Here is a 139,822-nt window from a genome sequence, read left to right as displayed (position 1 = left end):
TGCCTCTTGAAATACATTATTTTTTTAAAAAAAAAAATTATCTGCCCCAAAAGCAGGAATCACTCTCGTCATCTAAAATTATTTTATATTCTCCAAAAAAAAAAATCTAAAAATATTTTATATGCTCTATTTAAAATATGTATATATTATATGCAACAAATGGTCCTGTGGAGCTATTTTTTGCAAAATTCTGGAGCAGTAAATTGGAGCCAGATCTATATGAGTAAATAGATACAAACCAAATTAGATAATTTTAAATCCAAATGATTTGTTTGGATGCATGTGAATTTCTTAATTTAGCCAAATGCAATATTATTAGTCTCTGTCCCAAAAAACAAATAAATAAAAAAAATTGAACTTTATTAACTATGTCCCCCTTCCATTTAGAGAGATTATTTCCTCTTTTTGGGCTGCCAATTATTTAAAACATTTCACTTCCAGTTTTGTCATTAATTTGTTTATTCTTGAAACTACAATTTCACACGAATGCAATTAATTCATCTATAGATATCTTTCAAATAATAGCAAACTACAAATCATACACCTGTTATATTTTGCTTTTTTAAGATTTAAAAATAATTAGAAAATTTAGCTTGACATTCTTTTTAGGAAACTTTGCCCAAACTTTTGTGCTGCCTTTCTACAATCTCGAGGCATATTTTTCACGGGATAGACTAAGATAATAATTTACGATTTGGTACACCAAATCATAAGCTTTAGTATAATATAATTTTGGAGTACATAAATTTTTTTCTTTTTTCTAGGACTTATGCTTCAAACTTATTTACATTTACTTATTTTTTTTCAAAATTTTATTATAGAATACAATTAGAGTTTGTAAAAATAAATTTGAAATAATAATTAAATTATTTAAAAATAATTTTTTTATCTTTCAAATTTTTTTTTAAGATTCTAAATGTGTAAAATGTGATGATGTGTCAAGGTCAAATTTCAAATTTTACAAGTTTGAACAATTTTAGTACGAAATTAAGAGTGAAAATACTTTTTTTTTCAATAAATTAGATAACACGTAAATGCATATATCTTAGAATTTTTTTACAATAAATTTTAAATAATATTTCAATGTTTTTTAATGATATTTTGCTTAAAATTTTTTATAATATCAAAGATTTAATATTAAAAAATTAAAAGGAATTTTTTGTAAAAAATTAATAAAAAAGCTCACGTTTAATCATATTTTTTTCACGCATAATATTGTTAATTAGATTAAGCTGACAATTATTTTTCCACACTTTTATTAAAATCGAAACTTCTTCTTCGCAATTAACCCACGTTTTTTCCCAAAACATTGATTTCGTTTATGACTAATGAAGTTAATTTCAACACTTAACCAATTTGTTCACATTCCATATTCCTGCATAAATAATATAAAGAGACAATGTTAATAATAATTAATGTTTTTTTGGAAATAATAATAATTAATGTTAAAATAATATGTTTGTTGAAATCTGACGTCTCAACTCATTTTGATAATTGACATCAACCGGAAACAACTCAGGTCTTCATTATTTCTACTTCCCTTAAATAACGTCATTATTAGAGTAATTAAGTAATTATTTATTAAACCATTAGTCCTAAAAAGCCAGTTCGAAATACCGAAATTGCCCTCCATCTTGCCCCTTCACGATTTGACATGTGTATTTCATGAAGGAATTGACCCTTGATTTGCTCCTCCAATCTCCCATTCATGTCCGAAATTTCAAATCTTTCACCTGATTTTTGTGTTTATTATTTTGATCAATTGTAGGAAAGCAGGCGATGAATTGTAATTGGAAGCTGACATTGAACTAACGATTGAATCGTAAACTGAAAGAAATCTCTTCAATTAATTTGCTCCACCAAACCCTTCTCAACCAATCTGTTTCCCATTTCTTCAAATCTACTCTGCTATTGGGTTTTTCTATCTGCAGCTGAATTGCATTTTGGAAAACAGTTGTGGGAGTTTGTGGGTTTTTGGCGGGGCTGAGGAGTGGCGAAATGAAGCAGTTGACGGCGTTGCAGCAGCAGAACCGTCGTAGCAACAGCTTCCGTGGCGGGCCTTCGCCGTTGGACGGGGCGGTAGAAGGCGGGAAGAAGTCGCCGGTGACTATTTTCTGGCTGGTCTTACACGGACTCTGCTGTTTGATAAGTTTAGTGCTGGGTTTTCGATTTTCGCGGCTTTTGTTTTTTCTCTTGTTTTCTACTTCGTCGTCCCCATTACCCCCTGCTGCCACCACTTTCTCCGCTTTCCACACTTTATCTACCTCCTCCGACGCGGCCACGTCGCCGCCTAAGGGGAATTTTTCCACGGGAGGTGGGAGTAGGGTGGTTGTTGGGAGGCATGGGATACTGATTCGGCCGTGGCCACATCCCGATCCGGCCGAGGTGATGAAGGCACACAGGATAATTGAGAGGGTTCAGATCGAGCAAAGGTCTCTATATGGTGTCAAAACGCCTAAGCCAGTTATTGTGATCACACCTACCTATGTTCGAACTTTTCAGACACTTCATCTCACTGGAGTGATGCATTCTTTGATGAATGTTCCCTATGATCTCATATGGATCGTGGTTGAAGCTGGTGGCATTACCAATGAGACCGCCTCGCTGATTTCTAAATCGGGACTGAAGACTATTCATATTGGATTTAATGAAAAGATGCCAGTTCTGTGGGAGGATCGGCATAGGTTGGAGTCGAGGATGAGGCTTCATGCTTTAAGGTACATGTTGATAGTGTCCGTGATTTTATTTTGATTGATTAAGCAATTAGATTTTGGTTGATTTAGAGTGTTACTTTTGGTAAAAGGTGGATATCATAGTGATTAATTAGCAGGAAGTCTGTAACTTGACGTCGTTCAAATGTGCAGGGTAGTAAGAGAGAAGACCTTAGATGGTATCATCATGTTTGCAGATGATAGTAACATGCATGGCATGGAGTTATTTGATGAGATTCAGAATGTGAAATGGGTAGGCTCTGTTTCAATTGGGATTATTATACAATCTGGGGGTTCTGAGGAACGAGAATTCCCAGATGTTAAGAATGATGATGATAAGATGTCCGAATTGCCTGTTCAAGGGCCGGCTTGCAATTCTTCAAACCATTTTGTTGGGTGGCATACCCTCGATATGTCTCAATTTGCAGATAGGAGTGCTAGATATATTGGCGACAGGGCTCTTGTGCTACCAAGAAAGCTGGAATGGGCTGGGTTTATATTAAATGCAAGATTGGTGTGGGAGGACACAGCAGATAAGCCTAAATGGTTTAAGGATTTAGACGAAGTTGGTCGGAATGAAGGAGATCTGGAGAGTCCACTATCCTTGTTAAAGGATACGTCAATAGTGGAGCCCCTTGGGAGTTGTGGGCGTAAAGTGATGCTATGGTGGTTGCGTGTTGAGGCACGGGCAGATAGTAAATTCCCTGCAAGGTAAGTCTTTTGTTCTATATATTGAAGTGCATAGTATAGTTGTTCGTTATGGCTCCAACCCTTTTAAGTGGGCGTGATCAGCTTTACCTTCTGCTCGTGTCATTGTTTGTTATCGTATGGGGTGTTCTTCAGTTTCCGTCGTGATCATTACACAATGCTTGTGGAACGATTGACTAGTTTCTGAACTTTGATAGTTGTAGACCTCTTTATGAAAAGGAAATAGAATCACTATCCACTTTTGTGCGCCCACACACACACATGTATTGGTTACATTCTTTCATTAAGTATTAGGTACGGTGAAGGACAGGTTTCATTTATTGCATGGAGCTTGTGTGTGTGTGTTATTTTTTTCGTGAAAAATGAGTCATGTGATTAGGGCCATATGTGCTATGAATTTCCATGTGCATCTTGGCTGTACTGATTCCACAGAAGACTGGTGCAAATACTAGGACTTAACTATGAGGCTTCAGGCACAAAGGTTAACTATCGGATGGTGGAAAATGAAAATCTGACCCAAAGGTGTATACGTTAATTGAACCCATAAAGAATGAATGCCATGTGTGACAGTCCGGTGAATATTAGGATGATTCATGTTAGGTTTTAAGTACATTAATTATTTTCAAGAATGACATGGATTTTTTAATACAAGAAGGCCTGGTGATGGGATTTAGGCAGACCCAGCGTATATGTCTAAAAGATTGTTAAGAAAAGGGGTCTGAGATAAACCTCTGGAAAAGATATATTGCTGATCAAAGAGAATGATACAAAATCGTGAAAAATCTTTATGAAAAGAAAGAAAACTAGAGGTACTAAGGCGAGGTATGTGAGATATTTAGGAACAGTTCCCAATAGACCTCCAACAACTGAAGCCCCAAGACTTGGACTCAAAATAGGGGTCCAATTATATCAGTTGAAATCCACCTCACATATGAACCAGATGCTAAATACATCAACAGCCAGGAGCCACCAAAAGAAGAAAGGTAGGTCTTTAAGGCAGAATACCACTTAAGACCAAAAAGAGAGATGAGACTCCTGTAGAGCGGAAAACCAACCAAAGCAGCCACCTGAACAATTTGATATAGAATACATTCTTTCGATCAACTATGGAAGACCATATTTATATTTGTTGTTTACCATTCTGTAACAGTCTTTCAAACGGATTTCTTTCATTTATTCCTCTGTTTTATAAGCTTTATTGACTTTGGGTAGTTTTTGCATTATCATCATGTTTTCTTTTATCCTTCGTGGGAAAAACAGCACCATTGTCTATCATACTGCTTTGTTTTCAGTTGCATACTTAAGACTGATTATGCAGTGTGAAATGATTTCTTTAACGGCTGTCACGAGTTAAAATTTATAATAAGCTTTATTCAGGGAGTCAATCCTCAATGTGTACAAATTTTGCCACTCATTCTCAATATTTGCTGAGAATTAGTATAACACCCTTTGTCCCACATGGGTTGGAACAACAAGTTTAAAAGAGTTTATAATAAGATATAATGGACTCTTATAGCGACTGGAGTTAATCATTTTTGTAGAACAAGGACGATCACGGAATAGTTGCTATAGAGGTCCATTGTGCAATTGTGTTTGCTTGTGGGGTGATAAATCAATAGGCATCAACAGAATCATGTTAGTTTTGTTATTGTTAATTGTCTTATAATTTCTTGCAACAAATTGTGATCTTGAACTGTATGATTCTTATGTATATCAGTATATGTTTGGCCATGTAAACAACTTGAAATTATTATTGTTTGAAAATGTAGATGGATAATTGATCCTCCATTAGAGATCACTGTCCCAGCTAAACGTACCCCATGGCCCGACTCTCCTCCCGAACTTCCATCTCTTACAGAAAAAGTTCTTGGTATCCAAGAAAGCATCCCAGAGAACACTGAAAGGCGCGCAGCGCCCAAAGTTGGGTCAAGAAGAAAACGCACTCGGAGCAAGAAGAAGCACACGACAAAAGTATTGAACGAGCATGCTACTATTATGAGACAGCCTGAGGATAACTAGAAACTCTTATACGTCACATCTCAGTTACCAGCGAATGTGAATTGTGACAATCGAGCAAACCTTTGACATGATAACCATGGAGGCAAAATGTTTGATATCTTGTTTGGTAGATATCTTGTTCGGTAAATACATCGAGGCATATGTTACATATACGATGATGGCCAGTCGATACATACATTTTGATTCTTGGCTTGGTTTACTTCTGAGATTGGTTTCATGTGAAATTCTTCCTTATTCCATTCCTTCATTCGTGTGATATAGCATCTAAGCTTGTTTCTTGGTTGTAACGTGTATGTACTTGTCTCCCAAGCTTCATATTCCAAGATTCTCGAAACAGAAACGATTTAGTATACTTTTTTTTTTTTCTTTTTGGATTTTCAAGGTCGTCAGGACTCAGGATGATTGATGAATCATTGGGAGAGCACATGGCCAACCTGCTCGGATACTAATTTGAATGTATATCAAGTTTCTCTCCAAAACTTCAAATTTTGGGTTTGACTTTTGGGTTGCCACTCATTCATTTAAATGAAACTTCCAGCTTTAAATATAAATGTATACAAAATATGAGATAATATATAAAATTATCCTATAGTTTAGGCCTTTCTACGGACTAATACATTGATTTTTCGTATATTTTAGTTCTTTCATTCATGTACTTGTTTCCATAACGTCTCTGACTCTAACTTCTCTCAATATTTAACAGAGTGAACATAGTTCTTTTTCATGTAATGCTCAATTGAGTCATGTTCGTGTTATCGTTGCATCGACGATATATCAAAATCATGTCGAAAAAAGATAATGAACAAAAACTAAAATTAGACAACATAAAAAAAATGAAATGAGAAAAATAAAAATATATAAAACCAAAATTGCGTAACTCTCTTAAAAACGGCTTCGTTTAGATTAAATACAAGCGATTTCACCTTTAGAAAAATGATTATTTTAACAGCAGAATGTCATTTTTCTAAAATCAAATCTGACTGAAGATCATTTTCTCCCCTTCCCCAAAAAATAAATTCAAGAGGCTTGGTTTTTAAAAGATCTGATTTTAATTTATTTTTACGAAAATACATTTTCCATCCTAAAATCAAATATTTACAGCTGAATACCCTAACACTCATTATCAATCCAAACACAAATATTTTGTTAGATCAGAAGCATTGGTTGGAAAAGGATGCATATAATCTGCGTGAAATCAGATTTATGGGGAATCATAAGTTGCCTGGGGAATGATTTGACTGCTCAAGAAACCCACCATTGGAGGAGAGTGAACAACAATATTAATTAATTTGAGGGTTGAGTCGGACGGTATTACATATATTTATGGTGAGATAAATGTCTCATCAACATATCGAATGAAAATTAATTTTTTTTAAAAACGATATTTTTTTATAGATCGAGTAAAATAAAATATTCGTGACACAAAATTAATGTCCCAGACGCGCTCAAAAGATGTCACATTAATTATGAAATTGAAATAACAGCAATCCCTCCCACTTCCCATAAAAAAGGATGGGAGGGGGGCAAAATGGGTGACAAATATTACTAAATTATTTGCCTATGCAACAATTTTACCGACATAGGATGAATTAACATGATGGACTAACTGACAGACATTATGGGACCTCCCAGATTCCCATACATTTACTAATTCTGTGGATTTAAAATTAATTTTTTACTCCAATTTTATATATTTCCCAAAACGGAAAGTAAGCTAGTTAGTTAGCATTCGCTGTCTGGAAAAAGTAAAAAAATAAATGTCCGCATGCGTAATATTCAGATTTTAGCATCATAATTCATCCGTTTCTTTTAATCCAAAAAAAAAAAAAAACATATCACCCAGTAATAAGTTTATTAGTTTTAAAATTTTATACTATATTTTTGTATATAATTTTAATTTTAGTCAGTTTCACTAGTTATAAGTTATAACCCTCCATACTGTCATAAGTAAGAATAGACATCATCTATTAAATTAAGACATGGCCAATATTTTATCATTTTAATTTAATGCATACAGATCCGTCCTTGTAACTAAATTTTAATATGAAAGTGGGGTTTTTTTAAAATTAAGAAAAAAAAAAACCAAAGATAAAGAATCGAAGTTTTAAATATAAAATTAAATGATCAACGTTTCAAGAGTATTTAGTTATATTCTAGCCACTAATTTTATTTCAACATTAATCCATCAATCAAAAATTGCATAAATAATCTAAATATTTAGGTCGGGTATTGATCAATGACGATAAAACACATACAGATGTACAACTCGGTTCAAATATCATTCTTGTGATGAAATCATAGTTCTAGAAATGTGACTTTTCTTATCTTATTTTTTAATGAGTTATGATACATGTATATGAAAGATTACACATTAGATTATACATTACATTGAAATTACATAATTATTTTACATATATTTTTTTCAAATAAAATGCATAGATAATGATGTAATTTCAAAGCGAATATGTAATTTGACATATAACACTAAGTGTATGCATGATATTTTCCTTTTTTGGCATGGATTCCTTAAATTCGTAATCCCTGTTCCCTAACCATAAAAAAAGCACTCTCCAAGTTTTCATATACAATATATATATATATATATATATATATATATATATAATCTAATTACGTATTCAAAAGATAAATAATATAAAAAATTAATCTTTTTTCATAGATCCAAAATAAATTAAGAAATAATAATGATTTCTGTGCCTATATATATCCCAAGCATCGTTTGCTTCTTCAACCCAAAGCAAACTTTCCCTTTGCACAACTTTTGAAATTCTCCTCTTTACATTTCTTCCCCAAACCAAGAAACCATGCATGCGATCGCTGCACACGCCATTCTTTTCTTCTGTTTCGCCATTTTAGCATATTCAAGAGACGTCACCATCTTAAAATACGACGAAAATTACATAGCAAAGAACCCAAATCTCCGTAGCGACGATCATATAAGGACCTTATACGAATGGTGGCTAGCAGAGCATGGCAAAACGTACAATGGGTTGGGAGAAAAGGACAAAAGATTCGAGATTTTTAAGGATAATCTGAAGTTCATCGACGAGCATAACGCCGGGAATCGAACCTACGAGGTGGGCTTGAATCGGTTCGCCGATTTGAGCAACGAGGAGTACAGGTCTTTGTATTTTGGCACGAAAACTGATGCTAAGCGCCGCTTTGTGAAGTCGAGATATGGCAGTAATCGGTACCGTTTTCGGAATGGGGAGACTTTGCCGGAATCCGTCGATTGGAGGAAGAAGGGTGCCGTTGCTCCGATTAAAAACCAAGGCTCCTGCGGTGAGTTTTTGCCGGAATCTTTCTCTTTTTTCTTGGTTGTGTTCTCTGTTTCATAACTCAAAAATCAGAAAACCAACTTTATAAGGTTGGATACAGAGTGGTGAAGTGAACAAAAAACAGCTAAATTTTTGATATGATTTGCGACAAATTCATTTTGTCCCATTTTTGGACAGGAAGTTGTTGGGCTTTCTCGACAATTGCTGCAGTGGAAGGCATAAACCAGATAGTTACAGGGAAACTCATCACTCTGTCAGAACAAGAACTCGTGGATTGCGACAAGAAACAAAATCTAGGCTGCAATGGAGGCCTCATGGATTATGCTTTCCAATTCATCATGTCCAATGGTGGTATGGACACCGAGGATGATTATCCTTACAAGGGTGTCGATTCCGAATGTGACTTTACTCGGGTTCGTTTCGAAATCGCCAAAACAGAGTAACCATATCATTTCCCACACACAAAAAAAAAAAGTTTATTAACGTTTGTGTTTGTTTTCTTGCAAATCTTTTGGCCATGTTTCAGAAGAATGCAAAGATTGTAAGCATAGATGGCTACGAAGACGTGCCACAAGATGAGAAATCTTTGCGAAAGGCGGTGGCGCATCAGCCGGTTAGTGTTGCTATCGAAGCATCGGGGAGAGCCCTCCAACTCTATACCACAGTAATGAACTTCCTCTCTGATATTGCTAAATTTACATGGATGATCTGTCATTGCAAAACTTGTTAGAAAAGTCTGATAGTTTTGGTCTTATCAGGGGATATTCGCGGGCGAATGCGGGACGGAACTAGACCATGGTGTGGTGGTGGTAGGGTATGGTACCGAAAACGAGGTCGATTATTGGATCGTGAGGAACTCATGGGGGACTAGTTGGGGTGAAGATGGATACTTTAGACTCGAGCGCGGCTCGATTAATGCTCGGTCCGGCAAGTGTGGGATTGTTATGGAGGCTTCTTACCCCATCAAGAATGCTGGAAATCCAACAAAGTTTGGTTATGTTGCTGATGAATAAAGATGGGAAGGAGCATGTTCTTTTTTCTTTTAGCCTATCAATTTGATGGATGGATTTTCAATAGAATGATGTGTGTATATATTTTGTCCTATTGTATTGCGTTTGGAAACATTTGGTATTGTTTAATGAAATTGGAGTTTCTCGAGTTTAAGTCCAAGTTAAATATCAGTAGTTCAATATGTCTGATGATTTCAATTTTGGTACTCTAAAAGTTTGCTACTAAATCCATTGTCTCTATCTATATACATTTATTGCTTATTAAAAGAAGAAGAAAACTCATGTAGTTTTAGAAAAAATTAAATAGATTTTGACCCGAAGAAGTTTACTTGTGAAAACAATCGAACAATGAATCTGTATGGCATAATAATTTTGTCAAGATGAATGGAATTTTATTGATAATACTCTGTGTTGTGTTTCAAATATATAATTTTGTTTGTTTTTCACACGAATGAAGAAAATTATTAAAAATCCAAAATTTAAAAACTGTTGTGAAAAAGTAAAAATTTACGGTAAAAAGTAAAAACTCAAAAACTCAAAATTCTACACTTTATAAAATTTTTCTCTCTTCACAATTGTGTTTTTCTACACAAATGGAGAGACCTATTTATAGATCTCAATTGGAGATTAGTCAAAAATTAATACATCATTAATTACATCATCACACACTAATTTTCAATATTTTACAACTCAATTTTCAACTTTCAACCTTCAACATTCAACAATAAATAATAATATATATTTATATATATTTTCAACACTCCCCCTTGTGATGATGATCATGATAGAATGACTATCTCCATTACGTGTTGTATACTGCCTCGTTAAAAACCTTACTAGGAAAAACCCATTGGGACAAAAACCATAGTAAGGAAAAAAGAGTGCAGCCACGTAAACTCCCCCTGATGTCAACATGAATGATTCTTCACATATTTCGTAGATTGCGCATCCCAATATTATAAATGTGTTTTCTGAATATCGCCGTGGGAAGTGTCTTTGTGAAGAGATCGGATGAGTTCTCACTTGATTGAATGTAACAGATATCAATATCTTTATTCTTCTCCAGCTCTTGAGTGTATGCAAAGAATTTAGGAGGAATATGTTTAGTTCTGTCACTTTTGATGTATCCTTCTTTCATTTGGGCAACACATGCGGCATTATCTTCATACAGTGTGATTGGATTCTTGTCCACTGATAATCCGCAAGAAGTTTGGATATGCCGAGTCATTGATTTAAGCCAGACACATTCACGGCTTGCTTCATGTAGTGCAATAATCTCGGCATGATTTGATGAAGTTGTAACAAGTGTTTGTTTCTGTGATCGCCAAGAGATTGCAGTGCCTCCACGAGTAAATACATATCCGGTTTGGGAACGTGCCTTATGTGGATCAGATAAGTATCCAGCATCAGCATAACCAATTATTCTCTGATTTGTATCTTTTGGATACAAAAGTCCCAAATCCGTCGTTCCACGTAAATAACGGAATATATGTTTAATTCCGTTCCAGTGCCTCTTCGTTGGACATGAACTGAATCTTGCCAATAAATTTACTGCAAAAGATATGTCTGGTCTAGTGCAATTTGCAAGATACATAAGGGCACCAATGACACTTAGATATGGTACTTCAGGACCAAGAACAACTTCATCATCTTCACATGGACGAAATGGATCCTTTTCTATATTCAATGATCTGACAACCATTGGAGTACTTAAAGGATTTGATTGATCCATATTGAAACGTTTAAGGACCTTCTCTGTATAATTAGACTGGTGAACAAAAATTCCACATTCTTTTTGTTCAATTTGTAAACCAAGACAATACTTGGTTTTTCCAAGGTCTTTCATTTCAAATTCTTCCTTCAAGTACATCATAACTTCTTGAATTTCTTTATTCGTTCCAATGATGTTTAAATCATCAACATATACAGCAATAATTACACATCCGGATGTTGTTTTTTTGATGAAAACACAAGGGCATATTGGATCATTTACATATCCCTTTTTCATCAAGTGCTCACTTAGCCGATTATACCACATTCGGCCAGATTGCTTTAACTCATATAATGATCTTTGCAATTTTACAGAATAAAATTCTCTGGGTTTTGAACTTTGTGCTTCAGGCATCTTAAATCCTTCAGGGATTTTCATGTATATATCACTATCAAGTGATCCGTATAAGTAAGCTGTAACAACATCCATAAGACACATTTCCAAATTTTCAGACACTGCCAAACTAATCAAATATCGAAACGTAATTGCATCCATAACAGGAGAATATGTTTCTTCATAATCAATTCCAGGTCTTTGAGAAAAACCTTGTGCAACAAGTCGAGCTTTATATCTCACTATTTCATTTTTCTCATTTCTCTTTCGAATAAAAACCCATTTGTACCCAACAGGTTTAACACCTTTAGGTGTAAGGACTATAGGTCCAAAAACACTACGTTTATTTAGCGAATTTAATTCAACCTGGATGGCATCTTTCCATTTTGACCAATCCTTTCGAGTTTTGCATTCACCAAAAGATTTTGGTTCATTATCTTCATTTACGATGTCACATGCCACATTGTACGAAAATATCTCATCAATATCTTGTACATTCTTTCGGTTCCATATTTTTCCAGTATTAATATAATTGATAGAGATTTCATGATTCTCGTCAGTTTGTGGTTCTGACAAAATATTTTCATCATCGTGTGTTTCTTCTGAAACACCATTTTCTATTTTCTGATCATCATTTTTCTCTATGTATTTTCTTTTCCGAGGATTTTTATCCTTTGAACCGATTGACCTTCCACGCTTTAGGCGTTTTATGACATCATGAATGTCTTCATTTTGTTTCTTTGGAATTTCAACTCGAGCAGGGGCATTTACAGCAGGTATATATGATTTTGTTACCCCTTTTGTGTCTGCAAATGCATCTGGCATTTGATTTGCTATTCTTTGCAAATGCACAATTTGCTGTACATCTTTATCACATTGTTTAGTTCTAGGATCCAAATGTAATAATGATGGTACATACCATGTGATTTCTTTTTCGATGTGTTTCTTTTCTCCCCCTAACATTGGAAAGTTATTTTCATCAAAATGACAATCAGCAAACCGTGCTGTAAACACATCGCCTGTCTGAGCCTCAAGATATCTAATGATTGATGGACTATCATAGCCGATATAAATACCATTTTTTCTTTGAGGTCCCATTTTTGTTCTTTGAGGTGGTGCAATAGGCACATACACCATACATCCAAAAATTCTCAAATGAGAAATATCTGGTTCTTTGCCAAATACAAGCTGCAATGGGGAGTGTTTATGATATGCACTTGGCCTGATGCGAATCAATGCAGCAGCATGTAAAATTGCATGTCCCCATATAGAAATAGGGAGTTTCGTTCTCATAATCATTGGTCTAGCAATCAACTGCAGACGTTTAATCAATGATTCAGCTAATCCATTTTGTGTATGAACATGAGCTACAGGATGTTCAACAGTAATTCCCATCGACATACAATAGTCGTTAAAAGTCTGGGAAGTAAATTCTCCAGCATTATCAAGTCTTATTTTCTTGATCGTATATTCGGGAAATTGATTCCGCAATTTTATTATTTGAGCCATCAATTTTGCAAATGCCACATTCCGAGTGGACAATAAACATACATGTGACCATCTGCTAGAGGCATCGATCAATACCATAAAGTATCGAAATGGTCCACATGGTGGATGAATTGGCCCACAAATATCACCTTGAATACGTTCAAGAAATATGGGTGATTCCTTTTGGATTTTAGCTGGTGATGGTCTTATAATAAGTTTCCCCAGAGAACATGCTTTACACTGAAACTTATTATTCTGAAAGATCTTCTGGTCTTTCAGTGGATGACCACTTGTATTTTCTATAATCCTTCGCATCATTATTGAACCAGGATGTCCCAATCGATCATGCCAATTTGTTAGTATTGAAGAATTTCCAATAACCATATTTGATTCGATTGGACTTATATGTGTATAATGCAATCCAGTAGGGAGCATTGATAATTTCTCAACTACATATTTCTTTCCTGATTTATATGTAGTAAGACACATATATTTCTCATTTCCTTCGGTTATTGTTTCCGTATCATAACCATGAGAATATATATCATTAAAACTCAACAAATTTCTTTGTGATCGTGGTGAATATAAAGCACTATTTATCAAAAATTTTGTACCATTAGGTAACAAAAATTGTGCTTTGCCACATCCTTCAATCAAGTCTACAGGACCTGATATTGTATTCACCATTGTTTTTGTTGGTTTTAATTCCAAGAAATATTTTTCATTTCTGAGGATAGTGTGCGTTGTACCACTATCTGGTATGCAAACTTTCAGTGCATTATTTCCATCTTTGATCATAGCATTTTCCATAATGATCTTCAAAAACAATATGCAATAAAATGAATTAAGAAAGATACATGCAAATTATAATATGTTACAATTTAATTGCAGAATAAAACAATACATGCAAGATATAATATGTTTTACAATATAAAAATTACATTGTTACATTCTTTTCCCACCAGTACATTTAATCAATATCTTCGAAATCATTCAAAAAGTAGGCAGCATCTAAATTCATTGAACCACTTGCATGGTCAATGTTTTCAGTAAAATTGGTCTCTTTTTCTTTCCCCTTTATTGAATCTTTATAGAGCTTACACAGATGCTCAGGGGCTCGACAAGTTCTTGACCAATGTCCTGGAGTGCCACATCTATAACAAACACTCTCAGTTCTTTTTGGATGATTTTCATTTTCACCCGTATTATCATGCTGCCTCTTTTGTGGGTGGTTCGTGACGTTCCTTTGAGATGAGTTATTGAAATAACTATCTCTTTTATTTTCAAATCCACGGCCTCGACCACGACCGCGATCATTTCTACGCCCACGTCCACGCCCACGTCCTCGTCCACGACCTCGACCAAAATCTTGTCTATATCTTTGATTTTGGTTTTCATTTTTACTTACGACATTTGCTTCAGGAAATGCCGTTGAACCAGTAGGTCTGGACTGATGATTTCTCATGAGCAATTCATTATTCTTTTCCGCCACGAGTAAACATGCGATGAGTTCTGAGTATCTTGAAAATTCACGCACTCTATATTGCTGTTGTAGAGTTATATTTGATGCGTGGAATGTGGAAAATGTCTTTTCAAGCATTTCCATCTCAGTAATATTATGCCCACAAAATTTCAGCTGTGAGACAATTCGATACATCGCAGAATTATAATCACTCACCTTTTTAAAATCTTGGAATCTTAAAGTATTCCATTCATCTCGTGCGGTCGGAAGTATAACTTCCCGTATATGCTCAAAACGTTCTTTTAACCCTTTCCACAAAATCATTGGGTCTTTTTCGGTCAAATATTCACATTTCAACCCCTCATCAAGATGTCTGCGTAAAAATATCATCGCTTTTGCTTTATCTTGTGAGGATGATATGTTATTTTCTTTGATAGTTTCGTTAAGACCCAATGACTCGAGATGCATTTCTACATCGAGGGTCCATGACATATAATTCTTTCCGGTTATATCAAGTGCAATGAATTCGAGTTTCGCCAAGTTCGACATGGTGGTACTAGAAAATAACAATGCATTTTATTAGTTAATTTCCATAAATATGACAATACAAAATAATGGAAGAACGTAAATTATAAGTGCGTATACAAATAGAGAAAAAATATGTGTTGGAAAATCGCTGGTGAGTAAAAGACTCGTGAGCATGATGATCATAGTCGTTATGAAAAATATCCTTATAAATGTCATCATCTCCATCTTCGAAAAAACCGAGGATAAAATATTTTGAGAGAAAGAATGAATTTGGTGTGATTGAAAATGAGTTTGAGTGAACATATTTATAGGGCAAAAACTAGCCGTTTTGTTACCGTTTGTGACCGTTGGGGGTAAAGAAAAAATTGAGTATGTGTTGAATAAAAATTCGTGATAATCATATAATGCATATAATGATAATCATAATTAAATAATTATGTATATCATATCACATTATTATAAGGTCAGTGTCGTAGACAGCCTTTTATATAATGTTGTGAAATTATACCAATATAGTTAGTATAAAGTCAGGTATAGTATATCATATCACATTATTATAAGATCGGTGTCGTAGACAGCCTTTTATATAATGTTGTGAAATTATACCAATATAGTTAGTATAAAGTCAGGTATAGTATATCATATCACATTATTATAAGATCGGTGTCGTAGACAGCCTTTTATATAATGTTGTGAAATTATACCAATATAGTTAGTATAAAGTCAGGTATAGTATATCATATCACATTATTATAAGATCTGTGTCGTAGACAACCTTTTATATAATAACATGATATTATACAAATATGGTTAGTATATAAATACACAATAATATATATCATATCACGTTATTATAAGGTCAGTGTCATAGACAACCTTTTATATAATAACATGAAATTATATATTAATATAGTTAATATATATACATAATAAATATATATCACGTTATTGTTTAAAAACTTTAGAGGCTTTTATACTTGTCGTATCCCTTACCGGGAGTGTGGGATGTCGTCTTAACATCCTCCCAGGATTTATAACAAGTTTTGAAAAAAACTTATTTTTTTCATAACATGATATTATATATTAATATATACACAATAAAAATATATAAACAGTAAAATAAAAATTCTTACTTGTTGAATATTTTTGACTTCTTCTTGTATTTTGGAGCGTCGGAAAATATAGAGAACCTTCGAGCGATCGTGCTGATAACGTGTTGTGAAAAAGTAAAAATTTACGGTAAAAAGTAAAAACTCAAAATTCTACACTTTATAAAATTTTTCTCTCTTCACAATTGTGTTTTTCTACACAAATGGAGAGACCTATTTATAGATCTCAATTGGAGATTAGTCAAAAATTAATACATCATTAATTACATCATCACACACTAATTTTCAATATTTTACAACTCAATTTTCAACTTTCAACCTTCAACATTCAACAATAAATAATAATATATATTTATATATATTTTCAACAAAAACAAATTTCTCGTTTTTATCCCTAATTCAAGAAATGATTATACATTTTTCAGATATAGTTAAGAGAGGTATATGAGTTAAAAACAAGAAAACATTCTACTAAAAAAAAAAAAACTAGACTATAGATTTGAACAACGATATATAATTTAGATGGATAGAGTACTAATGTTTCCCAAATTATCACAAAATATGTGCTCGTAATTCAAGTTCTTTTGAAAATAAAATCATCTTAAGTTATTTATTTATAAACTGAAAGTGATCTAAAAATATTGTTTCAATTGGATACATAATACATCGAATGTCAACATGGATTATGTGAAGAGTTAAAGATTAAAGACTAATGTTTCGTTTGAAAATATACTTACAAAATATTTTTATAAAAGTGTTTTTTTAAAAAATATATATATATAAAATCTTTCAAAAAAAAAATTTAGAATAAATGTGTTTGGACAACTATTTTATAAAAATATTTGAACATTTCAAAATTAATGTTGTTCATCTTTACCTTCTATGATCTTATTCTAAAACCTTCTAAAAACACCCCTCAAGTGTTCTTTAAAAATTATACTTGTAGAATATTTTTTAAAAAACATTTTACAAAAATTGTATTCAAGCACATACTTTAAGTTTTTTCACTTATAAAATATTAAAAACATTTTTAAAGTAAATGTTAAAATGAAACCCAACATATTTTTCGTACTAAACAAAGTCTAAATGCAGGGATTTTATTTATTTATTTTATCTAACCTTTAGGAAGATATTTTTTTAAAAAAAATGGTTAACACATTAATTTTTGAAAATTTCCAAATACATTGGTAGTATTTGACAGCGAATTAAAATTATGCTCATTTTCCTGCTACACTAATATATGCGCGCGATATAATATATGACAAAAACTTTTATGAGACGGTCTCAAAGGTTATTTTTTTAGACGAATATTTTACATGGGTTATCCATTAAAAATATTACATTTTATGTCAAAATTATTACTTATTATTATAAATATAGGCAAGGTTGACTCGTCTCACGGATGAGACCGTCTCACTGGAGTGTTACTCTTAATATATATAGAAAAATATTAACCAAAAATAAAAAGTAAGAGAATTATATATATACTATATATATCTGTATACTATGAAATATTATATTATTATAAATAAAGTAAGGTAATTAATGATTTCACTCGTCGTAGCAATTAAGCTGCTAATTAGCGTTTGTTTGCTATTTTGTTATTCAATTTCTCTTTTTAACTCATCGGTCCATCCATGTCGCATCTATGTATTGTTATATTTGATTTAAAAATTATTGTATCTCTTAAATAAAATCCTATAGTGATTAATAGCTTTTCGTGTGCTGCATTTGGAATGTTTTTATGACGGTAATAAACGTTTACGCACATATATGTGTCCTATACAATAGAGACGAATCCAAGAATTTTATCGAGCGAGGGCAAAGAACCAAACATAAAAGATATTGTTTCAATTATATAGAATTGCTTTTTTAAACTCACAAATTAAGAAAAATAATTGAAAAAATAAATTTACACACAAAATTCATATCTTATCCTTGCTTGAATCATTCAAAAATGGTTAGGAGTTCGATTTCTCTTGTCAACACCTTTTTGGAATAGTCTGTCACACAGAGCTTGCCTAGTGTGGTTTACCCGACTAGCGTAGTTTGCAGGCTATTGCATTAGTACGAATGTTTACCCAGAGCGCACCAAAAGGTAGCGACCGCGGGTTCACACGTCACCCAAAAAAAATGGTTACATTTTTTTCAAAACTTATTTAATAGGAGTATATTAGTAGAAGATTAGAAACAAGATTTTTAAATATATTATATATATATATAAGCCTATATATTTGAGAAAAAACAAAAAAATATGACCTATATAATCGAGACACAAACAAATTAACTAAAAAATATATCATTTTCAATACACGTAATTGAACTATCATTCAGATATTCATTTCCCAATGGATTACGAAGACGATTTTTAAATGACATACGGAGTGGTAAACTTTAACTTCTAGATATAATTGACTTAATTTTATGTGCATAATTTTAATTTTAAAATATATGGACATGCTAGTACTTTGATATCAAAACTCAAGAAGAGACATATGTCCCCCCTTGTTCCTTAATAGATCCGCCCATGTATACAATGAATTTCTATAAAAATCGGAAGAAATTTTTATCGTTACATAATATTATTGAAGACGTGGGAAAAATACTTCAAATATAGTAGGAAGAAGTGAACCGAACGAAGCTATCGGCTTCCCGAATGTCGAGGATTGACCAAATCTTATGAGGGTTACAATATGAAAGTTGCCTCCCAAAAACTATGGGATGTTTAATTTTATAACATATTTCTATAAAATAATAAAAACTATGGGATGTTTAATTTTCCCAAAATAGAAAGTAAGTTAGGGCGGCAGTTTTGACCACCGAACGAAAACACCCAATGTCCCAAAAATACGTCCAGATTCAACGCTACGAATTCATTGGAAAATGTGACCATCAACATGGCAATCAAGAATCTTTGCGTGAGCCACGACTCAATATTTATGGGAGAAATTAATTTCTTATCTAAATTGATCTTTCATACCGCGGGATATAAATTTATCCCGGGCTAACAAAATTGATAAAATTTGCTGACTTTTTTCGATTCTCAATCCTATTTCGTTCTGAATTTTTCATGATCCGGGTGGTTGGGATTTTTCTCAATTTCGGAAACGGGATCGGGATTAAAAACCTTATCCGACGAGATTTTTGACCCGATCCAAATATATTAATAATATTTTTTAATTAAAAAAATAGAAATATTTTTTATATTTTTTTTAAATATTAATATTTTATAACTATCTCTCAAATAATTATTTTTTTATATTTATATTTATTTGTTTTAATATGAATGTTGAGTTATAAATTTTCATTTTTTTTTATTATTTCGAATAATTATGTGTTTTTATTGTATTAACTATGTAGCTGTTTTAGTTTATTTGTAATATACTAAAAAAATATTTTAGTTTTTAATGGTTATATTCAAAGAAATTTTAATTTATTTGTACTATACTAAGAAATTGTTTGAGTAATTGAGTTTATTCATAATTTTTTTAAAAAAAATTTCATAGAATTTCTTTTTAAAAAATATTTTTCGGGAATTCCCTCTCCCTACCCGACGGAATCCCGAACGAACATTTGGGTCCGACACTTTTCGGCTACGGGATCGGGAGAGAAAAAAATCTCAATTCATATCATGACGAGAATCAAGTAAGAGGGTTACGGGACGGATCCCGACCCGATCCCACTCCCAAAATTTATCTGACACGGAATATCGATCATTATTAAAATAAACTTTTTTAGTCTCCCCTTATTTATTTTTTAGTTTCGCCCCTGTTTGTAATGAATTAATCTATTATATGAATAATAGTGTTTTTGTTTTTATTTTATTTTCCACATGCATGCATGCATGTATATGTCACAGAATTTAATTAAACGGTTTCTTTACTGTAGACATACAATTTAATCAAAAACAAATAGCTAATAATTTTATATTAAGAATTTATTAAATATGTATTATAGCCTATGGGTGTGTTTGATGTTATAGATTATTAATCTATGCATTAATAATCTTATCTAGTTTCACGTTTTTTTTGTTATATTATTTATCAATGTTTCAATTATCTATATCGCATCAATCAAATCATTAATTATTTATATTACATTAATCAAATCATTAAATTTAAATTACTATATTACCATTTATAAATAATATTATTTATATTTTATTAATTATTAAAAAGGATAAGATGATAATTTACTATTTTTATATAAAATATAACCAATCAAATCAAACAAACCATAATCTATCAATCAAATCTAATCTTATATTAACTATTTTTTTAATTTATTTTTTATTACAATGTATTATTTATCTCTATATTATTTATCTTATCTCTCACTCCAAACGGACCCTATATGTATTAAAAAATTAATTCGTGAACTGGTATTAATCTACTACCCTTCAATCGAAATGCAATAATATCAAATGGAGGATCTAAAAGTGTAATTCAAGGAGAGAAAATTACAGTTTCTTGACATGATTTTCTGTCTGATCTTTTATAAAACAAAAAACAAGAGATACAAGATACATCATTAAATATGAATCAAATGGAAATGGGAATCCTTGCTCCAACGTTGACAATACACTGATTCTTGTCATAAATATAACTCGAGCAAAAAAAAAAATCGTATAGCCTCCAGAATCCCATCATCTGCGGTGATTCTCACGTCGATCCTTCAAATGGCGAGAAACTTTATAATGGAAAGAGAGGGTCGTGATGTAATCAGCGGAGGGCTTAGATGTTAAGAAATCACTTCCTACTCGAACACCTCAAAACGCCTATTTAGAGTTGCTAAAAACCTGAAGAGACGCTGTTGATGGGAGGACTCAGAGACCCTGTTTCCTAGTGAGTGCAGCGATTATTCTGTTCAAACTTGAAATTTCTTGATCCCTGTGACTTAGTTCTTCTTTCAATCTTTGGATCACTTCTAAATGTACCTGGCACTGATTGGTGTCCTGAATTGGTTCGCAAGGTTGGTCTGTTCTCGTCTTCTTTAAACTCCCTGAAATGTCCTCGTCTCCATTCGATCTCTTATTTGATTTCAATTGTTTAACAGAATCATCATGGCAAGTTTTACAAACACAGAGACTGCCAGATAAACCTGAATCGAGCTTAAATTTAACGAGCTTTTGCGGCCGTCCATTTGAGTCCTGCAAAAGGATTGGATTATCAAATCACATGAAAAATAAAATACCAAGACGGCTGTTGCGAATAGAAAAACTGCATACCTTCTCTATGTCACCTTCAAGGTTCTCAAATGCTTCATTTGCCTCTTCCATATTTCTGAATATCGCGAAGGCAGAATATGTATTCTTCCTGTTTATCTAAAAAAACAAATAAAATAAAATCAACAATTAATATTTGTGCAAGGAAATGATTGCAGACATTTATAGAAAGACAAGGACTAATTATTTTCATTGAAAATTAGGCATGAAATTTCTGTTTCATCTTTACAACCACAATGCAAACCCTTGACAAACTATAAGAATGAAGTTCGCTCCATCACAATGCATAGGGTACACAAATTTATCAGAGGTCATTTGACTGTAAAACTAAAAATGTTGCCCGAGTATATACACTCTGGTAAAGACTTGTAAATGTTATAAACGACAGTCACATGCTAACAGCAATTTACACAAATCAATAACAATAAACGATACAACATATTATCATATAATAAACAATAAACGATACAACATATTTAAGTTCAAATTCTGCTATTTAAACAAATCAACAGCGGGCATTCACTGCCAGAAGGATTTTACTATCAAGGGTATTTCATTATAGGCATGTAATCACAATGATTTCCACAGAAAGCAGAAGATAATGAGAATAATTATGATAAAAAAATAGCAAACAAGAATTCTAAAGAAAAAAGAACTCAAAAAATGCACTTCCTGTCATTAACTGCTTGGAAATCATATGCTGCCAAGGATTATGATGAAAAGTCAAACCTTATTTCCCTACTCAAATTGAATTAATTGAGAGCTCTTTTGTGTTGGTTGCCAATAGTAAGAGCTCAACCACAGTACTGCCTGGCTACTCAGAAATAGATGTAAAAATATATTTGAAATCATGTGGCCAAACTTTAAATAGACCACCATTGAGAATTGAGATTAGAGGATTCCCAGAAAGAAGTAACCAAGACACTGAAGAATCGAGTCAATTTCTGGCCACTATTTCTTTTGTACAACTATTACAAACTGTTTACAAAAAGAAACAATCTCATTTTAAGCAAAAGCTGTGCTAAAGTATCTCAAAGAACAAATAAGCCAAAGATGAAGTAAAAAGTACCTTCATTTGAAAGGTGAAGTTCCCAGGAATAACTATCTGCAAGTCTTTGGCAAGAACATTGACAGGAATCCTGTGCACAAATAGCCTTCCTGCATCCATTTCCTTTCTTCTTGCATCCAACTCTTTCACCTAATATAAGAAATTGAATAGGTTACATATTCTGATTCAGTCAACAATAACAGAAAACGTCGTGCGTTACCTCCTCTGGGATAAGATCATCAACTCTGCCCTCTAATCTAGCCAAGACGAGCTTCATTGCAGCACATGCATCATCCAGACAGTTATGAGGATTTCCTGGTTTCCGAAGCTCATAACCTAGTTTGGCCTACCATAAAACATAGGAATCATAAAACCAATCATGACTGCTCATTATCAGCCTCTATATGGCAACGCAACAATATAGAAAGCTGCATATGATGAGTGAAATATTATATATCCATATCGTAAAATCGAGCCATCTTCCTGTAGGCCAGAGCCAACAAGGGTTTAAAGAGGAAGAAGTCCAGTGCCATACTCAATCTAAAGGCAAGGGGAGATATATAGAGAGCGAGAGGGTAATGGTTGACAGATCATCCAGGACCCAAACCACAATGTACATGAAATCACTCTTAAAGTTCATGATGAGTAAAAGTACAAAGGTTTTAAAATACGTTCTTAAGAAAATAACAACCTTACACAACAAGCTCAAAGACGGTTTCTTTCTAGTAGGTCTATTTGCATCCTTGAAAATATAAGATGTGTCAATCACTCTTGCATGGTCTACCTTCAATGCTGCACGTAAAATATAAAAGGCCATCGAATAAGAAACACGAGTAAACTAAAGGGTAGGAAACAAGTAAATTATGCAATAATTAACCATAAGAAGTGGCTAGCGTTTAAAATAAGTCAAAACCATGAACTAGAAAAAAAATCTGATGTCATGCTTTTCAACTGACCTTGAAGATCATTATGGAGACTGTGACCAACTAAAATGGTACCATGTGACAATAACTTCTTCATGGATTTCTGTTGTGCCACAAAAAAAAATATTAATTAAACAAAATAATAATAAAATAATGATGATGATAGCATGTATCTCAGAAAACTAAAAATGTAAAATATACCTGTACATCTGGCAAAGAACAAGTAACTCCATCCAAATCAATTGCAGACATTCCAGTTATCTCAGTTCGGAAATCTGCAATTGCTTTGTTGGGGTTTACAACTGCATCAAGTTTCACCTGAAATTCGAAAACTTCATTGCTGTTGACCTCAAACAGATAGAAGTTCCCAGAGGAAGCAATAAGGGTGTTTACAGATGATTTGCCCTGCAGCTTACCTGCAAATTACGGTCTACAGCACACACCTTCACCAAAGCTTCAGTGCCATCTTCACAAAGAACCATCTCACAGTCAACGCCAAGCATTTTTGTCGATTTCATGATCCTGGATTTTTTACTGGATACCCACTCCTGTTCCACGAAAAGAAATTCAATTAAGGACAAGCCAGATCACCATATCAGACTTCATAAGGGAAAAAAACCATAATACTGACACAAAGCATCTGTACAAAAATTAAGAAAAAAACGCTACATATTTTTTAATGGTTTTAAATGTTTCATCGTCCATCTAGTATCATGACGCTGGTGCTTAACCATGTACTTCAAGGTTGAAGCATAATTCAAAATTTTATTTTTTTAGAAGTTTAGAACATTGATGTGCCTGTCTTTAGAGAGAGAAGGTTTCTCTAACAATAAGAGAATATAAATTACTCAATAGGATGAAACTAAGCAGACAAGAAAAAAGAAAGAGACCAAATTTAAACGAGCAAACCTCCTCATATGATGGGAAGCAAAAGTCGACGGGGTACTGAGGATGCATTAAAGTTAAACGGACCAGCTTCTGCAGTAACAAAAGCAGCTTAATTAACAATCCACACAAGATGGTAGTAAAATAGAATTTCCACACATCAATTTCATTAAAAATAAACTCGGAGCCAACGCAGACCACACTCAAAAAATTCAAGTCTTAAAGAGTTTGAAAAAAATATCAGGTTGAAACCTCCTCAGCAGTTTCATCATCAGGAGAAGTTTTCTTCAATTGTTCCACCTTGTCACGATCGGAATGACATTGCAGTACTTTCTTGAAGAACTGAAAATGCAGTTTGGGATAATAACGAATTCATAACTTGCAGACCAATATCTTGCACTTTCTTCTTATCAAGAAAACAGAATAGTAAATCATCCTAACTTTACCTTCAAGTCATCAGACTCGGTAAAAGTTCTCAAAAATGCATTCAACGAATCAATATTTCTCCGTGATGGGTCACTCAAGCTTGTCCCATACTTATCATAAACTTTCAAAAAATCTTTCCATTGACCTTTACTCCCAGCCATTTCTTTCTTTTGCGCCAATTTCACCATTTCAACTAACACCTAGCAACATTAAAAAAAAAACCCAAAAAAAAGAAAACTGCTTTCAATTTTTTAAAAAAATACACAGAAAACAACTAAAACAATCAGGGAATATAAAAAAACCCACTAAATACCCATCTCGTTGTAAAAAAATCACCGAGCGACCATGGTTGAACTAAAGCAAGACAATTCGGGGCTCCATGACTGAAATGATACAAGACATTAAAGTAACAACTAGAGAATACCTCTTTTTTTGCAGAATCGATAATCTCGTCCATTGGAGCTGCGAGAATGAAGCCACAAAGTGTTAAGAGTTTCAAGTGGAGTGGGGTTTTGTTTCAATTTAAAACCCAATTATCACGATCATGTGGTTCTCAAGCACAAAATCCAATCCTTAATTTGAATTATGGCGTCAGGGTCTAGAGGATTGGGGTTTAGGGTTTTACAATAAAGAGGTATTAGGGTTTTATCGGCAAAATTCTCACTTCGTCTGCCGACAAGGCATGATTACGTTCAAATTGGGCCCGGTAAAATTTGGGCCGTTTTTTTAGTCCGAATCCGATATACCTTTTTTTATGGATGGTTTTATATTTTATTATTACAATTGGCTTGTTTTTTATTTCTTTTTTACGGACAATTGGTTTATTTATTCAAATTTGTATTTGAACTATAGATCAATCTTAGTATAAATATTTACGATAAATTATCATATTAAAAATCATTAGGTAAATATAATTAGTTTGATACGATATCACAGATATTTATCCGTTAAACAAGTCAACTTAATCCATATATAGAGTGAAAATTTAATATTTTGACATAAAAAAACAATATTTTTCATGAATCAGAACTCGAGTAGGAGTAATTGGAGATTGTCTCACAAAATTAATTTTGTAATCCATTCTTGACGAATTTATTTAAGGATTAAACCACTTGGCATCCCCTAATTTCTAAGCTCTTAATTCTTCTAACATGAAAAAATTCGAGTTTAACAACTATCCAAATTCAAGTAGTATACAGTTTTTTTTTTCTTTTTAGTTTTTGAGTTTCACATTAAATTGCAATTGTACAATTTAAATTTAAAAATGAAATAAAAAATATATATGTATTGATCATGTTTTATTTAACACGATTAATTTGCACCATAATATTTCTTGTTATTATTATTGGTAAATATTAAAAGTACATATAAAAAAAATGTTCTCGCAAAAGTACTCACTCAATCGTACAAAATGTTCCATGATAAACAATATTTGTAATTGCAATAAATGTTTATATAAAATAGAATTTATAATCTAGCAAGGTAAATGAAAATACTCCAAGAATTGAAAAAAAAAAAAAAACAAAGCTAGCTAGCTAGCTATTTCCCTGATACAGCCTCTTTAGCAGACTGGATACGTGATGCGATGGAAGCGGCGGCGTTAGCCACGACGCCACCGTCTGCGGCGGCCGGTTGATGCAGCTGATGGATGATTTGCACCGGCCTCCTCTCCTTGCCTTGCCCCGCCGACGACCGGATATCTACTGTACCAACCACCTTCTTCTCCGCCATGTTATCCGATCCACTCTTGCTATTGTTCATCTTCCTTTGTTATCTTTTGTGGAGATTTATTTTAATGATTTATGTGATTTTATCGAAGACAATGTGTTCTTCTTCTTTTTTTGCGCTATTTTTTGGCGGAAGGAGAATTGGTCATCTCGGGGCTAATTTTGCGTGGATATATATATGTTTAATTAAGTACGTATTGCATGTTTTAAATTACTTTTGAAATATCTGGTTCATAAGATTGTTGAGATTGAACTTTAAAAATTATTTCGTCTTAAGTGATGAGATTTGGTTAAATTGGATGTGAAAACTTATGGGCCGGGAATCGTATGATTTATAAAATATATATGAGCACTTCCTGCCCTATAGGCTATAAATTAAACGAAAAATAATCGAAAATATTTGGGTCGGGAGAGTTATTTCTTTTGCCAAATTAGTGGAGGAATGGTAGTGCGTGGTATCATGTATCCAAAAAATGGAAATTTCGATCTCAAGCACATATTTTTTGTAAACTAATTACGATGTTAAAGTGAACATCACGCAATAATATATATATTCGGATTTAGCCTTCAAACACTATCCGAAAAGTAGCATCGACCGAATCCGAAAGTGTTACGCCATTAACCACAGAATTATTTTCAACTAAAACTCCAACTCATGTACCAATCAAAGTATCCGAGACGCGTGGTTGCTTTGCAATCGATTTGGTCTTTAAGAAATGGACAAACTTTTGGTTCTTATTATTATTTTGTGTGCAACAACTTTCTTTTTAAGTTTCACAAATAATTGGACCCATGCAATAATTGGGCCCAAAAATTTCAAAAAGCTAGGAACCCCATGATTCATCACAAGCGACAAGGGAGATTTATTAATTTTATTCCACCAAAAAATGGGTTGAGAAAATAATGACCTTAGGCTTTATCCCATAATAAGACATGCAAAATGAAACTCCCCTTAGTGCTTGCCAACTTGAGTTAGGGTTTTGAAGTACGTTTACTTTTTAGAATTCCATAGATTGGCCATCATGAGAAAAAAAAATTTGTTGGCTTAAAAGGCCCACGATTTGAATTTATTTTCTCACCTTTTGAGTAATTTATTTGTCATGTCATATAGATAAATTTAACCTAATATTTATCACCGATTAGGATTTATATTATTTATAAAATCTTGAAATTGTCTCTTTTTTAATTTTTCCCAAAGAAAAAAAAAAAAGGAAAAGGTGAGTTTCCATTGTAAATTTGTAATCATGTTTAGTAGCAAATTTTGTCGGGAACTTTCCAAGAATTGCAACTATAGTCTATAACTCTATATATGACATTTACTTTATTTGGTTATATATGTGCACACACATACATGTGAAGAAAGTACAAATGGAAATTTGAATACTAGATCTAAATTCTAAAGTGCATTTAAAATGGGCCTACGACTGTATATCTGTTGACCTAGTGGGCCCAATACGGCCCACTAGGCAATAACTCACCGCCCCATCATCAGTGGCCTGACATCTAAGCAAATCATTACTAGCAAAACCATTTTGGACAGTAACCCATCAAATAGTTTGAATTTTGAAGTGATTTAATTTCATAGTTCCACAGAATAAAATTTGCAAAACAAATTTCGAGGTAATTAGCAAAATAATCAAAAAGTTTGTTATTTGATGGATAAATTTTATTTTGATATTTTCCCGTTCCCGCTATATTATTTTTCTTGTATCTTCTAAGTTCTAATCAACAACCCAATATAAATAACACAATATAATTAATTTTCCTCCATTTCAACTGCTCGGGAAATTTTCAATTATAAAATGATTTGATAGAGTGTTTTTTTTTTTTTTTGAAAGAAGATTTGATAGAGTGTTGCTATTATGCAAAAGTCTCAAAACTTTGTTCGCAAAAAAAAAACCAAAAACGGATCATTTTCTGGAAAGAAAACGTCTGCTGTTTATATGAAAATAAGGAAAGAGGGCCCGAAAATATAAAGAATAAAACAGGGAGTATATAGCTGTACTGATTTAGCCATGAATTAAGTCCATATCACCCATATGTACGACTGGCATCCACTCTAATCACTACTTATCTAGATTGATGATGACTACGTAGAAGCGTGATTGGTTTCATTTAAAAAAGGGGTGTTATCGAGCCGAGCCGATCTCGAGTAGCATACTATTCGAGTTCGAACTCGAGCTCATATTTTACTACTCGAACTCGAGCTCGAGCTCGATCGAGTGATAAAATATGTGCTCAAGATCGTTTGTAGTTCGAGTACTCGAGCTCGAGCTCGAGCTTTTATATTATATATATATATATATATATATATATGTCCACCACCATGCACACCAATGATGTGACACTATTCTATTGGACCTACAGTTTATCACATTTTTATCACATCCAATAGAATAGTGTCACATCATTGGTGGGTTGGTGGGCATGGTGATGGGCATAGTAGGTGGGCACTTGAAAAAAACTCTCTATATATATATATAAATATAATAAATAAAATATATAAATATTATAAATAAATATATAAATATAATATTATATATATTATATTTCTATATATATTTATTTATATTATTTTTTAATATATATATGTGGCTTATCGAGTAGCTCGATCACATAGTTTCAAAACTCGATTGTATACTCGAGCTACTCGAGCTCGGCTTTGACCGAGCTACTCACGAGTTGCTCACGAGTAGCTCGCCTCGTTCACACCCCTAGTTTAAAATCTTAAAAGTTAACATTTTTTATATATATATTTGGACTACATTGAAAAAAATGTAAACTTCATATAAATTGCTAAAAACTCATTCTTGGATACACGGATATTAATTATCAGGGAATTGAACTTGTAAAGTTAACCCAAAAAAAAGAAGAAAACTGGAACCCGCTTATGCTCGTTGAACATGCAGGTATAAGAGAGTATTTTGGAATTAATTGGAAAGCTTTTACTTATTTAAAAGTAATTCTTGTAGAGATTATTTTGAAATTGATGAGAAACTAAAGTAGGGAGTGTTTGGAAATTGAAGTTGAAAACTAATACTAGCTAAATTTTATTGTTTGGAGAATAATTGCTTCCAAGCTTAATTTTTTAATCAAATGACAACCATACCATTATTTAAATATTTAATTTTTGATGCTAACACTATAAAAAATGAGTTTATATATTTTTATTACATTATGAATTTTTTTATCAAAAATATTTTTTTTATAACATGAATACTTGAAAAATATATAAGATTAATAAAAATAAAAATATAAAAAATGACAAAATTTGAATAAATTTACAATATATGTACAAAAAAATTTATGAAAATGCAATATATATATATATATAAATGCTTGTAATAACAATGTAAAATAAAAAAAATAATTTTATAAAAAATAAAAGCATACGTAATATGATAAGTTTATTAATGTATAAATGTCAACTTATAATTTTATATCTTAAACGAAAAAACATAAGCTCTAAAAAGCATCAAATTTTTGCTTCTTGCTTTTGGGTTAAAGTTGTAGATGCTAAAACAAAATTTAACAATCACAAACACTCGTGTTTGGGAGAGCTTCTAGGAAACACTTCTCAGCTTTTCGTTAACAAAATTTTAAATTTTTGTTAACGGAAAAGCTGAGAAGTGCTTCTAAGAAGCTCTCCCAAACAATGCCTCAAAACCACTTCCATGCAGCTAGAAGGTAAAAAAAATACTTTATAGAAACTCTACCAAACACTCCTTAAATGTGTTGAACTTGAGCTCGAGATCCATAGAAGCTCACACTTGAAAAGCTTGAACTTGAAATTAAAAAACTTATGTAGAGTTTTGAAATATTTCTAAGGTATTGTTTGCAACATTTAAAAATAAGTGATCTTATAGATATTTTTTTTTCTTAGCAATTTTGCCTTTTAAGATAATATTTTACCTTTTTTATATAATTTGCATTTCCATAATTTTTTAATATTTTTGTATATTTATACAAATTTTGTCATTTTTTCATATTTTTATTAATCTCATATCATTTTTTCAAACATTCATGTTATTAAAAATAAATTAATTTTGATACTATATTCATTATATTAATTATATAAACACATTGTTGATGGCGTGAGTATCAAATTTTAGATAATTAAATGAGATCAATTTTATATGGTTTAAGGATACTGTTTTCATTTAACTAAAATTTAAGTTTGAAAATAATTATTGTTCAAACGCTTAAATTTTAACTAGTAGTAGCTTAGGATCTATTTCTTAACTCTCTCTGCTTTTGTTTCTCACAAACTTTAAAATTATGAATCACTTTAAAATAAGTAAAAGCGATCATCAAAAAACTCTCTTGGAACTTGTTGAAATTAATTTTTAGACAATCAATAAATTTATTAGCGGATCGAGTCGACTCTATCTTTTCATCTATGACTTATTTTTTTGGAAACCTCGTCGAGGTTATAACTTAGATGTTTGAACGCAAAATACACACAACTTTTCAATTAATCATATTCATGGTTAATTGATTAGCTAAAAAGCTCATCTTTCTAACATGGTTCTACTCAATGTGACTTGAACATCGCGCAATGCATAAATATATGGCAACCCTTTTTATGGATAAATATTCCATATGTTCCTCTGTAGAATTGTGGGACGTGGCTCACTTTATATCTTTTCCCACGTTTGCTGCCTATTTTTTTGGGGAAAGCAAAAGGTCGGAATCGAACCTGTGTTGTGTTAATTGTCCTCTTTAGGCTTTAACAAGTGATTGAAATCGTAAAATCACTACTCGAGTGAGTGTAAACTAGAGTTGTCAATTAAAAATTGAAAGGATCGGAAAAGGGACAAAACATGATATACGATTAAGCAACAAGACAAATAAGACCTCATATATTCGGGAAAATTAATATTTTTTTATCACCGAAGTTGCACGTTTTCTATTTTTATCCCATCATTAGACCTTAATTTATGCCTTTGAACCATTAATTTGCATTGTTTTTCAATTTTAGTCTTTTTTCACTTAGTACTGACATAAAATTACGTGAGCAATATATGATATCACATCATTTATTTTCGACATCGTATAAGTATTACGGTGACAAATAATTAAGATGAAAACAAAGTGCAACGTAAATTTTATCGAAAACACGATGAAAAATGAAAAAGCATACCATTTACGTGAGCAAAAAAATGATTTCCCCATAATTTATGGGAAAATTTTAGACGGTAAAAGAAAACTATAAAACAAAGGAGAATTCACATGATAAAAAAATTGGGTATAAAAGTAAGTGGTGACTTAAAATCACACAATAATAATGCAAAGTACCCTATAAATGCAAAATTGTATAATATTCTTCTCTCCTCAGAATCTCAATTATATAGTATCTTTGTTTTTTCACATAAATTAAGAATATCACATGGAAAACAAATCTTATGTGCAAATTTCCCAATACACCCTTATTTAATGATATTGGGAAATTAAATTGAACACAATTACAGACAATATTAAATATTAAAAAGAAACATGTATCTGAAACGGACTAAAAATAAATTTAAACATATATCAATTATATAACTGAAACGAATGAATTATGTGATCATATTTGATGACCCGGGAAGTCAGGGGTATCAAGCCTATGGAAAGACAGAGGCGTAAGGAAGACTTGTCAGGGCAGCGAGTGGGACTCTAGTCTGACTATTTTATGAAGGAGTAGTGATAACCCGAGAAGTCAGGGGTATCAAGCCTATGGAAAGACAGGGGCGTAAGGAAGACTTGTCAGGGCAGCGAGTGAGACTCTAGCCTGACTATTTTATGAAGGAGTAGTGATAATCCGGAAAGTCAGGGGTATCAAGCCTATGGAAAGACAGGGGTGTAAGGAAGACTTGTCAGGGCAGCGAGTGGGACTCTAGTCTGACTATTTTATGAAGGAGTAGTAATACCCCGAGAAGTCAGGGGTATCAAGCCTATGGAAAGATAGGGACATCAGGGCTGGATAAAATCGGAGTAATAGCTTAGATATAAGGAAATAACTCACCCTAAAGGAACCTTTCAAACCAAGAGACCAAGTCTTCAAGACTTGAGCAAGACCCATTTTTCAGGGGCATGATCCTCACGATTGCCATAATTCCGAGTTTGACGGCTTCATCGTGTGTGGCAGGTAAACGTGGCCAACTTCTGCACCCACCACCCAGATCGTGGCCACTATCCTGGAAAGGCGGAGTGATTCTCTCACTCTAAACTCTATAAATACCTTACATTAAGTATCGGAGAGGGTATGTTCATCTAAATTTCCAAAACACTATACCTATTTTTCTTACAAGCCCACTCTATTTCTAAGTCTGACTTAAGCATCGGAGTGGCCCCGCCGAAAAACCTTCCGGCATCCCACTAACGTGCTTTCATTCCCTTTTCTTCTGTGCAGATCGTCTCAATCAGAGAAGGACAGATCACATATCATCTTTTACCAGCCCGGTTATTTCGTCAGACCCACTTCACTACCCTGACGGCCCGGGCCCTGGTTTAGTAAACCATCATCAATATTGCAAACTCAGGTGGAAGGACAAATTACAAGAAAAAAGAGGTTATGAGAAAAAGGAGAAATCAAATTTTAAGATACGTCCTTAATGGAATACGTACAGTGTAATGTAATGACATTTAAAATGTAATATCCAACAACACAAAGTAAATTAAAGCATATCAACTATCGTATCAGTTTTTGGATTAGCTCGGACATTGGAAGACATAAATAATCGAGGATTCCCATTACCGTACAATTTAGTTGCTTCTACTTTAATAGGAGATGTTGCATTCAATATCATCAACCGAAATTCCCACTATTAAGTTTTCATATATTAATCATATATATTTTCATGCACTAATTAAAAGATAGGTCACATATTTTGTTCATAATGTGACATCGAAATACTGATGAATTCATTCTTGTTTTTATCAATGTTCTGATACAAATATTGTATGTGCATAAAATATTATTTGGCGAGAATTATATGTGATGATGTCGGAATTTTACCTCGGGTTCGGTCTGGTAGAATGGATCCTCCAATTTCTTTATGGAGCCGGTCGGGTCGGGTACCACCAAGTTCTGCACAAGCAACAACTAGGTCAAGGGCGTCGAAAGTGTTTTCGACGTGACCCCTCCGATGCCTAAGTCAGTGTCTTGAAGGCAGAGGGTATGATTAATACGAAAACTGAGAGATATGAGTGCGTGAATAATGAATACAACCATAACAGTACCTGTATTTATAGGAGAAAACAGAATAAGTTACCTAGTAGAATTATAACATATCCTGGACTAGGACTCTTCATCCATTGGACCCTTCTTAAGTTTATCTCTATCTTGTGAATATTTGAGAAGATCCATACTTATCTCACATGTATCAGAGTCTCACTCGAATTATAAAAAAGATGCGTACGGCATACTAGGCCCAGCCCTGGTCGGCCCATAAATACCAGTCCTGGTCATATCTAGCAGACCCATTATAAACGGGCTCGGGTTGAAATATTTTCTCAGGGTAACAATAGTACCTCCCGAACTGGTCTAAAAAAAGAATGAAGTTAGACTAAGAATTTAATCCGAACCCCGATCTATGCATGTGTCATTCTACCAGTTCAGAATTTAATTCATGCAATGTGTTTCTTTTGAACGGTCTAGATCAGGATCCGCGTGATGTGTTTTTAGTGAACGGCTCAGATGTCCTCTGACGGTTCTTTTCCCGAAGCCAAAAAAAACATGGCTTGTCCCGTCCCGAGCCGTAGATCATGTTAAAAATCAACGGTCTAGATCGATTCACCACCTCTATATATATACTAGGCGGTAAAAATTTATTTTTTCACCTTTCACTCTCGTACTGTTACGCTGCAAAAATTTCAAGAGCTCGCCCGACCCGGACTACTGCTTCTATCTTGTTTGTGTCACTCCCGAGCTACAACTCTTTCACCTGTAAGTCCTACCGTCCTTATACTAGGTTGATTAATATGTCCTCCCCAGACGAGACTTCTGTTCGGGAAATAGTAGCCTTTTTTGAAGCATCCAATTCTCCTTCTAACAACCCCGAGCCCCCCGATTCCAATAATCCAAGCTCAGAGCTGGATCTGTCGGAGACTCGTATAAAAAAAATTAAAGCGATTGCACAAACTCAGGTCGGATGAAGCCCGATTATCTGCCAAAGGGAAACAATGGTATGAAGTCCTAGCCTCCCATCTAAGTCCAGACCTAGGTCCCCTCATTAGGGAGAAATCGGGAATGCCCGATACCTATGATCTTATAATCCCGAGCCGTAAAGACCGAGCTCACAGACCCCCTCCTAATTTCTTGAGCTTCAGCCTAGATCAAATCAAGATGGGTTTAAGATTTCCAGTCCCGAACTGCATTTCCTACTTATGTCAATACTTTTGTGTGTGCCCGAGTCAATTATCCCCGAACTCTTTTAGTTCAATTCTATCATTAGGTGTAATTTTCTGTTTCTTCCGAATTCCCTTAGACATAGGAAATTTCATTTACTTCTTGCAAATTAAGAAAACCGCCCCGGGCCGCTTCTATATTTCCATGCGACACGAATACCCCTTTCTGAAGGGTAAACCTAGCTCCCACAAAGGCTGGACAAACATATACTTTTTTGTCAACCCCAACCAGCCATGGGAATGCCGGTCTAACTGGGCTATGAACTTTACCAGTCCTGAACTGCCAGCTTTACCTACTCACAACTTTACCAATTTTATCAATACCATGTTTGCGCAAACTTTTGATATTGAGAGCCTGATTGAGGAGGATCTGCTTTGTCATTATGGCTTCAGTGGGAAGGGAGTAGAGATCCAAGGGGATGTAGGTAGTACCCCTGTACCCGTGCTATCCTTATCTAAGACTGATTCCCCTTATGCCTTTGATTTACCGTATTTTTATATATGTATACATTTTTTATTTTTAGACGACAGGATCAAATCTGCCACTATGCCTGCCAACTTCAGAGCTGCACTGAAGAACTTGAAGAGGAAGAAAACAGAGGACAGTGAGGCCAGAACTCATCCCGAACCTCCTCCCCCTGAACAGTCAAAAAAGAAAGCTTCCAAAACCAAGGAAAAGCCCAGCGCCAATCTTCCCGAGCTTGAGCAGCCGTCCATTGTTTCCTCGTCCCGAGCCCGTGGCAAAGAACCCATAATAGAGTTCGGGTCCCTACCTGATGCTGAACCTCAGGGAATGCCAGATCAGCCCGGGGTCCCAGAGATGTCATTTTTCTCGAAGCCTGACCCCCAAGGGTGCCTAGGCATAATGCAGAACCTGATTTCTCGTTCTGATTTAAAAATCCTTCAAGGAGTGCCTACCTTGGAGGCTGAACAGAACTTCGCTCTTGCATCCCTGCAGGTATATTGCATTTTTCGATCTTACCTTGTATACGAAGCTGTCATGTACCGAGCTGGGTTTTAACCTTCATGTTTTCACAAGCTCTAGCTTGGGGAGGGGAGATCACCAGCCGAGCTTTCAAATACCGGGAGGAACACAACCTGAACCAGGAGGCCTTCGTTGCTCGGATTTCTGAGCTCACACGAAAAACCCGGGAAATGAAGGCTGATCATGATGAAAAGGTGACCGAGATGAGGGTGGAGATTGAATCCATACGGGATGCTCTGGAGGCTGCTCATAAAAAGACTGCCGAGATGGAAGTGGACAAGATTGAACTAAAGAACCAAGTACGGGCCCTGACTCGGGAACTTGAGGCTGCGAAGGAGGTCGGGAAAAGAGAATTCTTGAATTCCGCTGATTTTGCTAACGCCGTAGCTGAGAAGGCAGCTACTTTTTTTGACGAGGGTTTTAAGGGGTGCTTAGCCCAGTTCAGGGCTAATGGGTATTCAGAGACCGAGCACCCCGCCCTTTTCGTGGACTGTTCCAAGGCCCTAGATGACATGCCTGATGAGGACTCCGAGGAGGCCGGGCCGGAGAGAACAACAAGTCCCGGCCAGAACTCAAGGCCACAGGATGCCCCTACCCCTTGATTATTTCTTCTTCCTGCTCTGAATTGTCTAAAAACATGATATGAATGATACCCTGCGTGGTCATCGATTTTTGTTATTGCCCAGGTCGGGCTGATACATTGTTGCTATGAATGAACGTTTATTTCTTATTCTATTTTTAGTTCGGGTTTCTTTAAAAAATGCGAGAAATTTTACCAAGTCCGACTGTTTTAAGGCCCCGATCTGCGTGTGCCCGGACTGTTTTAATAACTGAAACTAAACTTATCATGCAAGTTTATAAAGTCCCGACTTATATATGCCCGAACTGACTTAATAACTGAGCAAACTTATGCAAGTTTATGAAGTCCCGACCTATATATGCCCGAACTGACTTAATTACGGCAGGGTGATAATGAATTTGTTCAACCTTAATTCAGCCCTTGAGATCGATCCATATTTAAACTTTTAAGTTCTAAGTACTAATGGAAATTGTTTTAATGCTAGACCTGCTTACTACCGAAGTAGTTGATGTGCTGGACCTGCTCAGCTATTAGGCTCTAATACTGATATGGGTTTTAAGTGCCAGACCTGCCTGGGCTTTGAGACCACTGATGTGGATTTTGAGTGCCAGACCTGCCTGGGCTTTGAGACCATTGATGTGGATTTTAAGTGCCAGACCTGTCTGGGCTTTGAGACCACTGATGTGGATTTTGAGTGCCAGACCTGTCTGGGCTTTGAGACCACTGATGTGGATTTTATGTGCCAGACCTGCCTAAGCTTTGAGACCACTGATGTGGATTTTAAGTGCCAGACATGCCTGGGCTTTGAGACCACTGATGTGGATTTTAAGTGCCAGACCTGCTTGGGCTTTGAGACCACTGATGTGGATTTTGAGTGTCAGACCTGCCTGGGGTTTGAGACCACTGATGTGGATTTTAAGTGCCAGACCTGCCTGGGCTTTGAGACCACTGATGTGGATTTTGAGTGCCAGACCTGCCTGGGCTTTGCAAGGTATGTTTCTCAAAAAATTGTTTTATAAAAACAGACCAAAACTTTTCAGCGCCATATTTCCAAAATAAAATTGACACTAGACAGGAATGATCCTAATGTAAACAAGAAAACTTCAAAAATATAAATAATTGGTTAAGTGCCAGTTTAGTGAAAAATAGATAACATGATGAGGCCCGAACTGAGCTGTTAGGGATAATATTTTTTCAAGTGCTGAGCGTTCCATGGCCTTTTTCCCTTTTTACCTTGAGCATCTTCCAAGTAATATACGGCTACTCCGGCTTTTCCTATCACTTTGAATGGGCCTTCATACTTGGCTTCTAACTTTCCTCGTTCCCCTTGATGTTGTATTTTTCGCATAACCAGGTCTCCCTCTTGGAAAACCTTGGGGTATACTCTTTTGTTGTATGCTTGGGTCATTCGTTTGCAGCTCGGGACCTGTTTTCTTCGAGTAAATCTTGATCCATTGCTCGTAATTCTTGATTGTTTTCCCCATACGCCATGATTCTTGCACTCTCTTGCCCTATCTCTGCTGGGAGCACAGCTTCAGTCCCGTATACCATGCTGAAAGGGGTTTCACCTGTACCGGACCGAGTTGTAGTTTGGTAGGACCACAATACGGAAGGGAGCTCATCTGCCCACTTGCCCTTAGCCGCATCCAGTCGTGTCTTGAGAGCTTGGACTATCGTTCTATTGGTAACTTCGACCTGTCCATTCCCCTGTGGATACGCGACAGAGGTGAAAACCTGTTCAATCTTCATTTTTTGACACCATGCTCGGACTTTAGATCCACAGAACTGTCGCCCATTGTCTGATACTAGCCTGCGAGGGATCCCAAAGCGACATACTATATTTTTCCATAAAAAATTGAGCACTTCATTCTCCGTAATCTTCGCAAGGGGTTCGGCCTCCACCCATTTGGAAAAGTAATCGACTGCGACCAACAAAAATTTCCTTTGTCCTGTGCTCACAGGGAATGGCCCTACTATGTCCATCCCCCATTGGTCAAAAGGGCAAGCAGCCACCACTGCCTTCATGTATTATGCAGGTCTCCACTGTAGGTTAGCGTGTCTTTGGCAATTATAGCACGAATGAACCAGATCTGAGGAGTCTTTGCGCATAGTAGGCCAAAAGAAACCAGCAAGAAGAGCTTTGCGAGCTAGGGCAAGACTGCCCAGGTGACTTCCGCAAGACCCTTCATGAATTTCTCGTAATACGTAATTTGCCTCGTCAGGGCCTAAACACTTTAACAAGGGCTGAGAGAAAGATCTCTTGAACAAAATTTGATCGATCATGACGAAGCAAAGAGCCCTTCTTTTTACTTCCTTGGCCTTTTTGTTATCATTTGGTAATTCTTTCTTAGTCAGATATGTGTGTATGTCATATCTCCAATCTCCTTCTAGTACTTGAGTTAGCATATCATCAAGAGTTTCCAACTGAGACACAAGTTCCTGACCTGCAACAATGGGATCAGGCCGATCATTCAATGCACTAGCTAGGCGAGCCAAATGGTCGGCCTTGATGTTCTCAGCTCGGGAGATGAGCTCTAAATTCAGCTCGGTGAATCCTTCCTTAGCTGTGTCTAATGCCTTAGCATATTTCCTCATTTTATCATCTTTGATCTCAAACTTTCCGTTGCTCTGCTGAATAGCTAGTTGGGAATCGGAATATAGAGTAGCCCGGGAGATACCCAAATTCCGTGCTGCCTTAAGTCCGAGTAGCAATGCCTCATATTCTGCTTCATTGTTAGAGGCTCTGAACTCCAATCTGATTGATATATTAGTTTTTTCACCCCAAGGTGAGATGATCACGATTCCAGCTCCGCTCCCTGACTGACATGATGACCCATCTACAAAAATCTTCCATAGCTCTTCTTGTTCTAGCTGGACTGTCTCTGCCAAGAAGTCAGCCAGGGCTTGAGCTTTTATAGCTGTTCGAGGTTCAAACTTGAGATCGTACTCACTCAATTCTGTGATCCATCTGACCAGTCTACCTGATGCATCTGGATTAGTTGCAATTTTTCCCAGGACGCTATTGGTGAGCACGGTGATGGGATGTGACAGGAAGTAAGGCCGTAATTTTCTTGCGGTGATTACCAGAGCTAAGGCAAGTTTTTCTTGGGTTAAATAATTGAGCTCGGCTCCCTTCAAGACATGACTCACAAAATAAACAGGCTGATGATTTGCCCCGTCCTTCCTGACCAGGACTGAACTGGCTGCTCGGGGTGTGACTGCCAGATATAGGAACAACTCTTCCCCTGGAATAGGCTTATTCAGCACGGGCAATTGTTTTAAATAGGTCTTCAAATCCTGAAAGGCCTTCTCACTTTCCTCATTCCATTCGAAATTTTTGGTATTTCGCAGTGCCTTGAAGAAGGATAAACTTTTATCTGCAGATCTGCTTATAAACCGGGCTAATGCGGTAATTCTTCCTGTCAGCCTTTGTACTTCCTGTACATTTCTGGGCGAGGTCATAGAAATGATAGCTTGGACCTTTTCAGGATTTGCCTCAATTCCCCTTCTCGTATATAACCTAGGAATTTACCAGCCCGGACTCCAAAAGTACACTTGCTAGGGTTTAGCTTCAATTGATAATTTCTCAATGTCTGGAATGTTTGAGCCAGGTCGGTGATGAACTGGTCTGCAGTTCAGGTTTTGATCAGGATATCATCAACGTATACCTCAATGTTTTTCCCAATTTGTTGCTCGAACACTTTGTCCATTAGTCTATGATATGTTGCCCCGGCATTTTTGAGTCCAAATGGCATGACCACATAGCAATAAGTTCCAGTTGATGTGACAAAACTCACTTTGTCTTTGTCCTCTTTTGCCAAGGGAATTTGGTGATATCCCTGATAAGCATCCAAAAAACTGAGTAATTCATGCCCTGCAGTCGAATCAACCAGCTGACCGATTCTAGGTAGGGGGTAACAATCTTTAGGGCATGCTTTATTCAAATCTCGAAAATCTACACACATGCGCCATTTTCCCGTAGACTTTGGAACTAGGACTATGTTGGACAACCAGGTCGGGAAGTGGATTTCTTCAATGTGCCCCGCCTTGAGTAACTCGTCCACCTGCTCCTTTATTACTGCATCCTTTTCAGGACCGAAGTGTCGTTTTTTTTTGAATAATAGGGCGATAACCTTTTATCACATTGAGCTTGTGTTCTGATATTTCCCGATGGACCCCTACCAGGTCTGAAACTGACCATGCAAAGACGTCTTTATTTTTTTGCAAGCATTCCAGCAGTGTTTGCTTCAACTTTGTTTCCAGGGTTCGAGCAATTTTTACTACCCCGAAAGGAGGGGAGATTATTACTTCTCCAGTTTCTTCTTCAGTGGTGACAGATGTGTCTTCTATCAAGTTGATTTTTTCCATGCCAGAAATTCCAGGTCGATCGACGTTATCAGTCCTGACTACTTTTTGCTCTATTCTGACCTCCTCCACATAACACTTGCGCGAAATAACTTGATCACCTTGCACCTCCCCAACCTCATTACCCACTGGGAATTTCATTTTCTGATGCAGAGCTGATGCCACAGCCATGAAAGTGGTCATGGCAGGTCTGCCTAGTATAGCATTATAAGCGGATGGGGCGTCCACTATAATGAAACTTACAATTCGGGTTTTGCGAGTGTTGTTTTTTCCAAGAGTTAAGGGTAGGTGGACTAATCCAACAGGTCGGATGGCATGACCCGTGAAACCAAAGAGTGATGTTACCACAGGCTCCATCTTGTACTGTCCCAAATCCATTTGATTTATTGTTTCTTGGAATAAAACATTGACTGAACTGCCTGAATCCACGAATATCCGAGCTACGTCATAGTTTGCGACTGTGGCCCTTATTACCAGCGCATCGTTATGGTTGCTGGAAACCCCTTTCAAATCTTCTGGACCAAAGGAGAGGGTCGGGCCAGTATGGAGGATTTGATTCCCAATCTCCATATTTATTAATTTTCTACTGCTAGTTTTCCTAGCTCGATTGGAATCTCTGTCAGTAGGGCCTCCAGAAATCATGTTTATAATTCCTCTAGCAGGCGGAGCTGGTCTTTGATGAGCTCGGTCATCGTCGGGCTGGCCCTGATTCGGGTGATTGAAATCTTCATGGGGAGGAGCAGTCCTGGCTCTTTGCCTCGGTCTTTCTTGCTGTCTCTTGTTCGGGCGATATCCCTCTTGACGGGTCAATATATTTTTTAATTCAGCATGTTGTTGTATTATTCTTTCAATCTCTTGATCTAATTGACGACAGTTCTCAGTAATATGCCCATACTCATTATGAAAGTGACAATATTTATCTGATTCCCTGTTCCGAGGTCCCTTCTCAGTCCATGGAGGCCTTTGTGTGAGCTTTCGATCATCACAAATTTGGAGGGCTCGGACTTTACTCATGCGCAAGGGAGTGAAAGAGCTGAATTCTCCCAACAGCGCAGGTCGAAATGGTTGTCCCATTCCTGTCCCATTGCTCGGAACCCTATTGCCCTTTGGACTTTTTGGTCGCTCCCTCTTAACAGCTGCTCGCGAGACCTGAATCTCTTCCATGTTGACATATTTCTCAGCTCGGGCAAGTAATTCCTCATACGTCTCCGGCGGCCTTTTTATTAAAGATTTAAGAAAATCTTTTGTATCCAGCCCTTGCATGAATGCGCTGATGAGCAGGTCTGGGGTAGCCATGGGTACCTCGAGAGCCAAGGAACTAAACCTTCGAATGTATGCCCTCAAATTTTCATGTTCCCGTTGTTTGATTGCAAAGAGACTGAAAGTAGTGGTAGGATGCTTTTTGCTACTAGCAAAGTGATGCAAAAAGGATTTGCTAAAATCTTTGAATTCCTTGATCTCCCCAGCGCGTAACGTATTGAACCATTGCTGGGCTGGTCCTATGAGAGTAGTAAGGAAAGCCCTACACTTGATCGGATCCGAATATTTATGCAGCAGAGCTGGATTCTCGAAGCGTGCTAAATGTTCCTCTGGATCGCCTTTACCATCGTACTCCCCGACGTGGGGCAATTTAAATTGTTTGGGAAGGTCAGCGTCCAATATCTCCTGAGTAAAAGGAATGTTTCTGATTGTGGTAGCTAGGTACCCGGCCTGCTTCTTCCTGAGCTGCTCCATTTCTTCCTTCAATTTTTTGATCTCCTCGAGGTGGGCATTATGATCGGGGTGCGGAATATTTTCCTCATCCCTCTCTGCCAAAGCCCTCTGAACAGCCTGAGCTATTAACAACTCTAAATTAGGATGATTTCCATTCTGATCAGCCATCGAAACTCTTTTTCTTCAAATTCCCACAGACGGCGCCAATTGATGATGTCGGAATTTTACCTCGGGTTCGGTCTGGTAGAATGGATCCTCCAATTTCTTTATGGAGCCGGTCGGGTCGGGTACCACCAAGTTCTGCACAAGCAACAACTAGGTCAAGGGGCGCCGAAAGTGTTTTCGGCGTGACCCCTCCGATGTCTAAGTCAGTGTCTTGAAGGCAGAGGGTATGATTAATACGAAAACTGAGAGATATGAGTGCGTGAATAATGAATACAACCATAACAGTACCTGTATTTATAGGAGAAAATAGAATAAGTTACCTAGTAGAATTATAACATATCCTGGACTAGGACTCTTCATCCATTGGACCCTTCTTAAGTTTATCTCTATCTTGTGAATATTTGAGAAGATCCATACTTATCTCACATGTATCAGAGTCTCACTCGAATTATAAAAAAGATGCGTACGGCATACTAGGCCCAGCCCTGGTCGGCCCATAAATACCAGTCCTGGTCGTATCTAGCAGACCCATTATAAACGGGCTCGGGTTGAAATATTTTCTCGAGGTAACAATATGTATAACTAATTTGTGTTATGGGAAAGAAAATTGTTTTTCCTACCCATCGTGAGATTTGGGTTGTACTGTAAAGCCTAATATTTTTCATTTAGTTCTTATGTAATGAAATCACACCAAATTAACTCGCCCCTTCAATTATTGCCGACGAACAAAACTAGGAAAAGTAAAAGGAAAAAGAAGCCAACTTGCCCTTTAAATACGCCTTTAAAACTTTGACAAAGTTTACTTTACAATACAAAACTAAAAAGGAGTGACTTCAAATCAATAAACAATTTTAAATCGGAAAAGATCGATAAATGATTTGAAAAAACAAAAACTCTATTATTGGCTTTGGTTACAATATTTATACTTTGAATCCATTCCTATATTTTATTTATTCACACAAATATTGTAAGTCACACAGCAATCCGAGAGACACATTAATTTAGGAGTGTGATATTAAACTAATTAATTTAGAGCTGGACCGCATGAATTGCTGACATTAATAATTAATGGCTACAAATTATCATACTTTACCTATGATTGGGCTCAAATAAAGTAGTATAAAAAAGAGAGGATCAAAAAATAAGCCCTTCATTTCATTATATAGACAACAACCGTTAACTACTCTGTCACACGCACTAAAGGGGCAATCTATAATTCTATATTTCACGTTTGTAGTTTGAGTTCAATAGATTAAATTATTTATCTCATTTTCGATTTGATTCATTAAACATATTATTTTTTTATGTCATAGATATATATATATATATGCATGTATTAATCGAATCGATCGTCTCACCAAAAAACTACACTTTATTCATTAGGGTTATTTATTATCTTTTCATTTTTTTCACTCTTTTTGTGCTCTGTTTAACCCAAGGATCGAAGGGAAATCCTAGCGGCTCCCGACGATTTGTTCGTGGGTTTTCAAGCGATTTCGGGGATTTATTAGCGAGTGTTGAGAAGATGGGAATACAAAATTTTGGATTTTAATTGTATATATTAAGACGATAAGTGTTGAATATTTGGAGCAGGTTTGAAATGAATGATCAATAATGTACATCAGATGAGTTAGTTGGAGGGTGGCCCTTGCATAGTACGACATGATGCATACGGCTTACGTTAGCGGGAATCAAGGGGTGTGCATCGGAGTGGGGTACGTTATGCAGTTTTATTTGTACAGTGGAATCGGTTTCAAATCGAAAGACCAGTGGTGCGTCTTTTTCAAGGATTGTTGCCCCTTTTCGTGCAAACAAACAAATCTGCGTATTAATAGATTTGTACTACCAAACATTTATATTTATTTTTTTATTATATTTTCTAGCTGTCAAATATAATCTTTTCTCTCTTTTTTTTCCGTTTTCTTTTTTAATCTCATATAATTTTTTTTTTGTTTTTGGAAATATCTGAATAAATATGTACATCAACAATTTATTTAAATGGAAATACTATACTTTTTAAGATTTTGTCATTTATGTTGTTTTAATCGGGTTTTAATCGGGTTTGTACTATACTTTCGATACGGTATCATATTACATTTTTTTTATACTATATTTTTCGGTACAATATGATACGGTAGTCTAGGGTGGTTTTTCGGTATATCGTACTAAAAATATTAGTGTGAAAAAAAATCTATATCGATACCGATAACGAAATTCCAAAATTTTGGTATGGAAAAAATCCATATTGATATCGTATAGATATCGAAAAAAAAATGGTATACCAAAAAAATGTCTGTATATAAAAAAAAATTCGATACGATATGCCGAAAATAATATCCAACTCAGATCCAACAGAAAAATCTCTAAATATAAATCTGTAGGGAAAATTTTTCCGTTGGATATTATTTTAAATGCACAAAATCCATTCTTTCGTTTCAAGGCAGATTTTGTAATTTCAGTAAGGGTGCACAAATTGGTTTGTGTGCCCGGGGTTCATAATTTTATAAGATTATGTTATCGTCAAATTTGTTTTAAAATTTTTAATACAAATTTAAGTTTTATTCAGTTTTTCTTGGAGAAAATATGTGCATACACTTCTTGACGAAAAATGCTACCGTATTCCTTAGAGTAGCATTGTCTTTTCTCGGACTAAAATCGTATATATATATATATATATATCTTTTTATATTATTAAAGAAGAACAATATTTATTAATCGAATTAAAATTAATTTGACGAAACCAAAGATGAAATATCTAAAATATCATTCAAAAAGGAAAAAAACAAAATAAAAACAAAATTTCTATCTCTATTTCAAACTTCATTTGCCCATGATTTTCCTCCATTTTGTGCTTTCATTTTATTTTTAAATTAAAATTGGGTTGAAACAAAAATATAATATATGTATACAATAAATAATATTCATATTTTAATTACACACGCAACGCGTATGCAGACGACTAGTATATATAATATTTAAGTTTCATCTGTTTCATATCTGATATTTATATATGATTGTTTAGTACCCAAACATGTTAACAAATATTGGTATTTTTAACACACTCATTTTTGCGAATGAAATCATTGCAAAATATTGAAAATATAGTATTAATATATAATTTTTTCGAGTATCCAAACATGTAATTTATACTATGGAAGGTTTCTTGTGAGACGGGTCAATCATGTTCATTTTTATAATTAAAAAAATAATACTTTTGACATAAAAAATAATATTTTTTTATGAGTAACCAAAATAAGATTGTTTTAGTTTTGTAATTAAAATTATATATTTTGTACGAAATTTAAAACATTAGTACTAATATATTCAATATTTTGTATTGATACTCACTCTTTTTTTTTAGAGTACAAGTATAATATTTCATCAATATTACAACTACACGATACAACAATGTAATGAAACTGTCCGCACAACCGACGAGTCTTGAGCATGGACTCGAGACTTGCTTATCTCGAGCGATGAAACTACTTAAATCTACCTAAATAAATTAGGAGACCTACCCGCCATCAGCGAGGATCGAACCTGAGACCAATTGGTCTCAGGGCCTCACCCTTAACCGTTGGGCCAAGGGCTCATTGGCGTATTGATACTCACCCTTGAAAAAACATTTAGGCTCATATAGTACATAAACATTTTTGTAGTCAACTAGTGCGAAAGCATATATATTTTTTAGACTAAAAATGAATGCAAACTCAAATTAGAAGCAAATTTACTTGTTATTTTTTTATGATGTGAGAACCAAGAGAGGCTCTTGCCCAGGGCGGGCAGGGCACGAGGTGGGCCCCAAATATTAAAAAAATTATTATAAATATATATTTAAATCATAATTATTATATATAATGAGGTCTAAATAACTCTTTTATATTATAAATATAAATATAAATAATGAAAGCAAACATAAAACTTACGGCGTCGTATGAATTGAATTGTTATTTAATTGTCAATATTTGAGAAAATATATGAAATTTTTTCTTACGGTCGTGGTTTCATATCAAATTTTAATGACTATTCATGTGACTGTAGCATCAGCTGGTCAGAGTAGTTTTTTCAAGTTGAAATTATTGAAATTTTATTTGAAAACCACAATGAATTAAGAGATATTGAATGATTTAGCGACCTGTGCATCGAAAAAGTCATATTGGATGATATATCACACGATGACACAATTGATGACTTCGCTTCAAAAAACGCTAGAAGAGTGCTTTTTAAATAATATTGATTGTTGAATAAATAATTTTGATGAATTATGTAAAACGTTCAGTTTCTTGATTTACATATATTTTTTTACTTTCATCATGCTATTTTTTTCCATATATATTCGAACTTTCAAATTGATGAGAAAGGGGTCATATTTCAATCTTCGCTCAGGACCTCGTTTTTCTCAGGACCGCACCTGGTGAAAACCTACGACTGCAATCTTTTCGTATGTACTCGATAAACCTCCAAATTAATGCAATAGCCTAAAAAACACGTTAATCAAATTAATCGAACTGGACAAGATCTGTACGACATGATAGTTCAAGAAAGTGTTGATAACTGAATTGGACACCTGATCACTTAACGAGTTTTTACGTACTCTACCAACTTGAACCTTTCTTGAGAACACAAATTTATTTTTTTTCTTATACGTTATGAAGTATATAATTTTATAAGGTTGAATATTTTTCATAAACTTAAATTACCTTAGATTATATTGTGGGAAAAAAAAAACTAATTACACAGCGTGTGATATTTGTAGCCCGTCCTATTCCTAATATGATATAATATAATATATCGCAAACACGTGAATAGTCCCCCTAAATTACCTAAATTCGTAATGTGGGGTCCATTAATAACTAAAACGCTGACGTGTCGAGGGAGAGAGCTGGATGGGTTTGTCTGAGGTAGTGCAACGTGGACTCTCCATTCATCGTTCATTATGTCTTCCCTCTAACAAACAAACTGTCCAATTAACCGCCGCCTTCATTGACTCCCCATTATATTTATTTATTATTTATTTTTGTTTTCTTTTTTCTTTTTTATGGTTCCAAAACCGTGGCTTCCTATGCCTTATTTTTCACGTGTCATTAAAGTTTTGGTCCAATGATTCAACACAAGCAACCAAAACATTAATAATCCGATGGTAACAAATATAAGAAAAAAGTTGATAGTGTGATTTGAGCTGAATTAATTTTCATTTTCTAATTTAAAAATATATCTTACTTTATATATATACACACACACTAGCTAGTTATCTTCGAATAATCGATTAACGTATACTGTTGCTAACAAAGCATTGATGATTAATGATTATTGATGTGATTTTGAATGTTACTAGTCGGTGTGAAAAAAAAATTAGAAGTTTAAAAATTAAATATAAAATTTCCGTGTTAAGATCTGTGGTCAACTTTTCAACTAATCAAAGGGCCAAGTTAAAAAGCAAAAATTGCTTTTTAACTTGCCATTTTTGGTTCCTAAAAGAGATATATATATCTATTTCTATATATTATGCAAGAGCCTTTTAGTGGTCTCTTGGTATGTCCATTAAAATAATATATAAATAAAAAAAAACACAACCGCTTTCTTTCATTATCACATTTTTTTTCCTCAATTATGATTTCTTTTTTTCTTTTTTTTTATTTAACTATTTTTTTATTTTCCCACCAATTTTTATATTTAATATATAATAAATTAATTTTATTTGACAGTTTTAATTGAAATATAATTTCATTATGAAAATTGAATATTTAGCACGCAATGCGTGCAATAAAGTGGCTAGTTATTATTTTATGAGAGATATTGATATCGAAGTGATCCTAGCCACATATTTGGCTTCCGATAAATATGATTGTTAGGAGTGAAAAAATAAAAATAAAAAGAAAAGTAAAAGTAGAGAGTACCTCGGAGTTTGTCTATGGCTCTATGCTCATGGATAATAAATCATACAAAATATCTCTCGCAAAAAGTTCTGATTAACTGAAGTTATATTATCCTCAATTACCATGGAACCAATTATTTAATTATTATTATTTTTTAAATTTAATTATCTCTCCGTGATAATAAAAATTTAGCATATATTATGTCACGTGTGTTTTATGAAATTTATGATATTCGCATTATCAAACACATCATCTGTCTCAATTATACATCTTTCATTTTATTTTTCGGCTCTATCAATATTTAGTCTATCTTCTATATTTAATTCCAAGTGTTTTTGTTTTTCTTCTTTATTACTATACTCTATTAACTGAGATATTGAGAATGTAAAATATTGTGTTGAGTTAATTAAATAAAGATAAAATAAAAAAATTTCTTGAAAACATTATTTTTTCAATAATTTCCCCAATTTCATTAAAATAAATAAATAACCTTGTATATTTAGGCAAGATGGAGGGTATATGATATAACTGAATAGTTTTTTTTTATGACAACTTTACAGATTTATATCCATTAACGAGTCGTTTCGATCTATATTTATAGTAAAAGGAATACCGTTGTCCGTAGACATAAAAATCACTACATTTTTAGCATGAGGTTAGATCAGAGATCGAGTGATCGACCCATGTTTATTGTAAAAAAAAAGTTTTTACATCATTTTCAAACTAACTGAACATCCTATATATATGGCTAGGGATATCAGTTTTCGATAACACGCGTTATTATTATTATTTTTTTAAAAAAATTAAGGTTCCAAGTTATTGTATCTCAGAAATTTTTTTACACATTAAATCAATATTTTTGTCTTGGGTATTAAGTAAAGGTGTGTAAATTAATCACTTGGTTATCGTTTTGAAGTCACAAAATAATTATATCAGTTACGATTAAAAAAAAACATATGTATAAATAAGAATAAAATAATGAAAATTAATCTACTTTAATCATATAGATTTTATACGAAATATTTTTTTGACTGTGCACTCAAAAACTAATAGGTATGTACAAATATTATATGCAAAAAAAGTCAATTTAAATTTATGTATGCAAAAAATTGCTAATATCTACGATATGATTGATGAACAAACCATTTTAATTTTTAAAACTCTCCAAATTTTGTTTTTCCCTGAATCACCTTTTGGCTTTTGATAAGACTGATTGGCACACGAGAAAGAAAAGAGGCATATTTTTAGCCGAATAAAAAAACTGAGTTAACTTCCTAGGTGCGTCACAGCCTTAATTGGTGCTAATATTTAATTAGTTAATCTAATAAGACCAAAATATTGTTATTGTTTTTTAATAAAATATTGTCATCAGAAGATTCATCCACTGTTATTAAATATTAATTATTCAAACCAAAAAAGATAGAGCTGTCACGATCTGGGACTTCGGGTCCAAAAGCGTGTGATTCCTTTTATTAATAGATCCTTAAAAAACCAAATCTGTGTCCTGATTTAATGCTAATATTAGTATCTTACTTGAATGATTCACGAGATGTTTTTCTATATAAGTAATTATTGGATGTTATTTTATAAAATTTATTAGTAAAATCAGTAAGTATAAATATTTGAATAAATAATTAAAGTAAAATCAGTAAGTATAAATATTTGAATAAATAATTAAAATATAATTATAAACTAAATTGATTATAGATTGTATTAATTAGAAGACAAAAATTACTTTACAGAATTTGAAAAAATTCATTATATTTAATATAATATATGTTGTTGAATTTTCTAGTTATAACTTATCAAAAGTTTTAGACTCCTAAAATTTGTAACACTAAATACAATGAGATACAATTGATCAAGTATAAAAACCCGGTTTTTGGAAAAAGTTCTAGGGGAGACAATGATAGCTATGACCATTTTTTTATTATCCTTATGTATGACAGCTAATTGAATTGAATGATGTCATAATATTTCTTAGTTAAAGTGGTGTAACTAAATTTTTTGAATAAGATAATAATTTATTTGTAATTACTACACTATCTGAAGTACTACATTTTAATCACTCTCAAGGTAAAATGGGCCCTTTCTCTCAATAATTTATGCTATTATCTCATTTTACATAAAAAAATTTTTTTCCATAAAAACGTTCCACGAATCAATTCTGGCAGATTAATACCTGATCGACTCAGTTTATAAAAATATAATACTTTTTAAGTAAAAAAAATATTAAGTTTCGATGCAAAATATAAAACAATTTGACTCATTTCACAATCTAGATCAATAAAATCATTTCAAAAGATACCTACTCTTCGTTTTAATACTCGAGCCATTGTATCTCATGCAAATGTTGTTAGATCAATGGAATCCGGATATCTCCACAATGGTATGATATTGTCCACTTTGGGTATAAACCCTCATGGTTTTGTTTTTGAGAATCCACCCAAAAGGCCTCATACCAATGGAGATATCATTTCATTTATTAACCCATATGATTATTTCCTTGATCTATCAATGTGGGACTTAGGTTGATATCCCAACAATCCTCCCCTCAAACGAATTCACACCATTATTCACATGGTCCGGGCCTCCCCTCAATCTGTTTCCAATCGAGGCTACTCCACTACACTGCGTTGAGGCACACGTCTTACATGAATTCCCGGGAGCATCACCCCTCGAGAGCTTAACACGGATCTTATCGGGAGCCTCACCTCCTTCGTTTTTAATTCCGAGGATTCCACCCACATTGGTTCGATTTAGATCAATGGAATCCGGATATCTCCATAATGGTATGATATTGTCCACTTTGGGTATAAACCCTCATGATTTTGTTTTTGGGAATCCATCCAAAAGGCCTTATATCAATGAAGATATCATTCCATTTATTAACCCATGATTATTTTCTTGATCTACCAATGTGGGACTTAAGTTGATATTCTAATAAATGTTACGTGTTAGGTACTGTCTAATGTGTAGTTGTAACTTGTAAGTCAGTAGTTATTATAATAATAATATTATTATAACAAATAAATAAACAAATACGAAAAGCCTTCCCCGGATGAATATATTGTGAAGCAACTCCAAGGACCCTTCCCTGTCACGTGAGATGTGAGTCAATGTTCAAACGCCAACGGTATATACAGTTTGTACACAAGATATAATACTATATTGTTCCATTACAAATACATAGTATTTAATTCGTGGGCCGTTGTGTCTATTTTCTGAGTTCACACTTTGTGTCGTTTATGATCAAAGAAAGAAGGCATCATATCAATTAAATATATATATGTATTATACATTGATTACATGATCTTATTAACCTAATGGAAACAATTTAACTTAAATTGATAGTCTATATAAAAAAGAAGAAACTTGCATGCTCCATCGTTTCAAACTTATTTATCACTGCATAGTTCTTAAATTATAGTAAAAGTTATAGTTTGGATACTGGAATCATGAGATTTATTCTTATATGATGCTGCACAAAATCTTGAAGAAAGTCTTTCGCGTGTTCAGTCAATTAAAGTAAATCACAGCTTTAAGAAACAAATTGCTCATCGTGTATCCAATCTAGAATTTCTTGCAATGGACCTCCAAATATATGAATTCTCCTATAGAGTCTAAGCAAATAGAATACTGAAATTGAAATTATAACTTTAATACACTCTAACTTATATATTAAGTTATTAACTACACTCAACTAATATCTATCATATCACTAATTTTTTTTTTTTAAACTTGAGTCCAGAACTTTGACATGAATCATCGAGTATGAGGCCACTTTGCAACGAACATGTAGATAGTTAAGAATATTATAATCGATTCGTGTGCTGCTACAGGGGTTCATATTTCGAAATACGTGAAGAACAAAAGTTACATCAACAGTTGGGGTTGATTAGATGCTACCCGCAGGATAGTGTCATGCGGGTGACGTGTCGGCTCATGATTGGTGAAAATTAGTGGGATCCAAGTGAAATACACTAATTTTGACCAATCATGAGGTTACACATCACCCGCAGGGTAGTACTCTGCGGGCGGCATGTACTAAACCAACCGTTGGGATTACCTCAAATAACATATTCCTAGTTGAAATATGTGCCCCTTTGCAACGGTTTAATCCAAGATTCCAAAACGTTGCACAAAAACAATAATTAGCCGGATAAAATTAGTAAAGAGGATGATGCATTTTTAACATTTTTATTAAACAATATGCTATAAATTATTAAATAATATAATGTTTAAAATTTTTGAGTATACATGAAATGAAATTGATAGGATCCATAAAACATAAAAATACTTTGAGTACTTTAATTTCCATTCAAATTTCTACAAATGAGGTAATAATCTTCTGTTTTACATAAGATCTCGCTTAGAGTTTTCATTGGGAAACACTGCGACTTAAATCGTGCTATTAATTATCACACATGCATCACAAAATAAAAAATATATTGGTAATTAATTCTTATGTAAGATTGTCTCACTTTTGATTAATATGTGTGAAATAAGTAATCCACTCGACTCATATATAGTAAAAAAAAATACTTTCATTATAATTTTTTTTTTTGTTTCGGGCTGAGAATTAAGGAGATCAATATCATATACTAACCGGAGAAAGAGTTTTTACGAATACAATACTATTTACATTCGATCGAATTTTTAGGTTAAAAAACTTAAATATTTTATTTTACATTTAAAAGAGCAGAAGACCCCCCCCCCCCCCCCCTCCCCCTTTTTTTTTTATAACTGGTTACGCACAATAATTTGATTGTGGGATTACTTAAAAAGGACTTATCAATTTCAAATTTCCAACTGGATATAAAAAGCCAAGAAAAGCATAGTAACACAAAAATACACACTAGCTCGGTCCTAATAAAATTGAACCTTGTTTTATGTTTGGGAGATGTAGAAAATGAAAGCACACATCGCTTTAGTGGAGTGGACGACCAAGACCCATCATTTTCACTTCCGAAGGTAAATATATCAGATGCCTCTCCCCATATTGGAATTTTATCGTTATTTCATGCTAATTTATATCTCTTCCATTGATTTTTCGTCCGACAAATTAGAACTCTTAATTTTATATTACATTTCCTACTAAAACTAGTTACGATGAAAATTACAAATGAAATGTGACAGTTTTTACGTGTCAAATCAAATAAAATATTAATCTCATAAAACTATACTATAAAGTTTGTTTTTACGAATGACACATAATCTTCACATTATGTACTCATATAGACACGAAGAATCACTTATTTTGAGTTGAATTAAAGATAAACTTTTTTTTTTTTTTTTAAATTTTAAGAGATTTGCAATCATCACGTGAATTTATGAGCCCGATTAAAATTAACATATTGAAAAAGAAGATTTTACAAGACCGATGAGAATTGATGTGACTGAATCCCATTATAACAAAATTCGAAGAAAAGATCGATGCCACACTTGAGGCATGAAAACAGATTACTTTAACGGGCATTCAAGTCTTAACTTCGCAGATTATGCAAATCCTCATTAATTATTGAATCCCACAGTACTTTTTGCAGGACATATACAGCTAACAAGTAGGCAGCAATTATTATTATTTAGTATATAACAAGTAACTTAAATCAGACAAAAACAAAAAATAAAAATCTGAAAAACCAGAGAATCTTGATAATAATGCCCCCCCGTCTATTAATTTGTTTTATTTGGTGACTTTCCCTTAACCACGAGTAAAGATTGGGTCGTAGGGTACTACGTACGAGCAACAGAAATAGATACGATCTTTGAATGATATTTTAATCTGAAAAAAAAAATCAATTAATTTCATTTATTACATCTTTAAACAATAAAATATTTATTTATTTTACTGACAATTTTTATTATTCACGCATTGTGTGTGAGGTATCCTATCCTAGCTATGAAAGCAGACAGTACGTACAACCCTAAACCCATCGGTTTAATTAACGTTAATCTAAATCTAAACAATTGGTAATAAAATATTAATATTTTATTATTAATAAAATAGATATCCAGCCCAGAAATGCATGGGGAGGCGTGCGCGTGAGCGTGGGACTTGATTACCTGAATCCGTACAGGTAAGCTTTAACGTTAGAGGACGTTAGGGCGACCGGCTAGAACCGGTGGACCGGAGAGGGGGAAAATAATGACCGTTTATAAAATCTTAATTTAAACGAGAAATTACAGGCTGGACTGACAGGATTGCAGAAATGATTCGCCTTCCGATTCGGCGACAAATCTTGTCGTTTTGCGCCACGTCAGCGCTTCCGTGCGGCCGTTTATTTTCTATTATATTATTGTTTCCAGGAAATAATAGAAAATATTCCAACTCCTTTTATTATTATTATTAATTTTTTAGTTTAAAGAAAATTATAAAAATGTTGCTTTCGAAAGGAAAAAGGAAATGCTCTCCAGGCTGGCCCCCTTTTTTTTTTTTTTTTTTTTTTCCTTTTTTTTTTCGTCCCCCTTCTCTCTCTCAATGTGTGCAATGGTCAAAGCTGATGGGCTATTTTATTATCTTCTGTCTGTTTTAAGATAATTGGTAGTTTTTAAATTTATATATATATCGTAACAGTTGCGAATAAAAGATCTTATCTTTTGATTTTGTGTGCCATTTATCAATTATTAAATCCAGTTGTATTTCTCGGTTTAAGATTTTGGATTTTGGTTGTCTAAGATCCAAATACATGGCCGATAAATTACTTGACCAAAGCTTGAATGAAATGTAATTTTATTGGTCGTAATTTTTTTTTGAGATTTAATTGAAGAATAATAAATTTTGGAAAATTTCTAGAAAAAAAAAAAATCGAAAGTAAGTGAAATGTCGTTTAGTTATTTAACAAAAAAGGCTATTCAAACGCGGCAGTCTACAACTGCCAAAACAAGGACAATGGAGACCAAACTCTTGTTTTTGAATTTTAGTTTGGTATTATTGGACACCAAAGAGATAAGTAGCAATAACCAAGAATGCCATCAAAGCACCATACCATATATACTATTCGAGTTTCATGATCCTAATATATTTTATATATTACGAAAAACTGATCATATATAAATTCCATGTAAAAAAAAAGTAATTCTTTGAACAAAAAAATTATATTAAAATGAACCTACGCGAATTATAGGATAAAAAATAATAGTAAAACAGCCATTATCCCTTGGTATCAAAGCATAACTATTTTTGGATTCTTCTTTAACTATATTTTGACTTTTGAACTAATATCAAACAGTATATTTATTGTTGAAGTTGCAACGACTTAGACTTAACAATTTGGTTGAAAATGACAAATGGATGATTATTTTCCATAATTCAATAGTTTGAATAATTCTATGTTCCTGTGCAAACTATATTTCTCGAGGAATAAGGGCTGACCGAAGATTCAACATTAAACTTACATTTTAAAATTCAATTTTTTTTTTACTTATTTATTTTAAATTTATTGGAAAGATAAAGCAAGTTTAGGTAGAATGAGGCAAAAGGTTGGGAGTGTGAAGGTTACGCCACTAAAAGCAAAGTAGGAGTTACCACAAAAGGTTAATTAGAGCTACCAAGCCAGTTGTAAAAATGTCATATCTTTAAAAACAAACAATTAAATAAATATCTACATAACAATCTGTCTTCATTTTCAAAAATAAAATAAAAAAAAGCAATCTGTCTTCAAAAATATATGTTTTGGGGATTCATAAAATAGAAAAAAATTAAAATGATTTTAATTTTATTTTTTTTATAGTATTAGTTATAGAAAGAAAAAAATATATATATGTAGAAATAATAGTGAAGAGCTGGGATGTGACGCGTGTCCGTTATCCAGCTGTATCCCACTGGATATATTTCAACCGCTTCATCCATTTGTTTCCCCCCATGCACAGCCCATAACGCCCCTCGAAATCCACCGGCTACTCCGGTCACCCGTTATCCTCTTCTCTCATATAAATTATCTCCACTCCTGGTCGTTCCAATCCAAATTCAGAATTAGTTCTCCTTCTCCATTTCTCGGGGAAAATGGCAGCGAATATCCATAAAACGGATACGGATCGCATCAAGGGTCCGTGGAGCCCCGAAGAAGACGACCTTCTACAGCATCTGGTGCAGAAGCACGGCCCCCGGAACTGGTCCCTTATCAGCAAATCCATCGTCGGCCGTTCGGGGAAGAGCTGCCGCCTCAGGTGGTGTAATCAGCTCTCTCCTCAGGTGGAGCATCGGGCTTTCAGCCCGGAGGAGGATCGGATCATCATTCGGGCTCATGCCAAGTTCGGGAACAAATGGGCCACCATAGCCCGTCTGCTCTCGGGTCGGACCGATAACGCCATCAAGAATCACTGGAACTCCACCCTCAAGCGCAAGTGCGATGAGGGCGGTGGTGATAGCAGTTTCTCGGATTTCGAGATTCACCATGAGCAGCCGCCGTTGAAGAGATCCGTCAGCGACGGGTCGGGCCTACCCGTTTACTTCAGCCCCGGCAGCCCGTCCTGCTCTGATGTCAGCGACTCCAGTTTGCCGGTGGTGTCCGGGTCCAATTTGTTTAAACCCGTGGCGAGACCCGGCGCCGTCTCGCCGAGGAAACTTGAAGTGGGATCCGCCGGCGGCGATCCTCCGACGAGTCTTAGCCTCTCTCTTCCGGGGTCGGATTCATCTGAGTCAACCAGTGACAAGATCGACTTGACTGAGCCGAAAAGGAACCAAACTCCACCGCCGCCTCCGACGCCGACGCCTCTGCTTTCTTTGGCAGCGTCGCCTAAGCCCTTATCCGTCGCTGCGGCGGCCACTCCTCCGTTGGCGGTTCAGATGCCGCAGCAGGACAAGGTGTTCACGCCATTCAGCGCGGAACTGATGGCCGTGATGCAGGAGATGATAAAAACAGAGGTGAGGAACTATATGATGGGATTGGAGCAGCATCAAAACCAAATTTTCCACCATCAACATCAGCATCAGCAGCATCAGCATTACATTCAACAGCAGATTCAGCAGCAGGTTCAGCAGATGGGGATGTGCATGCAACAAGCCAATGCCAACGAGAGACTGAGGAATCCCACCATCAATCGCGTTGGAATCAGCAGAATCGATTGAGTTCTTGTTGTTAACTTATCCTTTGCCAGAAATGAAATCCAGAAATGGCCTAATGTTAGGTGCCTGGGGAGAAAGAAAGAAACGATCTTTGTTTCTAGTTCGTTGTGTACAGATTAGGTAAAAAAGAAGGTGGTTTCGAGGAGACGACTGAGGGGGGAAACGTTGCAATAGAAAAATGCAAAATCCAATGGGGAAAAAAAAGAAGAGAGATTAAATTAAATTAAATTCCAATCAAATCCATGTGAATTTTGTGCTCTCTCATCTCTAGTTTTCTTTTTCTTAATATAAATACATAAATAATATTAAATTTTGTTTCAATTTATGGGTTCATTCTTGAATTTTGTTTTGGTTAAAAAAGGGCTAAGAACCCCGGGGAAGTTTAATGATTTGAAGGGGAACTGAAAGCAAGACCAAAAAAAAAAACAAAAACAAAAAAGAAGTGGACTGAATTGTGGGACAAGACTCGCCTCCTATTCCCATTGGCTGAAATATTTGAATATGCTTTTGTGATTATTCTTATCCCTTGGCTCTGTTCGAATGAATACACTGCAAAGTGGGCACGCTTTTCTTGGCTTTACTTTTATGAATTTAATCATTTAAAATGCATTGAACTAATTGATTCAAATTTCATCCAAACGAAGTAAATACAAAATTCGTTTTCGTTTTCTTCCTTGAAGAATTTGTTGATTATTATATATATAAATTTATGGAATCGTATTCAAATATGCATTTCTAAAAAGGTTGGCTGAATACAATAAAGGCAATGAATAAATGAAAACAGCTTTGAAAAGAGAAGTGATGTAGAGGAGGATTTTGAATTACCCTAAAATGAGCAAGTGGTAGTTGGTTGAATTAAAGGGTCCAATCAAAATAGAGCATATTTTTACTGAATTTGGAGTACATTTCTTGATAATGCTTCCACCCTACACTGTAGACTGCGCTGTTTAAATGAAAGGTGGCAGCAAACTAAACTAAAATAAACTAAAAAAAATATCCCTGCTTAGTGGGGACATTGTTTTTTGTTATTTTTTTTTAAAAAAAAAATTAAAAATGCAAGGAATATAAACTGGGAATCTTCAGGTTTGAGATTGTGATAACACAATATTTACGAATTGAATTCTTTCAAATCCAGATTTATATCTTTCCACATTTTCTTGTGATATACAGAGACTAGAGTCCCACAAATTTGGCTCAAACATATGGAAAAAACCATGTATAATTTAATAAAGGAAATTATGTTAAAAAAAAATCAGGGGATATTTTGATTTGTACAAAACACACAAATATAAAGTTGATCTGAATTGAAGGTCCAAGGCAACATATGGGCTTTACTTTAGAACCCATAAACCATAAGAAGGCCTTCTCTAAATGAAAGCTCGCTAATGACTTTGAAGCAAGTAGGCTAATGGACTTCGATCCCCCCGTGTCACCTCAATTACAAACCACAGGCCCATTGTCTTCATCAGAAAAAAAAGTAAGCTTGACAAGTAGGGGGTAATGTTGACGAGTTATCAGTTCGCTTTAATTTACCATATTATATCTTTGCTCTCGCTGTGTACCCTTCTAACTCGAGCATGGGAGTGGATACGCTGAGAAACAAAACCTCGTGACTATTTATTTACGAAAACGTCATTTTTTAAAAATTTTTATTTTAACATTTTTTGTGTTTTCGTTAAAAATAGATTATACAAGCACATATTACCAAATGAGCACGTAGGATACCATCGGAGCAAAGCAATATTCAGTAGGTTTAGTTGTTTCGGGTGAAAAATAGACTAGTTTAAACTAGGGACTAAAGTATATCATGGGTAGGTCTCTTGTGTGATTGTTTCACAAATATATTTATTCGTAAGACTTATCGATCTGATCCATATATATAGTAAAAAGTAATATTTTTTCATGCTTGGGAAAAATCAAATTGTTTGATGATTTCAAAAGATTTTGTGTGCGCTGTTTGATAGATACATATGGGTTGGTTTATCGAAACAGTTATCCACCTCAGACCCAATTTTATGCCTTGGGCTTGGGCCCAATTTGTTTTAGCTTAAAGCTTCCATTTTTGACGGGGCATTAATTAGGCTGAGAAATTAATTTTTATGGGCTAACAGCCTAACACTTTCACGTGTAAAACTCGAAAATTGACGAGGCCCAATTCTACATTGTGTTTTAAAGCCGAACATGGCCCGGCAAGAAGAACGCCTAGAAAGAGAACGTATAGCCGTATAGGAACTGCAAAGTCACGCGCGGTACGTTTCGTATTCTTCCGCGTGAACACCTATAAATGTCATCCCCAATTCTGCGGAGACTCGCAAAATCGGTCGCGGGTTTGTTCGGATTCTCAAATTTAAGTGTCCTGGAGCCGTTGATTTCAAGCTTTTTTCTCTTAAGCAATGGAGTCAATCACGTCCGTTGAGCTGAATTATCTGGTTTACCGTTATCTTCAAGAATCAGGTGTGTTGTCTTCCGGATTCAGTTCTTTCTCAGTATATATGCATCTATAAGTTTTTACCCTATCTTGTAGGCGATTAATGGTTGTTTGGTTTGAAATTTATGTCTTCTTGGGACGTGAACTATTTTCAAAATCTATGGTTTATGTTTTAGTTTCAACACCCCTTCCTCCCCCGCCGTTTCTTGTTTTCTTTGAATATATGCTTTTGTTTAAACTGATTTAGTTCTGCTTGTGAAAGATTTTGCGACTTAGCTGTAGTTTTTTTTTCTTGTTTTCGAAATGAATCGTTGCTCTTTGAAGTCAATCGGGAGTATTTTCTGCTCGTCTTGGAAGAGGGAACCAGAAGAGGGAGCCACTCGCTGAGAAAATATTCTTAAATTTTGTACCCTTTTTTTATCTCCATTTTGACCTATAGCCTATAACCTATAAAGTATAATTGGTCACGGAGAACTACAAAAACACACATATGTATATGTAATAAATTTCCGGATGGCAGATTTCTATTGTGGCTCAAGTTTAAATAGATTTGAACATATTTGTTTATGTTTCGAATGGATTTATTCCGATGTGGTTGTCTCCTCGCTCTGGTCTTATAAGTTAGTTGTGTAAATTTGTGCATTCACAGGTTTTTTATAGTTATCTTTAGACTTTCGAGTGTTAGATCGAGGAAATTTTTAGAAATTATCATATCATCAAGCTTCTGTAATTTTTAGGTGTTCTTTGAGGTATGATTCTTGATGCTTAGAAGTGTTGGTTATGTTAGTTATAGAAGCGTGTTTTGTTTATTACATTTTTTCACCTTTTACACGTTACCGTTACGTAGTTAGGTTAGTTTGCTACTTGAGTTGTATATTAACCATTTCAGACTTTTTACTCCGGTATTATTCGATAATGAAAAATGAGTTTTTTGCTCACTTCATCTCACACTTTAACAAGAAGGTGGTACGAAGACAAAAACTGTATAATATTTTAAGAGCCTGAATTCAATATCCAGGCATCCAATTTAATGATGCTGTTGGCTGTACGACGTCGTTCTCGTCGGATGCGAGACATAGAAGGATGTTGCTTTGTAACGCTCCCCTTATGTGAGATTACCTCAGAGAGTTCATTTTGTTAACACAAATTATTCTGGTCACAGGGAGCGGATCCAGCTGGGGTGATGGTGGCAGTTGCTCCTCCCCAAGTGGAAAAAGATTAAAAATCTGTGTGTAATGGTTCTAAAACTTTAACTTTCACCCTCAGAAGAACTCTATTGACTTGCTCCTTTTCCTAGAAATTGTTGATCCACTCTGCCCGGCGATAATGTGTGCTCCTTTCCTTTTTTGTTTATTATCTACAGTTTTTTCAAAATTTTTATGTCTGTATTCGTTAAATGATTTGATGCTTCCTATTATTTCTTGCCTTAAACGTCTAGCAATTAAAGCGTGTTGGACAGCATTTGAGTTTTTATGGTAAGGGATGAGACCAAATGCATTTGCGTCAAAGGGTGGTTTTCCCATGTCTGCCTTTCGATGCCATCTTTGCTGATTTCTTCGCATGATTTTTTTTTCATAGGATTTACACATGCTGCTTTTACTTTTGGATTTGAGTCTGGTCTCGACAAATCCTCGATTGATGGCAATTTGGTTCCACCTGGATCTTTAGTTAAAGTTGTGCAAAAAGGACTTCAATTCGTGGAAATGGAAGCAAATGTTACTAATGTTAGCAGTCACATAACTCATCTCGAATTATTTTATGGTCCATAGAAGGACGTGTTTTATGTGGATTAATGTCATTGCTTGCTTATCAGGCTGAGAATGACGACGACGTTGAACATAACTTCGCATTTTTACAACCATTAGATCTCATCACAAAGGATGCCGAGGAGCTATATAAAATTGTTAAGAACAAAAGGGACAGTAAACAAGAGGCCAGAGAAAGGAAGTTGGATCGAGCAACAGTTGGAGCAACTGGCAGAGTTACTGATAAGAAAGGTAAAGATAATACTAAAAAACGCTAGGGATATAAAGGGATAGAGAAGTGCATGTAAAGATACAGTTGCTGAGGTTAAAAATGAATGACTGTGTTTGAACCTAGAAATCTGACACGAGGAAAAATGTATTGTTTTGGGTTAAATCTAACTTGGGTGACTTTATTCGTTTGTTCTTGTTTCTTGGTTTAGAGATTCAAATTTGAAGCCGCCTTTTTCGATCTAGTTACAATTTTTTGTTTGTTGCTCGAGCAAAGAACGCTGTTGTACAAATGTTTGGTTAGAAGTGATTTTGGGCATCATCAGTCATCATGCATACACTTAAATACCCCACACAAACATATCTATATGCATATGTTCATGTATATGTATATATTTGTATACACAGAGAGTCAGATGTGTATTCTGTATTGGTTTATTGTTTATGAAATACTTCTATCAGTCTATGGTTTAAGTACTTCATAAACCAACTACACATCGTACTTAGTTGGCCAACCGGGAATCTTTTATTGAGTAAGTTTCTTGTGAGACGGTCAAGACCATATTTGAGTACTTTTTATTTTTCGATCTCGTCACATAAAATTAATCTATGATACAGAAACTGTTGTGAGAGAATCTCAGGAATAATTTCGGTCATAAATTTATGTTAAATATCTTGAAATCTGCAAATCCATAACGAATTTCAACCCCGAACGAAGTCTAATGTGCCAGCAAAGGGATATCGCCGTAATGTGGTGAAATAGAGAAAAAAAAAACAAATTAAGAAAGAAATCGATTTGTTTGACTGATTCGAAATTGGTTTTCCACGTTTAAAATAAACAAAAACACCAAAGAAATTGACCTTTTCCAGTTTTCCCTAATCCGTCCATTTAGAATTTTAGACACAATTTCGAAAATTTTCTTTTTTGAGTAAAAAAAAAAATTCGAATTTTGTGTTTTTAGGTTATTCATTCATTTACATATGTAAAAACATTAAAATAAACAAATACCATGTATGAATATACTTGCAAATAAAATAAAACAAATGCCACCGATCAAAAAACTCGTAAAAAAAGAAAGAAATAAAAAGAAAAAGAAAACACCACCGATCCATAATAAGAAAAATAATATTAAACAAATACCGCTTCCTGAAATCTTGTTAATTAATCCCTTATTTCTTGGTATGCTAGGTCATTCATGCCTTTTAAAGGAATAAATCCATTTGTTTTATCCGGAAACATCGATCTTTCTCAAAAGTTGGGAACATCACTTTACTTTACCAATCATCAGATTTTTCTTGTTCCCTTTTCAACATAATAAATCAATCGATAGAATGAAAGAATTATTGGAAATTCAAAAAAAAAAAATCATAAGCTCGTAGAGTCTCATAGTATTTGAACTAAAACACAAAATCGAGAATGCTCCCATAAAAATTCTCGAGTTTCATTTCAAGAACATGTTACATGTATATCGAAACGTATGTCAACTTTATACAACACCACATGAGAAAGAATCTATGCTTTCTAAAGTAAAAAATACAAGCAACAACTTTGAGACGTGTGATGATTTTCACACAATTCTCAACTCTTTATTACTCCAATTGTTGCATTCATCGACCCCTTTTGCTCCTTGAACATCCGCAACACACCATCAATTGTAATGTCAAAAGCATCTCTATAATCCCCAAATTCATCACTACTCGTATTTCTATACACAAATTTAGGAATCGAATCGATAATCCTTTCTCTCATCTTCTTTATTTTATCCCTACTATAACCCTCCAACACTTTTCTCACCGACGTCCCGTTCCGCACGGCTCTCCGGTCTATGAAAACCGAAAAATCATCCGGTTCATCGCCCAAGAACCACTCGTATTGATACTTGATGCTTCTCCTCCAGAAGAAGACCGGGATCGAACCGGCCAACATGCAATCGAACGTTGACTTTCTCGTGTGTGCGTCACCCCGTGGTTGCAAGCAGAAATCCGAGTCCAAGAACGACTCGAGAATCTCCCACGTACCGTCGTAGCACCGAGTCCCCGAGCAATCGACGACTCGACACGAGCCGGACTCGTTGTGGCAATGGTTCCATAAGATGGTCCTAAAATCACCTTCTAGTGGTCTCTTGGCACCAACAAAAGTGAACAAGTTGTGTCTTTTGTGGGCTTGGACGAATCCCAGCCATTGATTTAGCTCTGACTTGGACTTGGGATGGAATCCGGTGGGGTAGGGTACACTGATCTCCAGCTGGTCCCAAGGGTCCTTTTCAACGGAGAGGCGTAAGATGTTTTTCATCAACGGCATGTTGACGAAGCTGGAGCCCCAGTCTCCGTCCTTCCACCGCCGGAAATCCCACGTCATCCGGCCGAGCATTATGAAGTGATCTGAGCCGTTGGATCTCGCCCAATAAGGCTGCGCCGCCACCCACCGGAGAAGCATCTGGCACTGCCGGTCCCTGTCCTTGGCCGTGTAATTCGTGAACAAATACTTCGCCACCGCCAGCCCGGCGTAGAAGGGTATGTAGAACGCCGCCGCGTACTCCGGCGACGCCGTCCTACACTCGTGCCTCAACATTCTCTCGTGGTAGATAATCTCCCCGGCGAACATGTCCGTCCAGTACCACGCGGAGGAGAGATTCTCCGGCACCACGCTGCCGTGGCCGTCGGTCCTCCGACCGGGCCCCGTCGCTCTCGGACCCAGCCCGCCGTTTGAAACCGCGTTACACCTCGAGTGCCACGGGTCCAAATCACCGCAGTTGACCAAAATCTCTCTGTTGAAAACCTCCGGAAGTTCGTAAACATAAAACCTGCCGGCGTCGCATCTCGGCTCCGGCGGCGTTGGCGGAGGCGGAGGCGGCTCCGTAGCTTCTTCCACGGATTCACGAATGGGCACTGCGTGCTTTGGTGGGTTGCTGGAAAAATACGAAAGGATAAAACTTTGGAAAAGCAGGAATATTATGAGAAGCTGGAGACATCTGCATAAAACAAGTCGAGCAAAAACAAGATTAGAAGTATATTTGGAAGAAAGATTCTTGGGTTTTTTCTGGGATTGCTGTTCGTTTCGATCAAACATCGGTGAGAAGCAAAGAATTTGAGGTGGCCACAGAATTTATTGCAAAGATAATTCGGCGAAGAAACGGTATGCTTAACAGCTAAACCTAGAGATCAAAGGATCCTTAATTATATATGTATTCTACTAATCATATTATATTATATTTTTATATTATAAATATTTTATATATATTTTTTAGTGAAAACATGTAAATACGTGTGACTTTTTTGACGTATATTTTATGTGATTCACGATGTGAACGTTGGTGGCGAGAACATGAAGGTGATGTAATACTTTCTGGGATTCTGTAAACATTTTTTTTAAAAAAAAAATTTTTTTGGTAATATGATATTCAATTTTTTAGTTTAAAATTTTTTTTGGTCTACGAATGCTAGGAAGATTACATTTATGTCTCTTTTCAATCTGTATTAATTATTAGTGCTATAAATGTGGTGATAATTAAGTTCGTAATTTCCAGTTTTGATTGGGAATTTGGGGTCCAAGAATTCAAACGTTATTAAACAGAATTAGGTTTAAGTCAACAATCATCGTTTTCATCTTATAGTTTATGGGTTTTTTCGATTTAAGTAGTGTTTGATATTATTTAAAGAAAATATTTTTGAATTTTTCTTCCACGAGAATGTCGTTCTAATTATATAAAAAAATCCTTATTAATTATTTGACATAAAAAATTCGATAGTGGAATCGGTTATAAGTTATTATTTTTGAAGTTTAAAAAAGAGAGAAAAAAAATTTAAGGATATTATAAAATTATTCAAAACAAAATACTAGTCGATATTAAAAATATCCGATTCAAGTAGACAAAGTAATGGCTGAATCAAAATAATTTTGTTTAAAGTTCAATTCTTTTCCAGAAATTTTGTGAAAAAAAGTATTTTGTAGAAAGTAGAAACAATCACGATTCACGAACACTTGCGTAGTAATTAACCTCGTAACTTTTCCATGCTCAAATCCGTTGATTTTTAATGTTTCATTAGCATCGAAACTTTGCCATGGAAAATTCCATAAGTCGGAAAGATCAGTTTTGCAGGTGAAAAACAAAATGAACTAAACTAGACAAACCACTATATATTGTATGGACGTAAACTAATATTATCGCTGCTTAATCAGCCTTTGTTGGGGGAGTAAATAAACAATATAAGTGAAAATTTAATAATTAGATTCGATTTGAATTAATTATATTCAAGTTAAAAGTATGATTCGAACCTCGAAAATTTAAAAATCATTTTGGCTGGAATTCAACTTGAAATCAATGAAATTCGAGAGTTTGAGTTTAGCTCGATGAACATATTCGCAAGTTATTATATATTTAATATATATAATTGGTCGAGCAAATACTACCACTGAAAATCAACCTAAATATATATATCAATTAAGCTCGAATATATCGCAAGTGCACGAGTCAAGTAATAATATAGTGTACAAAGTACAAGTATCGTCCCAAAGAGATTGATGTCTGACAAAATTACTCAAGTATTATTCTTTAGTTAATTAAGATAAGATGATAATAAATTAATAAACTAAAATAAAAGATGAAAAAAACAAAATAATAAAATTAAATTTAGAAAATAAATAAACGATTGTTAGGATCTCGGTTCACCTACCCCTTTTTCTTCTGTAATGATTGAAATTCGGTTCTCAAATCATGCTTTTGACGTAATTCCCTAATCTATCAATATATTCTGTCGAGCTATATTAATCTAATTAACAAATTGCAATAACCAAGTGTCCTTGTGTTATTTAACAACTGCAATTGCATTACGATTTGTGGAATCCTCTAGCTTTCGATCTATTGGACTATGACTATCAACATGTATCCAACATCATATGTCTATGTAAGTTATAGATACATGGACTATATTACCCTATCATGTTATAAAATCTCCTTTCAGTATCAATTATAACACATAAAATCAATTCGAAGTTGATCAATCTCCAAATACTCAATAAACACAGTAATATAATCAAGAATGCATAAAAACCAAATTCAATCTTCAAGAAGAAATCAAAACAAAGTTTTGGGGGTAGGATCCCCTAAATCCCAACAAAAATAAGAGAGAAAAGAAGAAACTAGTTTGCGCGGTTCTTGAGATCTTCACGCCGTCTCCCTTTTTTGCTCTTGGTTCTCGCTTGGTGGCCGCCTCTCTCCCTTGCGTTTCTGATGTGTGGAACTTTGGAACCCTTTCTCACGTCTGATATGTCCCCTTTTATATGTGGTTGAAAGCCCATCCAATAAAGCCCCAAAAAATAGCAACTTTTAATGTTAGAAAATTAATATTTTTTCAGTCCGCGTCGCGCCATGGCGCAAAAAAATCACGCCATGGCTTGAAAAGTTCTGCCTCTAGTTTTCAGCGCGCAGTTATCTTGAAAAAATCATAACATGAGTTCTAATCATCGAATTGAGCTAAAATTTTGACAATATCTTCAAAACATCTTGAAATTTAATTTGGACGATGGAGATTTGATTTGGACCTCCCAAAAATTAAATTTGAATTTTTGATCAAGGCTTCTCCGTAATTCATTCTTCAAAAACTCATTTTTCTACAAAATTAACCCGGAGAGTGAAATGCTCATGTATGAGATTAATTACAAATAAAACAAATAAAAACACACATGAAACCATATGAATGCATGCCAAAATAGACATAAAATAATGCACACAAAATGCACTTATCAATAATTATATTATATTTTATTAATAAACTAACATTTTAAGGATTACGAATGATCGAACAAAATAATTTTAACTAAAATTTCGTTCGAAAAAGTTCCAACATATTCGACTTTGATAATTTCAATGAATAAGTTCGAAAACTTGCAAATCGAATCAATTTATTTATCCCTTTAATATTCTTTGTGTATCACACTTACAAATTTATTATTTTTATTATTATTATTATTATTATAATGAAATCCTTGAATACAACATAAGAAAACTGATAGCCATGAATGCCGAACACAATTAAGCCATCTTCAACCTAAATCTTCTATTTTCCATCTCTTATCCTTCAAAATAGAGATTCATAATTTATATTTTCAAAAAAATTTCCAATTCATATCCTCGAAATATTACCAAATACTTCATTTTTTTAAAAAAATTTCTTTTACAAACATACCCATACAATTAAATAATTAGAGAATATATCATTCAACCGAATTAATTCGATAAGCTTCAAATAAACGTATAAAATATTAATAAATATGAATTATATTATTAAACATAAAACAATTAAAATTTATTCGAATTGATTTTTTAAAATAATATATTTATTTTGTCGTTAAATTTCAAAAAAACGCACAACATTGATCATACAGACATAAAATATAAATCAAAATAAACATAAACGACACATAAGATTTAAAGAACAACACACATAAATATTAAAATTACAATTAATTAATTAATTAAACACTTCAAATAAATTTTAAAAAACTGAACACTAAAAATAATTAAAAATTTTAGAAAATTAAATGAACCAAAAAAAAAACTACAAAAAGACCATGAAAGCAATTTTGGAGGATGATATTTTTGTAATTAATGTCATTCTCCAGAATTGTTCTCTTAGTGATCTTCCATATATGAAGGATTACTGGGCAAACTTTCTTTATAACGGAGGATTCCTTCATTATAAGACCATTTTCAGCAGCCCACAAAAATATTATGCTGCTGTAAATTGAAGCAGAAATCTTTTCCAACAGCTTACTGCATTTTGGTGTTATTTTTGTGTTGTGAACAGTACAACTCCAAATTTGGAGTTGCACTGTTGTGAATATTTGTTTTTTTTTTTTTTTTTCATTTTCTTATTTGTTTATTTTATTATTATTTTCGTTATTTTTTTTTTGCTTTTTTTTTGAGAATCTTTATATTATTTGTATTTCAAATAACATTAATAATATTTTATACATTAGTTTTAAAATTCTTGGAATATATGATAAATAAATTAATTTACCAAATTAATTTATATAATAAAAATAAATTATAAAATATATGTAAAAATAAAGAAAATTATGAAATATTTTTTTGGTGTAGAAATTTAGTGAAGACTGTTGTAGATGAAATATTATTTGCACTATATTAACACAATAATAGTGTAAATATTACACTATTTTAGTGCTAAGTACTAACTGCTGGAGATGGTCTAAAGGAGGGTTAAAAATGCCTTAACCAGCTCAATATTTAAACTCGAGGATTCTCATATATATGTGTAATTGATAAGAATCTTGGATATTTAAGGACAGCAATGATGCCCACGCAATTGATGCAAAATTTGTGTGATCATCATAATATTTTGCAGCGAAAAAAATTCAATATTTTAATATGTCTAAATTGTTTCTTCCAACATTTATATTTTGGTCAATAATCCCAGTCGAATTCCAATCACTTCAAAGTTCAAATAACAATTGCTTGGTATTTATTTTAAGTTTTTAGACCTCTTGGTGAACAAGATTTGTTCAAAGTTATTTCTTTGATTAATATATCATTTTAAACTATTAAAAAAATTTATCCAAAATACACGAAAAATAACGAGTGTGATTCAGCAATAACTATTCATACCAAAAAAATTTATGTGAAATCATTATTATTATTATTATTTTAATTTAAAAGGTGTGGTGTCTGTTGTAGTAGGGGTATAGTAACTTAACTTTTTAGCAATACGAGGCACATTTTCAATAAAATTGGGTTGAGTGCACTCCACAGTTTGAAAACGAACATAAATAAATGCACAATATTATTCAATATCAGCAGCCAATTAATGTTCGTTTGCTAAAACAGTTTTTTTTTTTTAAGGAAAGGTAAAACAGTTTTAAAATACAATTTCATATAATATTTTAAAAAATGTGTAAAAATATTTTTCGTACGTCCCTTGAATCTAATTATATATATATATATTTATTATTTATTACTGCTTAAAATAAAAAAAAGTCATCCTACATGTATAACCTAAAATATATATGTATGTAGTGTTTGAAAGAGTTTTTAGGAAGCACTTGTCAATTTTTTTTTAACAAAATTTTGATATTTTTCAAAAATTTGTTAAAAAAAAGCTGAAAAGTGCTTTCTAGAAGCTTTTCAAAACACTGCCCTAGTCTTTAAGTGAGTATTCAAATTGGTGAAGCATGTGAACGTTTGATCAATGGTCAAAATTTTGATTTCCTTTAACAATAGCCACTCCAATGAATTTGTCGCACATGACTTATCCCATTCAGTTTTTTTTGACTCGTTGTTTACTTGCATAGGTCTAAAAATTTATACAATACATCAAAAAATAACTATTGGGAATTCTTCGAGTCATTAAATTAAAGAAATAAAATATATATACATGTCTCATTAATTAATAATATTATAAAATTAAGTTCATTTAAGGAAGTACTCTGTGGCCGAAGGAAATGGCCGGCAGTCTCGTTTCTAAATTCTCTCTCTGCTGGTTTTTGACTTTACAATGTTTTGCGTGTATATGTAAAAATCCAAAATCATAATTTTTAATTTGTTTTGCAAAATAACTTTGTAATGAATTGAGATATATATACCACCCCCCACCCCCCCCCCCCCCACCCCTTTTTTTTTTTTTTTTTATATTGGAGATTTGTGTCCCACGTAAACAACCAACCTTTGAACTTATAGGATTATTATAATAATAATTTTAAACCTATGATTAATTATGTGTCTTTTGTGAATAATTCTTACAATTTATACATCACCGGCATGTTAAAATATTTAACATATGTTGCTTCAACTTAATTAAACCTTCATTGTCAATTACACTAGATTATTGTTAAGATCCATTCATTTAAATTTTTGGACGTTTGTAATTGGATCAGGCGTGTAATTTTGGTGAGGAATCTTATTGATTAAAATATTTAAAGAAAATGACAACTGAATTACATAATGATGATAATTAATCCGACCTGGCTAGCTAGTGGACGATAATGCATGTGCCAAACACTTGATTATGAACCAGTGATATAGTCTGATTGAGCTATTATAATCGGTGTACATATTTTAAGTGGTTATGTACTTATAATTTCACAGATGTAATTGTCATATCCTATGGGATTTAACCAATAAATTTATTTAAAAAATTTGGAAAAGTATGGTCGCAAAATAATAATAAATATATAATAGTTATAATAATATATGGTCCCGACGCGTGCTTTGCTAAGCTTCCAACCTCTCTACCGTTATTCTACTAATTTCAGTTATTCAATTTTGTCATATTACTCATCTTAGCTGCTAGTCGTTACTATTGTCTTCTATAAAAAAAAAAATGACCTTTTAAGCTCAATTATATGATCTGATCATAAGGTTGACTTTTAAAGTCTTGTTGCAAGACGGTGAAAATTTTCCAACTTGATATTGATACAGGTTAATTCGATGTTAGTGTCATTGAGTGTCCACTTATTAGATCCAACAGTTTTTTTTAGTCGTTGGATCTCCATTCGGAGAAGCATTGACAAATTCACTAATATTCGACCGCTTATATGTGATATCACATCAATCGTTATTTTTTCTATATTATAAAAGCTTGATCCTCATAAATTCCATTGTTCCTTTGGCCATTATTTATTGAGATGCTCAGTTCATGGGGAATTAAGGAGGTTGAGTGTGTGAAGTTTTGGGGTCAAAATCTCAAATTCGAATTCCAAAATAACCTTCTTTGTTTGCAGTTTTTGAAGAGGTTTAACTAATGTATATTATTTGTTGGCTAGTGCACGTATTTAGTTAGGATTTATCAATACATAAAGTAATTAATAACTGGGGATTCATGGTCAAAGCGAAGCAAAAATAAATAAAATATTTAAACGCTCACTCCATGAGCATATTTTATAACCTCTCGAGGAAAAAAAAAACACTAATTTACAACTACGATGCACATGTAGTGATGTACGATTACACGATCTGATGCACGGTAACTAAAAAATATTTAGGATACGATATAGAAGATCGTGTTTATTTTATATACATATATACATAGAAACACACGCATAAAAAAATCGTTAGTTTATATAAAAAAGAAAATACTCAAATTGAGGAAAAATTCGCAAAATACGTTGAATTTTATGTTTATTAAAAACCAATCTCACCGTCGCCCCTAATATATACAAGTTTTAAAACCGCAAAACAACCCTGCACGTCGGATATATACACACACATGAGTGATGGGTATATATATATATATATATACATAAATTTTAAGGTGCTCAACCAATGATGTCCAATTCGTCATCGACCACTAAAACTAGGTAACGTGTTTTAATGATGCGAAAAAAAACAACCGGTTTTTAGTTGATCGGGGATGAGGTGGACAAGAATTATTGGACATCTTAAACTTCTATATATGTATATTTGATCACATGGGCATGACAACTGCATGAGCAACAACTAATGTGACAGTCACTTATTGGATGTATATGTTGCTTTCCTAGTAGTGCATGATAGTTGTTTAAGTGATCAAATAATAATAATAATAAAATGAGAATTTAATGCTGGAGATTCCTTACTTTGGAATTATGATTGCTTGATGATTTATATATAGTTTTGTAGATCTGTCATTAATTCAATTAACTGATTAATTAGTCACAGATTATAGTAAATGCACAATTATTTCACTCAAATCGGGGTACTATCTTTGATTTAAATTAATACATCACATTACATGCAGCTCGTTCACCGTTCCAATTCATTTGAGCACATTAATCAAAGCTTGCTGTTCACTAACAATTCAACGCATCAACGGGCAGCTCTTAGTAGGCATCAAAAGTCTAAAACTCTAAATTAAAGTCGCAAATAAAATGTGGAAACATAAATAAACAATACATTTTCGTTTTTTTAAAAAAACTGAAAATAACTATCATTATCATGGAAACGGAAATTTTACGCAATTTTTTGAGAAAGATACGAATCGAATCTACGTAATCCACATTTGAACTCAAACGCAATGTCTTAGCCCATCTTTAATCCAATACCAAATTGGTGGATTCATTCCTCCAACCGAGCGCTATATTTAGCGCTATGTTGGAGGAATACTACTGATGATGTTTGATAAAAACGAGTGCTCGGGCTATCAAGGGTAGTATAGTGGGCTTGACGAGCTGATCGGGCTAGTAGAGATGAAGTGTGGTTTGTCTCTCCTTGATCGAGATGATCTGTACACAAGGGAAAGAAATAAAAGCACGTTAGTGGGACGCCGGAAGGTTTTTCAGCAGGGCCACTCCGATACTTAAGTCAGACTCAAAAATAGAGTGGGCTTCAGGAAAAACGAATATAGTGCTTTGGAATTTTTGATGAACATACCTCTACAAACACCTGAGGCAAGGTATTTATAAGCCTTGAAGTGAGAGAGTCACTCCGCATTTCCAGGGTAGTGGCCACGATCCGGGTCGTGGGTGCAAGAGTTGCCCACGTTTACCTGTCACACATGATGAAGCCGGAAGGCTCGGGATTATGGCAATTGTGGGGATCATGCCCTGGAGAAATGGGCTTTGTCTAAGTCATGAAGACCTGGTCCTCCCGGGATCCTGGAGCTCCAGGTCTGCCTTTATACATCCCTAACGTCCCTGACTCGGTATAGCTCTGTTCACTGCCCTGACTAGCATCCCTGATGTTTCTGCTTCTTTTTAGCCCTGATACCCCTGACTTCCCGGGATATCACCACTCCTCCCTAAAAATAGTCGGGCTAGAACCCTGTTCGCTGTCCTGACTAGCATCCCTGATGCTTCTGCTTCTTCTTAGCCCTGATACCCCTGACTTCCCGGGATATCACCATTCCTCTCTAAAAATAGTCGGGCTAGAACCCTGTTCGCTGCACTGACTAGCATCCCTGATGCTTCTGCTTCTCCTTAGCCCTGATACCCCTGACTTCCCGGGATATCACCACTCCTCCCTCAAAATAGTCGGGCTAGAACCCTATTCGCTGCCCTGACTAGCATCCCTGATGCTTCTGCTTATTCTTAGCCCTGATACCCCTGACTTCCCGGGGTATCACCATTCCGTAGGGCTTTAAACAAATTGTGAAATTTTGTTAAATGTTGTAGGGCTGACGTCAGCCCTAGAATTTGAAGTGACGGGCAGGTGTCAGTGGACGTTACTTGTCCTTTCAACTGCCCGCATGATCATTACGCTGCCCGATTCAACTTCCCAAGCTCATTCTTACCCTCCGATCATCTTTAAATCTACGGCCTGGATGTAAGTTCTTCACCTATAAATACTAAACCCCTTCCTTCATTTTTTACTTTCTCTGTTCACGCATTCCTTTCCTTCTTCTAAGTTTCTCCGGGTCCGATGATTCTGCATTTCAAGCTTATTTCTTACCGCCCTTGTTCGTGCTCCGTCCTTCTTCTGTAAGTTTTTACTCTACCTTATACTCAGTGTCCCCTTTTTTTACCTTGTCGTCTTCCCAAAAAATGTCGGAATCTGCCTCTTCTACATCTGGTGCCAATGCTCGTGGCTCTGCTAGTGTAGAGTCCGCGGCCCTACGCCATGATTCTCCACCCCCTGTCACTTCCGATGTCCAACCGAGATTAGCCCCTTCCTCCTCTCGTCCAAAGAAGGCCCAAACTGAGACTTCTAAGGATAAAGGCAAAGCTAAAGCTTCTGCTTCTAACCCTCTTCTTCCTTTGCCCAAACCAAACCCTGAAGGTCCCTGGTTCTCCCAATTTACCAGTACCCTACGCCCAGAATCCATAGAGGAGCTTCGAGTTATGGGTAACATCCCTCCTGCGTATTCTATTCTCATTCCCAGGCCTCTGGGCCGGGCTGACCAGCCGCCCGAGGGGTTTTATACCTTCTTCAGGGAACAACTCAGGAATGGGCTTCGTTTCCCTGTTCATCCTTTCTATTATAAAATTGCTATTTTTTACAAGGTTTCTCTTAACCAATTTCATCCAAATGCTTTCCGTATGATGGCCGCCACTTACGTCCTTTTCAAAGCAAACAATTTGGCCATTACCCCTCTTGTTTTTCACTATTACTATGCCTGTCGTTTCACTGAGATGGCCTTCTCTTTGAACGCCCGGAAAAATGCCCGGTTCCTAGACGACACCCCCTCCTCTTGGAAGGGGTAGAAAGAAAGATTTTTTTATGTTCAGCTACCTAGTGACCGAACCAGACCCACCGAATTCTTGACTGCCCTTCCTCCACAGCCCGAACGCCCTAAGAATTATAAGCTAGAAGAACCATATCTTCGCTCTCAAGAGCTGGTGGAAAACCAGAAGTTTCCTTCAGCCCCTCTCCTTGAGGAGAAAAGCTTGAATGATTATGGGTTGGTGCCCGGGTAGTTGATCCGGTAGACCAGATTATTGATGAGTATGATGCCCCGGACCCGGCCTTTGGTATGCTTTACTGCTATTATGTACTTGCTTCTCTTCCATACTGTTTCTAATGTACCAATTCTTTTCATTCACGTTTTGTGCAGCAGAACCAGTCACCAAGAAAAAGAAAAAATCTCGACTAATGAAGCAGGCCTTTGCCGAGAAACGGGCAGATGAGAAGGCGGCTTCTCAAAAAAGAGAGGAAACGAAGGCTGCGGAGGTGGCCAGGAAAGCCAGAGTCCTTCAACTAGCTGAGGAACGGCGGGCACAAGGGAGCCAGGTCCAAGAGCGTCTATGCTCCCCAACTGGTCCTGCTCCTGCCGCTCCCCCCCCCCCCCCCACCTTTTGTTGTAACGCCCGTGATTTCTTTAATGGAAACCGGGGTAGAAGATGCTTCTGGTTCCCCTGTTGCTGAACCCTCCTCATTTCTGATCCGTAAAAAAAAAGATGTGGGGGAACCAGACATGGTCATTCTAAGTGACCCCGAAGAGGTGGCTCCCCTGTCTCCTTCTTTCCAACCCCTGGCACCATTTTATCAAGCTGCACCGGGTTGTAGCCCCCTGGGTGCGAGGGAGAATATATTTCAGGCAGGGTCCTCCGGTCGGGGAGTACGGATATTGAAAGATCTCCTAACTCCTACGGAGCAACACTATCTCTGTCATCAAGGCCCTGATGTCAAATACTTTGAGGGCACCAACCAGATTATATTTGTAAGTCTAATTTTTCTGGATTGAATGGTTTTCTGACATTGCATTTCTTTTTAACACCTGTGTTTACAGAGGCTGCATATGCTGGTGGACAACTATGAAGATGCGATCCGATTTGGCCGGATTGAAACAGACCGGGCGCATGTGGAGGCTGAGAGGTCCCAGGATATCTTAGAGCTGAACAAAAAGTTGGAGCAGGAGCTGCAAATGATGAGGCAGACTCATGACCAACTGGTGTCAAGCCTTCGGTTCTCCTTAGATACAGCTGAAAATGCCGTGCAATCTGCGCAGGCTGATCTTGCTCAAGCTCGGGCTACTGCGGGACAGAGTCAAGATCGTCTTATGGCGGTCACGGCTCAAATGGAGGCAGCCCAACAGGAAGCTTCTAAGGCTCAGGCAGAGGTGGCAGCGGCCAAGGATAAGGCCGAAAATGCGGTGTCAGCCCTGGAGACCCGGTTAAAATCCGAGGAAGATATCAAGGCCGCTGTCCTGACCTCAGCGGAGTTTCAAGAGGCTGTGGTGGACAAATCCTACGCCTTCTTCCAGACTGGATTTTACAAGTGCCGATATCAATTTGAGGAGGCTGGGCTATGGTCCACTGAGCAAAAAGATTTCCCCGATTTAGACAAGGCCATTGACTCCCTCCATAGTGCCAAAAAACTGAAGGTGCAGAGGCTGCCCTCCCTAAAGGAGCTCCGACAATGGAAGACGGGGGCCCCTCTGACAACCCCAGTATTTTGAATTAATTTTTGTAATTGGGCCGTAGAAGCCCCTCCTCTTGTACTCCTTTATTCGTAATGCAATTCGTCTGTTCTCTTTATCCATTGTTTAATGCTTTACTTATAAAAGAGTAGATAGTGTCAAGGGCTTATAGATGCCCTGGGGCTGAAGACGGGTGCCGAGGCCTGGAACCTTCCGGACTTATACAATGTCAAGGGCTTATATATGCCTTGGGCTTAAGATGGGTGTCGGGGCCTGGAAGCTCCCGGGCTTATACAATGCCAAGGGCTTATATATGTCTTGGGCTTAAGATGGGTGTCGGGGCCTGAAACCTCCCGGGCTTATATAATGTCAAGGGCTTATATATGCCTTGGGCTTAAGATGGGTGTCGGGCCTGGAACCTCCCGGGCTTATGCCAATGGATTATATATGTCTTGGGCTTAAGATGAGTGCCGGGGCCTGGAACCTCCCGGGCTATATAATGCCAAGGGCTTATATATGTCTTGGCCTTAAGATGGGTGCCGGGGCCTGGAACCTCCCGGGCTTATATAGTGTCAAGGGCTTATATATGTCTTGGGCTTAAGATGGGTGCCGGGGCCTGGAACCTCCCGGGCTTATATAGTGCCAAGGGCTTATATATGCCTTGGGCTTAAGATGGGTGCCGGGGCCTGGAACCTCCCGGGCTTATATAATGACAAGGGCTTATATATGTCTTGGGCTTAAGATGGGTGCCGGGGCCTGGAACCTCCCGGGCTTATATAGTGCCAAGGGCTTATATATGCCTTGGGCTTAAGATGGGTGCCGGGGCCTGGAACCTTCCGGGCTTATATAATGCCAATGGCTTATATATGCCTTGGGCTTAAGATGGGTGCCGGGGCCTGAAACCTCCCGGGCTTATATAGTGCAAAGGGCTTATATATGCCTTGGGCTTAAGATGGGTGCCGGGGCCTGGAACCTCCCGGGCTTATATAATGTCAAGGGCTTATATATGCCTTGGGCTTAAGATGGGTGCTGGGGCCTGGGGGAACCTCCCGGGCTTATATAGTGCCAAGGGCTTATATATGCCTTGGGTTTAAGATGGGTGTCGGGGCCTGAAACCTCCCGGGCTTATATAATGCCAAGGGCTTATATATGCCTTGGGCTTAAGATGGGTGCCGGGGCCTGGAACCTCCCGGGCTTATATAGTGCCAAGGGCTTATATATGCCTTGGGCTTAAGATAGGTGCCGGGGCCTGGAACCTCCCGGGCTTATATAGTGTCAAGGGCTTATATATGCCTTGGGCTTAAGATGGGTGCCGGGGCTTGGAATCTCTCGGGCTTATATAATACCAAGGGCTTATATATGCCTTGGGCTTAAGATGGGTGTCGGGGCCTGGAACCTCCCGGGCTTATATAGTGCCAAGGGCTTATATATGCCTTGGGCTTAAGATGGGTGCCGGGGCCTGGAATCTCACGAGCTTATATAATGCCAAGGGCTTATATATATCTTAGGCTTAAGATGGGTGTCGGGGCTTGGAACCTTCCGGGCTTATATATGCCAAGGGCTTAAGATGGGTGCCGGGGCCTGGAATCTCCCGGGCTTAGAAAACGTTCTTGAATGAATAAACCCCTTCATTAATAGACATTAATTACAATCAATAAATAAAATATTTCTTCAAATGCAAAGCATTCCATGGTCGTTTAAGGAGGCGTCCCTGACTATCTTGTAGGTACCAAGTATTAGCACCGACCCTTCTGATAAGCTTGTATGGCCCCTCCCATCGGGCATCTAACTTCCCTACTTCCCCTACTGGATTAACCCTCTTCAACACCAATTCTCCTTCTTTGAATTCCCGAGGCTTGACTTTTTGATTATAAGCTCTCATCACCCGAGCTCTATAGGCTTCCATTCTGTGAGCCGTTTTCTCCCTTCGTTCTTCAATGAGATCCAATTCTTGTGCCCGGGCTCCTTCGTCTGTATCATCATATGCCCTAATCCGAGCTGAAGATTGTCCAATCTCTACTGGCAGAATAGCCTCCGAACCATATACCAGGCTAAAAGGTGATTCTTGTGTGGCAGTATGCGGAGTGGTGCGATAGGCCCACAACACACTCGGGATCTCCTCTACCCAGTCTTTTCCCATTCCATGCAACCGAGCCTGTAAAGATCGAACAATAGTACGGTTGGTTACCTCCGTTTGACCATTAATTTGAGGATAGGCTACCGAGGTGAAGGCCTGTTTAATGTCCATCTCGACATACCAGTCTGCCAATTTCTGCCCTTGAAACTGTCTGCCATTATCCGAGAACAACTTCCTTGGGAGCCCAAATCGGCATACTATGTTCTTCCACAAAAACTTCATTACTTCAGCTTCTGTTATTTTTTCCAAAGGCACTGCCTCCACCCACTTAGAAAAATAATCCACGGCTACCAACAAGAATTTTTTCTGTACCCGAGCTTGCGAAAAAGGCCCAACTATGTCCAGACCCCATTGATCAAAGGGGCATGGGGCCCATACCGGATTTAAATTACTTGCCGGGCTATGCTGCACATTACCAAACCTCTGACAGCCTTCACAAGACCGGGCAATCTTAGATGCATCAGCCTGCAAAGTGGGCCACCAGTATCCTGCCAACAATACCCTTCGGGCCAGACTCAGACCCTCCATGGTTTCCACAGCATCCCTCGTGCAATTCCCTCAAGACATATTCTGTTTTCCCTTCCCCCAAGCATTTGAGCAAAGGACCCTGATATGAACGCCTGTATAGCCTACCTCCGAGGATAGCAAATCTGGCTATCTGTCTTCGTATGACCCGGGCTTGTCCTTTGTCTGATGGGAGATCCCCATTGGTAAGATACTTGACCAGAGGGATCATCCATGTATCTTCCCGGATGACCGGCTCCCGGGCTTCTATAGCAGCCACCATCTCCCTCTGTACCAGAGATTCTTTATCACCATTTTCCCCAGTGACAGCTCTTTTAGCCAAGGCGTCTGCTTCTATATTTTCTTCCCGGGGTATCTGCTCTATACTCCAAGTAATGAAACTGGCCCCAAGCTCTTCAATTACCTTACTCGATTTTATCAATTTCTCCTCTCGGGTACAGAAGGTCCTCTTTACTTGCTGGACAACCAATTGTGAGTCAAAATATATTATAATATGACTTACCCCGTCTTCCCGAGCCTGTCGCATCCCAGCTATCACGGCTTCATATTCGGCTTCGTTATTGGAGGCCTGGAAATCCAACCTCATGGCGATTTTGATTTTCTCCTGGGTGGGTGAAACCAGGATGACTCCTACACCACTGCCTCCAACACCGCTGGCTCCATCTACAAATATTCTCCATACCTCTTCCTGACCAAAAGTGGCCACCTCTGTCAAGAAATCGGATAAGGTCTGGGCTTTAATGGCCTTACGCGGCTGGTATTCAATGTCATATTCTCCCAACTCTACTGACCATTTTACAAGCCTCCCCGAGGCGTCTGGATGAGTCAGGATCCGCCCTAAAAGGCTATTAGTAAGGACAGTTACCGGGTGAGACAAAAAATAAGGTCTCAATTTTCGGGCTGTTATTACCAAAGTCAGGGCCATTTTCTCAATCTTCGCATATCTAACCTCTGCCCCCTTCAAAGCATGACTGACATAGTATACGGGCCTCTGATCTCCTTTTTCCTCCTTTATCAAAACGGTGCTGACTGCCCTCTCAGTAGTAGACAGATATACCCACAATCTTTCCCCTGGCTCTGGCTTAACCAGGATAGGCAAGCTAGCTAGATGCTCCTTCAATTCCTGAAAGGCTTGCTCGCACTGCTCAGTCCAGCCAAACCTCTGGGCTGTGTGCAACACTTGGAAAAAGGAATAACTACGATGAGCTGACCGATCAATAAACCGGGCCAGGGCTGTGATTCGCCCAGTCAGCCGCTGTACCTCCTTGATTGATGTGGGTGAAGGCATTTCCTGCAACAGCTTTACCTTCTCCGGGTTGACTTCTATCCCTCGTTCAGTCACCATGAACCCCAAAAATTTGCCACTTTTCACCCCGAACATACCCTTGGCTGGATTCAACTTAATCCCGTACCGCCGAACGGTGGCAAAAGTTTCTTCCAGGTCGGGTATAAAGCAATCTCGGGTCATAGATTTCACCAATATATCATCCACATATACCTCCACGTTCTGGCCCACCTGCTCCCGGAACACTTTGTCCATCATCCTCTGATACGTAGCCCCTAAATTTTTTAGACCAAATGGCATAACCACGTAACAAAAAGTACCTCCCGATGTGATGAAGCTAACTTTGTCTTGATCTTCCCGGGCTAAAGGAATTTGATGATAACCCTGATATGCATCCATAAAGCACAACAATTCACAACCGGATGTGGAGTCTACCAATTGGTCAATCCGGGGTAAAGGATAACAATCCTTGGGACAGGCTTTATTTAAGTCCCGGAAATCCACACACATCCGCCACTTCCCTGTGGCCTTTGGTACTAGTACTATATTGGACAACCAAGTAGGAAATTGTACCTCCTTGATGTGCCCGGCTCGTAGTAGCTCTTGAACCTGCTCCGCGATCACTTTATCCTTCTCAGCTCCGAAATGTCTTTTCTTTTGTATCACAGGCCGGGATCCAGGGGTGATATTAAGTTTGTGCTCCGTAACATGGGATGAAACTCCTATCAAATCGCCCTGAGCCCAGGCGAATACGTCCTTGTTTCGGATGAGACAGCTTTTCAGTGACTCTGCCAAATTTGTTTCCATGTCCCGGGAAATCCTGACAAACTTCCCAGACTGCCCGAGTACCAGCTCCACCTCTTCATATTCGCCTTTAGACTCCTCCACAGAACAGACTTCTCTTCCCCCCTGGCCTCCCTCCTTCCCGATCTGCCTGGCCCTTTTGTAATCGACTCTAACTATCTCGGCATAACATTTTCGGGAAGAAGGTTGATCTCCTCAGACTTCTCCTACCTTATCTCCCACGAGAAATTTAATCTTCTGATGATAAGCTGATGCCACAGCTCTGAAGGCATTCATAGCCGGTCTCCCCAAGATGACGTTGTAAGAGGAGGGTTCTTCAACCAGCGTGAAATTTGTCTTGATCGTCTTCTTCACATCCCCAGCTCCCAAGGTTATGGGTAGTAACATTTCCCCTTGAGGCTGTACTGTGTGCCCAGAAAATCCGTATAAGTCAGTTTTTACGGGGCTCAACTCATACCCCTGCAAATCCATCTGCTCGAAGGTGTCCTGAAAAAGGACATTCATCGAGCTTCCTGAGTCTACAAACACCCTTCGTACATCATAGTTAGCAATCCGGGCCTGTATAAGCAAGGCGTCGTTATGTGACAGGTTCACCCACTCCAGATCCCGGGGTCCAAACGTGATGACTGGCCCTGCACCCGGCTTCCCTTCCTCCACCCCCAAACTTTCCCTCCGGCTCCAAGACTTTCTGGCTCTGTTTGAATCTCCGTCAGTAGATCCCCCAGAAATCATGTTGATAATCCTTTTAGATGGTCCCTCTCCTGATTTTCTATCCTCTGTGCGAGGACCTGTCTCTTGTTTCCCTCCCTCTTGGGAAACAACGCCAGTTCTGGGGGGAACCAGCGCCTGGGACCCTTGGATCCAAGGCGGACCCCGAGGACTTTTTTGAACCGGCTTGCCATCCCGGATATAGGGTTGCTGCTGTCTCTGTTGTAGTGTGCGACATTCATTGGTATCATGTGTTTCTTCCTGATGAAAAGCACAATACTTCAAAGATTTGTCCCTAGTGACAGGAGTCTGAGATTCAGCACCTACTTCGCATACATGCACAGCTCTGTCCTGGATTACTCTGTGTGGTGCATACCGGGACAAACGCCCCATGCGGTCCTGACTTTCTCTGCTTTTTCCCTGTTTCCGACCTCCCTCTCTTTGAGTCACCTCCTTCTTTTGCCTCTGGGCCTCCTCCATACTAATGTATTTCTCGGCCCGAGCCAATAAGTCTTCAAAAGTCCGAGGTGCTTTTTTTACTAATGATTTGAAAAATTCCCCCTCCCGAAGACCTTGAGTAAAGGCAGTGATCTTAGTCTCCTGGGCACAGTTCGGGACCTCTAGAGCAGTCTTATTGAACCTTTTAATGTAGGCTCTCAAAGACTCTTCTCCTGCTTGTTTTGCTTCAAATAAACTATAGGCCGTTTTCTTATACCTCTTGCTGCTGCTAAAGTGTTGCAAGAACACTTTCTTGAAATCTACAAATGATTGAATGCTCTGCGGCTCCAACTTTTCAAACCATCTTTGGGCAGATTCCACCAAAGTGGTTAAGAAGACTTTGCACTTAATCTTGTCTCCGTAGCAATGTAGCATAGCCACATTCTCAAACCGAGCCAAGTGCTCTTCTGGGTCAGTGCTCCCATCATATTCTCGAATTTTGGCCGACTTATAATGGGATGGCAAGGGCTCCTCTATCACCTCCTGTGAAAAAGGGCAACCTGGAATCTTGACAAACCAGACCCTTTTGGGACCCTCTTCTTGTAACTTTTGTATTTTCTTCCTGAGTTCCTGCAGCTCATCCGCCACAGAAGGCTGGATTGAGTGCATCCAAGAACTTTCCTCTTCTTCTCCTTCTTTGGTTCGGGCATTAGGGTGCGGATTACCCCGATTCCCCTCTTCCTCCATTGTTATTTCCTTTGATTGTGGTTGCTTTGTAGCTGCTAACGACTTTTGTATCATATTCTGAACATATGATTCGAGTTGATCCATAGGAATAATAATGTTTCGGCCCTGCTGAAGGCCTTCTGGTGATGTTTGTTCATGAGAAACCATATCTACGTCTTATAGAACAATTTTCCCACAGATGGCGCAAATGATGATGTTTGATAAAAACGAGTGCTCGGGCTATCAAGGGTAGTATAGTGGGCTTGACGAGCTGACTGGGCTAGTAGAGATGAAGTGTGGTTTGTCCCTCCTTGATCGAGATGATCTGTACACAAGGGAAAGAAATGAAAGCACGTTAGTGGGACACCGAAAGGTTTTCCGGCGGGGGCCACTCCAATGCTTAAGTCAGACTCAGAAATAGAGTGGGCTTCAGGAAAAACGAATATAGTGCTTTGGAAATTTTGATGAACATACATCTACAAACACCTGAGGCAAGGTATTTATAAGCCTTGGAGTGAGAGAGTCACTCCGCATTTCCAGGGTAGTGGCCACGATCTGGGTCGTGGGTGCAAGAGCTGCCCACGTTTACCTGTCACACACGATGAAGCCGGAAGGCTCGGGATTATGGCAATCGTGGGGATCATGCCCTGGAGAAATGGGCTTTGTCTAAGTCATGAAGACCTGGTCCTCCCGGGATCCTAGAGCTCCAGGTCTGCCTTTATACATCCCTAACGTCCCTGACTCGGTATAGCTCTGTTCACTGCCCTGACTAGCATCCCTGATGCTTCTGCTTCTCCTTAGCCCTGATACCCCTAACTTCCCGGGATATCAACTACAGTATCGTATCAAATTTGGTGCAACACTTAAGCCACACTATCCCCTCTCCTTTTTTTATTTTTTTGTTTCCTTATGTGTATTATAATATATTTTAAGATTATTTATTCAATAAATAACTAAATTTGTTTTATATTATATTATCAATTGAATAAATAATAAAATTAAATATTTTAAAATAATTCTTAATCCAGATTTTATTAAAATTTTTAATTCATTAATATTTGTAATGAATATCTATATATAAATTATTTTAGATATTATCGATATTTTAATTATTTGATCTAAAAATATTTTGTGGAATAAATTAGTTGTTGTGAATAAAATAATAGATAATATTTTGAGAATATTTTTTTTAGTGTAGAGTTTATTAGAGTTAATGGGTTGGAGATGATTTTGTATTTAGTGTATGAATTACACTATTTTGAATGTAGTGTTACACCAATGTAACGTAATGGATTGGAGATAACATTAATTATAAGTTATAACGAGGATGTTGTGCGAATGTGTAGGACCAAAATAAGGAGCATCTTCCTCATACGATCTCAATTCTCGCTTGTTTTTGCTTGCATTTACAATGATATAATGTAACTGTCCGCATTACTGACGAAACTTAAGCATGAACTGATATTTGTTTATCTTGAGCAGAAAAATTACAAAGAAACTTCTAAATTCACCTACACAAATTTAAAAACTAACCGCAATCAATAGAAAACGAACCTAAGACCTAACTTGTCAAAGGACCTCAATCTCAGATTTAACCATTGGGCTAAGTCCTCACCGACAATTTTTTTATTTGCATTTATTGTAATCACAAAAAAATGTGTTTAAGCCTGTAAAACTTATATATGTGCACAGACATATATATGAAAAATTTTCAGCTGCCCAATAATATTTTTCACCTCGTCTTCGACCACTAAAACCCGGTACCGGGTTTTAGTTGTTTTTTCTTTGATTTTTCGCATAACTAAAACACGGTACCGGATTTTAGTGGTCGGAGATGAGTTGAACATCATTGGTTGGGCAGATGAAAATTTCTATATATATATATAGACACACACACATTTTTAAGTATATTATTTTACAATTCAAAGGAAATTTTTTATCAAAATTTTGTGAAATATACATAGGATTTCAATTTTTATGTGCAATGCGAAATGATACATTAACTTCTATTTTACAAATTATAAAGAATAATGCAAATGTAATATAAAACTTTTTCTAGTGAAGTTGAAGGAATAATTAATTTTAGAATTGAAATTATTAGTTTTATTTTGTAGCTCTTCTGCAGTTACTAGATTATGAAAATAAATATATATTTTATAAATAATTGTTTTGAACTTAAGTTTTAAATTTGTGATGGGCCTCTTCTACGAAACAAGGGTTACGGGCGGCATGTATGAACTAGATTAATGGCCTAGTGAAGAAGCGTTTTAAAATAATATTACATTAATTCAATTTTTAAAAATTTGTGTTCAGCTTAATCACATCAAAAAATAATCTTTCAGTCTCGTGCTTACTTTGTGTGCTTGTATAAATAATTTTTGGAACAGTTTTTGGAGTCGAGTCATGTCATGCATAAATGATACATAACTTCTATTTTAAAAATTGTAAAGAATAATGCAAATGTAATCTGAAAATTTTTCTAGTGAAGTCCAAGGAATTGCTACTTTTAGAATTGAAATTATTAGTTGTATTTTGAAGCTCTTCTATGATTACCAGATTATGAAAATAAATATAAGTAATAATTGTTTTTTGAACTTATGAGTTTTAAATTGTGATGGGCCTGTTCTACGAAACAAGGGTTACGGGCGGCATGTATGAACTAGATTGATGGGCCTAGTGAAGAAGCGTTAAAATAGTATTACATTAATTCAATTGTTCGAAAATTTTGTTCAACTTAGAATGCGTCTGGATAAAGAAGCTTTAAGAGAAAAAAAAATATATTTTTAAAATAAAATAAAAGTGCTTTTATTTTTTACATGTGTTTGGATAGATTTGTGATGCTTTTAAAGGCACTTAATTAAGCTAAAATAAATATTTTTTTAAAAGCCCATTTTTTTAATTTTTCAAGTGATTTTCTGTTGTGATCGAATATGTGTGTAAAGGGGATGAATACATACTTTAAAATATTTTGAAACCTTGTCTTACGATCAAACTGTGTTACCAGCTCCATTGTCAAAATTTTGTTTAACAAATATTTGCTTGCGAGAACTGGTCTAATCAGGCAGAATGATTCTCATGCGCTAAATTACAATTTAAACGTAGTATGAGAAGCGTCTCACGGATAAACGTAGTCTTCTAATAATTAGTTAGAAAAATCTTTTTGTTTAGTTTGAATATGATTATTATCATTTTAGTTCAGAAACGGGTATTTTTGGTAATTTAAAATTTTAATTGTATTGATGGATTATTAATTATTATTATTTAAAAAAAACTACGTACGACTCCGAAAAGTTACGGCAATATTCATGACGGACAACACATTATAATTAGCAAAATAGAAAATGGGGAGAGGGCCCATGAAAATGGCTTTGTAGTTTGACAAGATTAATGGATGATGTTTTTTAATATTTGAATGAGTACATTTTTTTTAAAAGTTTGAGTGAGTACATCTTAATCACTTTAATTTAGTGCATAAGAATTTATATTTTTTTGTGATAAATACAATAATATTTTTCTAATAAATAATAGAACGTGACGATTATCCGTACTCGTGTGATGTACCTACTCGGTTTAGTATAAATAAAATAAATTATTAAATATGAAAAGAATCTAATACGATTTATTTTTTCATACGAAGGAAGGGTGTAAGTAAAGAATAATTAGATGCTTTTCGAAAAAAATTTAAAAGGTGAATAAATGAGATCGCGTTAGCAAATAACAAATGGAATACGGCATTTCATTTCCTTCCATTCAATTTGGAATCTTTTACTTTCTTACAAATTATTGGGTTGTTCTATTTCACTATTTAAGAAAGCATAAATACGATTATGCGAATGAAAAATGATTTTTGCCCTCCTAATCGGTGAAATAAATTTAGAACTCAGATTATTATTCCAACGATAATCATGATTTTTTTTATATGTGACGATGAACTCTACAATCTCTAAAGTGAGCATCGGATAAACACATTGAAAATTTTTGGTTTTTTGGGGGAAAAAAATTAAAAAATTAAAAGATTTATAGAATTTTTAGTAAGAAAATATAAAATATAAAATATTCTTAATATATTTATTTCTTCAAAAATTTAGATGATCTTGTTTATTGTCATCTATTGTTGTCATTATTTTGGTTTTAAATGTTTCCTCACTATGTTTTTGCTTTAGGTTTTTTTTTTTTTTTTCTTTTTGCGATAATTCAATCATATACTTATGACTTATCTGCTATTTATCCTAAGAGATCTTAATTTTTTATACTTCATAATAAAATATATGTGTGCCATTAGTGCTCGAATAGCTCACGAGCTAATTTAATAAAATAATTACTCAAGTAAAATAACTAAACTCGAACTCGAATCGAATTTTAACCGAATTATTCACGACGCCGACGTAGCTTGATTTAGAGGGTGTTTGACTAAAATTATTAAAAACAACTTATAAGCTCCTAAAACTTATAAACTGTTTTAAGAGCTATTAAGTTGTTAGGTCTTATATTAAAAATAAGCTCTTAAAGTGTTTGGATAAAATTATTTTAAACAACTTAAAAAAGTTGATGTGTTTGGTATTTTAAGATTTTTTTATTAACAAAATTACCAAAAAGGATATAATATTATTAATGTAATAGAATTATATATATATATATATATATATATATATATATATATATATATATATATAAACAAACGAAGTAGGTTTACACTTTTATAAATAAATGTTAAACTTATATATATACAATAAAATCTATTTTATATTTAAATTTAGAAAAACTGAAAAAATAAATTAAAAATTTAATGTATCATTAATATTTCAAATAAAAATTGTAGTTAAATACTACACAATAATACATCAGACACTTTTTTAAAAAAATTCTAAAAAAAAAAGATAGAAAAAGTTAGAACAAAAATCTTGTTAAAGAAGGAAGTCGCGGCGGCGTAGAGATAAACTTGTTAGGTTTGTAAATTCTATGGAGGATAAGATGGTAAATAATGAGGTAATTAATGAAAATATATAGAGATATTTTGGAGAAAAAAATTATTAAAATAAATTTTTTTTGAAAAAAATATACTCTCTCTTACTTTTTTAAAAACAACTTATTTTGACAGCTTATAATTTGTTTTTAAAATTCTTTAGCAAACAAATTTGTGGAGCTTATAAACTCAACCAAATACCCACTAAACTTGCATCTTATAACAGGGTATCACCCTAGATGTTAATAATTGTGTTGTATATTAACCTTGTCATGCACCTTTTAATTGGTTGAAATAATGAAATCTTTTTATTTATTTATGAAAATTAAACTAACCGCACAGTATCAATAAGTCAGTGTAATAATAATAAGTGGACACTAAATGAACGATCCTACAGTCTACAGAGTGAGTGTCCTTATCACATGATTTATAAACAATCCTTTTTCGTTACGGATGCGGATTGAATTAATTATCATATGATTATATTTATAAATAATCCTTTTTTTTTTTGACAAATAAATAATCCTTTCTAGTTACGATACAAATTAACTAATTTTGATGTCACTCCTATTATAAAAACTAGTAAAATAATGCACACGCGTTGCGTGTGTACAATAACAATAAACATGATTTTATAAGATAAATTATATTTTACATGAAAGAAGTTATAGTGGGGAGTGAGGAGTGATAAATGGGAAGTGGAGAGTGGGAGCTAGCCTACATATGAAAAAAAAAATGAAAAAAGAAGGGTAAAATAGGAAAGAAAAAATGGTGTCATCAAAAAACGATTTTTCTAGCCAATCAAGTATTATATAATAGTAGAGATTATGAAAAATAATTATATAAGAATAACCAAAACAATCATACTCAAAAATTCATTATTACTAATTATAAAAAATATCTGGTAAAAGATTATCCCAAATAATTCTTCTTTTTTTATAATATAAATTCTAAATAATTTATATATTTGTCATAAAATATTTATATATAATAAAAATAACATTACGTAAGTAAATATGTACAAAGAGGCACCGATTATAATTTTAAAAATACAAATTCAATATTGATTCAGATTACAAAGATATAATGTACAACTGACCGAACTTGAGTTTGAACCCGAAATTTATTTATCTCGTATAGAGAAATTTCAAAAAACTTTTAAATATACCTAAATAAATAAATAAATTAGAAAAACTACTAATAATCAGCAAAAATCGAACCTAAGAGCTGAGGTCAATTGATATCGAGACATCAGTTTTAACCATTGAGCTAACGCCTCATCCGCGCACCAATTATAATTCTAAACCAACAGGAAAAAAAAAAAAGAAACTAAATAAGAAAGTATTAGAATGAAAAATAGAAGAGAAAATGATACCTGCATTCTCTTAAAAATTTAATTTTTATAACCTAAAAAATCTAAATCGACTTTTTGATAGATTAAAAAATAAATTTAATTGGACGGTTTGTATTCAAAATATCATGCATGTACACTGTTTGACAGAAGATACCATGCCATTTTTATTTTTTTAAAAAAAGGAAATATAACATTTTGTAAATTTGTAATGTACGTTTGATTGGTATAATATAACATGAAATATAACTTCATTTTGCAATATTAAAATTTAATATTCGGAATGTATTCAAATAGAAACTTTTAAATTTCTTAATCAATTCCCACAATCTTTTACGAGTACTGCCTAACGATCATATCAACATTTTACGAAACATTTTTACATTTTTCCAAGCAATTTTAAATCGAGACATTTAAAAATGTATCGAAGTTTAAACTTAAATTAAACCTATAAAATATTCTTACATTTTATTCACTATCAAAGAAATTTATTGCAGTTTAGTTCTCTCAATCCTATAAAAAAAATTTTAAAGATCATATATAAGTATTTATTATTTTAGGGAAAGAAATTATTTAAAAACATGATTAGGTTAAACAAATTATCTGCTTAAATTTTAGCGGCAATACGTCAAATATAATCCAACTATAAAGAATTGATGCGATGATTCCATATTAATTATATCGAAAATTATGATCGATAAAAAAGGTTAAATTCAAATTATTTAGGTCCTATAAAAAAAATATTATAGCCATTATTTTTGCATTATATGAAAACAACATTGTGATTCGTGTGACCATAACTGAAGGTTTCGACTCCTATATTTTCCCTCGTCGAACCAAACTACTTTCCTAAAATCAGTAGCCAAAGAACAGAAAAAATCTCTTCCAATTTTCTCCCATTCTTCTTCACCGATCGACACTTCTTGGTCATAATGAATCCACACGAAGAAGAAGAAGAATCCCAGCAACGATTACTCTCAAGTCACCCTCTCGTTTTCTTGGAGGGAAACGAAGAGGAGCGTGACTACGACTATACGGAAAGAATCCATGTGATCGGAGCGGACGTGGAATCCGAACCCGACGAGTACTCCGCCGCAACACCGCCGTTCTCATGGCGGAAGCTGTGGCTTTTCACCGGGCCCGGATTCTTGATGAGCATAGCGTTCTTGGATCCTGGTAACCTGGAAGGGGACCTCCAGGCCGGCGCTGTGGCCGGCTACTCCCTGTTATGGCTTCTGTTATGGGCCACGGCGATGGGCCTCTTGGTTCAGCTTCTGGCGGCCCGACTCGGCGTGGTGACGGGCCGACACCTGGCGGAGCTGTGCAGGGAAGAGTACCCCAAGTGGGCCCGGATTTTGCTCTGGGCGATGGCTGAGTTTGCCTTGATCGGGGCTGACATTCAAGAAGTCATTGGTAGTGCTATTGCGATCAAGATTCTGAGTCGTGGGTTTTTCCCCATATGGGTTGGTGTCATCATCACTGCTCTCGACTGGTAAGAGCATGTAAAATTGCTGTGTTGAAGTAGTTGTTTCGTCCTAATGTATTTTAGGTCATTGTTTATTTAGGATTTAAAGTATTTTACTATTCTTCATCAGAGAAAGCAACACGTTAAAATGGTAAGAAGTGTAAGTAGAGTCTCTGTTTTGACTGTTTTTTTATGTAAAGAGTGGTTGAGACTTCATATCAAATGCTATAGAATTCTTCATCCATCTGGTAAAGGAAAATGCCGATCTTTGAAAATGCTAAGTTGTGCACATAAAGTTTCAATCTTTAGCTTTTTTCTGTTTTCCTACTTTTGCAGGGGTTGAGATTTCATATGAAGAAAACTAATATATATATATTTATCATTTTCTCTCAATTTACATTTCCATTTAAATTTTGTTTACCTTTTCTTTAATTTCTTGATCAGCTTCGTGTTTCTATTTCTGGAGCATTGTGGCGTGAGGAAATTAGAGGCCCTTTTCGCTATCCTGATAGCGACTATGGCAATCTCATTTGCTTGGCTCTTTGGCAAAACAAAGCCTGATGGTGTGGAACTTCTACTTGGTGAGAAAATGCCGTTTCCTACAAAATTCAACTTTCTTTGGATTCTTGGTTATCTAACATTGCTAGAATATAGGTGTTTTGGTCCCAAAGCTCAGCTCCAACACATTAAAGCAAGCAGTAGGAGTGGTGGGCTGCATCATAATGCCTCACAATGTATTCCTACACTCCGCACTAGTACAGTCTAGAGAAGTCGACAATCGCAAGGCTTCACGAATTCGGGAAGCTCTCACTTACTTTTCAATCGAATCTGTTGCTGCCCTCACCATCTCTTTCGTCATAAATCTGCTAGTTACCTCGGTTTTCGCCAAGGCGTTTTACGGTACACGGGAGGCCAACAGTATAGGCCTTGGAAATGCAGGGCAGTATCTGCAAGAAAAGTATGGTGGATCTTTCCCAATAGCATACATTTGGGCTATTGGTTTACTAGCTTCTGGCCAGAGTAGCACCATGACCGGTACCTACGCCGGGCAGTTCATTATGGGAGGATTTTTGAACATGAGGTTGAAAAAATGGCTAAGAGCCCTCATAACAAGAAGCTGTGCTATCTTCCCTACGCTCGTCGTCGCTCTGGTTTTTGATACGTCTGAGGATTCGTTGGATGTCTTGAACGAATGGCTTAACGTGCTTCAGGCGATTCAGATCCCTTTTGCTCTTATCCCCCTCCTTTGTCTTGTGTCAAAAGATGAAATCATGGGCGTTTTCCGAATCGGCACTGCTCTTCAGGTACCAATGCATCAGGATAAATCTGTTTGGACATGTGTCCTCGCAATAAAACTTTATTCAAGATATAATGATAATCTCAATGATACGAAATCCAATTAGATGGCGAAAACGTGATAATTTAGACGATTCTGTTTGTAGATAGCATCATGGTGTGTAGCTGGATTGGTGATGGTGATCAACAGCTATCTTTTGGTGGATTTTTTCTCATCCAAGGGAGGCGGAAGTTTCTTGACTCCTGTGGTATCTGTGTTTGCAGTTGCATATAGTTGTTTCATCTTGTATCTTGTCGGAAGGGGGACTACGTTTCCTAGTTTGATTCGAAAAACCAAGAAATCGACTACTGGTTCTTGCATTTGATCCATCAGCACCGGCGCCTGCCATCTTAGTCGACTCTGCCAGATTCTAGTGGTGAAAATTGTAGCCGTTTTGATCGGGTTTTCACATACATGATCATGTTTGCGTTTGCATAGGGAGACGGAGTGCGTGCTGCGGGGGATATAGCCTAAAAGATATTTAGTATATGCTCCTTGTTAAGGTCTGAATATGTGTAGATAAGGTGAGTTGAATGCAGGTATATATCAAGAAACTAACGAGAGTTACTGTATGCAAATGCTTAAAAAAATGATTACTTATATATTTTTTTAAAAAAGTCTAGATTTTGTAAAGAAAAATTCATAATTTAATTTTTTAAGCATTTGCAGATACTGGACGTATCCGGATATATGTTGTTATGATTCTGAAGGTGTGAAATAAAACGGAACAAAATTCAACGCGAGCCAACGTGGGTTCAGCAAGGAGAGTTTGGGTTTCAGTCACAGTTTAGGGTTATTTATAAATTTGTGCCAAGTTTGGAAGTTATATTGTGGAAGTCGTAGGAAACAAAATATGTGTGCACAAAAACTTGGAATTGGAATTGAAATTGTCATATGTTTATCGAAACATGATATAGCTCTTATTGGGTACGACAAAAGTTTGTTTGTTTGAAAGGGGCTACGATAATTTCAATTCTATTAAGAGTAGAGTGCTGTTCTTTTTGTGGATAGAATTAAATTGAAAAATCAGTTTGATTAGTCAAGAATTGGTTGATAATGTTGTTAGTATCTATACTTATATATTATATTGGAAACCACTAGACTTTAGAGTAATTACTTTTGGTATAACATTATCCACTTTTCAATTTTTTTAAAATTATTTAAATATTTTTTAAATTCATATCTATACCTCTAAATTTTTAAATGGTTAGGTCACTCTTAATAAAAAAAATACTGCTAAAATTTATTAAATTTAAAAATAAAAAAATTATCATGTTTAAATAATTATTGTAACTGTACAAACACGTGCATTTGTGCTCTAATAATTACAATGTGATAAGTCTAATTCGATTTATATACAATAATTTCTTATCGGACTAAATACTACAAATAAATTATTATTGGGCCTCTTTCGATTATTACTTTTTATTTGTTGGGCTTCAAACAAAGCTCAAATACCCAATCTTATCGCGGTCCTATTTCTTAAACCGACAAGTAAACCGATCTGATGCCCTAACACCAAACTTCATCTTCATCGTTGTGTCGTCTCAGGTGGTTCTGATTTCTCTTCACGCTGCACTAAACCCTAACGACACAATTCTCAAACCAACGGAAGAGAACTCGATTCTGGGAGGTAAATTTTTTTAAAAAAATATTTTGATTCTCGTTTCTTTTCTCATGTTTATTTGCGAAAATGAATTCATATACTGATCGGTTTATTGGAGCTTTTATTCAATTTTGTGTTTTCTACTCATTTATTTGGAAATTTTATTAATTTTTTTAGTTTTATACTAATTTATCGGCGGCCATGAAGTTCAATGGAAAATGATCCAGTTCGATCATTTAATTCTAGTGGGCTTGATCGGTTAACAGATTGTATCTGATACAACAAAATTAATTGTTAGAAAAATATCTTATAATTGTGCGTGGAACGGATTTTATGATATGAATATTGCAAATTCTCTTGGTTTTTTTTTTTATTTTTGTTATTATATATGCACATGTGCTAGATTATTATTGTTGATCATATTATGCAACATAAATAACCAAAAGAATGCTTGTTTTCTGTTATTAATAACAGATTTTTAATAGTCGGTTTAGTCAGTTTCGGGAGAGAAATTCCATCGGTTCTGTTGGGGTTCGGTTGGCCTGAAAAAAAATCGGTCGGTTCAATTTTGTTAATTTCGGTTCGGTTGGTTCGCATTTGACCTATTGCTACCCTGGATATTTGGTTTAGATAAGTGTATAAAAATAATCAATATTTACAATAAACAAATCTAAACAGACAGGAAATCTAAAATATTAGAGTAGGAGGGAAGAATGGTAGGAAGGTGCGACCGGAGGAAAAAAATTAAGATTTTGAGTTAGTGTAATTGGGATTTATGGGTCAGGCCTATTTTGGGAAATTATTATTAGATTTCTAAATGGACTTTAATTTTCAAATATTAAAGTAAGGTCAAAAATCAAAAGAAATTGGAAAGGGAGGTTAATATCTAATTGTCCCTCAAATTCAACGAAACTCTATTATCAACAACGTAGCTGGCGACATAATGTGGCAATTTCTTCTTCCGGCGGTAATTTTTGTTAGTCTTACGAATTTCGTGTCACTTTGAATTTATGTTTTTAATCTTTATATTGAAGTCATGTGAATTTGTATTAGTACCTACTGATCTTTGGAATAATTTGTTAATTCGTTGCAGATTTGATTTATACCTACCATCTGACGATTTTGGCGTTAAGGGGGTCCTTGCGGAGTCTTATTTTTGACTGGTGAGTTTTTCTTGATTTAATTCTTGTTGCTAGTTCTGATGGATGTTGCCTCATGATTCGATTTTATGGTCGCAAGTGTGAATTAGGTAGGCTTAACGGACACATGGCTAGTTATGGTTAGAACCTTGTTTGTTTTTTGAAATTTTGCGTGCTTTCTTTTTCCCTTTTTCTTTTCTTACTAGAGCTTGGTCGGTACGTTATATTTGATATGGAGACTATATAATTTCCATTTTGGTCATTTCCGGTATGTTGTATCAAACATTAAATCAAATTGAATGGTTAACTTTTTTATGACAATAATCAGTACTCACGTTAAGTGCTTCGTATTGTTCGTCTGTGTCATTGGATCAGACTAATTCGAGGTCATCATCAAATTTTATATATGAACTATCAGATTTGAACATGGTAAGGAAGAAACCAGACGAGGGTGGTGTTAATACAAAGGCTAAGCCGAGTGGTAAAGAGAAGTTATCTGTTTCTGCAATGCTTGCGAGTATGGACTCAAAACCTGAAAAACCAAAGAAAGGACCAAGCTTGACATCTACTAAGCCCAAACCAAAGGCAGGTCCAAAGGTTTCATCTTACACTGATGACATTGATCTTCCTTCCTCGGAGGAGGAAGATGATGGGGAGCAGTTGGAGCTACAGCCAAGTAGACAAAATAGAAGTTCTACAAAGACTCTTGATATTACTGTCGGTGAAAAAGAGTTGAAGAAACGAGAAAAGAAGGACATGATTGCTGCTCAGGCTGCTGAATTTGCTAAACATGAGGCCCTCAAGGATGACCATGATGCTTTTACTGTCGTGATTGGCAGTCGAGCTTCTGTACTTGATGGTGATGATGATGCAGACGCCAATGTCAAAGATATAACCATTGATAACTTCTCTGTGGCTGCTCGTGGGAAAGAACTTTTGAAGAATACGTCGGTGAAGATTTCACATGGGAAGAGGTATGGTCTGGTTGGACCCAACGGAAAGGGTAAATCTACTCTCTTGAAGCTTCTTGCTTGGAGAAAAATACCTGTACCCAAAAATATTGATGTACTTTTGGTTGAACAAGAAGTCGCTGGTGATGATAAAACAGCCCTTGAAGCAGTTGTTTCAGCCAATGAAGAACTTATCAAAATTAGGGAAGAGGTTGCATATTTGAATGCATCTGCTGCATCCACTGGTGAGAATGAAGATGATGAGTTTGATGGGGCAGATGTGGGGGAGAAGCTTGCTGAGTTGTATGAGAAGTTGCAACTTATGGGCTCAGATGCTGCTGAGGCTCAGGCTTCTAAAATTTTAGCTGGGTTGGGTTTTACTAAAAATATGCAAGGCCGTCCTACACGTTCTTTTAGTGGTGGTTGGAGGATGAGAATTTCTTTGGCCAGGGCACTTTTTGTTCAGCCTACTCTGCTGCTCTTGGATGAACCCACCAACCATCTTGACCTTAGGGCTGTTCTGTGGTTGGAAGAATACCTGTGCAGGTGGAAGAAAACTCTCATTGTTGTTTCGCACGATCGAGATTTTCTGAATACAGTTTGCAGTGAAATCATTCATCTCCATGACTTGAAACTCCACTTTTATCGTGGAAATTTTGATGCTTTTGAAAGTGGTTATGAACAGCGTCGCAAAGAGGTTAACAAGAAGTTTGAGATTTATGACAAGCAGGTAAAAGCTGCCAAGAGATCTGGGAGTCGGACTCAGCGAGAAAAGGTAAAAGATAAAGCCAAATTTGCTGCTTCCAAGGAAGCTTCTAAGAACAAGGGTAAAAGCAAGATTGACGAAGATGAGCCTCTTCCTGAGGCCCCTCAGAAATGGAGAGATTACACTGTGGAGTTTCATTTTCCGGAACCCACAGAGCTGACACCGCCACTGTTGCAGCTGATTGAAGTCACTTTCAGCTATCCAAATCGAGAAGATTTCAAGCTCTCTAATGTGGATGTTGGTATTGATATGGGGACTCGTGTGGCAATTGTAGGGCCCAATGGAGCTGGGAAATCTACCTTGCTCAACCTTCTTGCTGGGGATTTGGTTCCAACAACAGGTGAAGCAAGGAGGAGTCAAAAATTGAGGATTGGTCGGTACTCCCAGCATTTTGTGGATCTCTTGACAATGGATGAAACCCCAGTTCAATATCTTCTTCGCCTTCATCCGGATCAAGAGGGACTCAGCAAACAGGAGGCAGTTCGTGCGAAGCTTGGAAAGTTTGGACTTCCCAGCCACAACCATCTAACCCCGATTGTTAAACTATCTGGAGGGCAGAAAGCCCGTGTGGTTTTCACTTCCATATCCATGTCTAAGCCGCATATTCTGCTTTTAGACGAGCCAACTAATCATTTGGATATGCAAAGCATTGATGCATTAGCAGATGCACTCGATGAGTTCACTGGTGGTGTTGTCCTAGTCAGTCACGACTCTCGGCTTATATCACGTGTTTGTGAAGATGAAGAAAGAAGTGAAATATGGGTGGTGGAGAATGGAACTGTTGAGTTTTTCCCAGGCACGTTTGAGGAGTACAAGGAGGAACTTATCAAGGAAATCAGAGCAGAGGTTGATGATTAATTTGGCGCATATCGATCATATTCATCGGCATATTTTTTTTAAAAAAGAAATTATTGGCACGATTTTTTCTTGATATTTTCTGTATAATTTCTGTATTAGTTGTGCACTACTGCAGGCATTGGAGTGTAATGATTTTGCGGATAGAGTAGTGAACAATCAGTTTTGCTTGTAATTATCTGAAATGTTGTACGAACCACAAGAAGGGGCTGGACTGAGCTTCTCTTATTTGGTGTTACCCATATATATATATACATATATATATATATATATATATATATATATATATATATATAGTTTGAATTTGTAATGTTTTACCCCCTTCTGCCCAGTAACCATTTTGTAATTAATTCCTGGTCAAGTGGATGGTAAGGCCATAGCCATAGTACTATCAGGAAAGTATATTAATATGTGAAAATATTGTTCTCTGCATACGATTTTTATTAACAGGATCATAATATTTTAATTATTTTTTATTGTTTACGGGTGTTTTGATAGCTCATGGAGTACTTGTTAATTATTGATTGTTTATATTATAATTAACTATTACAATATTAAACCTTAATTTTTTGTTTTTGTGTACGTAGATAATTAGTATTTTTCATCGCGAGGTGTTAGCTGAGAAAATGACAAGTTTTGTGTTGTCCATATATGAACTTGGTTGTACGTCTCTCTGCTAACTTTTTTCTTTCTTTTTATGGTCATACAACTCTTTTCCTATATCATCAGCATTAGGCTGCTTAAGCCAGTTTCAAGGTGCAGGTTGAAGCATAAATCTTTTATAAGTGAGGTAGATCAAGTTATTTATTTTTCTAGAATATAATTTATATATGTAATTGATGCTTCAGTACTTGATCATTGTGCGAAGAATCAATCTGAGAACCTTTTATTAACCGTGACTTGGGATTGTTACTGATACATAACACAACACACACAATAAGAATTTGAAATAAAGACATACATGCATGTTTTCCACAAGTTTATTGTGAATCCTTTTTTCGCAACAACATTGAATTAAGCGAATGATCAAATGCAGATGTAACTTGATCAAGGACACTTTGATGTGCCCTTGGAGTTGAGCATGTCTCTGTAACACGGGCATTCCGACTTGTTCCCGTACGTCCCCGACGGGACACAGCCGTTGCACTTGTTGCAGCATATGCAGCAGTTCTTAAAGCAGTTCTTGTAGTTTCCTGCTTTCCCACACCTTGTATCGCACTTTGCATTACATGATCCTGCGGCTGAACAAGAAAACGAACATCACTCGTTTAATTTCTACTCGTGCATGTAAGAACACCAGGTATTTCATACGATTCTATATCAATGACAATGTAATAAAAAAAATGTAACACCTAGTGTTTCACTAGATTTGAACGAGATATATTTGGAGGCAAAAAGGTTACTACCTGGCATTGGAGACGGGGCGAGCACGGCGTCCGCGAGAAAAGAAGAGCTCAGAAGCAGTGAAACTAGAAGCCAAGTGAAGAAGAGAAGCTTCATTATTAGTATAAGCTTAGGAACTGAAGTTGGGTTTTAATTATTGGGAAAATTGCAAATTTAGTCCTGTATGTTTGTCACTTTGCGATTTTGGTCCTTTATGTTTTCACATTTCAGTTTTAGTCCTGTATGTTTCGATTTTTGGCAATTTCGGTCCTTTTTCTTCGAAAATGCTGACGTGGCACTGTACACGTCAGCTCCACATCAGCATTGAATTGGTGCCACGTCAGCGCCACATCGGAAAAAGGACTAAAATTGCCAAAAAAATAAAGATAGCGGACTAAAACTGCAATCTGAAAATATAAAGGACCAAAATCGCAAAGTGACAAACATACAGGACCAAAAAAGCAATTTTCCCTTAATTATTCTTGATTTTCTTTTCTTAGAGGCTGAGGTGGGTGGCCTATATAGTGAGACTCATGCGGTATTTATAGCGCCAGTTTAAGATTCGGAGTTGAACTAATCTGAATAAAAAATGTAGATATTACCTGTGCGTGTATCGAAAATTGAAATCCATATTCAATTGAAAAATTGCCACTGGTGCCTAAGTGTCAAGTATATGAGTCATCTTGTCTAAGGGGTGATTCTTGCCAAATGCATCCACGCCAAGGCAAATGGATTTTGGGGTAAGTACATGTGTTTACATGCATAATGTGAGTAAAATCATTTGTCCACACTAACAATCTAGTAAGTAATTGTTAGGTGATGTTCGATTACCTCGACATAACTCTACCTAACATAAATCATAATACCAGCATTTTATCGGTGAGTCTATTTGTATTTGGCTGTTTTTTAATAAGACGGACGTCCATCACTAAGTTTTAATTTTAGAACACTCAGTGTGACATAGACTAAGTCGACTACTATTGATGTGTGATGTCTTATCTTTTCTGTTAAACATGATATCTAATCTCGCATTCTTCCGTTTAATCTTATATATCATGGAGAAATGATGTACCATTTAATCATAGTGTAAACAAGATGTGTGCCATTCAAAATGAACAAAAAATATGTAAAGTAAAAAAAAAGGGGTGTATATGGGGCAGGAAATCCATGGAATATTTTATAGGAAAACATCCCATGCAAGCTGTAAATTGGGTGTCAATAATAGGCATTGACTGGGGTCTTGAACCTGTTGGCCCTAGAGGACACAATCTTTGTTTTGAAGTAAAGTGTTGCCTGGCTGCACTTTTAACAAAGGAAAATTAATTATGAATATGACAGCTGCCATATTTATCATTAGTTTTTTTCTAATGAGTTTGCACTTTCTTGGAAGGTCACAAGCCTTGTTCATGTTTTTAATCCCTATTGGAGCTGTTGTTTTCTTCCCTCTCAGTTATATAGGTTTTTTTTTAAATATATAATTTTGTTTCTATATTTAGATTTAGCAACACTTTGTCTTGTTTTTTTACTAAGATATTCCTATGAACTAAGCTTTAAAAAAACATGCTGAATCAATTACATAGGGAGAAAATAGCCATAGGTAGTTGTTTGTACATTTTGTTTTTCTTAGGATTTTCATAATTTTTGTGGAAAACAAATAAAATATATTTTTGGGACGGAGATGGTATTACCAACATGAATAAGCGTTACTTGAAAATTTTAAAAATAGAGTTTTACTCTTATTTTTATGTACACTAGTGATCGGCACACGCGTGAACGTGTTATGTAATTTTTGGTTTTTTCAAAATGCGGTTACTCAAAACTCATATAATAGTTTTTCAGCTATATTAATGGGGTAATTTCGTACTATATAGGATAGTTTTTTCTCTGTTTTTTGTTGATATTTGTATTGGTTTAGTTAAAGTATAGCTATACATCTGATTATCTAGTTGATGAAAATTTGGTCCTAGAGAAAAAAAAAAATTGATTTTTTAACCATGTTTAATCCAACTTACACGAAGGTTTTCGAAATTTTCGTGGATTTGCCCAATTCAATATTTGTCCAATAAAAGTTTTAAAGTACTAAAGCATGTGACTATAAAGAGCGTAGCTTAAAAATTAGACAACTTGAGATATTTATAGATATTTGGAGAGTCTCGTGTGCTTAACCTCTTATATTTTTTTGGAATTTATGGGTCCAAATAAAGTGCTCAAATCTTACTATCTTGTAATGTCTTCACCTCATATAATAACTATTTTTGATCATAAATATGTGTAGAAATAAATATCATTGATATTTTAAAAGAGTATACATTTTTAACTAAAAAATATAAATTTTACACACATGCAACGAGTGTGCTATGGTGGCTAGTAAATAATTAAATAAGATCGTGCCCAATTGGATTGAGTAATTGAGTTGGGGCTAGGAGATAGTCGAATTGGGCCATATCCAATTCGCGTCCACAAAATTTATTGGGCCAGACTGTTGCTGTGGCCATTTCATTTCGCAGCCCAAAGATTTGATGGACTTCTATCTCCCATTGGTATCCTAGTGTGATTTTATTTTATTTAGTTTAGGAGAAACGTTAATTTTTATTGCTCATCGAAATATTATTTTAGAATCTACACTTTAGAAATATTTTTTTTTGAATCAAAATTTCAAATTTTAAAGGAATTAAAATATTTTTTTTTCATGTAAGTAAAAAACTGGTTCTTCTTATCTTATATATAGATATAAATATAAAGTCTCAACTAAGAATTAGGATTTAAGCCTGTATTATTTACAATAGTTTATAAGCAGCAGAAAGAGGAGCTTTGCAGTAAAATTGTTCACAAAAATTACTGAAATCAACAATAACTTTGTTCTATTTGAGAAAACACTTTGCAAGTATCTCAAACATACTTTGAATGATCGACTATTTTGCGAAAGCATTAGATGTTTAGTTCTTGATATTTTAAGTTATGGCGTATGTGACATATTATGATAGCCCCAATTATAAGATTTTTTTTTTTGAGAAGATAAGATATTTAAACAGTGTGTCTAGCATAAATTAGTTTACTTTGGTGGGTAACAATAATAAATTCCTTGTGGAGAAATTTCAAGCTACTTTTAATACCTAAATGAAACATGTAGCAGTGAATATATTTAATAATAGACGTGAAATTTGCTGAAAAATCAAGAAATTTAACATGTATCAATAAATATCCATCGTGTTACACGTTCCGTCTCATTGTCAATGTTTCATTTTCATCAATTCTGTTGGATATAGCAAGTACACTTTTTTTGTCTAGTTTCATAAATTTTTTGGATAGAAGTTACAGTTTTTTGTCTCGCTCTTTGTAATAAAAGTACTGATTATTTATCAGAAAAAGAGAATTGTTTTGTATGATCCAATGTTATATTCAAAACCAAAACTCAAAGAATAGTTGAAATTGAAAAGCACAACTATTCAATCAAATCGCTGGAATTAATAAATAATCAATAGAATCATGAAATCATTATACAAACAAAAGAAAAAAATAAAGTTTTGAAAACAAAAAACCTCTTCGAATTTGACTATACCTAAAAGAACAGAGAGAAACAGAGGGCAGATGAGTGTGGCAAATAATGTATGTGAATCTTCCAAGGGGGGTGGAGAATAATGTAGAAGGCTAAATTAGCCTTCTTAGATGATGATGAAGAAGCAGCCAACGAACAGGATCAAACTTCCCAGCACGCTCCTCAATTTTTCTGCTCCGCTCTGGAAAAATAAACAACAGAAAGGTAAATAAAAAGCATATGATATGCTATTTCAAAATTTTTAGATTTGCCAAAAAAAAAAAAAATCCTAACAATTAGAGAATAAAGTAATAGAAGAATGTAGAGAACGGAAGCATGATTTTTCGCCGTTGCGGCGCTATCGTGCACCGACGAGGCGCACGTTAAGCATAAAGCAGTTTTTGTTTTTCCAGACCAGATCTGGGTGATGCTTTAGGTGATAGAAGTAGGAGGAGTTGTTATAATGCGCACCAGATCTTTAACTGCCGCGGGGCTGGGAGACAGAGGTTCAGAGCTGGGGACAGGAGCTTCGGTCGGCGGTGCAGGCGGACTGAGTAGCTCAGGAGCAGGAGCAGGAGAGATGCTCTTCTTGCTAGGAGCCGGTGCGGTGGCCGGAGGCGATGAAATCGGAGCAGGTGGAGTTGCTGCCACGGGCGCCGGAGATGGTGGGGACTGGACCGGGGCGGATGTCGGCGGTGATTTCACGGGTGGGGAAGCCGGAGGAAGAGTCGAAACTGTAGGGGGAGAACTCACCGGAGCTGGAGTGGGAGGAGTCGAAACTGGAGCTGCAACGGGAGCAGCTGCCGGTGGTGTGGGGACTGCGACGGTGGCAGGACCTGGAGCAGCCGCCGGGGACTGAGCGCGGACTGAGGAAGCCGCAATGCAGATCAATGCAAGAAGAAATCCCATTCTCCGATCCATGGCCGCGAATTCGTGTGGAGAAGCGTGAAATGTTTTACGGGAAACCGAAAACGCTCACAGTGAAGTAATAAGGAATAATTAATGTGGATTTAATATAATTGAAGGGGCAGAGTGATGTATAAATAGGCCTGAATTTGCGTGGGCCGGACAATTACCATCATGTGATGAGGCCAATTATGCAGACTGGACCGGGCCCATTTACCATGTGAACTGGTCACCTCACGCAACGGCTATATATCTATATATATATAAATAATTTACATTTAAGCCGTTGATATGTTCTTTTATTTTATTTTTTCAAAAACAAGAATTTATTATTATCATTATTATTCTGAAATGAAATAAGCCGTTGGTGAGGTAATTGATTAAGCATGGCGGTTGATTAAAAGAATAATATGTTGGACCCTTTTTTTAAACAACAGAATATAAAATATTCTACATTTTAAATACTTTATTAAAAAAATTGTTTTATGGTTTCAAAATCACCACCTTTAAATTTTTCAACGTATCTTTGATTTCAAAGTAATGATAATTTTATAATTTTTGAGGATTTTTTAGTAATATAGGTCTTTAAAACATTATAGATGCTCCAAACTTCCGAAGTTTTCATAATTTCATAAATGTGTATTTGGATCATTATTGTAGCATTAAATGGGTGATGGTTTTATTTTTTACATACATTAATTTGATGAATAATAATGAACTATGAAAGTTATTTGATTCTCAAAACACAAAAAACTAATAGAAGATATAGATTTATTTGCACCGCTCATATGAAAATTAAATAGGCATCTAAGTATTTGACAGTTTATAAAAATTACACGATCTATCTTTAATAACACGATCTTTTAAACATGTGCTCATGTTACGGTTAAAACATCAATGTTAAGCCCACCATTGAGTTGAGACTTTGAAGTTATACGAGAACGGAGAAACTATGAAATTTTGCTCGAATATGACATGGGATTTTAGCTCAACATTGCTATGTGGGTCTGGAAATTTGTAGTCTGATTGATGAATTTTTAGGATTTGAAAAACATTATAGATTGATAAAAGACTTTTTCGTATACTGAGTAATTAATTATTCAAATTTTGGTTTTTTAGCGTGTTCAAAAATAGCATTAACAAAGGTAAATAGATTAATATTTATTTTAAACCAAAAGGTTGATACAAAGATTTAATTTTCATGACTTAAAATATCTTATTTCAATATTTCACATTAGTAGAGGTGAGCGACGGCCGGTTTAGTTCAATTTACATAATTATGATTCGTTTTTTTGGTCTAAAATTTTTTAAATTAAAAACTAATAATCAAACCATTTAATTACGGTTCGATTCGGTTTTATAGTTTTATGGTATGTTTCGATTTTAAAAATAAATTCAATCGATTGGTTATGTATCATTATACATTGTGTAAATTGCTAATATAAATTAAATTTTATATATTTTTCATTAGATTTTTCAAATTTACAATTATACATTTTGATAGTTGAATTGTCTTAATTCAGCTTAATTTTTTTTACACTAAATTGTTTAAAATTTGTTTTATATCTTTTCTAAGATTCATACACTAAATTTGAAACGATCCTAACTCTAAAATTATTAAATAAATAAATATGCGGAAATTTTTTTTTATTTATTACATACTAAATAAAATATGCACATATATGCCCATACATACATGCACAGAATAAAAGAATTTAAAATAAATAAATAAATAACTTAAATAAAAATTGCATTCTTTAAATAAAATAAATATCTGAGTCAAACATTTAATTAAAAATACTGCATAAATAAAATGATGTAAAATTTGCATACACTGAAAATATTCAAAACCACAACCACTGAAAAATAATTAAAAAGGTGTAACATGCGGACATAATTAAAACATGCAATGACTCAGACATCTATCACGGTCACGGGGTCACTGCATGTCCGCTCATATGTCCTCGCCGCCGGTAGGAGCTACATCCTCCTCTACGAACTCACCTGCACCATACCAGTGTAGTGAGCCTAGAGGCCCAACATGCTAACATAACAAGGGTTTAAAATAATTTAAAACAATTAAATATTAATACATAACATATACATGAATGAGCATGCTTAAAAATATCATGGCATAAACATAACTTAAATTAACTTAAATAACATAATACATAAATATTGTTGAGCAGTTAAATTTCTAACATCGCATGGTTGTATCCGTAGTGTAACCTTAAATCATACATTAAATACTGATCAGCGTGAAAACCAACGTACGTGGCGGTGACGAATCACCTCTTAAATTGGCAGTAAACTGCCCTTCAATAGTTCACATATGGGGACGAATCCCCCTCAAATTGTCACACTACTTCAACTCCCAACATAAAATATTTTATTATTGCTCAACCTTAAACATTTAATTATGCATAAAATTATTTCATGAATGCATGCACTAAAAATATGTCCGTCATATATATTTAATTAATTTTTCATAATATAATATACTCATACTTAAAATAGACTTTATGCATAAAAATAATTAAATATATATTCCGGACTTATTTATTTTTTTCATAGGTTGGTCCAGACTGCTGATCACTCACTATAAGCCCATTAAACTTAAATAAAATCCAATAATCATATATTTTAGCCCAAATAACTTAATTAAACTTAATTGGACCTAAATAAAAATATTTAAGCCCATTAACTTAATTAAACCCAATAAAATTCTAGACTGGCCCAAAAATCCACGGACTGGCCCAAAAATTCTCATGAAAAGCCCATAAAAATCATTGGACTAACTTAAATAAATTATTTAAGTCCCAAATAAAATTATTTGGAGGCCCAAATAATTTTATTTCTAATTAATTAGGCCCAAAAACATAAAAACTCATTAAATACTTAAAAATAAAAATACCCGAGCCCGGCCCACCAAACCCGGACCCGAACCACCTGACCCGACCCTAGACCTACCAGACCCGACCCTGACCCAATACCCGACCCAGAACCCACCCCAGACCCAAAACCCGTACCCCCTCTCCCAAAATCCTACGCTGCGCGAGCAGCAGCCCTTGCAGGGCTGCTGCCGCCTTGCTCCGGCCATGGCCGGCCGGAGCGCCGCCGGCAGGACCTACCCAGGGTCCTGCCGGTCCTAACCTGGTCAGCCCCACCCTCGGATAGCCCCTGCATGGCTCGAACCAAGCCCTCTTCCACTAAACCCTACCCTGCGCACACAAGCCCCTTACATGAAGATCTGATCGGTCAGCCCTTAAACAGCATGCTACCTGGCCCTGGTTCGATCCTTAGGCACCCTAAGACACCCCCTGACCGAACCCTCAGTCCTGGACCAAGCCATGCTATGAAAACGTGAGCCATGAGTTATGAAATCCAAGAACCAAGCGTATACATTCACTTCCAACTCGCTTTCTGAAAAATTTCAAGGACTAAACAATGCATACACGACACACACATTTAAACACTGATATGGCACGAAAAAAAAGAGGAAGAAAAACATGTCTTTCAACGAAATTGAAGAGAAAAACGTGCGTGGGACGATTCCGGGACGACGGGACGAACACACCTTCGAAGCTTTAAGAAAATCGAGCTATGGAACCTCCTAGGGCTTGCTGATCGTGGAAGAAGATGAATAATGGGGGAGAGGGAGGCGGCTGAGTGGTAATCGGTTAAGGGTTTGGGTAGATTAGGTTTTGGGGTTTTATTTTAATTAATATAGGTTTTAGGATAATTAAAAGTTTTAAATATAAAACATAAAATTTTAAAACTCTAAATAAAAGTTAAAATCTGATAACTTAAGTTAAAAATATAAAAATCTCGAAATTACAAATTAAGGGAATTTTAAAAATAATAAAAAGTCAATATTTTGGCTTAATTTAAATAAAAACGGACTCCTAAAAATATATAAAATTAAATACTGAAAATTTTGAGGAAATAAAACTCAAAATAATATTTTTGGGCTCCTAAAAGACTCATAAAATTAATTTGGGTGGAAAGTTGTCATCTCGTCCGTCCACGGTCCCGTCTACGCGATAAAATAATTAAAATACTAAAAATCATAAAAATCACTAATTATGGGTTAAATGCTTAAAAATAAATTAAATCATGCACAAATAATTCACATAATTATTTAACCCATAAATCACAAATTTAAATAATTAAATTTCCTAATTATGCATGCGGATTTACGTATTTAAAATACCGGGTGTTACAAAATTATTTTAAAATGTATACCGAAATTTTTAAATAAAATTTTTAGTAAAATTATAATTAGTTATAAAAATTTAATGAATAAAAATTATATACAAATAAATATACAATAATTTATATTTGAACTATTAAAACTATATTTACTTAATAATATAATATATATGAATACAAAAATACATTATTAAAGTACATTTTAAAACGATCAGTTTGATTTTGAAGTATATAAAATCGTAACAAAACCATAATAATTTCGGCTTTAAGTTTGTTTGACCTGTAAATTAATTTATGCCATTAATTTATCATTTAATCAATTAAAAATTTAGTGATAAAGCTCTATGTATTAAAGTCTAAGAAGAATAGAGGAACTACGAAGAATTGGTTAACTTCCAAGATCCACAATACAAGTAGTGGGATGGTGAAGTTGGGAACTAGGGGAACCGGATCGTCTCTCGAGGAACCAAGTAGATAAAAAAGAGAAGACCAAGTCAAAATAGTTACAAGTAGTGAAATGGTGAAGTTGAATACTCGAGGAATCTTCGGCACTCGGGGAACCAACTCAAGGAACCAACCGGATAAATAAGAGATGACCAAGTCAAAACATTTAAGAGTTAGTGGGCTGTTAGTGCTGCAAGTAGTGGGCTAATAGATGTAACACCCGGTATTTTTTTAATACGTAAATTCGCATGCATAATTAGGGATTTTATTTATTTAAAATTTTAGATTTATGGGTTAAATTATGATGTGAATTATTTGTGCATGTTTTAAGTTATTTTCAAGCATTTAACCCATAATTTGAGATTTTTATGATTTTTAGTATTTAAATTATTTTATCGCGTAGACGGGACCATGGACGGACGAGATGACAACTTTCTATCCAATTTATTTCATGAGCATTTTTAGAGCCCAAAAATATTATTTTGAGTTTTATTCTTTCAAAATTATCAGTATTTAATTTTATATAATTTTAAAAGTCCATTTTTATCCAAATTTAACCAAAATAATGACTTTTTACTATCTTTAAAATTCCCTTAATTATACATTTCGGGATTTTATTAAAGTTATCAGATTTTAAATATTATCTAGAGTTTTTAAGTTATAAATATTGTATATTTAAAACCCTTATTAATATTTTAATTATCATAAACCTTATTTTTATTCTAATTACCCTAAACCTACCCCAAAATCCTACGTTAAATTCTTCAGCCGCCACCCCCTCCCTTGTTCTTCATCTTCTTCATCGGCCATCACCCCCTAGAACTCCATAGCCACGTTTTTGAAGCTCCAAGTCAAGTTGTCGTCGCCCCGTCGTCCCGGAATCGCTCCACGCGCCTATTTCTCTTCAAACATCGGTGCAAGGCATGATTTTCTTCCCTAATTTTTGTACTATATCAGATATTATGGTGTGTGTATTGGGTATGCATCGAAATTTCAAAGGTTTCAGAAAAAGGGTTCATTTTATGATTGTAGGCGCACGGTTCTTGTTGTGATTGGTTGTTCATGCTCATGTTTTCCTCCATGGTTGCGTCTAGGCTGCTGGTCAGGGTTCCTAGGTGGTGTGGGAGTGGCCTGGACTCGAATGGCTCGAGTGGTTCGAGCCAAACGAGCCCAGAAAACCACAATGTTCAGACGGCTCCCTTGGATGCGCAGATTAGGGCTTCGCGGAAGGGGGCTCGGGGTCGGCTCTGTGGGTTGCATGGGGCTGGGTCAAGGACTAGGTTCGAACCGCCCAGACGTGGGCTACGTCTGGGCGGCGGCGCTCCGGCCAGGGGCGGCCGGAGCAGGCTGGCAGCAGCCAAGGAGTGGCTGCTGCTCACGGCCGCAGCAGAATCGGGAATAGGGGCGACGGGTTTAGGGTTTTCAGGGCGGGTCCGGGTCGAATTATGGGTCCGGGTCGGGTCTGGAAGTAAGTGGGTCAAGTTAGTTGGGTCCGGGTCCGGGTTAAGTTAGTTGGGCTCGGGTATTTTATTTTTAAGTTAATGATTAAGTTTAAGTGTTTAATGGGCCTAATTAAATCTCAAATTTTAATTGGGCTCCATTTAAATTCTTTTGGGTTGAATTTATTTGTTATTGGGCTTATTTAAATTTAATTAAGTTAGTCCAATGATTTTTATGGGCTTGGGGGCCCATGAAAATTATTGGGCCAGTCTTTGGGCTTTTGGGCCCATTGGGCCAGAATAGGTTGTTATTGGGCCAGGAATGTTTTAATGGGCTTGAATTTATTAATTGGGCCTAGAAATGTATTTTTGGGTTTAAGTGTGTTAATGGGCCAGTCTCAGTGTTAATGGGCCAGAATTTAAGAAAATTGGCTTGAGTGTTAGGGCCAGCAGTTCAGTACAACCCATGAGAAATTGCATGTGTCCTGAATATATATTTAATTATTTTTATGCATGGAAGTTATTTTTAATATTTATATGTTAGTATAAAATTAAATTAAATATATATGAAGGACACACATTTTATTTAAGTACATGCATTCATGAAATAATTTTTATGCATGATTTAATGTTTGAGGTTGAGCAAAAGAAAACAATTTTATGTTGGAAGTTGAAGTAGTGTGACAATTTAAGGGAGATTCGTCCCCATATGTGAACTATTGAAGGGCAGTTTACTGCCAATTTAAGAGGTGATTCGTCACGTACGTTGGTTTACCACGCTGATCAGTATTTAATGTATGTATGGTTATACTATGGATACGACCTTTCGATGTTATAAAATACTTTGCTCAACAATGTTTATGTATTATTATGATATTCAAGTTTAATTTAAGTTTATGTTATGTTCATGATATTTTTAAGCATGCTCATTCATGTATATGTTATGTATTAGTATTAAAGTGATTTAAATTATTTTAAACCCTTGTTATGTTAGCATTTTGAGCCTCTAGGCTCGCTACACTGATATGGTGCAGGTGAGTACGTAGAGGAGGATGTAGTACCCACCGGCGGTGAGGACCTATGAGCGGACATGCAGTAACCCCGTGACCGTTGTCTGAGTCTATATGCATGTTTCGAATATTTTATCGTGTTATACATTTTTATTTATTTTCAGTGGTGGATATTATTACTCGTCTTATTTGAATATTTTCAGTGCATGCAAATTTTATTTATTTTGCTTATGTCAGTATTTTATTAAATGTTAGACTCAGATATTTAATTTATTAAAGGTTGCATTTTTATTATTTATTTTTAAATCTATTTATTCTGTGCATATATGTATGGGCATGTATGTACATATTATTATTTAGTAAGTAATAAAAAAAAAAATTCGCATATTTATTTATATTTAGAGAGTTAGGGTCGTTTCAATAGAGGTGAGCAGTTGATGAACTGACTCGAAAACCAACATATAAAAATGACATTCATGTAGAACACAATTAACAATCAGTCAATCCAAATCAAGCTCCGAAAGCTCTCTCGATTTTTACAGCAAATTTTCTGCATAATTTTTCAAGCTTTATTTTTCATGTTTTTAGAATTTCAGTATATATTTCTAGCATGTATTTTCTTAGTTCTTCACGTTTTCAGTAGTATCTTTTTATGTTTTTTATGGCAAACATTTGTCATTTTCAAGTTTTAGTAGCAAAGTTAAAATTTTCGATTGCTATTAAGAATTGTCTTTCGTTATTTCTTATGTACTTTAGCGTTAAACCGGAGAAACCGAGACCGACGGTGGAACAAAAAATCCGAGCCAAACAAAGTTATAAAACCAAAATACGAAATTTGATCAGTTTATGATTCAGTTTGGTTTTCGGTTTAAACCATATTATATACACCCCTACACATGGGGTTTTGGTGTATAAACTAAACTATAACCAAACTCTATATATATATATATAGAGAGAGAGAATTATTTTCATTTATGGTTGGTACTGTTTTTATTGGAAAAAAATTTCCCAAAATTTTATTGCATATTTTTTTATATCTGATAAAAAGAAAAGTGTTAAATTGTCCATATCGTTCATTTAAATACAATTTCTCATTATAAAGTTGGGAATGTGAGAAGTTTCAATCAAGTTCTATTTGCAAATAATGTTCGAATATTTTTAAAGATATTTCTAAATCAACAACAAATATTTATTTAAAAAAAAACGTTTTCATTTGATCTAAAAAATAACATTTCATTTACGGATAAAATATTCGAAAAAAAGATATTATTTTAAATATATAAAATATAGATTAGTTGAGTAGGATCTGTTGTTGCAGCTGGAATGGAGGTCCCGTGAGGTGACAACAAAATCGATTGAAACAGCACACCGGTTGTAAAAAAGCAGCGATAATCATGGAGCAATTTCTCTTTCAATTTCGATCCAGTTTCAAACAAAATTTATTATTTTTAATTTGATTTTTATCAAGTATATAAATTATTTTTTTAATAAAAAAACATCAAGGTAATATTTGGTTAAAATTTTTTTAAAAAAAATTAATGTTGCGATAGAATTAAAATATATTCAGATAAAAGTTAGTGTGCAGAAATACAATTAAGAAATTATAATTTGTTTTTGAAAACTCCGTGCTCGGTAGCCAGTATGTTTTAAATTTGCCCGTGAAATCTAGAGATGAACTTTTTCACGCAAGGGAAAACTGAAATTAAATGTTATGAAAAGAAAATATAAATGTATTGATGTAACAATTAATTACCACTACCTAAAAAAATCAATTAATTACCACCAGTTGGTATATCGATTTCATTTCATTGTCGAATTTAATTAAATAAATAAAAATAGATCAATTCATATTTTACATATCAATTAATGATAAATCATCTGTTCGATATCTTATTATCAGTGAAGGAAAAAAATGTGGGATCCATAAGAATTAATAAACCTTGCTGAAATCTCATCCCGCTATTAATGCAGAATTGGCCGCTCTATATATTTTCCTCATTTTATATTTTTATTATTATGTAAGGCTTCGCTTGGTAAATGTGACGAGATAAGTAAATGATTAGTAACAAAAAGGATTAATAAATGAAAAAGTTGAATAAATAACATGACGGGATAAAATATATGATATTTGGTGTGATTTTAACATTAATATTACGTTGTCACATGTTTATCCTATATACCAAACACAACCTTAAAATTAAAAAGTCTAAGTGAAGTCTAAGTAAAAATTACATTTATATCATCATCATATATAATCTATACTATTTGTACTATATAATAATACATCAACCCTTTTGATTAATTATCTTGATCATTTTAATAAATGGACCAAAATACTCATTCATTAACTTAAATAAAAAATTATTGTAAAAACCTATGTACTAAATTATAAAAATATAATCATTTGTTAATCATAAGTAATAAATTAAATTTATTAAAAAATCAGTAATTAAATATTTTAAAAATAATTAATAATGTGAAAATATTTTGTGATTTTTTTTAATTTATCTATAATTATCATATCTTATCTCTTATATTTATTTTAATCAATAAATATATTTTATTTTAATCTATACTAATGTAAATTTTTTTAAATATTTAATTAACTAAATTATTTGTAATTTCTCTATAATTATTATAAATTATCTGTTTAATTTTTTTATTACTAAATATTGTTTTATCTTAATCTAAAATTTTAAATATTAAATCCGTAACATCAAAATTATTTAGCATACAAAATTATTCCACTTACTAAACCATAAAAATTAGTTCCAAATAGTCAAATTAAGAGGGTGTTTGGCAGAGCTTATAAGTTATTGAAACCGGCTTCTAAACTTTTTAATTTTATATGAATTTTTTTCAAATAACTTATAAGCTGTCAAAATAAGTTATCTGAAAACTTATAAGTTTTTTTAAAAAAAAATCAAGGTTACCTCTAATTTTTTTAGAAAATGTATTATTTTGATATTTTAATTATCCACGTTATTCTTATATGTTTTATTAAATTATCACCATGCCATCTGTCTATTTTTTGTATATATTTTATCAAAAATTTCTAAATTAAAAATAAAAAATAATTGAATTTTTAATATATATTTAACATTTATAATAAATTTTAAAACTATTTTTGATATATATTACTATTTACATTACTTTCATAGTATTATACAATTTTTGGTGTTTTTGATATTAAGAAAATCTTATAATACCAAACACATCAATATTTTTAAGTTTTTTAAAATAAGTACATCACAAACACTTTAAAAACTTATTTTTAAAATACTATCTGACAACTTATAAACTCATAAAATTTATATGTTGTTTTTAATAATTTTATTTAAACACCCTCTATATTTTTAAAAACTGTTTATTCTAATGTCAGATCATTATTTATGAATATCAAATATTCAAACAACTGGGAAAAGTATATTAGTATTCAAAATAATAAACTCAAAAGCCCATATGAAGCACGGATGGCCACCCACGAAGATCAACTTTTTGGGATGTGTTTGGCCCAATAAAAATGACCAATTCGAGGCTTGATCTCATTTAATTTGAAGTTATATATCTAGAAATAGCACGCCTCGATGATTTTGAATTTGCTGAAAAATAATACGATTCGATAGATTTTAAATATTAAAGAGATGTTATTCGATGTATTTTAGAAAAAGAAAAATTGCAAATTAACCAGATTTGGTGGCACTGGATCAAGATGGACCTGTACTTTTTGAACAATGTGGGCCGTTGGATATGTCATCGTATATACACACAAAGGGTTATTTAATTAAGTAAACAACTAGCATTTGATTACTCTTCTTCTGTCCCAATGTTTGTGGCCCTTATAAGTGCCTCATGGATAACAGCTGCTTTTGGACTAAATGAATAATAGCACGAAAACATTAGGCCCCATTGTCAAGTGGGCCGACAAGGGCAGGACTACAGCCCGCAATACACTCTACTGGCTATAAAGTATTTATATTAAAACAATAATAACTATTTTTAAAAATAAATAAATTATTTTACTTAACTCAAAATTATTATTTACACAAACGATTATATAACACGCAAATTATGTTCAACTAGTTTACTTTGATCTACTCTACATGTCCCAAATCCCAATATACCCACAATAAGAAAATTTTAATTTAGATAGTGTTTGTAACTTTCAAAAAAAATGATTATGAATTTTTTTTAAAAAAAATGTAAATAAAAAAATTCATAAGCACTTGTATTTAGATGTAGCAAATAATATCTTACTATGTGTATTCTGATTAAAATGACTCTACAGTCTATAACCAATATATGATAATTTTACCAATGGATCACAGAAATTTAATCACTCTTCGAAGTGTTCGAAATGTGTTCTAAACCTTGAAAGGTCCTCGTTTAACACAAAGGAAACAAGACACGCATGGTGCATTTGGATCAATAGATTATGAAAAATGTTAGAGTTATAATAAATATCATGTACAACGATATTTACAATAATAATATCGCGAGATTTTGTATTTAATGTAACGTAAGATTTTGATAAATTAAATTTTTGTATTGAATTTTTTATCTTGTAAGATTTGACGTACACATTTCGCTCTAAGTGTATTTCGCTCTAAGTGTAGAATCACTGATTAGATTATAGATCTATAATTTAAAATTGTTGGATTTGTTTGAAAGTATGGATGGATAAAAGCATAGTTAGTGTTAAATTCATTGTATATCAAATTAATCATTTATAACGGGCTAATTGCATCCACAGCGCTGTGAAAAGTCTAAAAAATATAAAACCCTTTAAGAAATATTAATAGGCTAATGCATCCCTCAGTTTTTTTAAAATGTAGCACATTTCACCCCTATGTTATACAAACTTGGGCACATTTATACCTTCTCATAGGGGTTTTTATGTTAATTTTTTTATAACATAAGATCTAACATGCTATTAATTTTACAATGGGGTTTATGCCTTTTAGACTTTTCACGCGGGGTGTGAATGCAATTAGCTCCATTTATAACAGTGATAAATTCGAATTCATCTGAAATAGTTTACGAATCAAAGAACAAATAGGACTGTTCAAAAATATGATTCATACAACGGAACTAGACAAGACAAGGAAACATAAAACCAGATAGTCAACACCATACCTAAGCACAATCGAACATTTTCGAATCATTCGTCGACGATATCCCGCGTAATATGTCGCAGCAGAACCGGGATCGTGATCTCCGGCGAGCTGAGCTGCGGGAGGTGGCCCTCGGTCGACATCACTTCGACGATGGATTTCCCGCCGAGGTTCCGGTGGAGATACTCCGCCACGGCCACCGGCACGGCCAGATCCTTGGAGCTCTGAATGATGTGACAGGGGACAGTGACGCGAGACAGGAAGTGCCTCAGATCGAACGTGAAAATGGTCCGAAACACGCTGAGTGCGATGTCGGGTCTCATGTTGAACAAAGTCCGGCTGAACTCCTGCACCGCCACCGAATCCATGTCTCCGCCCACCACCAGCGGCGCGAAACCGGAGATCCACGACTTGTAGTTGGATTCCATAGCGTTGCAGAGCTGGTCGATTTCTTCTTTCTCGAATCCTCCGTAGTAATCGTCCGTGTTTATAAACCTCGGAGAAGCCGAAATCAAGACGATTTTGTGGAAAAGATCGGGGCGAAAGATGGAGGCGATAACTCCGGTCATTGAAGACAGAGAATGGCCCACGTAAATACAAGAATCGACACGAAACTCCTCGAGAATGGCCAGCAAATCATACGCGTACCCTTCGAGAGTGGCGTATCGTTCGAAATCGAAGTAGTCGGGATTGGTGGGGCCGGCGCCCATGTTATCGTACACAATGACTCTGTAATTGTCGGCGAGGTGAGGCAGCAAATGCTTCCACACAGATTGATCGGTGCCGAAGCCATGGCCGAGGACGATGGTCTGGTGGCCGGAGCCCAAAACCCGTACGTTGTGGGCTTCTTGGACTGTGCCCATGTTTGAGGAGTTTGGGTTTGAATGAATCTAACATCTTACACTACTGTTGGGGCATTTAAGGAATTGGGCTGATATTTTTGACTTGTTGGATCGTTGGTACTGGTGGCCATCACATGACTCGGAGTAAAAGCGACTTGTGCGGTGTCCATGTCGGCCAAGTGTCTATGCAAGTGAAAAAGCCAAAAAACCAAAAGGTTTAAAAATTAAATTATTTGGAGACCAAAATTCTTTACGATGGAAAAGGTTGACTCGAACCACGTTCCACATGAGTTAAAGGTTTACGCTCATGCGATATGACCCAATTACCAGAGTATATCTCCACAATATTTCAGCAAGGAATATGCTCCACATGAGGATCGAACCCGCAACGCTGAGAAATCTCTTCTCACGTCATCTCATGTCTTAGCAACTTGCCTATGTCCTTGTGAGCCAAAATTCTTTATGATAGTTTTAAGGAAAGCCTTTTTAAACATCCCTCCATACTAGGAATGACAATGGGTCGGGTATGGATAGGATATCACGTATCCATCCTCATATCCATTTATTAAATCCATCCTCATACCCATACCCGTCGGGTATTCAATTTCATCTTCATCTCCATACCCGTCGGAGTATCGAGTATTCATTCCTACCCATCCCCCATTTATCTATCTACCCCATACAAATACATTTGTTCAAATTTGAATTATTTTGACAAAAATATGCTTATTTATCATATTTTATATCAAATTTATAAGAGAAAAATAAGAAAAAAATAAAAGAAATCAATAACCTAATAACTTAAGAATTATAAGAAATAACAAAATGTTGTAAATAATTTATCTCAACATTATTATCGTATATAATAGCGTTATATTTATATTAATAATTTTCATTGTTAAATCCAACTAACATAATTCAACAAAAAAATTAAATCAGCATTTATTTAATATAAATTAATATGTAAACAAATATAAATTTATATTTATATTATATTTAATCGGATATCGGGTCGGATATGGGTAGGATATCATTACATTCGCCTCCATACCCATATACGAGATTCCCATACCAATTTATCCATTTATTTAATCGGGTCCAAAAAACACCTCCATATTCTCCTCTATTCGGGTCGGGTATCGAATTCTTCATCGGATTCGGAGAAAATTGACATCCTGCTCCATACCAAATTTCTTCAAAAATAGAGTTTTTTTCCCAAAAAAAAATAGCATTCAATAGAATATTATTTAACTTTAATTATCTTTGTGTATATTTTGTTCGAGTAATGCTAGATGTATATTTTCATATTCATTACAAAATTTTTCTTGACTAGCGAGATATTTATTTCTTATAATGGTTAATTTTGTATTTAATGAGAAAAATTATAGTAACTGTAATTCAAGGTGTATACTATAAGATGTACACATCTAGCATTTTTCGTTTGTTTTCATAATCATATTAGATCCAAATCAATTTAAAATCGAATCTGGACGAATCTATTATCGGGATAAGCCTATCGTTATCCATCTTTTTATTATCCATAAAAATTCGTATCCAGGATATTATTTTTATTTGTTTAAATTATTAAATGTGGGCGCACGTTCTTTGTTTGGACAAAGCTAATAGTTTGGGAGAGGATGATAAAATATCCCGCCTGAACAAGTGGGGTACCCTTGGAAACAAAGATATTTAATCATGTCAAACATCTGCCATACTACATGTCGTGAAAATCAAGCGGATGTGATTATGCCGCGTACGCTCTGGATGACTTTTTGACTATATTGATTGGAGATGGTGAGAATCCGCAGCCGTTATTTTTGGTGTGCATTGGGTAAACTCGAAGTAACACAATAGTCTACAAACTACGTTAGTAAGATATTATGATGTATATTACTTACGGAGAGTGTTATTTACAGTGTTAATAATACTTCATTTCATATAATTAATCAGTTATTAAACAAATTTAATCCTGCATATATTTTCTTTAAATTATGAAATGTTGATTATCTAAAAAAATCTAAATACAAAATCTTTCTACATTAACAAAAAAATAAAATAAAATATATATAAAAATCAAAAAACAATTTAGTATTTTAAGAAATTGCCATATTTTTTATAATATAAAATAAAATTTTTTATTATATACAAAAAATATAAAATAACAAAAAATAATTATAGCGATTCACATAAAATTTTGCTTAGTTTTTATTCAAGATTATAAAAGTACCAAAATTTTGCTAATCTAACATTACAATAAAAAAATATATTTACATGATACTTTAATCATTGAATATTCCTTAAAAAATAAATTTATCATTTTTTTAATAATTTTTAATTAAATTATATATTTAACATGTTTAAATATATAAAATATCGATTGTTTCTCATATAAATAAATTTTGCTCATGTTTTACTTTTTAGAATCAATTGTTTATTCCACAAATTTTAATTCCCATAATCAAAATAGAAAAGGCTGAAAAGCTGAATATTTAAAATTCATAAAATATAAATATTATTTTAAAAATTGATATATTTGACATATTTATATTTTTAAATAATTATAATCAATTTAAATTTTAAAAAAAGAAGATATGTTTAAAATATCGAGTGATCTATATCAATTTAAGAACGAAAATATAAAGATCAATTGGTTAAATTAACTATTGAAATTAAATCAAATTTATATGGCGTATCAAATTTATATTTGTTAAAAATAGAATTTAGTTAAAAATTTAAAAATTTTATGATATATTAATTTTTTTAGAAAAAAGTTATTCTAAGATTTTAAATAGTATAATTTAGATATATTTTTTTATTATCATGTTAGATCTGCAAAATTTTGGAACATCAAAATTTATGCATCTCATACTTTTATATATCTTGAATAAAAAAATAACCAAAATTTTATGTACCTCAATATAATTTTTTCGTTATTTTACTTTTTATTTGTATATAATAAAAAATATTTTATTTGTATATTATAAAAAATATGGAATTTTCTTAAGATATTAAATGTTTATTTGTTTTTAAAAAAAATTTTTAGTTTTAATGTAGAAAGGTTTTATATTTAAATTTTTGTTTGGTCTTTGGTCCTTTTCATCGAAAAATCCAAGTTACTGGACTAAAATCAAAATTTGAAAAGTACTAAAGCACCTACTCTACTCGAGCGGAGAGTTTGAACGACTAAAACCAAAATCAGACAATCTTACAGGACTAATATTGCAATTTTTTCATTATTAACATTTTTTGAAGTATAAATAACGCTCCTCGTAACTTATAAATAGTAAAATATTGAATTCAACTACAAAATTATACCTTTTGGTATTTGTACCTTTTTCTTAAAAAATCACGATTGGGTACCAGATTCCTTCATCTAAAATCTCTGTATATGAAAAAAAATCTCTATAAAAAAAACTAATTCTTTCGAGTGACTGTGTATCTCAAATCTATCGTACGTATTATTGGAAATTTGGACTTTATATGAGTAGTGTCTGTATGAGTTATGACAGTATCAATGCCCCATTTTTTCCCTTGTATACGAGATGTCCAAGTGTCCTTATGTTAGCATCAAGAGTATTATTATTATTATTATTATTATTATTATTATTATTATTATTATTATTATTATTTTATTTATTTATTTATTTATTTTATATATTGGTGAAAATCTCAGATAAAAAAATATTGTTGGATCTACTATTCGAACACTTCCGGAAGAGTAACATCAGACTTCGTATTGTTACCTTTCTATTTATGTATCCTGATATTAATGACGTAAAATGCATCATTTCAATCATTCACATCAAAGTTTTTAAAAGTAAATTATTACTATAAAAAATTATTATATTTGGTCGCCAGCAAGGAGGGAGCCAAGAAATATATCCTGGAGGACAAAAACAATTTTTGTTTTAAGTAATAATAATTAAGTTGGAGAATATAAATATAAACATACTAATTGACACAAACATGCAAAATAAAAATATTTGTGTATGTAATTAAGAAACAAGGAGATAAGTATAATAAATAATACTAATTTATATTTTACAAAAGAAAAAAAAAAGTCCCATCTATATAACAATAATTCAAGATTTCTGAAATATAAATGCCATCATAGGAAAGAAAACGAGACTCACACACGATATGTCTCGCTATTTTATTTGACACAAACAAATCACACATACAGACAAACCCAAACACACAGTAGTCCCGGAACAGAAAACACACAAAAAGACACCAATCCACACACGAGGGGGAAACCACACAAAACACGAGGGGGAAACCACCAGGGGATGCTTATTTTGAGGTCTCAAACTCAATGCAACTGCTTTGAGAATGACAAACAAGAATCCCCCCGTTAGATTCACGCACAAACTCCTCTTTACTAAATGAATAGTAAAAGGGGTGCTACTCAAACAAAGAACATGATGTTCTCCAATTCGGGGTGCAGATTGTAGAGTCCATTGTCACACCAGGCAGTAGAAGATGAAGTCGAGCTCATCGCATTAGAAGACGCATGAGAAGACGACGGTGAGAAACGAGAGTGAGACTCCATTGCTGCCTCTTGGAACAAACGCCCCCGGTACGCGACAAGATCAGCATAGTATACTGGCGGCACGAGTGACACCGGCTTTGTGCATCGAGCAAACGTGAAGCACATGTCGTAAATGAGTTTCTGCAACTGATCAGATGTAAAGAGATTCTCATCATAAAGCACGTGGTAGTGAGTTGGCTTGCTTGTACCTAAACCTCCATAATGGCTGCAGAGATAGAAGTCAAAGTAGGAAGGATGAACGATAACTGTGTCCACCACAGTTCCTGGAGGCACATTGCCAGTTAGCCCCATGTCATTTCTGCCCTCACCAAAAAGACGAGTCTGGTGGCGCTTCTGAGCGACAATAAGAGTGATTGTTGGTCGATAATGGTCTTCATAAATAGTATTCTTTATGTCACGCAGCTCCTCAGCTAACACCATTAAGAATTGCCCCTCGCTAACACCATCTCGAAAGATCACAATCTTGTTCGGTTTAGCCCCGTTGAGCCTAGTATATGTGTTGATCAAATCTAAACACATGCCTCCAAAATTGGCAATCTTTTCAGCACGATGGGTTTGAGGACTGACCCTAGCAGCATAGCGATTTGCAGCAGGCCAGTTAACAGTGCCTACAACTGCAGCTATTGAGGGACATGACTCATTATTCGGTGCAGGGTGATTCACATCAGCTCCTATAAACATCACATGGTCTTCAACAACAAAATGAGGAAGCTTTGCCATCAGCTCGAAGTTGCTGCCCCCAAGTTTGGCATTGATCTTGAGACAAAGATTAGCTAGATACTGGTCCTGTCCCTTATTGGCCTGGGAGGACAAGCAACATTGGGTCAAGACACCAATTTTAGTTTCAGAGACCCACTTGAGAAACTTGTATCCAGGATCCTTATTAGCCATCACACAAACAATGATTTGTAAATTTTCTTTGCTCTTACTTCTAGCTTTATCAACTACATCTTTCAGGAGATTCTCAAGACCCTCAACAGATGAAAATCTACGCATAGGTGCCAGATGGCAAACAAGCGGATCGTCCATACGAATACCTAGTTTTCCACAGCGAGACTTCAGATTGCCAATGAACATTTCCTTCTGCAGCCTATTATATCGTTCACCATCAGTAAAATCTATCAAAGCCCAGCGAGCAACTGCTTTCCCATCTACGAGACATCTATCACCAGTAAGATTCCACTGGCACTTCTCTCCATCCACCTTCACACTTCGAGAACCTCCTATTCTCAACTCAGGAGCACCGATCACACGACCGCCAACCTTAGTCATATTTTTATCCACTTGAATTCCAAAATTACTAATGAGAACCCTGCAATAAAGAAGGAACAGGTAACTTCAGAAATAACTCAGTCGAAAATTCCAGATTCCTCACATCGATTGTCCAAGGAACTACCATTTTTCGCTATAGGACAAAAAGAATTGCAGTATCACAGGCAATTCCAAGACTAAAGATTCTAATACCCAAAAAATCTTGAAAACAAAATTTCAAAAAGGTTGAAGTTTCACTGCCATTTTATTCATTATTTGAAATTGTACTGGAAGTTCAAAAACTAACTAGTGTTCCCTACTTTTGTCATTTCTAGACTTAGTTGTAATAATTTCATGATAATTAGAACAGGTAATAATTTCGTAATTCGAAAGACAGATGTTCATAAACAACAGTATTTTCATCATAGACATATACTGCATTTTAATTAATTCAAAAAAAAATTAGCCTATAATTGTCCGTACGAAATAAACAAGCTGGGTAATCTAAAGATAAGTTGACAAACTAATAACTTACACGAAGACGAAATATTTCAATATGCAGACCGCAAGAAAACTAACCAGTTGCAAAAAGATTTTCCATGCAAACAACAAAGATAATTAAAACAAGGGATCGGAAAACTATTACGCACCCGCAAGGTCCATCATTAGCTTGCAACATTTCATTGATCGCCCTTTGTCGGATGCCAGGCTTAGCAACTGATAAGTCTTTCAAATACTTGGCTCTATCGTAGTCCAAATGCTCCTTGGGGTACCTCTGACCCTCAACCAAGACACAGAATTCCAATGGAACTTCATCTGGTGATTTGTTGCTTCTCCCAAGTTGTAAACAAGGAATATTTGGGTTTTCAATATTTCTTCCCCACTTTTCCTGAAAATAGGTAACAAGGCTCGTTTTTCTTGGTGGATTATTACCTTCACGATCAACGAGATCAAACCAACTATTGCAAGTATCCTTTTCAGCAAGACCTACAATGGGATACTTCTGTTTACAGGGTCGGTGCGTGACTCTTACTTTCAACCCTTTGAGAGCCTTGATGACCACTGATCTAAAACGTTTGATATCCTCTATTGATTTAATTGGTGGAACGTTTTCCTTAAGATAATCTATGACAGACATTGGCTTTCGGAATGCTAAAACAGAGTAGTCCAAACACAAAGAAAGACCTTGTGCGGTAGGCTTCAGGCTCTGCCGAAAGCCTCTATAAGCTGCGACTCCATTTTGAAGGTCATCCTCTCTCCTGTAGTCCGAGGAGTAATAAACACCTCCAACACAGTTTCGCTGCCTAGCAGGATTTTCTTTCATTACCAAATCCATCCCCTGCAATACATCACGAGGAATGTAGGAGAGTTCCCCACGCAGATATTCACTCAGCTTGCATAGCTTCAACTCATTCACAAATTTGATTGTGAACAAATAAGAACGGCCCCTGGTATTTTCCCCATCAGAAAGTTCCACCATATATTGTCCACTTGGCAGAGATACGGCGCTAAATATGTTCTTTTCACCATCATAAGCAGTCTTGAGGATCGGAAAAGTATCTGGATTATCAAAGCACAGCTTATCCCTGATCAAACGAAAATCAGATTTCCTCACTGTTCTTTTCACAGATTGGTTGTCATTTGAAGTAACAGGCTTGACGTCCACATCGTAGTGAAAAATAGTACTCCGAGGGCCAAATTTGACAGGGAAATGGTTAACAAGAAGTTTGATGAGCCTGACAGATTGCCGTCCACCCTGATCAGGTCTCCTAATAGGCTGAATACCATTCTCGTCTCCTTTTGATAGGAGGGACGGAGGCGATAGAGGCTGCGGTGGCGAAATCGTGCATGATCGGGTGTCAAGCTCGTCTGAAGAAAACAACCAAAAGGCCATAAGATTTAAAGTTGAATCTTATAATCATTAACAAGAATTTAGAAGAATAATGACATCAAACAGCTCTCAAACAAAGGTGCAGTCCATCGTTATAATACAAAATTTTGAAAGAATAATGCTAGAGGTATAACCAATATATCGTACAACGATATTTACATTTACAACAATTATATCGTGATATTTTGCTATTATCTCGTGAGATTCTGATATGATTTTGTTAGATTTTGCATTCAATGTATCGTAAGATTTGATAAATTAAAATTTTGTATTGAATTTTTTGTGGCGTAAAAATTGCTCTGTACATGTGGCATTGCACATTTTGAAATATACATCTTGAATATAAAGCATCCAGGAGATTCACCATTCAAATTGGATCTTTACTCTTTTAATTAACTACAACTTTCTGAAATAAATTCCCGAAGAACTTTAAAAATGCATAGACAAGAAATAAAAAGAATTGAAACAAAAAAATCAGTAACTAATGAGTCATAGTATACCGCATTAAATCAGAAATTTAAGAACGGTGGAATTAAAAGTTTAAGGTATTGCGTAGCGAACCTCAAGCTTAAATTTTTCCATTTCCAAACCATTAAATAATACGACTGACTATAGAAGAGTCAACACCCTGACTAAATCTCATCAAAAATTCAAAACTATCGAGAAACTACATGGAAGATAAAAAAATAAAAAAATAAATAAAAGAAGAGCACAAGAAATTCAAGAATCCCAAATGAAATTCGTGGCCTGCAAATGAAATCCACCACAGAATAGATTTGAAATGGGAAAAAAATCAATACCAGAAGTTGCGCGAGGAGTTGGAGGATGGGCCGGAGACTGAACCGGAAATGACGAGGGAGTACGAGGTTGACCCCACGGTCTCCCACCCCCCGTTCGTCCTCCTCCGGCACCTCTGCCCACTCCCTGTTGAGGAGGGTTTTCAGCCCGTTCGGCCCACTGCTGCTGAGGCCGAGGCTGATGGTGCGGACCTCGGCCCCATCCTTGTTGATGAGGGTGTTCAGCCGGTTCAGCCCACTGCTGCTGAGGCCGTGGCTGATGATGGTGCGGACCTCGGCCCGCTCCTTGTTGATGAGGGTGTTCAGATCGTTCGCCCCACTGCTGCTGAGGCCGTGGCTGATTGTGAGGCCCTCTACCGCCGGAAGCTTGAGCCCGGTGATAGCCCCGTCCTCCACCACGGCCATAGTTGCCTGATCTTCCGCCGTCCATTGCTGCGAATATGTATGAATATGAAATTGAGATTGTAATAAAAATATAATGAGTAGGTGTGAAACGAGCGGAGCAAAAATGGGGGAATTTAAAGAAGGAGTTGTTGAGCAGAAGCAACGTGGAAATTCTGTCTGTGGCATCCCAGCTTAGCTTTGGCTGCAAGTTTTACGTGTACTGGGGCGTTCCAGAAGATTCTCTCACTTAGGACTAAGACCCATGTACTTTGGGCTCGACCCAAATTTTTAATATCGTTGGGCCTCCAAATACATAAAAGTACAAGTCGTACTCATTCGCCAACTGAACCGATCCAATTGTATAATTTGATTTTATTACTAAAATTAATCGATTTTTTTATTTTTAAAATTAAAATTAAAATTATGTTATTTTTACACTTTGAGTGTACTAGAATTCACCCGAAACCTTTTTTTTTTTTTTTTTACCTAATAAGTAGTAACAATTAGTAAATATGAGTGTATGATAAATTATTAAAATTCAAAAAAATTAATGTTGGGTTTAAATAAAAAGATTTGAAATCCATTGATTTAAATGTAACTTCATTGTTTAGATAACTTATAGAAAAAAAATTAAATTCATCTTTATATTTATTTACACTATGATTGACCTAATCACAATTGAGTTCAAATCTTTATAATATTGAAATCATTTAAAATCTATGGTTGTAAGTGAAAATATAGTATCAGATTGATTTTATTTTAAATTCAACAAATAAAATTAATTCAAAATCCAAATATTTCAAATGACATTATCCAAAGACAATCTAAATTGATTATATTTTGTACATTTAGAAAAACAAAATTAAATAATTTAGAAACAATAAAAAATTCATAATACAACATTTTTCGTTGAAAATTTTCTAGTTGCTATATCACATATCAAAAATTTAAAATTCCTAAAATTTAACAGTTTCATATCCTTGTGATTCGTAACTTTGAATATAGCTGATCATGACAAAACATCGGGGTCTTCAAAATAAGTCTTAGATGAGATAATGATTGACTCACTCGTCAAATGATAATATATTTGTTGGTTTGTACAGAGTTTCGATTAATGATGATGATGATGATGAGGATGACGATGATGATAATATCAATATCAATATACCAAAAAATCACTCTGACGTATTCAATAAGAAAATCGAGAAAATATGTTATTTCTTTGTTTTTCAAATTCCTTTTAATATTTTATATATTTTTAAAATGGTATATAATCATAAGGGTGTAGAATTGATCACCATACTGCTAGGTGCCAACTAATGTAGTGGATATACCATTGATCATTAGTAACTCATTATGTTTTTTGTAACGGAGAAATAAAAACATTGGAAAAAAATAAATTAATAAATACCGAAATTTGAGTTTTAAAAAATAGAGGAAAAAATAGAAAATTAAAATGAAAAAAACTAATAAATATTTTTTAAAAATGTTTTTTTTTTAAATTTTTGTATGAATTTTTTTCAAAATTATTGTAAGAATAAATATGTGTTTGAACAATTATTCTATAAAAATATTTTAATATTTTAAAAATAAGTTCGTTTTGATTTTTATCATTGTATTCCAGTCTAAAAATATCTAAAAACATATTTTCATTATTCTTTAAAAATTATACTTGGATAACACTTTTTAAAAAAATATATATTTTTCAAAAATATTTTACAATTACACTTTCCGAACACATAATTTTAAGCCTTTTCATTATAAAATACTAAAAATGAGAAATGTTTAAAAAATAATTATAATCAGTACGTATATTTCAATAGTTTATCGAACAAATTAATCGTATTAATTAAATTTGCTTAATATCACGAGTTCGATCCTTTCTAAAATTTTATTGAAAAAATCTAGCACACCGACATAAAATTTGCTTAATTATTATGATTTGTAGACCACCCTGTAAATATTCGAGATTTACTAAGAATTGTATGAATAATCATTATACAGAAACAAAATGATAAAAATGACCGTCTGAAATTTTTAGTTAACCATACAGTAATTATAATCACAGTACGTATATTTTCTTTCCCAAGTATTCGTATTTCGCAACTATATAAATAATTTGAATATCTTCATAATTGACACAATATTATTTTCCAAAAATATGATAAAAAATTTGCATATGGTTTTTATATATTGATTTTTTTGCTTGTTTTTAATGTGGGATTATTTTAATAGGTTATATACTTATATTTAGATATAGCCCAGGCCAAACAATAAAATAAAAGGCAAAAACATGTAGGATTATATATGTGTTTCTAAATTAAAGCGTACAAATATATTTTTTTAAAAAAGGGATAACAATATTTTTAATCTTGTTATTTGCATTTTTTTTTATTTTTGATCATGTTAATGTTGAATTTATATTTTCAATCTTATAACCTATTCAAATGAAGTACTAACCAGTAAATTCAACTATTTCGCTAATCTATAGAAAGAGCAAAAATGTAAAATAAAAAAATAAAAAAAGGAAAGATTGTGCCAGTGAGCACCGACATGTATTTGATGCAGCCAAAGGATATATTGAGTCAAATTGGTCATAAGCGAAACCTTGTAAATGTAGAGTACTGAGCTGCAACCTCGCAAGCATAGATCAGTAAGCTGCAACTTCGTAAGGGAGACATTCGTAGCCTTGTAACTAGTGACGGTCTCGTCGCTTGTCTCATACGTAGTCTGGCAGATAATTTTGTTTGCAGTCTCGTAGGCATGTAAGACGGTAACCAACTAAATTTTTTGGGCTATCACCTACATCACAAACAAACGTTAGAGACACTGAGAGTTACTCGATGTAAACACTTCGATGTTCAAATCAAACAAACAGCGTAAAGATAAAAGTTGAAAATAATATGGCTCAAATGAAGTGTCTACAGTTTACCTCGGATAGTGAAGATAGTCTTCTATTTATAAACTTACGAATGTGAGCTTGAGTTTTTTTAGACATGGCTAAATATTGAAATTGAGCTTACTACCTATCATTATTAAACAAGGAGAAGATTATAATAAATAATCCTAATTTATATTACAATAAAAAACTCCCATTGCAATTAAGAATTTATGATTTTAATATATAAATAAATTTACTGACAATAAGAACAACATAAAACTCCGAAATTTAGACATTTTCAAGCATAATGTCTCATAGCATTAACTTGCACGAAACAGCAGAAATTAAGTCAACACTTTGAACGTTACAATCCAATGTTAAATTATATATTTGGTATATAGATATGAACCCCTGAAATGAATATGTATTAATTATATATTGTCGCACCATTCTATATCGTGGTTGATTTTTTTATTTTTTATTTATTTCCAGTCACTTTTATTAAACTTGTCGATTATTGAATCTGAAGAAAATATCATTATTAAGCAACCAATTATTAAAGAAAATACATTAAATTAAACATAAAAAAATATCAATGACTTCGTGATAATAAAAGCTGAAAAACTCCCAACTTAAAACAAATAAATGGAAAGAACAATGTCAAATAGAAACGAATATTAATGGCAAAATATCAAACATTATTAAATTCAAAACACTAATTACTAGTAAGTATGAAATACTTCCAAACATTTAAAATTCATCATAATCTTTGGTTCAACAATAATTCCAGACTTATGAATCTAAATGCCATCATAGGAAAGAAAACGAGACTTATGCACAATATCTCGTTTTTTATTTGACACAAACAAATCACATACACAGACAAACCCAAACACACAGTGAACAGAAAACACACAAGGGGGGAAGACCAGGGGATGCTTGTTTCTCAAAACTCAATGCAACTGCTTTGAGGAATGAACGATATACAAGAAAACCCCCCCGTTAGATTCGCGCACAAACCCGTCTTTACTAAATGAATAGTAAAAGGGGTTGCTATTCAAACAAAGAACATGATGTTCTCCAATTCGGGGTGCAGATTGTAGAGTCTCTTGTCACACCAGGCGGTAGACAATGAAGTCGAGCTTATCACATGAGAAGACGACGTTGAGAAACGAGATTGAGACTCCATTGCTGCCTCTTGGAACAAACGCCCCCGGTACGCGACAAGATCGGCATAGTAGACTGGCGGTACAAGCGACACCGGCTTTGTGCACCGAGCAAAGGTGAAGCACATGTCGTAAATGAGTTCCTGCAACTGATCAGATGTAAAGAGATTCTCATCCCAAAGCACGTGGTAGTGCGTTGGCTTGCTTGTACCTAAACCTCCATAATGGCTGCAGAGATAGAAATCAAAGTAGATAGGATGAACGATAACTGTGTCCACCACAGTTCCTGGAGGCACATTGCCGGTTGGCCCCACGTCATTTCTGCCCTCACCAAAAAGACGAGTCTGGTGGCGCTTCTGAACAACAATAAGAGTGATTTTTGGTCGATAATGGTCTTCATAAATCGCACTCTTTATGTCACGCAGCTCCTCAGCTAACACCATTACGAATTGCCCCTCGCTAACACCATCTCGAAAGATCACAATCCTGCTCGGTCTAGCGCCGTTGAGCATAGTGTAAGTTTTGATCAAATCTAAACACATGCCTCCGAAATTGGAAATCTTTTCTGCGCGATGGGCTTGGGGACTGACCCTAGCAGCATATCGATTTGCAGCAGGCCAGTTAACAGTGCCTACAACTGCAGCAATTGAGGGGCATGAATCATTATTTGGTGCAGGGTGATTCACATCAGCTCCTATAAACATCATTTGGTCTTCTTGATCATAAGAAAGAGGAAGCCGCTTCGTCATCAGCTCGAAGTTGCTGCCCCCAAGTTTAGCATTGATCTTGAGACAAAGATTAGCTAGATACTGGTCCTGTCCCTTATTGGCCTGGGAGGACAAGCAACATTGGGTCAAGACACCAATTTTAGTTTCAGAGACCCACTTGAGAAACTTGTATCCAGGATCCTTATTAGCCATCACACAAACAATTATTTGTAAATTTTCTTTGCTCTGACTTCTAGCTTTATCAACTACATCTTTCAGGAGATTCTCAAGACCCTCAACAGATGAAAATCTACGCATAGGTGCCAGCTGGCAAACAAGAGGATCGTCCATACGAATACCTAGTTTTCCACAGCGAGACTTCAGATTGCCAATGAACATTTCCTTCTGCAGCCTATTATATCGTTCACCATCAGTAAAATCTATCAAAGCCCAGCGAGCAACTGCTTTCCCATCTACTAGACATCTATCACCAGTAAGATTCCACTGGCACTTCTCTCCATCCACCTTCACACTTCGAGAACCTCCTATTCTCAACTCTGGAGCACCGATCACACGACCGCCAACCTTAGTCATATTTTTATCCACTTGAATTCCAAAATTACCAATGAGAACCCTGCAATAAAGAAGGAACAGGTAACTTCAGAAATAACTCAGTCGAAAATTCCTCACATCGATTGTCCAAGGAACTACCATTTTTCGCTATAGGAAAAAAAGAAATGCAATATCACAGGCAATTCATAGACCAAAGGTTCTAATACCCCCAAAAATTTTGAAAACAAAATTTCAAAAAGGTTGCAGTTTCACTGCCATTTTATTCCTTTTTTGAACTTGTACTGGAAGTTCAAAAACTAACTAGTGTTCCCTACTTTTGTCATTTCTAAACTTTAGTTGTAATAATTTCATGATAATTAGTACAGGAAACAATTTCGTAATTCGAAAGACAGATGTTCATAAACAACAGTATTTTCATCACAGACATATACTGCATTTTAATTAATTAATTAAAAAAAATTAGCCTATAATTGTCCATACGAAATAAACAAGCTGGGTAATCTAAAGATAAGTTGACAAACTAATAACTTATACGAAGAAGAAATATTTCAATATGCAGACCGCAAGAAAACTAACCAGTTGCAAAAAGATTTTCCATGCAAACAACAAAGATAATCAAAACAAGGGATCGGAAAACTATTGCGTACCCGCAAGGTCCATCATTAGCTTGCAACATTTCATTGATCGCCCTTTGTCGGTTGCCAGGCTTAGCAACTGATAAGTCTTTCAAATACTTGGCTCTATCATAGTCCAAATTCTCCTTGGGGTACCTCTGACCCTCAACCAAGACACAGAATTCCAATGGAACTTCATCCGGTGATTTGTTGCTTCTCCCAAGTTGTAAACAAGGAATATTTGGGTTTTCAATATTTCTTCCCCACTTTTCCTGAAAATAGGCAACAAGGCTCGTTTTTCTTGGTGGATTATTACCTTCACGATCAACCAGATCAAACCAACTATTGCAAGTATCCTTTTCAGCAAGACCTACAATGGGATACTTCTGTTTACAGGGTCGGTGCGTGACTCTTACTTTCAACCCTTTGAGAGCCTTGATGGCCAGTGATCTAAAACGTTTGATATCCTCTATTGATTTAATTTGTTGAACGTTTTCCTTAAGATAATCTATGACAGACATTGGCTTCCGGAATGCTAAAACAGAGTAGTCCAAACACAAAGAAAGACCTTGTGAGGTAGGCTTCAGGCTCTGCCGAAAGCCTCTATAAACTGCGACTCCATTATGCAAGTCATCCTCTCTCCTGTAGTCCGAGGAGTAATAAACACCTCCAACACAGTTTCGCTGCCTAGCAGGATTTTCTTTCATTACCAAGTCCATCCCCTGCAATACATCACGAGGAATGTAGGAGAGTTCCCCACGCAGATATTCACTCAGCTTGCATAGTTTCAACTCATTCACAAATTTGATTGTGAACAAATAAGAACGGCCCCTGGTATTTTCCCCATCAGAAAGTTCCACCATATATTGTCCACTTGGCAGAGATACTGCGCTAAATATGTTCTTTTCGCCATCATAAGCAGTCTTAAGGATCGGAAAAGTGTCTGGTTTATCAAAGCACAGCTTATCCCTGATCAAACGCAAATCAGATTTCCTCACTGTTCTTTTCATAGATCGGTTGTCATCGGGAGTCACAGGCTTGACGTCCACATCGTAGTGAAAAATAGTACTCCGAGGATCAAATATGACAGGGAAATGGTTAACAAGAAGCTTGATGGACCTGACATATTGCCGACCACCCTGATCAGGTCTGCTAATAGGCTGAATACCATTCTCTTCCCCTTCTGATGCGAGGCATGGAGGCGATAGAGGCTGCGGTGGCGAAATCGTGCATGATCGGATGTCAAGCTCGTCTGAAGAAAACAACCAAAAGGCCATAAGATTTAAAGTGGATCTCATAATCAGTAACAAAAACCTAAAAGAATAATGACATCAAACAGCTCTCAAACAAGGTGCAGTCCATCGTTATAATACAAAATTTTGAAATATACATCTTGAATATAAAGCATCCAGGAGATTCACCATTCAAATTAGATCTTTACTCTTTTAATTAACTACAACTTTCTGAAATAAATTCCCGAAGCACTTTAAAACGCAAAAACAAGAAATAATAAGATTTAAAACCAAAACTTCAGTACACGGCATTTAACCAGAAATTTAAGAAGGGATGAAAAAAAAAGTTTAAGGTATTGCCTAACACCCTGACTAAATCGCATCAAAACTATCGAGAAACCACATGAAATCACATGAAAAATAATAATAATAATAATAATAAACAAATAAATAAAAGAAGAGCACAAGAAATTCAAGAATCCCAAATGAAATTCGTGGCATGCAAATGACATCCACCACAGAATAGAGTCAAAAAGGTAAAAAGATTAATACCAGAAGTTGTGCGGGGAGGAGGTGGAGGATGAGCCGGAGACTGAACCGGAAATGACGAAGGCGTACGAGGTTGACCCCACGGTCCCCCAGCCCCCGTTCGTCCTCCTCCGGCACCTCGGCCCACTCCTTGTTGAGGAGGGCGTTCGGCCCACTGCTGCTGTGGCCGTGGCTGATGGTGCTGACCTCGGCCCGCTCCTTGTTGATGAGGGTGTTCAGATCGTTCGGCCCACTGCTGCTGAGGCCGTGGCTGACGGTGAGGTTCTCTACCGCCGGAACCTTGGGCCCGACGATAGCCCCGTCCTCCACCACGGCCATAGTTGCCCGATCTTCCGCCTTCCATTGCTGCGAATATGAAATTGAGATTGTAACAAAAATACAAGTCGTGAAACGGTTGAAGGGAAAAGGGGAGGGAAAGGGAAAATGGTTGGGGAATTTTAAAGGAGGAGTTGTTGGGCCGACAGTTGGATCAGCTTCAGCAAGTACGAATACTGGGGGTTTTTCGTAGATTCTATCATTTAGGGCCTAGACATGTACTTTGGGCTCAGCCCAAATGTTTTCATTTCGTTGGGCCTCCAAATATATGTATTTCGGCCTCGAAGCGCAAGTTGTTGTCATTCGCCCCGCTGAACCGATCGAATGGTATATTTTGATTTTATTTTATTTTATTTTTATCGTTCATTATAGATTGAACCAACCAATTTGATTTTTTTACTAAAATTAATTTTATTTTAATTAAAAATGTTAGTTTGAGTTTATGGGTGTTTCGAAACTTGAATTAACAACATAAATTATATCCCGATAAAATAAGCCCAACCGAGTGGTTACAAATTACCTTTTGTGAATAATTGTGATATCTAAAACAAAAAGTTTGCGCGCAATTGTAACGAAAAACACTAAAAACATTGGGGAAAAAAAAAAAGAAAATCAATTAACAAATACCGAAATTTTAGTTTAAAACAAGAAAGGGAAACCAAATAAAAAAGAAATTATAATAGATACGGAAGTTCACGACAGTAAGTAAGTTGATCACTTTAATCATGAGCATACATCATTTCAATATTTAATCGAACAAATTAATCGTATTATTCAGATTTGTTTAATATAATCATGAGTTTAATCCTTTTTAATATTGTTTGGTACCCATTTTTGCATGCGGGCGTGCCATGTACTGATGTACGAAACGTGTTAAAAGCAGTGTTTTAAAAACCGGACCGGACTGGCCGGTTCGACTGGGAACCGGTCGCTGGTCCGGTCCGAAATACCCCTAAAAATCGTTTTAACGGTTCAACCGCTCAAAATCGGTCAAGAACCGGTCAAAACCGGTCGAACCGGCCAAGAACCGGCTAAGAACCGGTCCCAAGAATCGGCCAGAAAACCGGTTGAACCGGTTTTCGAATTTTTTTTTAATTTTTTTTAAAAATTGTTTTTTTTAATTTTAAAATATTAATTTAATATTTTATTATATATATACACATGATTATTTGAAATTTGTAATTCGTTAAAAATATTATTTTTCTATTATTATATTTTTTTAATTAATTTATTTATTTATAAAAATATAGTATATATAACTATAATTAATATTTTGAATATATTTATATAGTTATTTATTTTTTAAACTGATAAATATATTTTTGTTTATTTATATACATCTTTTAGATTTATAAAATTTAAAAGATATTATTAATTATATTATATTATATAAACGGTTTTCCGGTCCGACGTCCGGTTAAAACGGTTGAACCGGTTGAACCGTTTTTTTAAGATAGACCGGTTCGATCACCGGTCTGGTTATGAAAACATTGGTTAAAAGTGAAAATAAAAAAAAAAGAAAAAATCTAACTTCTACCAAAATAATTACGAGCCTCAGTTTCATCGTCAGTTTCGATTTCTCCGGTTTAACGCTAAAAAACATAAGAAATTGACTGAAAAATACTCCATAATAATAATAAAAATTAAATTTAATATTATGAAATCAAAATACAGAAGAACATTTACAATAAAACAAGAAAAACGAAGTGCTGGAAATGCAAAGAAACTACATGAACATAAGCTGAAAATATTTTATTGGAATTTCAGGAAATATAAAATAAAAGGAAGCTTTGAAAATTCTGCAAGCTATGCTGCTGTGAATTGAGAGAAAAATTCATTTGTTGATGATGATTGAGTCGTGTCTCCTTTCTTCTACATGGATGCCCATTTAAATGCTAGCTGGTTCCCGAGTTCGTTTTTCAAATGCTCAACTGCATTAGACCACTACTTACAGCACTAACTATTCCACTAACTTTTAACTGTTTTGACTTGGTTTTCAAATGCTCAACTGCATTAGCCACTACTTACAACGCTAACTATTCCACTAACTTTTAACTGTTTTGACTTGGTCTTACTCTCATCATTCTTTCTGCTTAGTTGCTGGTTCTCAAGTGCCCAAGGTTCTCCGAGTGCCCAACTCCACCATCCTACTACATATATAATGGTTTTGACTTGATCTTCTCCTATTTTTCTGTTTGGTTTCTTGAGAGTCTGAGCCAGTTTTCCAAGTTCGCAACTCCACCATCCCATTACTTATAATTGTTTTGACTTGATCTTCTCTTTTTTCTCTACCTAATACCTCGAGAGTCGAGCTAGTTTCCCAAGTTCTCAACTCCATCATCCCACTACTTACATTGTAGGTCTGAAAATAGTTTACCAATTCTTTACATAAAACCATCATTCCACTACTTATATTGTAGGTCTTGAAAGTAGTTTACCAATGTAAGTCTGAAAGTAGTTTACCAATTCTTTACGATTTCATCCCACTACTTACATTGTAGGTCTGAAAGTCCTTTACCAATTCTTTACGGTTACAACTTTAATCCATCAACATCCATTATTAAAAATTTTAATTGATTAAATGATAGTTAAATAAACTAAAATTAATTTATAAGTCAAACAACTATTTTATTGAACGAATCTCTCACACCAAAATTAAATGTATTTAGATAGTATTTGAGAAAAACACTTCTAAAATTTTCCAGCACATCACTTTTTAAGGTCTCCGCACAACTTAAAAAACTTTAATATGATTGTTGATTTGTAGACCACTCCGTTAACCTAAAGATTTACTAAGATTGTATTTGTACGTATAATCCTGAAATAAAAATAAAATGATAAAAATGATCGTCTAAAGTTTTTAATTAACCACAATAAAATGATAAAAATGATCGTCTAAAATTTTTAATTAACCACACAGTAATTAAATCACTGTACCTACATCTATATTTCCCAAATATTCGCAGTTCGCAAGTATATGAATAATTTGAATATCTCCATGATTGACACGATATTATTTTAAAAAAACTTTTACTGATAAACAATTTAATAGAAAATACGTTGATCTCTTTGCTTGTTTTGAGATTAATTTAATCAGTTTGCTACGATGAGCATTCACCGCGAACACTTTTGTGAGCACCTACTCACGTGACATTTACCTATTAGATATATAAAATTTCACATCAACAGTGCTCAAAAAATGCTCACGATGGCAGTACTCAAGGTGATTGTTCACCATAGCAAACCTGTTCATTTAATACTTTACATTTAGGTATAGCTCTGGCCAAACAATAAAATAAAATTAGGCAAAACATGTAGGATATATTATATATTTGTTTCTTAACAAAGCGTAAAAATATTTTTTTAAAAAAAGAACACAAGGCACCACTTGTAAACAAAAACGTGGACACAGTAACTAATCGAGCTGATCAATTCTTGCCGGTATCCTTGGTGGCGAGCTGAGCCACGGGATTGGTGGCTACGCCGCCGGAGACGGTGGGGGCGTCCGTGGAGGCGGCGGCGCCACGGCCAGGTTGAGGCTGTAGGTGGCCTTGTGTGCCATAGCCTTGCTGCTTGTAATCTTCCAAGTCCTTGTACTGTGTGTAAGGGCTTGTTTCAATGGGTAACCCTTCTACATTTCCTTTCTTCTCACCATCTTGTTTCTTTTCCATATTTCTTCTGATCTTTTGCGACAATTGAATTTTCTTGGTGAGATTAGGGTACTTGGTCGAGTTATTTATAAGGGTTTTTTTCTTTTTTCTTTTTTCTCACCAAATAAAATGAAAAATATATAACATTTATGGTGTTTTTGTGAAGGTGACACGAGTCGTGGAGGTGTCTGTTCTTTACATGAGGTGTCCATTTCTGAGTGACCCAAGGCTAAATGTGTGGGATGCCAATAAAGTTTGAATCTATCCATATTACTTTTTCTTTTCCATTTTTTACGAACATATCTGTATTGCTTTCTTCTAGTATTTTGAGTTTTTTTGTTTAACTAATCAGTAGATTGGTTTGGGCCTATTCTACGATTTACGATAATATTTTTCTAGCCCAATTGATGGAAAATCACCACCCCCCTTCCCTAATTCTCGAACACTGCTCGTGGGCTTATCCAGTTTGCTCTCAGACTCGTATAGTCATTGTAAAGCCCAAATCGTCCCCAAAGCCTCCTCTGCCTCTGCCAGTGTATGTAATTAGTTGTGTTTTATTATTTTAATTTAATAATTGCTTTAAAGATTTATTTAATTGTAAATATTTTAATGTGTTTTAAATTTCTTTTAATTTTTTTAGAGGGAGATGAGGAACGTCGAAAGAGTCTAAACGGTATGACGTGAAATTTTATTAACCCCGGTGATCTCAGATTTCGTCCATGAACTTCGGTGGACAAACATTGTTGTGCATTCTATTGCACAATTTGTTTCTTCCTCCCATTCGTCCTTTACTTTGATTAATGGTAGAGTTTCTTTTGTGGTTGGTTGAATTTTGTTACCCCGATAAAATATTTTTACCTGAGCCCGTTTATAATGGGTTTATCTAGCATAGCCCAAGGTGGTAGGGACCAGTCCAGTCCAAAGCTATGTTGGGCTTCGTCATGACCTGGGCTGGTCATAAGGGGCCGAGCTAGGTTATGTTTCAATGGGCCGACCAGTGCTGGGCCCGGTATGCTGTACGCATCTCTTTTATAATTTGAGTGAGACTCTGATACATGTGGGATAAGTCTGGATCTTTTCAAATATTCACAAGATAGAAATAAACTTATGAAGGGTCCAATTGATGAAGAGTCCTGGTACAGGATGTGTTATAATTCTACTAGGTAACTTATTCTATTTTCTCCTATAAATACAGGTGCTGCTATGGTTTTATTCACTACTCACTTTTACATTTACGCACTCATATCTCTCAGTTTTCGCATTAATCATACCCTCTGCCTTCAAGACACTGACTTAGGCATCGGAGGGGTCACGCCGAAAACACTTTCGGCGCCCCTTGACCTAGCTGTTGCTTGTGCAGTTCTGCCATACCCGACCCGACCTATAAAGGAATTGGAGGATCCATTCTACCAGACCGAACCCGAGGTAAAATTCCAACATCATCAAATTTGTATCGAACGATTTTACTCAATAAAACATAAGTTTACCATTCAAATAAAATAAAATAAAAACTCTCTCAAATATTTCATTATTTCAACAAAAAAAATCTATTACATTTATTAAAAAATATATATATAACATTTCAAATTTCAACAGCTTATATTAAAAATTTATAACATTTAATTATATTCAATCATACTCACTCGAATTTTATTATATATTATATATATAGAATATATAATAAAATTCGAGTATATATAATTTTTATATATATAATATATAATAAAATTCGAGTATATATAATTTTTTTTAAAACAAATGAGCTGACACGCCAGTCAATCCGACGGGTCGACGGGTTTTGAATCGCGTAAAACGTAACCGAACCGCCTAATGGTTGGCCCGGTCACAGTTACAGGTCAAACTCGTGGTTGACGGGTCGACGGGTTTTGAATCGCGTAAAACGTAACCGAACCGCCTAATGGTTGGCCCGGTCACACTTACGGGTCAAACTCGTTGACCCGATTAACCAACCCGTTGACCACATGTTGGGTCCAGGTTAGACCCGGCCAATGGCCAGGTTTGGTTTGGAGACCAAAATAAATATAGTGTCGGACATAAGTGTATCCAAAAAATTTATCGAGAAAACAAAAAGAGCTAGAGATCAGAATTCACAAGCGTAAACCAGACAAATTCAGAAATTTTCGTCATGAATATTATATAAAACGAAATTAAAATATAATAACGAAATATAAATAATATATTTTTAATAGCATTATTGATTTATAATATCCCTACACGACTCTGGAAATTTTATACATTTTAGACATTTTATATCCAAATTAAATTTCACATACATTAAATATTCAGTAACCTGTTGCAATTA

General features: G+C 34.9%; 16 protein-coding genes across 18 annotated transcripts; 6 read left to right on the top strand and 10 right to left on the bottom strand.

The window, feature by feature from the left end:
• Positions 1-1,665: 1,665 nt before the first annotated feature.
• LOC140881007 (probable beta-1,4-xylosyltransferase IRX14H) lies at positions 1,666-5,882 on the top strand. Its single transcript, XM_073285955.1, has 3 exons — positions 1,666-2,717; positions 2,865-3,422; positions 5,189-5,882. The coding sequence occupies exons 1-3, from the start codon at positions 1,999-2,001 to the stop codon at positions 5,436-5,438; spliced, it is 1,527 nt and encodes a 508-aa protein (XP_073142056.1). The 5' UTR covers positions 1,666-1,998; the 3' UTR covers positions 5,439-5,882.
• Positions 5,883-8,204: 2,322 nt separating this feature from the next.
• On the top strand, positions 8,205-9,892 carry LOC140881008 (cysteine proteinase mucunain). Its single transcript, XM_073285956.1, has 4 exons — positions 8,205-8,738; positions 8,912-9,147; positions 9,261-9,398; positions 9,493-9,892. Exons 1-4 carry the CDS (start codon positions 8,261-8,263, stop codon positions 9,745-9,747), a joined length of 1,107 nt encoding a protein of 368 aa, XP_073142057.1. The 5' UTR covers positions 8,205-8,260; the 3' UTR covers positions 9,748-9,892.
• Positions 9,893-20,860: 10,968 nt separating this feature from the next.
• LOC140881814 (small RNA degrading nuclease 1) lies at positions 20,861-25,596 on the bottom strand. Its single transcript, XM_073287407.1, has 12 exons — positions 25,366-25,596; positions 24,962-25,141; positions 24,768-24,857; positions 24,540-24,608; positions 24,047-24,178; positions 23,832-23,948; positions 23,664-23,733; positions 23,399-23,499; positions 22,928-23,053; positions 22,729-22,857; positions 21,663-21,758; positions 20,861-21,584 (listed from the first exon to the last, which is right to left on the bottom strand). The coding sequence occupies exons 1-12, from the start codon at positions 25,396-25,398 to the stop codon at positions 21,261-21,263; spliced, it is 1,467 nt and encodes a 488-aa protein (XP_073143508.1). The 5' UTR covers positions 25,399-25,596; the 3' UTR covers positions 20,861-21,260.
• A 13,056-nt stretch (positions 25,597-38,652) lies between these two features.
• Positions 38,653-40,086, bottom strand: LOC140877156 (uncharacterized). The gene has a single exon (XM_073280684.1). The coding sequence runs from the start codon at positions 40,084-40,086 to the stop codon at positions 38,653-38,655; it is 1,434 nt and encodes a 477-aa protein (XP_073136785.1).
• Positions 40,087-40,259: 173 nt separating this feature from the next.
• On the bottom strand, positions 40,260-42,870 carry LOC140877155 (uncharacterized). Its single transcript, XM_073280682.1, has 2 exons — positions 40,758-42,870; positions 40,260-40,579 (listed from the first exon to the last, which is right to left on the bottom strand). Exons 1-2 carry the CDS (start codon positions 42,868-42,870, stop codon positions 40,260-40,262), a joined length of 2,433 nt encoding a protein of 810 aa, XP_073136783.1.
• Positions 42,871-56,705: 13,835 nt separating this feature from the next.
• LOC140881076 (transcription factor MYB44-like) lies at positions 56,706-58,131 on the top strand. The gene has a single exon (XM_073286084.1). It carries the CDS (start codon positions 56,749-56,751, stop codon positions 57,811-57,813), a length of 1,065 nt encoding a protein of 354 aa, XP_073142185.1. The 5' UTR covers positions 56,706-56,748; the 3' UTR covers positions 57,814-58,131.
• Positions 58,132-60,048: 1,917 nt separating this feature from the next.
• Positions 60,049-62,554, top strand: LOC140884222 (WD40 repeat-containing protein HOS15-like). Its single transcript, XM_073290905.1, has 3 exons — positions 60,049-60,264; positions 61,817-61,962; positions 62,052-62,554. Exons 1-3 carry the CDS (start codon positions 60,204-60,206, stop codon positions 62,259-62,261), a joined length of 417 nt encoding a protein of 138 aa, XP_073147006.1. The 5' UTR covers positions 60,049-60,203; the 3' UTR covers positions 62,262-62,554.
• Positions 62,555-63,629: 1,075 nt separating this feature from the next.
• Positions 63,630-65,460, bottom strand: LOC140883130 (xyloglucan galactosyltransferase XLT2-like). The gene has a single exon (XM_073289476.1). It carries the CDS (start codon positions 65,279-65,281, stop codon positions 63,791-63,793), a length of 1,491 nt encoding a protein of 496 aa, XP_073145577.1. The 5' UTR covers positions 65,282-65,460; the 3' UTR covers positions 63,630-63,790.
• Positions 65,461-90,725: 25,265 nt separating this feature from the next.
• On the top strand, positions 90,726-93,633 carry LOC140882149 (metal transporter Nramp3.2-like). Of its 2 annotated transcripts, XR_012150139.1 has the most exons (5): positions 90,726-91,427; positions 91,845-91,981; positions 92,055-92,704; positions 92,843-93,260; positions 93,406-93,633. XR_012150139.1 is itself a non-coding variant. In XM_073287944.1 (4 exons), the coding sequence occupies exons 1-4, from the start codon at positions 90,868-90,870 to the stop codon at positions 93,059-93,061; spliced, it is 1,566 nt and encodes a 521-aa protein (XP_073144045.1). In that variant the 5' UTR covers positions 90,726-90,867; the 3' UTR covers positions 93,062-93,383. The 2 variants fall into 2 exon arrangements, 1 of the variants encoding a protein (XP_073144045.1); XM_073287944.1 differs by lacking the exon at positions 93,406-93,633 and having other exon boundaries at positions 92,843-93,383.
• A 598-nt stretch (positions 93,634-94,231) lies between these two features.
• Positions 94,232-98,304, top strand: LOC140879777 (ABC transporter F family member 4-like). 2 transcript variants are annotated; one of them, XM_073283676.1, is made up of 3 exons: positions 94,232-94,369; positions 95,436-95,505; positions 95,900-98,304. In XM_073283676.1, the coding sequence occupies exon 3, from the start codon at positions 95,908-95,910 to the stop codon at positions 98,053-98,055; it is 2,148 nt and encodes a 715-aa protein (XP_073139777.1). In that variant the 5' UTR covers positions 94,232-94,369; positions 95,436-95,505; positions 95,900-95,907; the 3' UTR covers positions 98,056-98,304. The 2 variants fall into 2 exon arrangements, with proteins under 2 accessions (XP_073139777.1, XP_073139778.1); XM_073283677.1 differs by having other exon boundaries at positions 95,857-98,304.
• A 791-nt stretch (positions 98,305-99,095) lies between these two features.
• Positions 99,096-99,594, bottom strand: LOC140879779 (peamaclein-like). The gene is made up of 2 exons (XM_073283678.1): positions 99,459-99,594; positions 99,096-99,293 (listed from the first exon to the last, which is right to left on the bottom strand). Exons 1-2 carry the CDS (start codon positions 99,550-99,552, stop codon positions 99,100-99,102), a joined length of 288 nt encoding a protein of 95 aa, XP_073139779.1. The 5' UTR covers positions 99,553-99,594; the 3' UTR covers positions 99,096-99,099.
• Positions 99,595-102,900: 3,306 nt separating this feature from the next.
• On the bottom strand, positions 102,901-103,957 carry LOC140885231 (uncharacterized). Its single transcript, XM_073292177.1, has 2 exons — positions 103,442-103,957; positions 102,901-103,172 (listed from the first exon to the last, which is right to left on the bottom strand). The coding sequence occupies exons 1-2, from the start codon at positions 103,889-103,891 to the stop codon at positions 103,098-103,100; spliced, it is 525 nt and encodes a 174-aa protein (XP_073148278.1). The 5' UTR covers positions 103,892-103,957; the 3' UTR covers positions 102,901-103,097.
• A 12,013-nt stretch (positions 103,958-115,970) lies between these two features.
• On the bottom strand, positions 115,971-116,985 carry LOC140883813 (karrikin insensitive 2 receptor IA-like). The gene has a single exon (XM_073290405.1). It carries the CDS (start codon positions 116,956-116,958, stop codon positions 116,143-116,145), a length of 816 nt encoding a protein of 271 aa, XP_073146506.1. The 5' UTR covers positions 116,959-116,985; the 3' UTR covers positions 115,971-116,142.
• Positions 116,986-121,007: 4,022 nt separating this feature from the next.
• On the bottom strand, positions 121,008-125,924 carry LOC140880468 (protein argonaute 2-like). The gene is made up of 3 exons (XM_073284948.1): positions 125,432-125,924; positions 123,391-124,609; positions 121,008-122,801 (listed from the first exon to the last, which is right to left on the bottom strand). Exons 1-3 carry the CDS (start codon positions 125,856-125,858, stop codon positions 121,346-121,348), a joined length of 3,102 nt encoding a protein of 1,033 aa, XP_073141049.1. The 5' UTR covers positions 125,859-125,924; the 3' UTR covers positions 121,008-121,345.
• A 3,593-nt stretch (positions 125,925-129,517) lies between these two features.
• LOC140882605 (protein argonaute 2-like) lies at positions 129,518-133,957 on the bottom strand. Its single transcript, XM_073288697.1, has 3 exons — positions 133,538-133,957; positions 131,787-133,005; positions 129,518-131,200 (listed from the first exon to the last, which is right to left on the bottom strand). Exons 1-3 carry the CDS (start codon positions 133,875-133,877, stop codon positions 129,751-129,753), a joined length of 3,009 nt encoding a protein of 1,002 aa, XP_073144798.1. The 5' UTR covers positions 133,878-133,957; the 3' UTR covers positions 129,518-129,750.
• A 3,115-nt stretch (positions 133,958-137,072) lies between these two features.
• Positions 137,073-137,622, bottom strand: LOC140885175 (uncharacterized). The gene has a single exon (XM_073292124.1). It carries the CDS (start codon positions 137,518-137,520, stop codon positions 137,278-137,280), a length of 243 nt encoding a protein of 80 aa, XP_073148225.1. The 5' UTR covers positions 137,521-137,622; the 3' UTR covers positions 137,073-137,277.
• Between the last annotated feature and the right edge of the window lie 2,200 nt (positions 137,623-139,822).

This window comes from Henckelia pumila, chromosome 2 (assembly GCF_033568475.1).
Source record: "Henckelia pumila isolate YLH828 chromosome 2, ASM3356847v2, whole genome shotgun sequence".
Lineage (NCBI taxonomy): Eukaryota > Viridiplantae > Streptophyta > Magnoliopsida > Lamiales > Gesneriaceae > Henckelia > Henckelia pumila.
This window is presented reverse-complemented; position numbering and strand designations above follow the sequence as displayed.

Coding starts and splice junctions, on each gene's coding strand:
- LOC140884222 (XM_073290905.1), top strand. CDS start 60,204: ATGGAGTCAATCACGTCCGTTGAGCTGAATTATCTGGTTTACCGTTAT. Junction 60,265..61,816: donor CCGTTATCTTCAAGAATCAG/GTGTGTTGTCTT, acceptor TTTTTTTCATAG/GATTTACACATGCTGCTTTT. Junction 61,963..62,051: donor TGGAAGCAAATGTTACTAAT/GTTAGCAGTCAC, acceptor CTTGCTTATCAG/GCTGAGAATGACGACGACGT.
- LOC140879777 (XM_073283676.1), top strand. CDS start 95,908: ATGGTAAGGAAGAAACCAGACGAGGGTGGTGTTAATACAAAGGCTAAG.
- LOC140882605 (XM_073288697.1), bottom strand. CDS start 133,877: ATGGAAGGCGGAAGATCGGGCAACTATGGCCGTGGTGGAGGACGGGGC. Junction 133,006..133,537: donor TCCTCCCCGCACAACTTCTG/GTATTAATCTTT, acceptor TGTTTTCTTCAG/ACGAGCTTGACATCCGATCA. Junction 131,201..131,786: donor GCTAATGATGGACCTTGCGG/GTACGCAATAGT, acceptor TCTTTATTGCAG/GGTTCTCATTGGTAATTTTG.
- LOC140880468 (XM_073284948.1), bottom strand. CDS start 125,858: ATGGACGGCGGAAGATCAGGCAACTATGGCCGTGGTGGAGGACGGGGC. Junction 124,610..125,431: donor AACTCCTCGCGCAACTTCTG/GTATTGATTTTT, acceptor TGTTTTCTTCAG/ACGAGCTTGACACCCGATCA. Junction 122,802..123,390: donor GCTAATGATGGACCTTGCGG/GTGCGTAATAGT, acceptor TCTTTATTGCAG/GGTTCTCATTAGTAATTTTG.
- LOC140885231 (XM_073292177.1), bottom strand. CDS start 103,891: ATGGATCGGAGAATGGGATTTCTTCTTGCATTGATCTGCATTGCGGCT. Junction 103,173..103,441: donor CCGCGGCAGTTAAAGATCTG/GTGCGCATTATA, acceptor TTATTTTTCCAG/AGCGGAGCAGAAAAATTGAG.
- LOC140883813 (XM_073290405.1), bottom strand. CDS start 116,958: ATGGGCACAGTCCAAGAAGCCCACAACGTACGGGTTTTGGGCTCCGGC.
- LOC140883130 (XM_073289476.1), bottom strand. CDS start 65,281: ATGTTTGATCGAAACGAACAGCAATCCCAGAAAAAACCCAAGAATCTT.
- LOC140881076 (XM_073286084.1), top strand. CDS start 56,749: ATGGCAGCGAATATCCATAAAACGGATACGGATCGCATCAAGGGTCCG.
- LOC140881008 (XM_073285956.1), top strand. CDS start 8,261: ATGCATGCGATCGCTGCACACGCCATTCTTTTCTTCTGTTTCGCCATT. Junction 8,739..8,911: donor TAAAAACCAAGGCTCCTGCG/GTGAGTTTTTGC, acceptor ATTTTTGGACAG/GAAGTTGTTGGGCTTTCTCG. Junction 9,399..9,492: donor CCCTCCAACTCTATACCACA/GTAATGAACTTC, acceptor TGGTCTTATCAG/GGGATATTCGCGGGCGAATG.
- LOC140885175 (XM_073292124.1), bottom strand. CDS start 137,520: ATGGAAAAGAAACAAGATGGTGAGAAGAAAGGAAATGTAGAAGGGTTA.
- LOC140881814 (XM_073287407.1), bottom strand. CDS start 25,398: ATGGACGAGATTATCGATTCTGCAAAAAAAGAG. Junction 24,179..24,539: donor GCTTCCCATCATATGAGGAG/GTTTGCTCGTTT, acceptor TTCGTGGAACAG/GAGTGGGTATCCAGTAAAAA. Junction 23,500..23,663: donor TCTCCATAATGATCTTCAAG/GTCAGTTGAAAA, acceptor TTTTACGTGCAG/CATTGAAGGTAGACCATGCA.
- LOC140879779 (XM_073283678.1), bottom strand. CDS start 99,552: ATGAAGCTTCTCTTCTTCACTTGGCTTCTAGTTTCACTGCTTCTGAGC. Junction 99,294..99,458: donor CGCCCCGTCTCCAATGCCAG/GTAGTAACCTTT, acceptor TTTCTTGTTCAG/CCGCAGGATCATGTAATGCA.
- LOC140877156 (XM_073280684.1), bottom strand. CDS start 40,086: ATGACCTCGCCCAGAAATGTACAGGAAGTACAAAGGCTGACAGGAAGA.
- LOC140882149 (XM_073287944.1), top strand. CDS start 90,868: ATGAATCCACACGAAGAAGAAGAAGAATCCCAGCAACGATTACTCTCA. Junction 91,982..92,054: donor TGGTGTGGAACTTCTACTTG/GTGAGAAAATGC, acceptor GCTAGAATATAG/GTGTTTTGGTCCCAAAGCTC. Junction 92,705..92,842: donor GAATCGGCACTGCTCTTCAG/GTACCAATGCAT, acceptor TTCTGTTTGTAG/ATAGCATCATGGTGTGTAGC.
- LOC140877155 (XM_073280682.1), bottom strand. CDS start 42,870: ATGGCTGATCAGAATGGAAATCATCCTAATTTAGAGTTGTTAATAGCT. Junction 40,580..40,757: donor CAAGCTCAATGTGATAAAAG/GTTATCGCCCTA, acceptor GCATGTGTGTAG/ATTTTCGAGATTTGAATAAA.
- LOC140881007 (XM_073285955.1), top strand. CDS start 1,999: ATGAAGCAGTTGACGGCGTTGCAGCAGCAGAACCGTCGTAGCAACAGC. Junction 2,718..2,864: donor ATGAGGCTTCATGCTTTAAG/GTACATGTTGAT, acceptor TCAAATGTGCAG/GGTAGTAAGAGAGAAGACCT. Junction 3,423..5,188: donor GATAGTAAATTCCCTGCAAG/GTAAGTCTTTTG, acceptor TTGAAAATGTAG/ATGGATAATTGATCCTCCAT.